The sequence below is a fragment of the Camelus ferus genome, chromosome 28 (genome assembly GCF_009834535.1).
Source record: "Camelus ferus isolate YT-003-E chromosome 28, BCGSAC_Cfer_1.0, whole genome shotgun sequence".
NCBI classification, from domain to species: domain Eukaryota; kingdom Metazoa; phylum Chordata; class Mammalia; order Artiodactyla; family Camelidae; genus Camelus; species Camelus ferus.
The window spans coordinates 2,323,512-2,445,407 of record NC_045723.1 but is presented as its reverse complement, the minus strand read 5'-3'; the positions used below and the strand labels follow the sequence as shown (position 1 = coordinate 2,445,407).

The 121,896-nt window shown below is 40.3% G+C and overlaps 3 protein-coding genes and 1 long non-coding RNA gene across 14 annotated transcripts; 2 read left to right on the top strand and 2 right to left on the bottom strand.

The window, feature by feature from the left end:
- Nucleotides 1-1,084: 1,084 nt before the first annotated feature.
- On the bottom strand, nt 1,085-9,876 carry LOC102522872 (cytochrome c oxidase assembly factor 5). 2 transcript variants are annotated; one of them, XM_006177605.3, is made up of 3 exons: nt 9,661-9,868; nt 3,771-3,854; nt 1,085-1,610 (listed from the first exon to the last, which is right to left on the bottom strand). In XM_006177605.3, the coding sequence occupies exons 1-3, from the start codon at nt 9,757-9,759 to the stop codon at nt 1,569-1,571; spliced, it is 225 nt and encodes a 74-aa protein (XP_006177667.1). In that variant the 5' UTR covers nt 9,760-9,868; the 3' UTR covers nt 1,085-1,568. The 2 variants fall into 2 exon arrangements, with proteins under 2 accessions (XP_006177667.1, XP_032325492.1); XM_032469601.1 differs by lacking the exon at nt 1,085-1,610 and adding an exon at nt 1,648-2,135 and having other exon boundaries at nt 9,661-9,876.
- A 39-nt stretch (nt 9,877-9,915) lies between these two features.
- Nucleotides 9,916-17,914, top strand: UNC50 (unc-50 inner nuclear membrane RNA binding protein). 3 transcript variants are annotated; one of them, XM_032469599.1, is made up of 6 exons: nt 9,916-10,064; nt 11,205-11,488; nt 12,291-12,411; nt 16,031-16,170; nt 16,260-16,361; nt 17,546-17,714. In XM_032469599.1, exons 2-6 carry the CDS (start codon nt 11,209-11,211, stop codon nt 17,584-17,586), a joined length of 684 nt encoding a protein of 227 aa, XP_032325490.1. In that variant the 5' UTR covers nt 9,916-10,064; nt 11,205-11,208; the 3' UTR covers nt 17,587-17,714. The 3 variants fall into 3 exon arrangements, with proteins under 3 accessions (XP_032325490.1, XP_032325491.1, XP_032325489.1); XM_032469600.1 differs by lacking the exon at nt 17,546-17,714 and adding an exon at nt 17,379-17,534; XM_032469598.1 differs by having other exon boundaries at nt 9,917-10,064; nt 17,572-17,914.
- Nucleotides 17,915-18,541: 627 nt separating this feature from the next.
- MGAT4A (alpha-1,3-mannosyl-glycoprotein 4-beta-N-acetylglucosaminyltransferase A) lies at nt 18,542-105,622 on the bottom strand. 8 transcript variants are annotated; one of them, XM_032469594.1, is made up of 16 exons: nt 105,520-105,621; nt 100,823-101,151; nt 62,248-62,415; nt 57,943-58,083; nt 50,017-50,150; nt 42,711-42,757; nt 40,962-41,075; nt 39,463-39,538; nt 34,857-34,971; nt 33,623-33,753; nt 30,366-30,473; nt 30,053-30,246; nt 28,920-28,998; nt 27,514-27,580; nt 24,582-24,694; nt 18,542-24,448 (listed from the first exon to the last, which is right to left on the bottom strand). In XM_032469594.1, the coding sequence occupies exons 2-16, from the start codon at nt 100,914-100,916 to the stop codon at nt 24,422-24,424; spliced, it is 1,608 nt and encodes a 535-aa protein (XP_032325485.1). In that variant the 5' UTR covers nt 100,917-101,151; nt 105,520-105,621; the 3' UTR covers nt 18,542-24,421. The 8 variants fall into 8 exon arrangements, with proteins under 8 accessions (XP_032325485.1, XP_032325487.1, XP_032325482.1 ...); XM_032469596.1 differs by lacking the exons at nt 18,542-24,448; nt 24,582-24,694 and adding an exon at nt 24,706-25,495; XM_032469591.1 differs by lacking the exons at nt 18,542-24,448; nt 24,582-24,694 and adding an exon at nt 25,509-27,272 and having other exon boundaries at nt 105,571-105,622.
- On the top strand, nt 23,015-28,119 carry LOC116660357. Its single transcript, XR_004315794.1, has 4 exons — nt 23,015-23,152; nt 26,562-26,595; nt 26,743-26,846; nt 27,958-28,119. It is a non-coding gene; the product is annotated as an uncharacterized LOC116660357 (long non-coding RNA).
- Nucleotides 105,623-121,896: the final 16,274 nt, after the last annotated feature.

Sequence of the window (121,896 nt, the reverse complement as noted above, 5' to 3'; positions counted from 1 at the left end):
GGAATCGAACCCAGGACCTCCTGCATGCTAGCCATGCACCCTACCACTGAGCTCTAGCCTCTCTCTAGCTACCTTAGTTTCCCCAGACTCACCTTTATGTCCTCAACTTGGGAGTATGCTGGCTTCCAGATTCCTCAAAAAAAAAAAAAAAAAAAAAAAAAAAAAATCCATTTTTACATACATGCACTCAGAGTCCTGTGTACCTTTCTAGGTTGCTACCTATGCTTATGAAATTTCCCAAAAGGTCTGAATTAGGAGTCTGATTTCCTCAACAGACTTCTCTGGACTTAACAGGTGCTGACTGACTCTTAGGATCAAGGGTTGCAAATAATTCATTCTTTTGCTCAATCACAATGATCAGAGGTGGAAACATTCGTGAATGCATAATTCTGGCCTCTTTTTGCCTTGCCATAATGCCACAGAGTGGAACAAACACTTGTCAGATTTTTAGGCTGTAGTCAGCCCCTGGAAGCAGAAGCCTGACTGACCGTAAAACACTCTGCCTCTTCCCCCTTGATTGTAAGGGTTATCACTATCCATAAAGTTAATTCAAGTCTTAAAACCACTTCATTTCAATGGCGTCCTTCACACAGATCACTTTTCATTGTAACTTAAGATGTGGCACAAGGAAATCCATTAATTTGGAGGCGTGGCTCCCACTCTGAGATGAATCCATTGCACTGAGTAATGAGGAGGAATGATAAAAATCAGGCCCAGCAGACACTCTTGCTTAAAGTCAAATCATGTGTTTTTGTTTGTGTTTACTTTGGCAGAAATTTCATCCCACTTAAATGGGGCATATAATAATAACACATCCATGAGAAGGGAAACCATTCCAGTGTTAGCTCTTTACCTGCTTTTCCGAACTGTCCAGAGTGGGTCCAGCACACCTCTCCCGCTGCACCTGTCCGCGGACAACGTGCTCCATGAGGACCAGGCCACCCTGCAGACACAGCCCGCAGTTTTCCCTCTGTATTTCAAGGCTCCCCAATGGCTTTTAAGATTTTGTCTTTATGTTTGGAAAAGATACAATATTTATACTTTCTTTCTCCCTCCCTCCCTTCCAGTGCAAATCAAACATTTCTTCTCCAAGGAATCAAGCACAATTTATTTTAGAACTAAACAGTACAGACTGAATAAAAGAATCAAAGTTTTATCCTAAACTTTCCCAATGGACATTTTCTCACCAGCCTCCATGGCACATCAGTGGCCTTCACAGTCTTCACAAAGGATGTACCAACTGTGTCATTTGGTTGAGGAGTCAAGTTTGAAAATAACAATCTTTCCATTCTTTGTGCTTCAGAACAATTCTTAAAACACATCTATTGTGTTTCCAACCCATAACTATTCAATTAAGTTTTCCTCTAAAAATAACTTAGAGCAAGAGAATCATTTACTTTATAACATATTCAAACCAGAACTTATCCATTTTCTTCAGTGTCCATGTAGGGAAAAACTGGTCCAAGTGAACAGATGTAGCAAAAAGTATGTTTCCAATTTTGGCTTCTCTGTGTTAAAGACCAGAGAAAATCCTTTGTTGTTTTCATCTTGGTTTCAACATAGTCGCATCAATATCCTTTTCTTCCCCTGAATCTTGATCTGGCATCCAACTGAAAATAAATATACAACTAAATCATGTTTTGGACAACAAAATTAAACATAGCTTTGGTAAGGTTTGGTAAACTGGTTCACTACATGAGAGAAGTAAACCAGTTTCCAGCACAATCAAAAAGGCAATTGTCACCATTACCAAGGAAAAACACTAATAACAACGAAGATGGTGTTAAAAACAAAAGTCTTATATAAGGTCACCATAAGGATTTTCTCAAGTAGAATCCAAATTACATTTATCTTTCTCTCTGAAGTACACTCAATATATGTTGTTCTAACAAACTTGACTTTCTAATTAAGTTCTGTTTGGGTTAACAGTCAAGTGTATTTAAAACCTTTAAATAGCAACTGAGAGAAGAGGAAAGAGCCCTGAAAAATGTTCGGTAACATACAGCCATTTTGGGATTAAATTACCACCCATAGGTCAACTGCATGTCCTTTGACCGAAGCCTCACAGTGCAGCCACTTCTTAAGGGTGGTGTGGTGGGATGGAGGGTCCAAAACTGCAAAGTCAGCGTCACTCCCTAGAAGTTCCATACGAAGGAGTTATTTTAAAGCTAAAACTTACTAATGAAAACAACAGAGCCAGTGAGGGACAGATGGCTATTTCTTCACCTCAGCACTAGATACAGTAGCTAAGGGCCCCATTTTCAACAAATTAGTTATTTGTCTTTAAACTTGGGAATCATAAGCAGGATGATGAGATGCCTGCACTACGAGAGATCAGCCGATTCAAACTCACCTCGCCTTCACTCTGGATTATTCACTCACTGTTTGAAATATTAAGCAAAATTACCAGCAAAATTGAAACTGTTACATTTCGAGTTTTTGCCAAGAGTGCACAATTAAAGTTGCATTAGTTAAGTGTGACAGGACTCCACTATCTTGGAGCACTAACAGTGAATTGGTCTTGGAGAAAGGCTGTAAGAATCTCTAAGTCTGCTAAAAAGTTCCTTAGGCTGCTCTTTCCTGGTGTCAAAGTATGAGTGTAGCTCTGCTTTGTGCTGATATTTAGAAATGGTCAGAAGCACTTTTACTTTTTATTCAAGACTGTTACAAATTTCTGCAGAAGGCTGATAAACTGAAAATTTTTACATGTTCTGATTTTTTAAAGTTCTTTGAGATCAAAGACCGAGCTTTAGGCAGGGAATCAGAAGGAGGTTATTACAAATTCAGTCATTACGACTAAAAAGGACAACTCATACCTCCTACACCAACTGTTCTTTCTGACTTCTCAATGATTTAAACATGATTTGAAATTCCTGAAAGATCTAAAGACTTGCATTTTACACAGGTAACAAAACTATATGAAAGAAGGCCAGAAAATCCTCTCTTCTTAGGTGAAATGACAGAAAAATCTGGCAGAGAACTGTGTCACTTGAGAGAAGAGCATGGCTGAATTTCACCTAACTTTACATCTCCCGGGATCGGATCAGTTAGCAAACATGCTCAAGTTCTTGTTTGGCCTCCCCGGTATCCTGTACTCTCTGCTTCTCCTATCAACAAAAGGGAAGGGATCTGAGTGCTGTTTCTCCACAAAAGCAGGTTCAAGTTCAAGTTACTGCTGTTTTTAAAGGGATGTTCATTTTTCTGATTTCATATTTTTTTCACAAAGAGAAGGCTTTCAGTTTCTATTCCAAAGATCTTTCCAAAGATCTTTGTAGATCTTTGAAATCAAAGATTAGAGGAGAAACCATCTGAGATTTCTAATGTCCTCTTAGGCTGTCTTTCCACAATCCATCATTCTAAAACTTTACACACAGACACTAACACTTTCCCCTAGTCACGTCAGCATGCCAAAGCACAGTGCATACACCTTAAACTCCCACGTTGTGGGTCTGTGTGTATTTGCCAAGTGACCTGAATACACAGTGACCAACATCAACTTTCCCCCTTTTATACTTGCCAAGACTACTCTCTTCCTCTTTCAGAAATTCATGAAATTCAGCAGCTATGGTTAACAGCAGAACAATAGAACAATCAGCTGTGGGTTTTCATGAATGTTAGCTAACATTAATTCACTGGGTAACAAAAAAGAAATACATCCTTTTTTCCAAGTGATATGACTGCAACCTTTTTATAATTACTAAGTCACTCACATATTTAACTCCACAGAACTAATTTTTAGCATAAGCTTTTAAAAACCTTTGGCCACTTACCATTGATCTTTTACATTCAAAAAATGAGTATTTCAAAGCTTTGCAGTTTCCTTCCTTCAGACACTGCCGAGGGGATTTTCCTTCCTATGACAAATAAAACAATTTAAATGCCTGGGAAATTTTCTCACAAAGTATAAAGTAACTGTCTTTCTGGAAACAGTTCTTTTTTTTTAAAGTTAAAAGAAGAAAATATTAAATTATATAAGAAATAGTTTGTAATTCATTTTGACTGTTGGTACTTAAGGGAAAAAAAGAGGACAAAAATACGTAAAATAATTTGGGGGCACTGTTTAAGGGTTCCCTTGAATTCTTGAAAACACTGGTTTCCATGGGATACTCTTCCTTAAAATGTGTATATAAAAATCTAGCCAGCTCCTTCAAGCTCCTTATATGTAAGAAAGGGAAAGAGTAAAGTTGAAAGTAGTAATGGGGTTTCTTCTCTGCAAAACTTTTACACTCAAGAAGTCCTACAGACAGACAAGAAAGCAGTGTGCGTGGCAGACACAGTGAGACAGAGAGAGACAAGACAGAGAAGGAGCGTGTGCGAGATCAGGCATGCTGCAGTGGCGAATGGGAGGGTTTATTCTGGAAGGTAGTATCAAGGAGCTTCAAAGCCTCCAATTATAATACCATTTTAATGCAAGCAATTTTACTTCCAACACATCTCAGCATTTCCCACCCGTTATCCCCACAGTCAAGTTCACTATTCTGGGAAGCTCAACTGGAAGAAGAAAGTGAGATTTTTAACAGAATTTATATATACTTGTGAGGGAAGATCTGCCTGGGCCCACTGTCTAATTAAGTCATCTTTAAGCAGTGAAAGCGCAAAACAGAGCTTCAGAAAACTGGATTAAACCATTTCCTTTCTGCCACCAAGACAGGATACCTCTACAAGAATATTCACAGGGGATGAGCTTTTTATGAATCTTAACAAACTATTACTTCATTATCTTAAGATATTCTGAACAAATATACTGCCATCAATTTAACTTAACAAAAAAGCACCTAAATATACTGGACACATGGAAGCATCTACAGAAGAGTATATTTCACAATTCAAAGAAGCAAGATTAAAATTTAACTGCTGTGAAATCAAAACCACAGTGAGGCACAGCACCTCACACCAGTCAGAATGGTCATCATTAAAAAATCCACAAACGATAACTGCTGGACAGGGTGTGGAGTAAAGGGAACCCGCCTACACTGTTGGTGGGAATGTAATTTGGTGCAGCCACTATAGAAAACAGTATGGGGAGTACTTAAAAAACTAAAAATACAGTTACTATGTGATCCAGCAATCCCACTCCTGAACATATATCCAGAGAAAACTCTAATTAAAGATACATGCACCCCAATGTTCTTAGCAGCACTATTTACAATAGCCAAGACATGGAAACAACCTAAATGTTCATTGACAGATGACTGGATAAAAAAGTTGTTACATATTTACACAAATATTTACACTACTCAGCCATAAAAAAGAATGAAATAATGCCATTTGCAGCAACATCGATGGACCTAGATGACCATACTAACTGAAGTGAGACAGAGAAAGACAAATATATCACTTATATGGAGAATCTAACAAAACTGACACAAATGAACCTATTTATGAATCAGAAAGGACTCAGAGACAGAGAAAACAAACTTAGTTACCAAAGGGGAAGAGGGGAGGGATAAATTAGGAATTTGGGATTTGCAGATACCAGACACTATATATCACACAGATAAACAAGGTCCTACTGTATAGTACAGGGAATTATATTCAATAGCTTGTAATAACCTACAATGAAAAAGAATTTATGTATGTATAACTGAATCACTATGCTGTATATCAGAAACTAACACATTGTAAATCAACTGTACTTCAATTAAGAAACAATTGTAACTGCTGCAGAGTTTTTTTGAATGCTTTACCCGACTAATCTGTCTAGTAACTAAACACTCACAAGGACTAATTTATTAAAAAAAAAAAAAATCAGGACTGTTCAAGATCAGTTAAGTGGGAGGTTAAAAAGTAAATACAAGATATTCCTGCCTACACAGAGCCCTCAACAGCAGGCAGGAGGTGTACACATGCAAATGTTCACTGGCAGTGTGAGCAGGCCACAAAGTGCAGGAGGTGCCAGAGCGGGAACAGGGAAAGGCACTGAAGGGGTTCCCTCTCCAGGGAATGAAAATGTATAAAGTAACATCTGAAAAAAGGAGACTGAACTTGAATTTTCTAAATCAAGGTTTAATGACATCAAACTGATTTGCAATACGTGAGGGAAAAATATCAAAACCTTACATTTTATAACTATTAAAGAAATAATAATAAATTAAAAATTAAACATATACTGCTTATAAACACCTAGCTGTATGCAGTGCTTGACAATATAAAGGAAAGTCATGAAATCTTCCCACTCAAGGTGAGCTCCAATGCAAGATGAGTCAAGCAGTTTTGTCCGGGAATAAAAATGACCCTTTTCAGCGTTAACTTTAAAAGCTCAAACAGCCACAATTAGGTACCCTAAAATCTGAACAGTTTTGATTCTCAACACTTTAGAAAGATGTTAACAACGTTGCCTAGAGTACTACTTAAGTAAAAACAACTGGTGCATCTATGCACCAGGAAAAAATGTAACTTAAATTTCACCTGCGCTTCACCCTCAAGCCAGTTTCAACAGCCCAACCCAACAACTGGAGTCACTCCCCCAAACCTTTATTTTGCAAGTGCCAGTCTCACTCCTAGCTTTTATAGTAAAACAAAAAAGCTACAAGGTACCACGTCTGCGGCATTCCGCATCCCCAGAGTCCTGGCCACATTCTAGTCTTTATGTCTGCTTGGGCCCTAGATTTGAATCTACATCAGTGACTCTCAAAAGTGAAACAGAACAGAGTAGCAAGCTTCTCTACACTATTACGTTCCTCCCTCAAACTTCGTAATGAGGCTGCCCACATGAACAATGGAAAGAAAAAAAAAGACTACAACTGTGCAAAAGACTTTAACTAATTTATAAACTGATGCTTCCTCAAACTGTATCTAAGATGCCATCTTTTCCACAAGCTTTCAACCCATACTACCATCTGCCTGGTGGGAAGATCCATCTAGGTACACTAAACCTGAGAGAGAAATGTTACTTCATCTTCTTCCACCTCCACCTCTAATGGCAGACTGCTAACTGTCCCTTAATATTCACTCTTTCTTTTTAGTGGGGCATATGGCTGGGCTAGATTTCCCAACCATCCTGCAGCTGGGTATGGTCACGTGACTTAAGTTCTAGACAACAGAATACATAGGGAACTGAAATGAAAATGGGTTGGTTCTTAAGGGAAAGTGGCTTGCCCCCCTTTCCCACTTTACTCCATCATACTACTTGCCCTGATGGTGTGGCAGCCAAGCAATCCTGACCATGAGTGTGAGAATAACAACCTAGCTCCCTGCTGTCATAGCACCTAAGACCATAGATCAACAGCTTCTGGTTCATAGAAGACAGCATCAGTCTAGCTCCTACTTATAAGCACAAGAGCAAAAGAGAGAATTCTCTATCTTGTTTAAGCCACTGTTATTCCGGGCCTCTGTAACATTTCCCTAAACCTATAACCTAACTAATACACTGCCAAGCTTATTTGCCTTCTGATTGGTGATTCCTAAATATGGCTGAGCCCAAGAATCAACCTGGAACACTTCTAATTTATAAGGGAAAGGAGAGCAGTGGAATCTGTACTTTTGAGCTCCACGCCCCCATCTCCAGGTGATTCTGATGAAAAGTCAGCAGGTCTGGAAGCTGTTAACAGACACAAAGGAGATGGCTTGTAACTGAGGTTCTTGGGCATAGTTTCAACCTTTTTGATCTCCTAGGAGTCATAAAATTCTAAGAAGTTTATCCAAGAGATGCCCTTTAAATCTGCCTTTTCCTTGCTTCTCTTTTCCAGCCCCTAATGAGGATAAATTTACATCCTCATCACCATTACCCTGAGTTTCTCTGAGCCCCTACAGTTCTTTGACTATCTCTCATTGCAGCCCTAGAACGAATTATTTTATGTTGAATTCCCCCCTAAAGTGAGATCCAGTAGCCTTTCAAGTGAGTTAAAGAGAGACTACAGCATCACCTGCCAAAAGATCAACTTCTGTATTCAAGGAGCTGAGGAATCAAAAACCTTATCATAAATGAGGTGGCCATACATAGCAGTTACAGACCTCAGCAGAACTTCCCTTGGTCTTGAGTCCCTAGTGGAGAGTGGTGGGTGCCAGCGACACCTTCCGAAAAGGTAGGATACCATCCTGGATTTGCATAACCCAGTGTTTTACCTCAGTACTACTTTTATATTCCAGTTGAAGTGACCATTCGGGATGACTTTAACACAAACTTTAAATGCACTTCCATTTAAGAGAGTATTTATAAACATCATGTTCTCCTAGCTAACCAAACTCAGCCACAAAAAAAGCCACATACTCAATGGGGGAAAGCAACATCTGTGCCACGTGTCCTGCCCATTCCGCATCCCCAGCTTTCGAGCTTTCCAGAGATCCAATTTCTGCTCAGGAGCAAATGGTGTTCCATTCACTTGCATGTCCCGTGAATTAGGCTTGGCACGCAAATGTTTGCTAAATCAATCAACCACTGCAAAAAACCAACTTGGTATTCTCCCTGCCACCAGGATCCTCTATGCTGTTCTTTTGGATTCTCCCCACAACCATCACAGCCCTTTACTTGATAAACTACTACTCAACCTTTAAGACTCAGATCAAATGTCACCTCCCCTGTGAGAAGTTTCCAAATTCTCAAACAAAATAAGCTGCTCTCCACTGGGTGTCCAAAGTATTTCGTTCCTCTACTCATTAAATATTTATTACATTCTTACACAGCATTTATCACAAGAAGCTGGCCCCTTACATGTCTATTCCTCCCATCAGATCAAGCTTATGTAGGTAATGACTGTAAATGATTCATCTTTGTATCACCAGCACCTGGCACCGTGCCTGCTACTTAGTAGGCATTCACTAGGAGCTGGCAGAACATTTGCACCAATTAAGGAGCAGAATGGTAACAGCCTTGGACAGGGGAGCCTGAACACAGTGTATCCGTTTCAACTGTGTAAGCTGGACTAGATAACCTCTTACATTCATAACAACTCTAAAGTTTTACCAGACACCCGGAGGCCAGTCTGGCTGACTGCCAAAATCAGTGAAGCAAGTGTACATCATGACTCAGCAGAAACACCGATGTAGCCTTATGGCTGATGTCCAGTTGGGGGTAGCTGTCTTTTCTTTGAAATAAGGGCAACTTTCTGAAGTTACATCTCTAAATGCAAAAATAACTGATTGACCTTTCATCAGGCCTTTGTAATTGGAAACGGTACTTGCTTTGGTTGGGTTTAAAGCCATAATCCAGGACTCCAGTCAACTTTGGACCTCACTGCATTCAGACTAGTAGTGAGCTGAGAGTGTGAGAGTAACCCCTTATCTCCCATCAAAGCACCTAAACCCACAAAATCAACGGTAGGGGGAGCAAGATACAAAGTGGTGAAAACACCAAGCTGCCTTATTAACAACTTACCCGAGAATGCATAGAACTACAACTCAGCAACATGTTCAAACTAATACAAGGTAAGTACAGTATCTAGTCAGCCACAACCGAAAAGAGACAGGAGGAACCATCAGCCAATACAGTGTACCAGGTTCATGTAATTCTCTGATAATTTTATCTTCCTTATCACACCGTTGGGGAGTGAGGCTCCGATTTGAATTTGCCCGAGTTCATTAATTTGGAGCTGTGCTCGACACCCAGGACGGTCAACTCCGAGGCCCGTCTCTCCACCGCCACCGCAGGTGGGCCGGGAGCCCTTCGCCAGCCCCACCTCCCCGTTTCGCGCGTCTGGTCACCCGAGCGCCCGGCCGCGTTACCTGGAGCACGCAGTCCGACTGCAGCAGGCAGGCGCCCAGGTCCTCCTTCACGCCCGCGCACGCGCCGCCCTCCGGCTTGTCCTCGTAATACCGCGGCATGACTGCGTCTCCAGACCGTGGCGGCCCGGACCCACTCGGGTCAGCAACGACTCAGACACGGCAGGACGCCAGGGACGCCGCGGCGGGCGGGACCGGAAGCCCGCAGCAACAACTTCCGGCGGGCGCGCGGCGGATGACGGGAGTCCGAGAGGCTGCGCGCGCCGAGGAAGTGGATCACGTGACACGTCCCGCCCCGCCCCCTCAGCTCCCGCGACGTTGCGGGAAGGGGAGTTGGCCCCGCGGCTGCTGCGCGGAGGTCCGGGTCCAGTTTGGAGCTGGTGGAGGCCGCCGCCGCGGGGCTCCAGGTGAGACCTGCCGACCGCCCCGTCCGCTCGCGGCTCCGGCTCGCTCCGGGGCGTTTTCCTCTGGCCGTGGACTCACCGCGCCCGAATCGGGCTGCTCGGCCTGCGGTAGGGCTGCCAGACAAGATCAGGGAGGCCGGTCACAGCTGAATTTCGGACAAGAACTGATGTTCTGGTTTGCGTATGTCCACACAGTGTTTCGGATCTTCTTATACTAAAAATTACTCCGGTCTCTGAGATTCACATGTAACTGGCCGTCCTGTGTTTTTATGGGAAACCGGGCCGCCCTGGAGCTGCTGGGCCCGGGAGGCGCGGCCGGCGTCGCGGAGGCCTGGGGAGTGGAGCCGGACTGGGCTGCTCCGGCGGGGCTTGGGGGCCGGACGGTGACCTGCGCTCCCCTGGCTTCACACTGGTTCGGCCGGACTCCCACACTGTCGTTCTCCTGCTGAACTGTTCAGGGAGTAAAACACGATGCATTGGAGTTTTGCTTTTGTTTTTATATCACATTCTAGTGAACGAGTTGCTTGCTGGTCATACGCTGATGGACCTGTGTGATAGGCCATTTATTGCATCTCTTTGGGAACAGCGTTTCTTGTTTTTGTTGTTGTTTGTTTGTTTTGGCGGGGAGGAGGCAATTACGTTTATTTATTTATTTATTTTCAGAGAAGGTACTGAGGATTGAACCCAGGACCTCAGGCGTGTTAAACATGCGCTCTAGGCTTGATGGTTAAGAGCACAGATGACAGATGGAATTTGGAGCAAGGGGTTCCTGAGTTCAAATTTTGGCTCTGTCACTATCTGCTTAGGAGGGATCACTTTAGCTCCCACGGCCTCTTTTCTTTCTGTCTCAACCATAGTCACCTGGGAGGGCAGCCTGAGGGTTGAGGGAGGTGAAGTGTGGAGAACATGTGGATCCTATAAAAAGTGTTATGAAGGTTCAGAAGGGTGTGGGGCAGTCCTTGCCTGGAGTGCAGTGGACAGTTCTTGGAGCCCCCAAACCAGCCTGAGAACCAGCTCCACTTGCTTTGGAACCCTGCCTCTTCTCAAGGATTGGGCCGAAATGTAGAGTGACTTGGAGGGGTGCTAGTAGTCAACAGTTTCTTCAGATTACTTGTAAACAAATTTTTTTTCCCTTCCATCCAGGAAGATGTTACCAAGCACCACAGTGAATTCCCTAGCGCAGGGGAACGGAGCATTGAGTTCCAGGGATGCAGCCCGACACACAGCTGGAGCAAAGCGCTACAAGTACTTGCGGAGGCTTTTCCGTTTTCGGCAGATGGACTTTGAGTTTGCCGCCTGGCAGATGCTCTACCTGTTCACTTCCCCACAGAGAGTTTATAGAAATTTTCATTATCGAAAGCAGACAAAGGACCAGTGGGCCAGAGATGACCCTGCTTTCTTGGTCCTGTTAAGTATCTGGCTCTGTGGTAAGTGTTCGTGTATCTGCAGTAGTGTTGAAGAACCGATGATGTGTTTCAGGTTGGACTTGTCATCTGGAGAATCTTACGTTGTCAGAGTATTGTGGGTCACAATTTGGGGATCTCTGAAGCTGTTACTTTCTTTCTGAAGCCTCAAAAATATCCTCACATGAAAGAAGGCTGTGTTCTTCTTGGTTCTAAAGGTCCTGAGCAGATGCTAGAGTAAACTGTTTCCCTGGAACTTTAAAAAGCAGAGGGCAGAGTTACTCCATGTCTTTTAACTACTAATGATAAATAAGTTGATATACCCCAGTGCAAACTTACTGTGAAAAATTACTATCAAGATTGGAAATTGCATTTCACAATCAGGCCAGTCCAGAGTGAGAGTTCTGAAAGCACGGATACGAGCTTGAGAAACTGCTTTAAGTTCTCCGGTAGTGTAGTGAAAGGGTCTGAACCACCTTGAGGGTGCTGGAGTGTGTCAGGATTTTTCTCACCTTCACTGGGACTTAAATAGATGAGTGCCTCTTCAGTACTAGTGGTTTTCCATATGCTGGGGCCATCCTGGTGAACCACAGACAGACAGGGCCTCCTCGGTAAACTTCAGATATCTCAGTGGCTATTCTGTGTTCCAAGGTGGTCTGCATTTCTTTATCAGTTTCACCTGATACATCTCTGGGGTTTGTTTGTTGTTTTTTTTTTTTACATCCTTGTCTCCTGCACTAGACTGGGCATCTGAAAGGCAGAGACTGCCCTGTATCCCCAGAAACTAGCAAAGTACCTGAACGCATCTTGTAAATCTTTCTTTCAGTGTCCACTATAGGATTTGGCTTTGTGCTGGACATGGGATTTTTTGAGACAATAAAGCTGCTCCTGTGGGTTGTATTCATAGATTGTGTAGGCGTCGGTCTTCTCATATCAACTTTAATGTGGTAAGTACCATGATTTTGGTTTTTCAGCTACTGCTTGCTGTAAAACCTCTGTTTGCTTGGTTCAGAGAGTACCTGATGGAAATTGAAACTAGATAGATGAACTGAAAGCATCGATTGTGGCTGCCGGGACTATCAGACCTTGTCCTCCTGGGCCAGCACCTGTGTCAGAAAATACTCTAAGGGGGTGGTCTGCTTTGTCAAAGTGCAGCAAATAAGTGAACTGAAATAATGATTCTGTCATATTAACAAAAACCCTGATTTTGCAAAAATATCATGGTTCTGTTTCAGCTGTCTGGATGATGGTAGTTTTCTATGTTTGTCAGTGGGTCACTTCTCCATGTGCAGGATGTGTAGATGGTTTTCTCATGGAATCTTACTGTGAACCTCTGACATTAAATGAAGTATGCTTGAAAAAGGACTTTTTTGGTTAAAATTTCGGTGCCTTCTGAGATACACGCAGGTTTTATTGACCGGTGTCTCGGCCTGACTTTGCTGGGTTTGCTGTGACAACAGTAGTGTACTGCGGAAATCTAGTGTTTGGCTTTTCAGTTTTTGCCCAGGTCAGTGCTCCTGTGTGGCTGGCAGGCTGGGTGTAGGGGGTGGATGTTGTCATGTATTAGAGAAAACACTGTGGAACCAGAGTCACAGAGATACCTGGGTTCCAAACCCAGGTCAGTTGTTTACTGTGGACTTCTCAGTTCCAGTCTCCTCTTTCAGAAGATGGAGTTAATTATTTTATAAAATGCAGGACACTGGAGAAGACTGTGGTATGAAAAGTGCCTTGCATGTAGTAAGTGCTCAACAAATGCTATTAATATTTTAAGCAGAATTCTGAGACTCTAACCTCTGATGATACCAACCTTTCATTTTCCTTGGTAACTTCTGACTAGTGCAGAACAGGTTTTGTATGTGGTAGGTAGTCAGTAAATGCAATGCATCGTTAGTCTAAAATTCTAAAATCTGGCCTTAAAGTAATACTGTGAACTATTGTAAGTCACATATACATGATCAAAATTTCCAGGAAAAACATGGTATATGAAGAAATTTCAGTAAGGCTTCCAAACAAACAGGTTGTAGCAGGCATTCTGCCAGGAACACATTGATCCTGGAGGGCCTCAGAAACCAGGAGTTTAGTCCCTTTAGTATAAATCTGTATCCCAGTTTGAATTAAATAGAAAAGGACTCGGTGTATTTTTGAGAACTGACGTGTGTGAACTGCATGAGGAACTAGAAATAGAAATAATGTGTGATGTTGGTCATCCCAGAGGCGCCACAGAAGCCAGCACGAGGTGTCTGGGCAGACGGGGTCGTTAATCCTGGTACCAAGTGCAAAGGCAGAGAAGCGGGGCACAGCACGCCGGGACTGGGAGACACCGGGCGGCTGGGGAAGAGATGCGACTAGAGAAGTTGGCCCTAAACACAATTCAGAAAAAGAAGTGGTCTTTATCTCACAGGCCACATTGTGGGTTTGGCGTGGGGAGAGGCGGGGAGCTTGGAGACTTCGAAGTAAGAAATACCATCAGATTCACACTGCAGGAAAAATCTTCTCTAGGGCAGTGGAGGAGGAGGGAGTGGCGAGGCTGGGTACGGTTGTGGGGTCTGCATTCGCGTGGAGGAGGCCCAGACCAGTGCGGGGTCACGGAAGATCATAGGGCATGATGAGGGAGGGAGGAGGCTGGGGCCTCTGGGGCGGCCTGCACGTTTCTGGCTTAGGACTAAGCAGCGGGTGCAGACGCAGCATTCTGTGTTGGGCATGTTGAATGCAGGAGGCTTGCTGAGTATTTAGTGGAAATAAAGGTTCATTCGACACTGGGGCTGGGTAACTGTGAAGCTGCAGCAGTCTGGCCAGGACGGGGGCGTGACTGGCATGATTAACATGGAGGTGGGAGGTGAAGGCCGCAGCTGTCTGCGCTCTCAAGAGCGTCTGTTCTAGAAGTAGTCCTCGGATGGAGTCCAGAAGCCTGGAAAGCACCCATTGAAGGACCGAGCAGAGGGGGAGGAGCAGCATGAGGACCACACAGTGGTCCTGGGTTGTGGCAGTGGGTCCTGGTAGTGGGTAGTGGGCTCGGTGCCTATTCCATTCATTTTAATGGCACGTTTTTGGCCAAGATGGAAGATGTTTTCATAAGTTCCAGTTTGTTGGAGCAAAGCAGTATTATCTTGACGTTTTCGGATAACTGAGTACAGGACGGTTGTGTTAGTGCTGTACTACGTCCTCCCTCCTTTATCTTTTCTATGTTTGTTTCCACTGTAGGCGTAGCATTTTCTTAACTGTATCCTTAAAATGAAATCACACATATAAAAGTCCACTGAATTTCCACAGCTGTGACACAAATGATCCTTTTCATTCTTTTCCATTGAAGATCTGTTTTTCTATTACCTGGATGTCTCTCTCTTCATTCGTCTGTCACTTAACGGAACTAGTGGGCCATGCTGTGGAACAGTGACATAAGCTTGAGTGGTCATTCTTGTGAATGGAGACATTACTGGCCACTCTTTCCTTACTGGGTCCTCCTTATGCCCTGAGCTTTTAATTGGGGGAAGTGGGGGGTGACCCAGGTCTTAGGCCTTGGACTTGCTCTCTGTCTGCGTTCACTCTCTGGGTGGTCTCGTTCGGGTTTGTGGCTTTAAGTGTCATCTACACATTGATGAGTTTCTATCTCCAGTTTGGACGTCTCCTCTGAACTCTAGACTCAGTGTACTTACTCCATACTGACAGGCTGCTTCAACATACAACAGGTCCATATCAGACTCCTGCACTCTTCCCCATCCTGAACCACTCTTCCTAGAGCCACCCCCACCTCAGTCTTCCATTTGTTTTTAGGCAGAACTCGCAGTCCTCCTTGACTGATCATCCTCTCTCGTACCTCAGGTCTAATATGTAGGCACATCCTGTTGGCTCCGCCCTCTGGCTGCAGTGTGTCCCGCACGCCAGCACCTCCCCTGTCTCACCCTTCCCACCTCTTCCTGCTAGCAGCCTCCCCTCTGGCCTCTCTGCCGCCTCCTCTCTCATCCCACAGTCTGTTCTCAGATCGGCAGCCAGGTGTCCATCCTGTCAAAACAGTAAGTCGGATGCTCTTCTGGGGACTCCACAGTGACTTCTTACTTCCCCAGGAGTCAAAGCCAAAGGCCTGACAGCGGCCACAGGCTCTGTGAGATCCGGCTTCTGTTTCTTTTCTGATTTCATTTCCTGCCACTCTTGTCCCTTGTTCCAGGCACTCTGGTGCCCTCACCCATCCCTCCACATCCCGGGCCCTCTGCCACCACCTCCGCCTCTGTGCTGGGACCCCCTCCGTCTGCAGTGCCCTGCCCTGGGAGTTCCCATCACTGCCCTTGGGTCTTCACCCAGACGGTGCACTCTGCGACCATCATATTTAACTTTGCATTTCAACTTTGTGTTCTCTGTCCGTCTGTGCTGCTTTATGTTTCTCCATAGTCCCACTGACAGGTATTTATGTTGTTGTCAGTCTACTCCCACTAGACTGAAGGTGGGACTTTGTTTTGTTGACGCCTGCATCGTCAGTACCTGGAGGCGTGCTTGGCACGTGGGAGGTAGTCCTAAGTGTTCACAGGGTTACTTTTCTTGGATCATGAGAGAAGCTTCAACTTTGCTCTTCAGGTTTATCTCTAACAAGTATTTGGTGAAACGGCAGAGCAGAGACTACGACGTGGAGTGGGGCTACGCCTTCGATGTGCATCTGAACGCGTTTTATCCTCTGCTCATCATTCTGCATTTTATCCAGCTTTTCTTCATCAACCGTAAGTAGCAAGTTACTTCTCAACCTATTATCAAAAAGTCTCCACTGTGTGCACTGAAGAGAGATTCACTGTCTGCATCTCTTCCACAGATGTTATCCTAACAGACACATTTATTGGATATTTAGTTGGAAATACCTTATGGTTGGTTGCAGTTGGCTATTATATCTATGTAACTTTCCTAGGATACAGTGGTAAGTAATTGATTTTTTTGGTTGACTGACAGCATAACAGGATGGGGAAGTTGTTGTTAACAGTAATAAAGTTAGTTTACTTTTATGGAGCTCTTAACAGGCGCTGCATTCTCTCTTTAATTTTCATAATGAGATGATACAGGTTTACTTCTCTGCATTTTTCAAATGAGGAAACAGGCACTGAGAGATTAACTTGCCCATTGTCACGTAGCTAGAAAGTGGCATAGCTGGTTTATAACAAGTTTTATAATTTCAAGGAAGCGTATGAAATCATACCGATGCTCTCCAAGTTAACTGCAGGAACCCACGACAAGCTTCCTCCTCCTTTTCTCCCAGGCTTTTGGTTCTGGGTTACCAGCAGTAGGTTAGAGTGAGGATAGGGTTGGGTCTGCTGTATAGGCGTGTTTAAAACCTTTGCCTCATTTTTTATTTTTATGGGGGTTCTTTTGTTCGAAATATTCTTTATTTTGTAAACATCTGTGTTTAAAATAGATGAACCCTGCTCACAATTCATACGTATACTGGACCCGAGACACAGTACACAAAGTTTGCCCATCCCAGGGAGATGGGGGTGCCCAGGAGCAGGTGCACTGCCTGGGGTGCACTGAGTCTCCAGGCAGCAGGTGCAGAGCTGGTGAGGAGTCAACAGACAGGAGCGCCTGCTGGACAGTCTGGGCCTCAGGCCAGGTCCCAGGCCACCTCCTGGACTGGAGAAGCTTAGGGGTGAGGGGTTCTGTACATAATCACAGACCAGCCCATCTCCTGCTGAGCTCAGGAGAGCTCAAGTAACGCTACTTACTTTAGGAAATCTCAAATAGCTGAAAGTTGGTTTTCCCCGTAACATCATCCATCTCTGTCGGCACGTTAGATGCGAGGCTTCTGAGGCGGTCCCAGGTTTAAGTTCACCACTGTGTCCTTTAACGTGGGTGATGTTTGTTCCTCACGCGGAACCGTAGTCCTGGGTTTGCTTCTCACTCGGCCTCTGTGCTGAGAAACCTCTTCTTGGTGTCGTCACAGCCGTTAGTTGAGAAGGAAGTAACGCAGGAGAGAGGTACCAGTGGTGCCTTTCTGGCTGCGCACAGCATCCTCAGTGAGATGAATCCGTGAGGCTCAGCCGACGCACGCCTCTTCCGCCCCTCGGGCCGCGGTGAGCGCTGTCTTCATTCGTGCGTTTCTCTCACCAGCGGGTCTGGATTTGCCCCTTTTCCAGCACTGCCGTTTTTGAAAAACACAGTGATCCTTCTCTACCCGTTCGCACCGCTCATCCTGCTCTACGGACTGTCGCTGGCGCTGGGATGGAACTTCACCCGCGCGCTGTGCTCCTTCTACAAGTACAGGGTGCGGTGAGCAGGGGCCGCTGCCCACGCGGCCCAGCCAGCAGGGCCAGGGAGGGGTGACTGCGTGTGAACCCTGTAAATAGCCTCCCGCTGTAGATACCCTAAAGGTGCAAAGTTTGCAGATCTGAGGAAATATGTGTGTGAACACTGTTCTCGACTACATTCCTTAAAACTAACTAAGTGTACATTGCTGTAATAAATATTTTTTAAACTAAAGCATGTATTTTACTCATTTTAGTATCTGCACACAGAGTGATATACAGAGTACTAAGGGCACGAGGAAAATAGATAAAATTTTCTAATATGAATTATTTTTGAAAGATGAGCCATTTGGAGAACGTGAGAACCTGATCATCACAAGCTGTCCCTCCTCCCCTTCCCCACTGTTACTGACAAGGTACAGAGTCCACCCCTGTTTCTAATGTTAAACTTTTACATAAGCCACAGGATCCTAGTCTAACCTTCAAAAGCCTCCTTAACTTGTAACTCAAATAGGAAGAATCACTGTACTGCAGGCCCTAAATACCATTAACAGCATTGTCTGTGCAAAACAAAACCCATAAAATCGACAAACAAAATACGTTAGGTTGATGAAGCCCATGGCACACACACAAGACATGAGTGAACTATGCATCGCACTGATAATCGTGGTCTTAACACCAAGGCTTTTGTTCTTTCTGTAAAGACTTTCCCCAAAACCACATATAAAAGTCACTCATGTTTCCTAACTTAAAACAGTTCCAGTAAGCTATTATTATATGTGTTAAAATTAACAATAAAAAAACCTTGGTACTCATGCAATTCTCACCCATCTTTATTAGAAGGAGTCTTGAATTCAACATGGCTTTTTAAACGTCTTTACTTCAAATACACACGGACCGTCGTGGCACAGAGAAACGGTGATGAAAGGCACAGTCAGCGGGACCAGTTATCAGGTTTTCAATTATAGCAGCAAATTTGAAAATAAATAATCTGCCTTTAAAAATCCAACCGGTACCTAAAGTATTACTACAGGCATTACCCATTCAGCCAATGAAGACGCTGTGAGGAAAGTACAGACGGTACATTTAAGGGGAAGAAGACACCTGGCACAGACTGGCAGAGCAGCTCGTCCGGCAGCGTCTCCATGAGCCGCTTCCAGAAACGTCCCCAGTGGCGAAAGCCACCTTTCCAAAGTGTTCTCAAGGAGAAACGCTTCAGTATTTCACTCCATAAATGAAACAGTTGTTAACGTTCAATCAGCTGATTTCTGAACCTTTCTTGGAAAACATGACTGTCCACACTGAAATGGAAGGTATCAAGTTGGCTGGCAGTGCGTCTTACGGTGCTGTCGACACGGCCATTTTTAAGGCTCAGAGAATACGTCCAAAGGTATTTCCACCCAATTCCAGCAAACACTGAGAGCATTTCAAATAATGGAATGCTGATTGAACTAAAGTTCCAAACCTTTGATTCCAGGGTGGTCGGCTAATTACCAATACATGAACCCCTGGGGGCCAAGTGACCCCTTAAACAGCCTCCCTGGTGCCCAAGAGTATTGAATGTTCCCCACAACAGACAGTCCTTATTTCAGAACAATTTTAGCACCACGGTTCCTAATGTTTTTCCGCACCAAGTGTTCCCCATTCACCAGTTTACTTTTTTGAATAGCAACTAAATCCTCCACTTCCACGCACTCTAGAGCACCAGCTCTTCCTGGTTTGTCCCTTTGGAAATGCCCTAGCTAGCGCCCAAACAGGAGGAGTGCGTGTTTCAGGTAAGACGAGTTTCTGTATAGGTATTGATGGTATCGGTGTGTATGTATGTGTATATATAACAAATCCTTTTGTTTCTTTTTAGTAATACTGTGGAGGTGGTCTTTTCAGCACTGTACGTTCACATGCATTAAAAAAAATAAAGTAAGCATGTGAGTTATCATGGCATGTATCTGTTAAGATTAATTACTAAAATTTTACAACTATCAAACTAAATGCAGCACACTATAAACACTGCTGCATAGCTTAGAGAAGTTGCCTTTTCTTTAACGGAAAGAGATCAGATGTCTAAGCTCCTTTAGAACGCTCAGATATTATGACTCAAATTTCCAACCTTTTGCAAATCTTAGTCTCTCATTTTCTTCTAGCTCAGCTTTTCTTACCTCAAGCCTATGGCAATACAGTAAAAAGAAACTCAAAAATTAATGGACAAAGCAAAATAAAACTTCATTAGCAATTAACGGCTTGGAAGCAGAGTATTTTGGAATGTATTTTGGAAGCAGAGAAGTATTTGGCTAGCATGTATAGGATTTGATCTGTGCTTAGACAGTAGAATAAATAACTTTGGTTTTTTAAAAAAATGAAGTTCTTCAATACAGAGTAGATTATCTGATCTCTACATAAAGACAAATTTAATTTAATATTCAAAGTACCATTGTTCATTCTTAAATAATACACTGATAGGCTCAGATCAGCCTAAATCAGCATAAAGTGACACCAATTCCAGGAAGAAAGACTCCTGACATGCTGGATGCTACTCCTGCAATCTCATGCTAGCAGCTTCTTTATGAAAAGCTACCAAGATGCTGCAAGTTTTTGCCAACAACCTTCCACTGAGGATTAATTCAGGTCTCTGGCAGAGAATCCCAGATGAGGTGTATGATCTGCTAGTGTAAGACTTCATTCATGTGTTTATCAAGAAATACCCTGCATACCAGAGGGAACCAAGCAGGAAGACTTTCCCTCCTCAGCTCTTTGAAATATTGTCATTTTCTATTGCTGCATAAAATCACTGCAAATTTAAAAGCTTAAAACAACACCCATTTATTATCTCTCAGCTCTGTAGGCCAGAAGTCCAGGCAGGCGGGACTGAGCTCCCTGAAGTCTAGCAAGGCTGGAACCAACGTGCCGGCGGGGCGGGGCTTTTCGCGGCTGGAGGAGAGTCTGCAAAGTCTTTCAGGTTGTTGGCTGAACTCAGTTCCTGTGGCTGCAGGACTGCAGTTTCCATTCGCTTGGCTGTCAGCTGGGACCTCACAGCTCCTTAAGACCATCTGCATTTCTTCTGGAAATGCCCCCCATCTTAAACTAGCAATGGTGCCTTAAGTCCTTCTGCTTTGAATCTCTGACTTCTGTTAACAGCCTGAGAAAACTCGCTGCTTTTAAAGGGTTCCCATGATTAGATTAGCTGTCCCCAGATAATCTCCCATTTGCTATGTAACATAACATTATTATGGGTCACACTGTCACAGGTTCAACTCACCAAGGGGGAAGGGGGGTCACTGGTAGAATTCTGGCTGCTACAAATATACAGTGCTATCAATTAGAGCGGTCTCTCCAAACGTGCCGTCTCCATACACCTACACTTGTTTTTGAGGACAGCATTGTTGGGAGACAACTTTTTTCATTATTATGACAGATTTTAAAAAAGCCTTCAGAGTGTTGCTCATGTTTTTAAAATAACACCTTCTAATTATTTGCCGATGCAATGACTGATTTGAAAAGCTATGCCTTTGCTCAAAGACATCTCCGATGGTTGAATCAGCATACACATCCATGTCCAGAGCCTGCATGCTATGTAATCTATTTGCATTCCCCTTTTCCAAAGTTTGTCAATCACACCAGCTTTGGAACCCCAACCTCAAGCGGTTGCTCTTTTCTGACTACCTCGCAGGGGACGGGGGATGCCGTGAAGAATGCGTGAGACTTATACCAAAGAACTTAGAAACTGGATCTTAACAATCCTAGAAACAGGTCCACAACCTTCTCTTCTCACCCAAAATACTCATCATCATCTGCATTATGATATATTCTGCATGTCTGCTTTTAACTTCATAATCAGAATTCATTATTCTGGTTTCTCAAATGTTCACATTAACACTCTTGACACAGTGTGGTCCAACAGAATCTTCTGTGATGATGGAGACGTCCTGTATCTGTGCTGTCCAGTCCAGTGGGCACTAGCCACGTGGAGCTGGTGTGACTGAGGAGCTGAGTGTTTTATTTTATTAACTGACATTGAAGTGGCCACCATGTGTCTAGTGGCTACTGTGTAGGACAGGGCAGCTCCAGAGACATCATGCCATGTATATATAAAGATAAAATTAGTCCCACCACGTGACACTTCTTCCCACTCACTCTTCGGGTAAAAGTGGTTCAGTGTCCACTCAAGGTCAAGTATTTACTTTCATTTCCAGGCTCCCTCATCTCCTGTCCCAGCATGACTCTCCAGGGCAGCCACTATAACTGCTTGCTTGAGGAAAGCGTGGCCACTTCCACTTGCCTCGTGAAAACTGGGGGGAAGGCGAGCACAACTAACACAAGGCCCCGGGAGCACCTGTGCAGCAGAGGGACAGACAGGGAGGAGGAGGCACAGGCCTGCCCGCAGGAGCTCGACGTTTGGCCAGAGTGAGCACACGTCTGTGCACACACACTCCCCAGGATCAAAAACTAGACAGCTGAGTGTGTGGCAAGGACAGGAGGTAAAGAGGGTTAAGAAAAAGAAAGAGGAGTATGGTTGGAACAGGTAGCCCCTCAGCCCGACGCTGCCTGGGCACCTGCCACAGGTCAGGCACTAGTCTAGGCTCGTCTAGGCACTGGGAACAGATTCCCAGGGAGGAAGGAGGCCGCAGGAGAGTCCTTGAAAGATGGATAAGATCTGGCTGAACGTATTCTCAGGAACAGGAGGGATGAGCTCAGCCTGGAAGGGGAGACTGAGCATGCAAACAGGAAAAAGCTGGCAAGATCTAGCTCAGTCCAAAGACCGTGATGCCCAGACCAGTGGCAGGGAGTCGTACTGATGTAACCTAATGAGTAAAGTCACCGCAAGTGTCCCCTCCCGAGAGTCTCTGCACATGGCCTTTCCTCCTCAGATCAGACCTGGCCACCTGGGGGAGCAGGGAAACAAGGGGATTTCTAAACCCACCTCCAGATTTTTACCTCCTGATATGTAACTGTTAGAGCAGTAATCTATCACGGTAAGCTGGTGCCGAAAACTTCATAATGAAAGGTTATGCTTTTCAAGTGAAATCTGCTTGTTAGTCACTGGGCCAAGGAGATTTGAGAAGAAAATAAGATGTAAATTAAAAAATGTTTAAAAAGTAAATTTCAAAATCCCAATAAAGATTTTAGCCGGACTTTGCCATAAAAATCATTATTGGCAATATGTAACTTTTTAATCAAGAAAAGTAACTAAGAACTATTCAAATAAGGAGTGATGGAAATACTTGTACTTCATCAGTGTTTCCCAACCTTTTCCGCTGCATAGCACTGCAAAGAAAACAAGGCTGTTTGGAAGCTATCTGTTCAGCCTACTGGGTAACCAGGTGACAACCCCCAGGCTACAGGCAACCAGCAGGAACCTCCAGCTGCCCAAGGCCTCGACCACTGGCTCCTCTGAAAGCTCTGGGGATTCAATCTTTGCACACCTGTAACCCACCTGCAACCCACCTGCGGACACCAGACTGGCTGGGAACTGATGTTGGTAATTCGTAATTTTGTAAAAGTAAAATACTTTTGAAAAGAAAAAAATTTGCTAAGGCTGATTATAGTAGTGATATCATTTGGAATTGCACGTTTAAGAGTAATAAGCACTCTTCAGATGTGAATTTACTTATAAGTTCATAATGCAATAGAATAAATTACTTTGCAAAAACATGTAACTATTATAACACCTTTCACCAAAAACCAATATTACAATTTTGTGTCTCTTTAAAATTAAACCAATGACGACTCATACAATAGCATTTCTTAGAAAACATTTCGTCAGAACTCGTAGAATGAGCGCAGATATAAAAGTGGCAACAAAAGAGAAAAATATATCTAATTCATGGATTAAAGACAATGATTAAAACAGAAAGAAGAGTCTGTCATTCTATATATCAATGGAAATGTAATGACTTCAGTCTATGATAATTTGGGTTGAATGCATCACCCTGCACGTTAAAATTTATCAGACTGATTTTTTGGTGGCTGTACACCGTACACAGTATAGTAAAATAAACCTCAAGAAGGACATTGGTCTTTAAAATCTTGGCTTTAAGGAATGACAAATGCCTTTGAAAACAGTTTGTTCAGAATCATTGATTATAAAAGTACTTCAGTTAGGAAATCAATCTAGAATCACTCTTAAATGGCAGTGCATTTGAGAAATGGCATTGATTTGTAATGTTTGCATTTTCAAAGAAAAATATAGAAAGAACTTAAAAAAGCAAGGTAATTGGTTTTCAAAAAAAGTATTGGTTCAAAAATTTACTGCACAAAAATATGTACTTCTTAAATGTTTCTAATAAGTTAACTCCATAACATTTTATGTATATTTATAATATTTATATATACATGTATAATCCCTGATCATCTATAAAAGAGGGTCTATAATAGTAAAATAAATGAACTTCAAAAGTACCCCCTTCATAAAATGTATTTAACATTAATTTTTCTCAAATTTAAGGAATGTAACAATATGTACAACTCTTATGTATTAGTATAATACCAAAATAGTACAAGTCATATTAACAGGCTGTCATAACTGTACAATGTTTGAGTCAAGTTAAAATTGGAGGACAGCTTAGGTTCGAATGAATACAATTATCCAAGGGAGATTCACTTTCCGAGTGGAAATGACAATCATCTTATCTACAGTAGATTTCACAAGAGGTAGAATTCAAGTTTAAAAAAAAAAAAAAAAAAGGACATGCTCAGCTGTCTTTAACAAATTCACAGGAAAAAAATGTGTTGGTTTCTTAGGAGATGGTCAGTTTGTGACTTTTTTAATATGAATCTGAAATACAAGAGAGTGAAAAGTGTGATATGACAATTTTCAATTCCAAAGAGGTCTTAATTACGAAATCCAAATGTTGTAAAAAAAAAATGTAGAATTTAAGCTGTTTCACTGATTTAATATCTTATCTTACCTCATTAAGAATGGCCCAAACAGCAGAATTCTGAATAACTGAAAGTCGGAAGGCTGAAATGGGATTTAGGTTGGGATCTACCATTCCTTCTGCAACACCATTCTCAAATTTCCCTTCAAAATAAAAACCAACACTCACTGAGTAGACTGAAACAAGCACACAGGAAATGTCACTGACTTACATTGAAATTACACTGACTTAAAGACACTGAAATATTTCTGGTGGGTGTTTTTAGACAAAGCATGGGTGAATTTTTTTCCTTCTTTCTACTTTTATTCAACTTTTAAATTTTTCATGAAGTAGTGCACGCTTCAAAACATTAGAAGCAACATCTTTAAAAAGGCAGAGCTATGCATTTTCTTACTGCAAATTAAAACAAATACATTTGTTCGTACATCAACCAACAGACAAGTTTTTAGCAAAAGGTGACTTATTAACCTTACACAACATACCCTGTACCATCACTCAGTCTGACCACTTTGAGGGTTAAGTCAACAGTAACAAATTTCAGTGCTTTAACTAGATACACATACAATGGCTGGCCTTGTACTGGGGCTCAGTCTATGTGTATTCTTTCCAAGGTCAGATCTAGATCTAGAATTAAGAAGTGATAACCTTCTCGAGGCAGTCCCAATATAAAACACCACAAATGATAAGCTGAAAAAGCTCTCCTGTAAGGACAAGGAGCAAGAACTTCTATAAAAGATAACATGTTCTGTACTCAGTTTCTCTTGCTGTGATGAAACAGCAAGAGAACAAAACAAAAACGCTGTTGAAAAAGTGACAGGAAAATGCTTTGCTCTCAGCCACATTTCTCTAAGCCAGGGATTGGCAAACTTTTCCTAAAAAGGGCAGATAGTAAATAGTTCGGGTTTTGTGGGTCAAGAGGGCACTTGAGGATATCACGCAGGTACCTGTACACAGAAAAAGAAAAAAGTGAGATGAATGGAGGTTAGGTGGAGGAAGGGAGCCTCAGATCTCGAAGCTGCTGGGACAGAGCTTCTGCAACAGGGAGCTGGCGGGGGCGGGGGGGGGGGTGGCAGATGCTGGCGGCCTACCCTTCGGGGTGAGATACCGCAGCCCTGGGGTGGCAGTGGGGGCTGCGGGAGAGGCAGGCAGTGTTCTTGGCTGGACCTGCAGAGCAGGGCTTCCCTCTCTCTGAGCTTGGCCGGTGTGGGTGATGGAGCGGGCCAGGGCTCCAATGACACAGACTCTTAATGCTGTTACTGAGATTCAGACTTTAAGAGTAAATGTTTCTCCCTTTGTTGTATTAAAAAAGAAATAATAATTTCACCAGCGATGTTTGTTTTCACCAGGGAGAAGGTCCATGAAGCCCCTCACACACCACTGCACTAAAGCATACTTCTTAAGGAGGCAGAATTTTTTCTATGCAGTTGAAAAAAATCAGTTGCTTTTGATTCTGATGCACAGTTCCGTTACATCAGGTCGCAGTGCCAATCATCCATCAGTTCTCTACTGGTTCTAAGTGTGTATGAGTTGACGTTTTAGATGGTCATTATCTTCAAATTACTGCTGAGATATTTAATCATATAAATGTCTCTATTTCCCATGCTACTTTCATAACCTAGAACGCAACATTCTCAGAAATTAAGTAACTAACAGGTAATAGAGTTAACAAATGTCTTGTATACTTGGCTAATTTTATCTACATTTTTAGAGTGGGCTGAGATATAACCTGAATATGAAAATAATTAAACTCATCTATACACTAAAACTGCACAGAAATTAGTCAGGGTTACTGCACAAGCCTTGCAGCAAAACCTGAATGACACTCACCAAATATGAGTTACAGCGACAGTTGTAAGAATGTCTCTGTCCTGTACACCTACAATATTAATGCACCGAGAGTCTCTTTTGCCTACCACTAAGAAAAGTGTCAGTTTGTTTTATGTGAAAGGAAATATATAATCATTCACTGCACTGATGTCTATCAAGTGACAATCCCTATGTTTACTGCAGGAGACGCCTGAGCTCAGCCCGCCCCCTTTCCAAGGTAAGCACACGGACCCGAGCTATGAAACAACGCAATTACACAGCAAAGGTGCACACAGAGTGCTAAGGAGAACAGAGGAGGCAACTAAGCTGGTTAATAAAAGATGAGAAAGTGTTCTTCAGGAGAAGTATCAATTCATCATTTCAGGCAGGGAAAACGGCCAGAGACGCAGCTGCACAGAAAGACACGGGGACTTAAAGGAAGACGCCTTGGGACTGGAGAAATACAGGATAAGAGGAAGTAATGAGACGGTAAGGAGTCTGATCATGGAAGGTCACTGAGGGTTCCACCCAGGTCGTGGAGGCGCCAGCTCTGCGGGTGGGCTAGGGAACAGGCAGAGGGTCTGTAGCACCATTGCACTAGGGTGACTGCACATTCAGACACAAATGGACATATTTTATGCTAATGGACAGTCAAGCGGGCACGGGGGGTTCACGGTGTCTCCCAAGGTTAGATTTAGGCAGCTAGACAGAGAGTGACAGCGAAAACCATGCTGATCAATAAATGTCTGTGTTACAGACGCTTAGGGTGGATGGTGACAGCCTCCAGGGGGCCATGGCCGTGGGCATCTCCGAACAGGTCTTGGGAGGGAGGCTCGTGACGCTGCTGACACCATGAGAGTGGCTCACTAAGGACATCCACCGAGGGGCTGCAGGAGGCAGAGCAAGGCAGGTCATCTACCAGGGACAACAGTGGAACGGCAGGTGGAGAGAGAAAGAGGAACCAGTGAATGAACCTTTGATCTGAAATCCTAGTTGGGTCAGGATAATAAAAGTATGTAAAACACAGGAACAAATAAAAGATTACACTGGTATTTATAATCCTAAGGCTTTTCCACGTCTGAAAAGAACTGAACATTACTTTAGGACTAAGTCCAGAAAAGTAAAGGACATTTTACTAGTTTAAAGGAGGTATTACCTATTCTGAAATAACCATCTTCTAATCGTTTGTCTTTGGTTTCTTTGCTTATTTCCAAACCTTCACTCTAAAACAGAAGAAAAACATTTTATAAATAATGACTTCTATTTAAAACAAACCTAAGTTATGAATATATCTTAATAAATATAAAAGTGACATCTGTGGCACAGCTATCTCTGAAACGAGAACACACCATCCCAGTCCTGAATCTTCAAACGCTCATCAATATATAAAGTGCTCCTTTTCTAAACCATCATCTGAATCTGTATAGAATGTATTGGTGATTCGAAATTATACATTTTAATTAATTTCCAACTTAAAGCAATTTAATACAATACTGTTTTCTATGAAGACCATACAGAAGTAAAGAACTGTATGTTAACTTGAAAGAAATCTAAGCATTCCTTAGAGGCTGATAAATTAACTTTGTGTATCATTTAACAGGCATGAAAACTACATGGTATTTTGGGACTCAAAATACAAACAACAGGTCATATGACCCAGGAATCCCACTCCTGGGCATATATCCAGAAGGAACCCTACTTCAAAATGACACCTGCACCCCAATGTTCATTGCAGCACTATTTACAATAGCCAAGACAGGAAACAGCCTAAATGTCCATCAGCAGATGAGTGAATAAAGAAGAAGTGGTATATTTATACAATGGAATACTATTCAGCCATAAAAACTGACAACACAACGCCATTTGCAGCAACATGGATGTTCCTGGAGAATGTCATTCTAAGTGAAGTAAGCCAGAAAGAGAAAGAAAAATATCATATGAGATTGCTCATATGTGGAATCTAAAAACAAAAACAAAAACAAAATAAAACATAAATACAAAACAGAAACAGACTCATAGACATAGAATACAAACTTGTGGTTGCCAAGGGGGCGGGAGGTGGGAAGGGGCAGACTGGGATTTCAAAATGTAGAATAGAGAAACAAGATTATAGTGTATAGCACAGGGAAATATATACAAGATCTTGTGGTAAAAGATGTGACAGTGAAAAAAAATGTGACAATGAATATGTGTATGTTCATGTATAACTGAAAAATTGTGCTCTACACTGGAATTTGACACAACATTGTAAAATGACTATAAGTCAATAAAAAAAGTTAAAAAAAATACAAACAACAGGTAAATACTGAAATAATGATTCATTTATTTTCCCAGAACAAACTTCCAAGTTATTTTCCAACAGGAAACAAAATGAAGGCTCTTTCTATGAATAAGGCAAAGGAGACAATATATTAGGTGTCCCACATTTCCTAAAAAAGTTAGTATTACTCACCACCCAGGCCCTGCAGTCATGAGAATTTTCCTTCATAAACAAGAATAGCCTCACATCAGGTCTATTAATACTAGTTCTTAAGGAAAATTAAGAGGAAAAAATAGTCGTACCTTAAAAGGCAAAACTTCTACAGTTGTGTTGAGCAGAATATCTCCTGGATGTTCCTGGTTGCCACTATGGAACAAATAACTGAAAATACAAACACAGAAATAAAATATGAGTCAGACTATAGCTGACAAAGATTCAAGAAGGCGGCCCTACCTCAGAGTAGCGTGGACAACGCTAGAGCCGGCGGTGACTGATGGCGTTTTTAAGTGTGGCAGACAATACCTCACGGTGCGGAGTATCACTATGTAGGATGCAAATGAACATTATAAATAACAAAACCAATATTAGATACTCATATAAGTGCAAAATACTACTCTGAAGTATTTTAGTATGTTTTCCCAGTGATCCTTCCATTGCTTAAAAGAATCACACTTAAATTCCTCTTCAGAATCACGTCAGCGTAACAGAAGAAAATTAACAGCATCACATTTAGCTATGCATTGTTTTCGACCACCTAAAATAGAATTATTCCAAGTGATTTTTTGGCAGATTCTAAAGACCAAATGGCTTTCATCAGAACACATAACATCATATGCTGCAGGCTAGGGAACTCTATTCTGTTCTGGGGATTACATTTAAGCATGCCACAGTCGGGGGAACACACCCATGACTGAGCAAAGATTGAAGGAATCATGACGATTAAGCAAAAAACAGGGAGAAAAAGTCCCAATGTTTGTTAAGTGAACATACATGCTGAAAAACCTATAGGGGTTGTGAATTCCTCCATATTGTACTAAAAGTAATCCAGCACCTACAAACCCACTGACTAGGAATAGTGATAGTCTGTCAAATTTATCATTTCAACCAAATTGCAGGGTCACCAACTAGCTCTCAGTCAAATTTTAAGGATAGCCTAGCATAAGGATATGAAAACTGATTTCAGATTTCGAGGGAGAGTTCTACATAAAAGTATTAAAAATACTAATAGCATTTATCAAACATGCTGAATGCTGATATTATATCTGAAAGCAACACACCTCTTTTATTACTGAGTTGTAGGAAATGTATACTATAATCTCACATCTGAGGCTGTCTCCTCACATCCGTTAACCATACCAGAAAAATTCCACCATAAATCACATTATGAGTAAGAGGTCTGAATTGTAAGAGCAAATATATTTCAGTCATGACCAACCTTTCCACATTGACTGGCTTGTCAAATTTAAACAGGATGTAGTCTCCAGCTACCGGGGTTATAGCCCAGAAGAAATCCTCCCCCATGTAAGTTTTCTCCAGTGTATGTCCTTGGTAGACCTTCAAGGAAGTCGATACTTCTGCAGGTGGGTTTACATGGATTTTAAGAAGCAAAGGCTTCATGTAATCTTTATCCTAGGAGGAAAGACATATTAACAACATGTGGCTTATTTATACTTAAGAAGAACAATGAGTGTACACTAAATAAAAAGTTGTATGTATGTGCATGAGAAAAATAAAACTAAACCACCAACCGTGAGTTTCTGAATTTTTCCTGTTAGTGAAGAATGCAGACCAACATGCTGGAAAAGGGAAGGTCTGAAGCGAATTCTCAGATTTGCTTTCTGTCTGTCACAATGTTTCTAAACATTAAAAAAAAAAAAAAAAAAAGTTAGTGTTACATTTTAAAGTGAAATCTTGTCCTCATCTGAAAAATGAAAAGTCCTTTATAAGAATAAATATTGAAAAGAAAATCCAACTTCATCTCATAATTCCAAGTCGCATGCTTTTTTAGGGTCTTCTCCGAGGCCTTAATAGATTTGCTACCTACTTGATACACAGACAGGATGCGGGAACTAAAAATAAGCACATCTAAGGGAGGGGCTGAGTATTTAACTTCAACCACCTTTCAAAATACGTCAATACAGATTTGCCTTTTGATATTAAAGTGCACAAACTATAAACTAGAGGTTGGTTCCAATACACAGAATAGCTTCACCTGGATAATATAATGAAGAATCTGCAGATAAGAAAAGGTGCATTTTGTTGCAGAAAAGCAGTGTGAAAATGTGAGGCAGTAAGCTGACCACTACAAGCCGGTGAACAACATCAAGGCAGACAAATCCATCCCAGCACAGGCGAGGGACACCTAAGTTTCAGCTCTGAGTGCCCCGTGGCCCAGACTTCAGGTCACAGCATGGGGAACCCACAGTGCTGGCGGGGGGCCCAGTGTGCATTAATTAGCTCAGTGCTTCAGGACACCCAAGGCCACCTGGTCACACTCTTACAAACTCTTTCCATTTTCAATGACTTTTTATAAGATTTGGGCCAAGAACATACTGAAAAAGACAAATTTATAAGATATTTCCACTTTGAGAGACCTCCAATAATTTCCTGGCTGTTAAAATGCCTAATTTTTCTCAAGAGATTTTACTTCATTAGCATTATTGCTAATGCTAGGGTAGAGGTGAAGCAGTAAATGTTATTTACACAAACAGAACTGCTCATGTGGAAGCAGAGGGAAGGGGAGGGAGGGAGGGAGAGTGCGGAGACGGCGGGGCGGGCGGAAGCAGCAGGGCCTGAGACCAAGTCCACCACGCAGGCAATGTGCGATGCATTTGGACCTGAAGAGTCAAAGCAGGTCCACAAACCTTTGAAAGAATAAATGAATGTCTTTTTTTAAATGTGACATTGGTTTGTAACATTATGTAAGTTTCATATACACAACATTCTATTTCTACTTCTGTATACACTAGAGTGTTCTCATCACCAACCATTCAGTTTCATCTCCATACAGTTGACCCCCCCTTCACCCATTTCACCACCCCCACCTCGGCCCCTTCCCCTCTGGTCACTACCATTCTGTTCTATATCTACATGTTCGTTTTTCTTTGTTACTGTTGGTGGGAATGTAAACTGGTGCAGTCACTATGGAAAACGGTATGGAGATTCCACAAAAAACTAACAACAGAAGTACCATGTGACCCAGCTATCCCACTGTTGGGTATGTATCCAAAGAACACAAAAACACTAATTAGAAAAGATACATGCACCCTTCTGTTCATCACATTACTTACAACAGCCAAGATATGGAGCCAATCTAAGTGTCCATCAGCAGGTGACTGGATAAAGAGGTGGTGTGTATACAGACATACAACGGAACACTACTCAGACATATAAAAGATGAAATCTTTCCATTTGCAACAACACGGATGGATCTAGAGGGTATTATGCTAAGTGAACTAAGTGTGAATGCTTGGAAAGGCTTCATGGACCACTGTCTAAGGGATGTTATTCTGGAGGCCAGCAAGTATGCGGTGGCATCCCAGTGGAAGCAACTGAAGGACTACAGGCCGTAGAAAGAAGAGTGGAAGAATGGGTTTTCGTGATTTTATTTTTTACTCTCAGAGAGTTCCACCTCACAAACTCATTATAGAATCTAACTGTAAAACTGCACAGGACCAATTAAATGAGAGTATGCTGTGCGAGTGTAAAGATGACTTCATTGTTCTGTGTCCTACAATAAAAATTCCTGTAAATCAGGAATAAGACACAGGTAAGGGCTTCCATCATAAAAATGAGTTGATTGAATCAATTTACATGTTCAGCCAATGTTGGAAAGTAGATATTCTGCCTTTTAACTATATTCCATGATTTGCTCTAAGAAAGTGGTTATTTTAAAAAAGAGAGAGAGAGAAAATACAGTAATAATTTATGACACCAGAAGATAGTGTCCTAAAAACTATTTGGCAGGTAGGGTGATCAAACTATCCTATAGGGAACTATAAGGTCATGAAGTCAAATTAAATGTTTATTTGTGAGAATGAATGTGAAGTTAACCCTATAATGACATGCTTGCAATAAAGATTTCCTTGTTATTACATGTCAAAATGGACTTATTCACTTCAAAGGATGTGTACATTCATATTCTATTTATGCTTACCCCCAATAAATAAAAAATATTTTTTCCCAGAGGTACAATCCAAATTGGACAAGGAAAACATACTAGTTACTTTTTACAATAAGATTTCTATGGAGATAACCTAATATTTGAATAGTCAGAGCAAAAATAATCATTTACTTACTTACCTGACACCAACACCCCAAAGCCAGCATCTTAGTAGGAACACTGGTTTCATGCAAGTAATACAATACAAAAAAAGGTCCTTTTTTGACTTGCCAGTTTTTTAGTCTAAATATTACTTCCATTTTATTTCTTATATCCAGGTGAGCTGGGCTCTGATATTGTCCCCAAAGTATTTGGGGGAAAAAAGAAAGCTGACAAGAGCATCTGAAAAAAACTGAACCCCCCTGCCCTCCTCATACAGGACAGATATGGCCAACAGCAAGGGCGCACCAGAGCCTAAAGACACAATGAACATTCATCAGCAACATTTAGAAAGGTAAAACTCTAGAGGGGAGGGAATAGCTCAGTGGCAGAGCACCTGCTTAGCATGCACAAGGTCCCAGGTTCAATCCCCAGTACTTCCATTAAAACAAATAAACCTAATTAGCTCCTCCTTACACACACACAAAACAAATGAAACTGATTTTTAAAAATAGAAGAAGAAAAAAATCGACCTTAAAAAAATAAAAAATAAAAGACCCTCTAATACAGGAACTTTTTGTAGCTGAAGGAAGAAGTCAAGCCCTTGAAATGTTAAATGGAAACACTGTTTTCTTTCGGCTCCCTCCCTAACTGTTCCTTCACAAAATCTGGTTCCTGAAGAGTCACCACTTTCACTAAATACATAAAAGAAGCCTCTTCCACCCTCATAAGAAATTAACTTACTGCATCTTTCTCAGGGTTGCAGACTTTCACCCAGAGAATATGGTCCAAGAGCCAGTCAATGGGTTTCTCCTTATAGAACATAAATATGAATTCCACAATCAGCGTGAGGTCTGGTGACTGGAACATTTTACCTGGAAAGATATTCCCAGTCAATAAACGTAATACAGAAACCAAGCATCAAAATGGCTTAAAAATGAGTAAACTCCATACAACAAACACACTAAAGCTTGTACTTTCATCTACAAATCATTATGAATAATCTCCCCAACTGTCTTATCAGAAGCAAATTTGCTTTAGCTAAACATTCTTAGTTGTCAGCTGAGTAGGAACGGAAGTTTTATTGAACTCCTGACTTTATTACAAAATTTATCATATAACTACCAGCTCAGAGGATTCAAGCAGCAAGCTGGAGACGTTTCCTTCAAATCTTATTAAAATTCTTCCCATAAAAGGAATTTAAGAGGTTGAAGTGAAAAAAAAAAATTTGCTAAATCAATAAATGCAAAAAACAAGGACTCCTAATTCTGTCATCACTAAAACTTCCCAAGTAAAGATATTTTTTATCTCTTAAATTAAGTTTTGAGATAAATGATCAGCAAGGTCAAAGCCCCAGCCTCTCCAACTTATGGGATTAAAGCACTATAGGAACTGAAATATGATTCTCTGAGTGTTTTTTAAAACCTGTAAATTTCCTTCAACTTTAAACATACTCTCTTTAGTTGGATAATTTAGGAGTTTTAATGAAAAAAGAAAACTTTAAAAATAAGCATCCTGACTAGTCCATGAAAGCAACGCATGAAAACCAATTAACCACCAAACGAGAACGTCATGTACTACATCAAATACCAGGAACTTCTATTAGGAAACCATTAGTGTGGCGTTCTTTATAAAAGAACCCTATCTTATCAAAGAAAAGAGGAAGTGGAGGTATCTGAGGAGGAGGAGGAGTCAGACGTGCTCCCCAGGGCCGTGGCGGGCTCCGGGTGACATGAGAAGCCAGCAGGGTGGCCCTGCACGGCTCCAGAGTAAATACTACAACCTTACGAGTCTCCAAATACTATTCTGGGTTGACTTTCAACATTTTAAACGTAGATGTTTACCGAAGTGGAATTTCCCTGAAAGCAACCCATTTCCAGAGGAAGAAAAGACAATTTTCAGGTTAAAAAAAAATAGTTTAAGATCCTAAGAGTCACAATTATTTCTGAAAAGCAGATGAATCTGACACCGTTCTTACCAATGAAGCCCAGCTGGGAGAACTCTAGTATCATCCATTCCTCAGAAGAAAGTTGAAGTGCAAAATTTTTTATGGTGTTAAAGTAATTCTGTTTGACAATAATGTCATCTTCAAGCTGGAGAAAGTGGAATAATCATATTAGTACATCAGAAAGAGAAGGAAAGATTTAGCTAGAAGGACATTCTTTATTATGGAAAAACTGAAGTATACGTTTATAATGTAGATCAAGAAAACAATGGTCCAAAATGATGAAAATATAAAAATAAATTTTGTTAAAAGAAAAGGAGGAAAACAAAATGGCAGGTGCACATAGCAAGTCAACTAAAGCACTCTCTTCCCGTGGGGATAACCACGCCATTTCCTGCATCACTCCTTTTGGATCTTTTATGATGCCCAACGTGATTTCACACTGTCCTGTTTTCTTTACAAAGGAGAAGAATTTTTCTAGGACTTTTATTTTTATTTTTATTTGCTTTTTACATAACACATGTAACAAGGCAAAGGAAAAGCTAGCAGCTTTCCTTCTCTGCCCTCCACCCTGCAAGCAGATGTGGCCAATGTTAAAAGCTGGGTGTGCACCCAGGTGACACCTTCTATATGGACATATAGCACAGATAGACTTATAACTATTTCAAGGTTCCCATCCACCTTTACATTTTTATTTAAAAAAAGGATCATATTATGAAACTGGCTTTCTTCTCTTAACATATTGTGAATGTTTTTCCAGGTTAATAAGTATTTATTGAAAGCATTCTCTTTAATAGACACATTCCCTGGGATCAATGGATAAATCATCCAGCCACTCACAGGCTGACACCCAGGCTGTTTCTCATTCTTTGTCAACGCAAACAAGCATGCAATAAATATGTTTATACTTCATGTCAGTGCTACTCATTTCCGTAGGATAGGCTCCTAAAAGTTTTCTTCTTACATTTTAAAAGATACCTGCAAAATACTTTAAAAAGCCGTAGCAACCCAGAGTCCTGGTTAACCCCACTGCTCTGCCATCACCACGTGTTACTGGAATTTTTATCAGATCAACAGGGAGTTGACAAAAGACTGGAGATCATGAGCGTGTGCAAAGACTTCCTCCCCAAACCTCCTTTCATCAAATTTTAAAGTCACTAGATGATTTTAATATCCTAAGAAAACTTTTCCTTTTCTTAACTTCACATCATTTCTAGTTATCTGCTAAGTAACTTTCAGTTATTTTAGTATTTAGTGTTTTCGTGTATTTAAGTCCTTAAATAAGCTTTCTTCCTAACCATGAAGAAACAGTAGTAGTATTTTGAAAGATATGATTCTGACTCACCAAGTATTTATGAAGCTTTGATTATGTTCCAGATACAGTACTAAACTCTACGAATCCATCAGTGAACAGAAAAGAACGTTTTATGCCCTCAGAGCTTATGGGGAAGCTGGAGGGAAAACCAGACCTAGCACAGAGCCATGCCAGTCCCTAATCGTGCTTTCCCAAAGAAGAGATGTCAGCACCCGAACCCAGACATATACTGTAGACACTCAGTGAAAGATGACCCCCCAAGAGCAGGCAATTCCAAGTTTTACCAATAAGTGATTAAAAAAAAAAAGTTGGGGACTGATTTAAATACATAGAAATGTAATGGAATAACCAAATGCCTACTTAGAATTTAGTACACTAATTTTGGTTACCACGTATAAATTTTTTATATTAAACTAGAAAAATTGCTTTGTTCCACTCTTAACATCTCATCAATAACTTCACTTTTTAAAGAAGGTTTTAAGATACTTGCAGATTCACATGCAGCTGTAAAAAAATAATACAGACAGATCCCAAACACCCTTCCCTCAGTTAACCTCAATATTCAACCTCCAACGTAACTACAGCACAGGGTCCCTACCAGCACAGACTTGATACAGTTTGATTCTGATTTCACCAGTTCTACGTGCACTCAGGTGTGTGTGTGTGTCTCTCTGTATTCAGCTCCATGCCGTTTATCACGTGTACATTTGCAGGACCACCCCTAGCATTAGGATACGGACCAGTTCCATCACAGGGATTTTCCTGCTGCCCGTGGTAAGCACATCCAGCTCCCGCCCCTCCTCCTCTTCCTAGCCTCTGGCAACCTGTTCTTCATCTCCATAATCTCATCATGTCAAGACTGCTACATAAAGACTGGCTTTTTAAACTGAGCATAATTCCACTCAGATCCAAGATGTTGTGTACCATAGTTCGTGTCTTTCACTATTTAGTACTCCATGGACCAGATGCACCACAGTGTGTTTAACCAGTCACCTGCTGAAGAACATATGGGCTGGCTCCGAGTGTCGCTATTCCGAATAAAGCTGCCATGAACCTTCCTGTACTGGTCTTTTAGTGAACACATGTGCTTCACTGACATCAATGTTTTATCATGGCAAGAGCCAGTCTTTGAAAAATCTAACACATATCTCATTAGTGACCACCAGTTTATAAAGAGAGGCTAAAAAACGAGATGTACAAATTGCTTTCACAGTGTACAAATGTAGTCTCTGAAAGAGGTGGACTATTGTATTTACACTTTTGCTTAAGTCTTTAAAACATACAAGGAGAAACTAAACACTTACGATAGTTACCCATGGGGGAGGGAGGAAACACGGGAAGGTGGCAGGGATGAAAGGCAGACTTCTGTAAATATATCTTGTTTTGTATCAGTTTTGATTTGGAAATGTTATTCTTTTATAACCAACAATGAAAAAAAATTACAAAAAAACTGAATACACATTGAAACAAAGGAATCCAGTTTCATATCAATTTGACAGCATGGTGACACAGGATAAAGAACCTGGTCGAGTGACTTTCAAACAGAATTTTGACTATACATTTGTACCAAGATGTATATACTCTTAGGGGGGAAAACGGACAAAAAAGATTTAACTGCATTTAGTAGTCTAATTATTAGTAGTGATGCTGGTATTGTTATTTGAAACTATTTTAGGTTTACTATGGAATAAAAGAATTATGTTATTCAGATAATTTTACTAAAAGCCAAGACTTTCAATGTAAGAAGAAAATACATAAAATCTAGAAGTTAAGTAAAAATCTGGTAATCTTACATTTGAATTGGGAGTATCAATATAAACATGTGATTTTTCTTCCTCTGAAAAATAAAATGCTCTTTTCCTTTTGAAACGCCTAGAAGCAAAGACACCACGATAGCCATGAGCGCCTCAAGCACCCAGACCATGGTTCTAAGTACCATGTACCTCTCAAATGAGCAGGGCTCCTTAGAGAATAGCCAATTCTAGATCAGGGATAGGAAATGTGCAAGATGGGCCAGTCAGCAAGGAAGCGGTCAAAGATCACCAGACTAACATGGAAGGAATACAAGAGCAGATCTGAAGAGATTCCCCCACCCCGGCTTATGATGTGCCCATACACGCATCAATATGAATGATGATTGCGAGCATGAGGCAAATCGAACATATTTTAAAAATCCACGAGTTCATAATGATACTTCAAAACGGCCACCACTGGAGAGCACTAGGGTACCAACTTTAGAAATTTTTTTTTCCTCTGATCGTCTGAGTGAAAGTGTTTTTCTTTTTGTTTTGTTGTTTTTGTTGTTGTTGTTGTTGTTTCTTAATGTTTTTTATTGAGTTACAGTCATTTTACAATGTTGTGCCAAATTCCAGTGTAGAGCACAATTTTTCAGTTATACATGAACATACATATATTCATTGTCACATTTTTTCCTCCGTGAGCTTCCACAAGATCTTGTATATATTTCCCTGTGCTACACAGTATAATCTTGTTTACCTATTCTACATTCTGAAATCCCAGTCTGTCCCTTCCCTAGAAATTAACAAAGAGAAAGAATCAAGCATTTATTCTTCCTTTCCTTTGTGAACTATCTTTTCAAGATAACCAAATGCTTAGGAAGGGAGACTCCTTTACAGAAGAACTCTACTTATAAGATCATTACAAATGACAGAAGTAGGGAATCACCACTCGGCACCTCTAGTGGAATAAGCCATCTGGGGGAAAAGAAGCAATGGAAGCTGAAACCACAGGGGGAAGAGCAGCTGGGAGCTGTTTAATCAAGGAGAGATAAGGCTGACACCACAACACCCACTGAAGGGATCTTAGCGTCATTAAAAGTGGGACAAGACATAATGCGGACAGTTGGACCATGAGAACTAAATGTCGGGTTTGTTATGTTCATATAAATGTAAACGTACTGCAGCATACCAAAACACTACCTACCGTCAGACCACTAGGAAAATGAGAAGGAAATCCTCCTTTAAAGTCTGCCAAATAGTGAAATCTTAGTTCTTGTTAACAGTGGGGAGAGAGGGGATGAGTGAGAAGACGGAGCGACGGGAGAAATGGAAGGAGGAGATGGGTGACCTGTCCACTATCGGACCAGAAAGTGGAAACCTCGTGTTTGAGCTCAGACAGCACGGGGAGCCGCAGAGCCAGCTTTCTCAACGATCTGACAGACCCCTCTGCTCTCCGATATACTCTGGTGGTCTTATACACTTCAGAGGGTTTACACTTTCGAAACTTCATTTTAATGAAAATATACCCTTGATAGTACTTTTTCTTTGAAAGTGTGAAAAACCTTAAAGGAGAAACCACACGTACCTGGATGTAATACGTGCCCTTTTCCTGAGCATACATCATTAGGAAGCAGTAATCTAGGTTCTGCTTTGTTCTCCATCTGAAATAAAAATTTTCAAAATTAAGCTAGGAACCAGACTCAAATCTAGCAAGATAAGAATAAATGTACAACAGCTTATAATATATAATAATATTTTATAAGAATTACATGTTCTCAATATATGGTATACAATAAGTAACATTTTATAATATATACATACACACTCTGTGTGATACATATACACAAAGTATATACTATGTGTTAGGTGTACACACATACATGACACACCCACTTAGGAGGGAGTGAAAGAGAAATTCACTCTTCTCTAATGAAGGCTTTAAAAAAAAAGTATTCTCAGAAACACTAATCCTTAAGCTATACTGAGGAAAACAGGAGTCTAATGTCAAGTAAGTTTGGGGAGGACACCTATCACCCTTTTAGAGATTTATTAGTGTAACAGAGGCATTGAAACATTCAGCAATAAATATATTTGTTGGAAAAAAGTCTTTAATCCAATATTTTCCACATTTTCTTGACCACAGACCCTTTTCTCAGTACTAGTGTTTCCCATACAGGTAAAAATTAATAAATGTGCACTGAATGCTTAAAAAGCACAAAACATTAATATTTACAATATTAAGCCCTTTCGGTGAATTCTTGGTAGCCTACAGAAATACACTAACCAATGTTAAATAAGAGAAATGGCTCTAAAACTTGGTTTAAAAAGAAAAAAGAAAAGATTTGAATCATTTAGTAAATTTCTCCAGAATATACCTCACAGGCTGTTCTCAATGAGTCTATCTAGAGGGTTTTTGGTTTTGTTTTGCTTTGCTTTTTATCAAATTCAACCTAAATTTTTAAAACTAAAATTATATTTATTGAGAGACAATTTACCATGAGAGACAATTTACCAATGATACGGACATATCTGTTTTTGTGACCAATTAATAACTCAAGAAATACAATGACTCTCTTCCCAAACACTATTTTTCCTTTTTTCTGGTTATAGAAAAATCCAAAAATGAAGCCAATGTCCCTTAGATTACTTTGTTTTTAATAACAACACAATGGAAGTTTCTAATTCTTTCAACTTTGGAGTTTTAGAGACAAATAAATTAATCCAATTGACTATTTTTACAGTATAATTCTGCAGAATATTATTGTTTATCACTTTCATTCACTCAGTCCTCACTTATGTTGCAGACAGACATGAGATCTCAATCTAGACCAACTTTCAAGTTATATTGACCATGCTCTTAAAAAAAGTTATAACATCACCAAGCAGTAGTTATAAAAATCATTAAGTTTACCAAATTCAACTTCCCATCAGAAATTTCATAGAATTTCCAATAAAATAACCACAAAGCCATTAGCTGTAATAATTAGCTCAATGCTAACATGTGTTAGGCTTTGATAAACAAGAACAACATTTATTATACATTATACTCATCAAGGTGGGGGATTTTAAACACCACAGGCTCACCTCACTCTTTCTTTAGAATCTCCAAATGTCTCCTTTAAGTTTGTCAGGTCAGGATAATAGCTTTCAGGGGGCGATATTATTTCCACCAAGCCAGAACTGATTTCTTTAGAAAATCTATCATGAAAAAAGTTGGCTGAGTTATTTAAGTTCTGTGGGATTTACCTTAACAATCAAATTACTGTGTTTAACATAAAAATACATCAGTTAGGTACATGCTTATAGTCACAATGGGTTAAATGAAGCAGCTCATCATTGATTTTATTTGCCAGAAAATACAGATTTTTCCAATAGCATAGGCTTAAAAAAATGCTTAAAAATCGTGTAAAATATGAATATCCTTAGAATATCAGAGAAATCCTAGGCAAACTACAGGTATTAAATTCCTAAAAAGTATCAGAATTAAAAAGAATCAAATCAAGGTGGGGCAAAGAAAATAAGGAATTACAGAAAAACGAATGAATGTATGTGTATATATCGATAGACATATACTTAGGCAAAAATTCAAGTTCTTCAATTTTCAGGAAGGCTTACTTGCGGGTGATAGACTGTATGTCATTCTAAACTAGTATTTTCAACTAGGGGCAATCTTGTCCCCTGAGGGTACATGAAGAAATGCCTGGAGATTGTGCCAATGTTGAGAAACTCTGTTCTAAAGTTTTTTAAATTAATCTTTACTGACTCGAATGTAATTTGTTTCACATTTGCATTCTCCCTTACTTCATTCTTGCAAATCTCTACAAAATGCTTGTGCAACTACCTGCCTTTGTACAAATGTTCCTGGTGCTTAACCGCACTTTTTTTCTGGGCTTGGTTTTTCTGCACACTGAGGATGAAGGGGATCAACAGAACCACTGCATGAGCCCACATATGTGTGTGCGTGGTCGTGTAAAGGGGGCCAATAATTATTGCCTCGTTCCTATATTTAAGGATTCTATACTAATCTGTACTTGTATAAAGGCTGCCAAGACATTGAGCACTTGAGGAAAAGCCTAACAAATGCACAATGTAATCCTGAACTGTGCACAGATTTTTTAAAATCTCTGGATTTAGCATCTTGATAGATGAAAGATACAGCCATATTATCTTAAACTAAGGTTGGCAAATAATTGTTGCTTCTCATATCTTTCCTTTTTTAAGTAGAAGATTTGTCTTTTGGCAGTGGGGGGGAGGTAAAAAACAGATACATTTCAATGAAGAAACCCCCATCAGGACTAATTTTTATATCACTATTAAAACTGCAAAGGCAATATTATAAAAACTAATGGTACCTGCAACTTACTAAGCCTTCCACCTGTTACCTGCTATGCACCCTGCTCATGAGAAACTGTTAACAAATCTTTGCAGATTTTTAGACACAGCTTAGCATTGAGGCTTGAAGCTGCTACCTGACTATCTGCCCTGACAAAAGAAAAATTTTTTCTTGGTAAACAGAGGGTGAAAGACTTAAGTGATCTCCTGTGACTCTCTTTACATTCACTGTCTTCAAGATTAAAGACTGTTGTTTGATAGTGTTACACATGTATGACATTCAAGTCTTTTCTATAATGAAATACACCAATGTATTCCACCAGAAAATCTGATATACACACATATACTTTATAACAATGGATAAGACCAGTGATGGGTGGTCCAATGAACACCGAACTCCAAAAACAAATGTACTATAAAAGAAGATATTTTCTTTTAGCAAAAAGCCAAGTGATCATAGCATCTAAAAGATTTTCATTTGCATAATTAAGAAAAACTTACTCTTTCTCTAGGTTGGCTACAACACCATGTACATAATCAATATCTGTCTGGGAGAGAGGAAAAAAAATTGTACCTTCATTCATGTTTTTATATTTTTATTTAACTTTTAATTCTGAATCAAAATTAAATAAATGATTGAAACATTCATTGAAAACATTAGGTTTTCAGACAACTTACAAGATCTGCATTTCTGTATTCTCCTTCATTGCACTGTTCTATATCACTGAGTACTTACTATTATCAGAAGCAGATTTATAACTGTTTATTGTTTTCAATTGTCTATGTTCAATTCAGGAGAAAAAACTGAGCACAGAAACTACTTCTACGTTTTCTGAAATATCCAAACTGTAAGTAATGCACAAATGGCAGATGCTGTATGACATAGGGAAAGATTTTTCCACTTGGAATCATAAAACTCAGGTTCAAGATTTGCCTCTCTAGCTACTGGCCTGTGTAATCTAAAGCAAGTCACTGCAGAGTCTCAGTTTCCTGTCCTATTAATAATAATAATAATAAAAAGGTGGGAGGAAACAATACCTTAGAGATTATGACATTAAATGCTAAAATTACATAATAAAAAGCTGTGTTATTATTCTGTATTGTTATTATTACTTATTAGGCTTATAATGAAAACCCAAGTCAAGAGCATTTTAACCACAGTCAGAAATAACCATTTATCAGGGTTGTTACTTTTAAATTATATACAAGTGAAGAGCCAATATTCTGTATCGATTTTAAACACAGTGTTAGCTTATAGTAAAATGCTCAACTCTTAAAAGGATTCAATAATATACCTAATACAATCTATGTTATAAAGACAGCTAAAACACTTAATACTGGAGGACAATAAAACAAATAAAGAAAGATAAAGCTTCACCCTGGAAATGACAAAACTAGTGAATAATAAAAAGTTGTTTTAGAAGAGCTTTTCTGGAAAAGTATCTTAATTTCCACTAATTGAAAGTAATTTCTATTTTTATTGTAAAATTTCAAGACTTAAGACTGTGAGACAGCTTCCTCAGACCATATCCTTCAAACTCTTCACAAAGAACTCTGTGGATATAGTGAGCACACAGCTCAAAACCCTCAGTGCTTTCCTTTCATAAACCCCAACACATCTTCCCACTCATCAGAAGGTAATGATCCTTTTAAAAGATAAGATCTGTTATTCTTGCCAAAAGTATGTAAATGCAATCTGATCATGAGAAAACATCAACAAACTGTGACATTCTACAAGATAACCAACTAATGCTCATGAAAAGTCTCATGAAACACACAAGAAACCGAGGAACTGCCCTGGATAGGAGGAAACGAAGCCGTAAGAACAACTAAATGTGATGTGGTGTTCTGGGCTGTACGCTGGAACAGAAAAGCGGCTTCAGGTGGAAAAACGGGGGACTCTGAATAATGTCTACGGCTTTGCTAACAGTATTACAATAATGTTAATTTCCTGGGTTTTGATCATTTTATTACGGCTACAGAAGTTGGTAACACTAGAGCAAGGGGAGTGAAGGGAATACTCTGCATTATTTTTACAACTTTTCTGCAAACCTAAAATTATTTCAAAATAAAGTGTTTTAAAGTGCCTTAAAAGAAAAAAAAAAAGTAAGTCAAGCGTCTTCTCCACTGGAAACCATCGAACGGCTTTCCATCTTCATTAGATCAGCAGTTTGCAAAACAGACCCACCCCCTATTTTCATAAAGTAAAATTTTATTAGAACACAACCCCACCCTTTCATTTACATATTGTTTCTGGCTGTTTTGGGAACTACAAAAGCAAGAGTTGAACAGCTGCGACAGGCCTGCAAAGCCTAAAATATTTGTCGTGTGGCCCTTCACAAAAAAACAAAAAAACCTTTGCCAGTCCCCTGGCTTAGGGCTAAAGTAAAGTTCTTGCAATGGCCTGAAGTGTCCTAAGTGATCTGGCCCAACCTGTTCCTTCTCTGCCTACCTCCTGCTCCTGAACCCCTCACCTTTCCTGCTCCAGCCACACAGGCCTCTCTTTGCTGTTTCACAAAATTTCTTCCTGATCAGCATTTGTGTGATTTATAACCAATGCGTAAGTGAACATTTTTAAATGTTCTAGCTGCTAAAAAATTATAAGCCCAAAATAATACTGAAGCATCAAGACAGTAATCTGTAATTTAAAATCAGGAATAGAAACAAATGACAACCAGACAGATAATCTGCTGATTAGTCTACAGAAGCCTTGAACAACACTATCACCAAGCCTGACCTAACAGACATCCACAGACACTCCCCTCGACAAGAGCAGAATCCATCTCTTTTGAGTACACGTGGAACCTTGTCCAGGACAGACCAGGTACGAACCCATAAACACGTACTGGTGAATTTAAAAAGGTCTGGAATCATGCAAAGTCTGTTCTCTGACTACAGTTGGAGTTGAATCGGAAATCAAAGAAGAGGAGGAGACTTGGGAAGCACACAAACAGGTAAAAATTAAACAATACATTTCTAAATAAAGCATGAGTATAAGAAGTAAATCACAAGGGAATTTAGAAAGGATTTTGATCTGAATGAAAAGTTAAACTTGACATATCAACATTTATGGGAAGCAGCTGGAGTGGTACTTAAAGGGAAATTTATAGCTTTAAGTTGCCCATATTAGAAAAGAAGGTCTCTAACTAATAATCCAAGCATTCACCTAAAAAAAAAAATTCTAGAAAAAGAAGAGTAAACCAAACTAGGAGTAAACAGAGGGAAGGAAACAGTGAAGAGTGGAAATTACTAAACAGAAAAATAGAGACGTGATGAAAGTAAAGGTCGATTCTTTGAAAAAATCAAAAAATGATAATCAACTGAATAGCATCACCGGGAGGTTTTTTCCTGTTTTACCTGATGGCCAGCCAGATGGAGCTGACCTCAGAGGGGGAGGAAATGGGGAAGAGAAAGAAACGGAAACGGAGTGGGGGTAGGAAGAATGAAGACAGAAGGCTGCTGTTTCGCACAGACCTTGTGGAATTGTTGGGCTCTTTAGCCATGTGCATATATACGAAATATTTTTTCAAAAAAAAAAAAAAAAAAGACACAACTATAGAAAAAAAATATTTCTGTGTAATGCCAGACTACAAGTTAAGGGCATAGTCTAGTATCTAACAGATTCTTTTAAAGATTTTTTGGGGAAAGGGGGGAGGTCATTAGGTCTATTTAAATATTTATTAGTTTTTTTTTAATGGAGGGACTGGGGATTGAACCCAGGACCTCATGCATGCTAAGCATATGCTTTATACTTGAGCTACACCCTCTAAAGATTTTTACTTTCCTCCAGTACTTTCCTCACCTTAGTACTTCAATAAATACTTGTTCAGTGAGTGAAAGAATATTTATAGGAATAGAACAGAACAGAACAGAACAGGTAATTATGAGAGTTTAAGAAAATATCACTATAGAGAGGGCTACCATTTGGGAGGCTACTGTACTCCTCAGGTGCTCTGGAGTAGAAAAAAGTTCCAAAGCACTCAGGTAATATAATAACCCCAGGCTGAAAGAAAGCACACTCAAGTGTCTAACCAGAAAAGACTAAACCGCTTATACAATGTTCACCGAGACACAATCATCAATGAGAAACAAAAACAAAAACTGCAAACCCCATTTTCAGTAAGACCAGTATTAATAACCAAAATTCTCAAGCTCAAAAGGAAACCAGTTTGGTTCCAAACACCAGAAGTAATATGAAGAATTGTGCAGATTTGCTACATTTGCAGGAAGCAGCCACCCTCTGCAGCAGCGACAAAGACACGTCTTTGATCAAAAAAGTAATTAGTCTGGAACGCTACTCTGTTACTCCTCCTCCTGTAAACCAGCAGCTTAGAGACAAACAAACAAAAAAAGGCCATTTCCTTCAATGATGATTCATTTAAAAAGGAACCAGCACAGTAACTATCCAAAAATGTAAGAAAAAGGGTAGAGATTCAACAAAACCTATGAACAAAAACAAAAAACTACACTGATAGCCACAAAACAGATAATAAATTGTGACCAAAGATACCCTCATCAATTTAAAAGAAAAAAAAAAACCAATTGTGATGGTTCTAAAATATGAATGGAAATGCAGAGGACCCAAAATATCTAAAGCAATCCTGAAAAGAACAAAATCAAAATTGGAGGACTTAATCCTGCCTGACTTCAATACTTCATTCAAAGCTATGGTAATCAAGATGGTGAGGAATCTGTATAAGGATCAATCAGCCCACAAATCAATGGAACAGAAGAGGAAAAAAAAACAAAACAAATCCACATTTAGATGATCACTGGATTTTCAAAAAAAGTACCACAGCAATCCAACAGGAAAGGAAAGTGTTTCAGTAACTGGTAGTGCAGTAAGTAACATCCATATATACAAAGCAGCGAACTTTAATACCACCAAAAAATTAACTCAAGATAGATCATAGACCTAATGTACAAGTTAACACATCAAGTTTTCAGAGAAGAAAATCTTTACAATTTGGGAGAAAGTACAGGTTTCTCAGGTAATGGAGAACACGAGTCATAAAAGAAAGCGTTGATATATTAGACTTCATCAAAATTAAAAACAGCTCTTCACCAAGATGATGTGAAAGCATGAATAAACTTCCACAGATAGTTACAAAACACAGATTTGACAAACGAATGGTATCCAGCATACAGAGAACTCTGAAAAACTCAAGCCACCACCACACAATTTCTTTTTTATGGGCAAAGTTTTCAAGACATTTTACAAAAGAAGATACACAAGTAAAATGGATTAATGATGGATAGAGAGATGTGATGAACAAAAATACTAAATCTATTAGATGAGTAGAATCTAGGTGGTATATATACAGGTATTCACTATTAAAATGCTTTCAATTTTGTTGTATGTCTTAAAATTTTCATCATAAAAAATACCATTCAAAAGTTCTTTCTTAAAATTAAAGACTTGATTTTACATACCTAAAGACCATGGAGGGGGGTGGGGGGTAGAGGGCAGGGGAAGGGGAGGGAAGGAGGGAGGGAGGCAAGGAAGGAGGGAAAATCAGAGAGATCATATGTAGACACATATATGAACACTGCAGTTCAGGAGAGGAGTCTTCCGAGCTGAGAACACTGCGGACACTTAAGCTGCATTTTCAGTTTATAGCATCTCTCCAAGTGTGATCTCCTGAAACAGTGTTATGCTCAGAAAGCTCAATGGCATTGTCCTCATTTTAGAGTTGAAGAAACTTAGGCTGAAAGAAAAAACGACCCACTCAAGTGGGAGAATCCAGACCGTGAACACAGGTCCTGTGACTCCAAACCCAGTGTGATCATGTTATCAGAGAAATGGCTCCAGTAAGAGGGTCTTGAAAATTCACAGACACTAATCTCTGTCTATAGGCTGAATCCTGTTTTTCAAATACATACAGTTTTTTATTTTGCAGTTTTTAACTTTTAAGGATTTTTTCTGATAAAAATACGCGATTCTAATTTTATAAAACTGTCTGGAATAGAAAGTATCTCCCCATAATCTCAACTCTCACGATATCTGCTACTAATAGTTTAGAGTCTATTCCACAAGACCATTTTCTCTATCCATTTCTTCAGTGCACATTAGGAGCTGTACAAATGTGTGATGTGCTTGACTATATTTACATACTTGCAAATGTTTCTACTGGATCAATTTTTAGAAGCAGAATGCTGGATCACAAAGTAAACTTTACATTTTAGCAGATACTGCCAAATTGCTTTCCAAAGAGTTTGTACCAATTTCTACTGATAAACAATATGTAATTGACAAATTTGACTGTAAGTGTAAAATTTCTATAAAAGACAGAAAACATCATAAACAAAGTTCAAGAGAAAGACAAACTGAACAAAATATGTCAAAGAGTTAATTCCTCTCATACATAAAAATGTCTTACAAATCAAAAATTATAAAAAAAAAAGAGCAAAGACTATAAAACTACTTATAAATACAAATGGCCAAAATACAGATACACCAACATCTAATTCCATTCAGTAAAGAAGTCCAAATTAAATAAAAGCAACGTATTATTTTTTACCCATCAAACTGGCCAAAAAAGATGTAAAGGCTAATATCATCTCACATAGCATGGGACAGGGAACCAAGCTCTCTCACAGACTCCTGGGAGAGGGATTTTAACTGGCTCAACTTCTGCAGGGCATCCTGCTCACGTGTGAACATTTAACGTATGTGGACTCCATCCAGCAATTCCACATCTCACGCCAGCAACTATACAAGCGCACAGCAATTTATTTACAGTAGTGTTCCATGCAGTGTTGAAAAGAATAGCAAAAATGTGGAAACAGTGTAAATCAGTTTGGCAATCAGAAATTAAATAAATTATGTTAAAACCATACAGTGTAATATTTTGTAGCCGCAACAATGATACTATGATAGCTATTCTTTTTAGCATAGAAAAATGTCCATGATATTAAGAAATATATGGAACAATTCCATTTATATATACGTACACAAGCCATAGAAAAAAATTTCTTAAGATATTTGTATTTCAGAATATCAACAGTAGTTTTATCTACATGGAGGAATTATAGGTAATTTTTCAATATACCTTTTCTATAATTGTTTTAAACAATGTATACACGTTTACTTTATGTTAAAGAAAGCATAAGGACATTTTCATTTAAAAAGAGACAGGAAACACTGAAAAGTTGGGACTCAGTGGGTCAGAACCATTTGAGATTCTAAATCCTCTCATATCCCGAATTCTACATAATAATCAAGGAAGTATTTACTCCAGGGTGCTTGTTCCTCATTATTTACCAAAAAAAAAAAAAAAAAAAAAGAACCCCTAGCTCAAGACTTATCCCTTCCCAAAATCTTTCGACAAGATTAAAATACAAGAAATATAGTATTTCTCATTCTCATGATATTTTGACTTTTTCAGTAATAATGTGGCTACATCTTGGGAGTACAGAGAAGGGGTGGGGAGACTAAAGATAAAATAGAACCCCAGTCTGGGCCAAACCTTCCTCAGGTTTCAGAACTACCAAGGAACACCAGTGCGAATCTCCAAATTCAGGTTCTAGAACAAGAATGGGGACTCACTGTTCTTAAAGATCTATGTATATGATATTATCCTATTGACAACAGATGACCATTCCTGGATTGCAACTGCAGGAGAGAAGTTAAAGCAAACATGACAAGTTAGACTCACATTTAACTATCAGATGGAATATATCACCTAACTTTCACCCATCGCATTTTATTTAAAAAAAAAAGGTTTATAAATGCACAGTCAAAATATGATTTCAACTCTCATAGATTATATGTGGTAAAAAAAAAAAGCAACAATTAAATAATTACCTCGCCTATGAAGACTACGATAACACAGTCCAACTTCTCTTCAGGATACAGATTATCAATAAGAGAATGAAGAGTTTCTATGAGGTAAGATTTAACTTCTCTTTTCACTGTGGGAATTCCCATCACTATTGAAACTGAAACAAAAGAATGATAGTAATCATATAAAAAGACTTTGCAAAGACAAGACAGCAAAACCACCATTTCAAAAGTATCATACCCTCTCAAATTGATAGAAATAAATGGTGGATCAAAATATTCCATGTTTCAGAAAGAAAAATAATCAAAGGATATGAGGCATACCTATAATACAGTAATTCTTTTCCACGTGGCTTATCCATTAGAAAAGAAATGTCAAAGAAATGATAAAAATGAGTCATTAAGCCGTATGTTATAAACAAATACTGCAAAGTGTAAACAACAGATTTTATTATACAGCTAAAACTAAGAAACACTAGATACATCTTAAAAATTAATATCTCACATGTCATGTATAAGGTGCACTGAAGAGGACATAACATTGCTTCTGTGGTTTCCTTCTCAAAGTCTCAATCTAACCATGAAGAAATGTCAGACAAATTCAAATGAGGGGGATAGGCCACAAAGATCAGGAAAGGCAAGGAAAGAATGAGGAACTGTCCCAGACTGCAGAAGACTAAGCAGACATGACAATTATGTGAAATATGGGACCCTGAGTTGGATCTTGGAACAGAATAATAATAACAGCAACAACAACAACAACATCTGAATAAGGTCCAAGGTTACCAGAGCAGCATCAACATTAATTTCCTGGTTTTGATCACTGTCCTATAGCTACATAAGATGTGAACATTTATGGAAACTGGGTGAGGTATATGGAAACTGTGTACTATTTATGCACCTTTTTTTTAAGTCTAAAACTACAGTCAGTTCTACTATAATGCATGTCTTGAAATGCAAATTGTTCCTACACGATTAATATATTAGAGAATCATTTGAGCATAACATAGATTTCACATTTGCTTATATGCAATTTCTCCTCTGGGACAGACACTCACTAGGTGAACACAGAAAACTGTACCCATTTGAACTGAGTTCAGAAAATGGAACCAAGCTGTTTGGAAATACTCAAAATGCACACGTGTCCAACATTTACCCGCTGCTGCAGTTCCCTGCACCCTATGAATCATACCTGTCCACATCTGGTGTGACAACTTCCCACCAGATTTCAAATAACCCATCTGGTACCACTTCACAAAAAGCTTCCAAGCTCCAGTCCTTCTGAAGCCCACTTTTTGCAAGCAAACCTCAAGTCTTTTTCAAGGTAGAGCACCATATCCATTGTAGTATTTAGGCATTTCTCAATGATTTAACATGTACAAAATTGTGCTACTGTTTCTATTAGGTTCTTGTCTCTTTTTAAAGGGATAACTGACAAAGTTTTTGAGTGTTGTGACCCTAACCCCATTTTTCTCCTTTTATCATACAGTTTTCCACAGCACAGTAATTTTTTAGGAACACGTGTATTATATTACAGAAGGACTGTGTTTCACAGTAAGTTTTAAAAATAACATCTTCAAAAAAATTCTTAGTAGCATAAATGTTACATATCAGTAGGGAAGTATTTTACAAATGTTAAAAGTAAGTCAATTATGTAACAATTTATTGGCGATATTACAAAATACTTACAAGTCACAGAATTCTAAAGCTAGAAGGAAGCTTAAAGATCGTGGATCCATGAGTCTCCCGCTACATTTCCACAGATAGGAAAACTAAGGTCCAAGGAGCTTAAGGGATTCCCCCAAGTTTCCACACCACATTCCATTCTGGAATGAAGAGGTTTCAAGGGTTCAAACAAGAGGTTTGCTGTATTTGGTCTGAACATATGCACTGAACACCTATTAAATGCAAGGCATGATTCTAGGAGCTAGGGAGACAACAGTGGACAACACAGACAAGGTCCCTCCTTCGTGGGACCATCTTACATTCTGGGAGAGGGGGAAGGATAAATAACTAATCTTAGAGGGTGATATGAACTGTACACATTAAAATGTGCCAATATTAGAAAGAGTGGGTGGGGTGGGGGATGGAGAGGTACCTCTCTAGACAGTGCAGTCACGGAAAGTCTCTGATATCAACTGAGCTGGTAATTAACGATAAGAAAGAGCAGAAAGAGGAAGAACGTGAAGAAACAGCTGGCACAGAAGAGAGAAGGATCTTCACACAGTCAAGCGACAGCAAAAACAGAACGTAGCGAATGCAGACTGAGCTTAGAGTCAAAGAATTAGTTGGGAATCAGATCACAGATAACCTTAAATTTAGTTTTGATTCTGAGCACAAGAGAAAGCCATTGTAAGGTGGTCAGCAGGGGAGCGACAATATTCAATTTGTAACTTCAGAAGATTACCAAATTTTATGGAGAATGGACACAAAAGTGCTAGGAGCATAAAAGGCTTTTGGAGAGATCTGTTAGGAAGTTACTGCAAGTGATTGAAGGAAAAGATGGTGTTGGAATCAGGATGTCTGAAGACGGACATGAATGAGTGGATCTGGGCTATAACTGTGGAGTCCCTCCCCAGAGGGACTTAAGACTGGGAGAAACAAGGAAAGAGGAGGGGTGAGGAGGACCCCTGTAAGTGGATGGGGGATCTTTTACTGAGAACAACACATGGGTAGGGGAAACGGGTCCAACCGAACCAAGATTTCTGTTCTGACCACGTTACTCTGAGATGCTTAGAGACAGGATGAGTTACTCCAGAAGCAAATTTCCATATACTTGAATCTACCTCAGAATGTTAAAATATTTAGAATATAGATTAAAAGTGTAACAACGAAGATTTGAAGCATTCCTATGAAATGTTAACTCATATGGAATTCAAAACCTTTCTACAGAAAAAGCAAAACACATGCCGACCCCAGCATATGCGAAGAAAAATGGTATCAAGTGACAATGCAAATTCTCAATACCCTACCACAGTCTGAGGTTGTTTTAAGGTTAGATGACATTTACAGAAGAAGCTATTTCCCCCTAAATAGACTGTTTTGGACCTGAAATTTAAATTCTTTAGTTTAAACCAAGGCACTCAAGGATTCCAAAGGCACTGAAAGGAAAATACTAATTTTGGCTAAATCTAGAGAATGAGGGTCTCCATGCTTGTGGTAATTCATAAAATGCCACAAAGAGATGTTTTTTCCCTGCCTCTGGGCATGTCACAAGGTTGGACTTCTGGTCCCCTTAGGGGTGGGGCATGTAGGGGGAGGGGTGTAACCAGTAACAGACAAGTCACCCTCACGTGTAACTCAGGTGCTGAGCACGTGTAACTGTGGCGTGAAATCCTTCCAAGGTGCCCTTTGTCCTCAGCAGAGCAGCTGGTAACCTTCGAGATGGTGACCGCCCTATCAGCCTGGCTCCCTGAGTGGTCAGTGATGTATGTACAAACCCCCCCTGCTAACCCTGATGAACATGTACAAAAAGTAAATAAACCTTAAATTGGGGGGTTGTTAGTTACCACCACATAACTCAGCCTGTTTATGTCTGCTACAACTGTTCCCCTTTGGCTTACAATCTGGAAAATGTAGGTTAATTCTAAAGGGGTTAGAGTTCAGAAGAAACACATCAGCAATGTGAACAAGATGGCCATATCATCCTTGTAGAAGGAGTAAGACAGATCAAGGATCCAAACAGAAACAGCCAAAGGGTTGGACTAAGTATTCTGTTCCACTGATTCATTGTCCAATATTTCCTATTCAGGTAATCACTGTGCATGGATAATACACCTATTGTGTACTAGACAATCTACATTACGGTCATAAGATAGGTAAGGCCACTACCTCATGCTGTTTATAATCTGACAGAGCTATAACTGTTATTTCAGTTTTCTCCAACTTTCCTAGGAAGTCTTCAAATTCTGGTACTTACTTCCTTTAAAATCAAGATAAATTTACATCTATGCATGCTGCACCTGCACTGTCTGTTCAGCTGTTGATGTGCACTCAGGATGCTTCCATATCTTGGCACTTACAAAGAATGCTGCTGTTAATAGCAAGGTGTATGTATCTTTTTGAATTTAAAAAAAAAATCAAGAGAAATTTAGGAACAATCTTAATCTGGCATTCTCAATTTTCAATTACTCAGTCTACCTTCAGTTAAAACTAAACTATTTCCCTCTTTAAGTATTCATTGCTAGTCAAGTATTCTAGCCTACCATGCTTCCTTTTGGTTTTAGTCATTTAGTCCTCATTTCTTCCCCTATATCCTATGACAACTTTTTTTTTTCTCTCCTACTGCCTAGTTGTACCCTCTGTGTCTCTGTCTTCTTTGGCTTCGTCTTTCTCTTTCCTGGGCATGAATGGCTGGAGAGCCTTCGAGGCGAAGTCCTGCCCCGAGGTGACCTCATTCATCTCCATATTCTCCACAACCAGTTACTTGCAAATGATGACTCCAAAAATTAAATCTAACTCAGGTCTCACTTTTGAGTCCTAGATTTATATATCCAACTGCCTGTCTCCAACTCTAATAACTCAAGATCACCTCCTAACATATCCAAATTTAATTAATGAACTTCTCTTGCAAACCATTTTCTGTGGTCCCCAGATCAGCGAGTAGCAACACCCATCCATCCAGTTACATGATCCAATCCAGAAGCCTAGGACTTACCCACAAAACCAGTTCATCACTGTGTCCTCCCATGTATGTCCCCATGCATTCCAAACCACTCCAAATCCACCTTCGACCCAGCTCTATCACTACTACCTGGTCCAAGCACATCCTCCCTCAAGCAGACCACTACAACAGCCTCTTACCAGGTCCTTTCCATCTGCTCTTTTTTGCACATCCTCAATCATTCTTCCCGAGGCAGCAAAAGTGATCTTTGCAAAAATTTAAATCTTATAAAGTCATTGTTACTACGTCCTGCTTAAAACCCTTCATTGGCTTCTCTCTGCTCTTAGGATAAAAGCCCAGATCCTGTAAGTGGCCTGCAAGGCTCTGAGCTGTCTTGCTACAACACACCTCTAGCCTCATCTTGTTTCACATACCCCCTCATTCTACACTTCCACTGCAGGGGCCTTCTTTCATTTTCTAGAACATTCCACACTCAATTCCATCATAGGGCCTTTGTGGTGGGTGCTCTTCTTGTTTCCCGAAGTACTCTTTTCTCCCATGCGGTAGACAGCAATGATGGCCCCTCCAAAGACGTTCATGCCCAAATTCCTGGAACTTGTGGATGTATTACCTTACATGGCAAAATGACTTTGCAGATGTGATTAAGGATCTGGAGATGGGAAGGTTACCCTGAATTACCTGGGTGAGATAAGGACCCTTGTGGTAAGAAGGCAGGAGAGTCAGAGTGAGAGGAGATGTGATAATGGAAGCAAGAGGGTCAGAGAGAGACGTGAAGAAGCTATGCTTTGAAGATGAAAGAAGGGGCCATAAACTTAAGGATGCAGTGGCCTCTAGAAGCTGGAAAAGGCAAGGAATTGGACTTTCCCCTAGAGCTACAAGGAACACACCCCTGTTGACACACTGATTTTAGGACTTCTGATCTTCAAAACTGTAAGATAATAAATTTGTATTGCTTAAGTCACTGGGTTTGCAGTCATTTGTTACAGCAGCAACAGGGAACTAACACACCCATCTTGACCAGTAAACTACATATTCCTCTGATCTGAGGTCAAATGTATTTTTTAAGACTTCCCTAAACTCCTTAACTAGGTCAGCTACCCCTTTTATTCATTCACAAACCATCCTTTATACTACTAAATTTATAAAATTATTTATACCATTGATCACCTAACTAAAACTGAAAAACTAAAGCTCTTCATATAGTTCTTAATGCATTCTCCTTCAGTAGACTGAAGCTCACAAGAATAGGACTCATGTCTAATTTTGTGTAACAAAGTACCAAGTGCCTGGCACACAGCAGGTGCCTATGGATTTTTTTTACCACTTCAGCAAATACTTAAAGAATTACCTGCTGTTCTCTACCCATCAGTAATGCCATTTTTGTAGGTAACCTGTGGAGGGTCTTTTCTCAGCCATTCTGCTCAGCACTAAATGGGTCCTTCATCTGAAGACATGTCTTTTTTCAACTCAAAGAAATTTTCTTCTATTATTTATTTATTCCTTCCATGCACTTTTCTAAGTAGAAGGCTGATAGCTTTCCTAACATACCCAAAGAGTTTTTATTACTCTAAAAATGTTAAGAATCATTGCCTAAAGATTTAGGAAGAAAGATTTTTTAACATAAATCTGTGGGTTTTCTTGTTTTTTTCCCACCAAGGTGTCTGCTTTTTCTACCTTTAAAAAACAATTTCAGCTTAATAAGAATGTTAACTACTGAAAAGCTGGTTGACTAAGATTTTTTATTATATTTATGATGGATAAAGTCATAAACAAATGGGACAGAACAAGTATCTTCAAAAGAGAGAGAGAATGTCACATTCATAAAACAAGAAGAGCCTAATTAAAAAAAAAACCTATTAAAGACCTTGCGTGTTTTAAATGATGTTAAAAATACTCTGCTTTTTTTTCGTTTAATTCTTATTAATGAAGAAATATTCTAAACCAACAAATGCATGAAACTGGCTAAGGCATCTTACCCAAATGGTGATTATTAGAGGGAGAGATATACCATCAACCTCAGATATAATTAATGATCATTGTTCTAAAGAAAATAATTTAGAATACACTACACATCTTATTAGTCTTTGTATACCCAGCACCTGCTGTATAAATAAACATTTCTTGGATCAATAAGGAAATAGAAGAGTGAGTTAGCCTGAATATGGTAACTTAAGAATTATCACCTCCACAAGAAAAGAGTGTATAATTTTAAATGATTCATAAAATAGATGACTGAACTAAAAAAAGATGAGTATAAAAGCTTAAACTTATAGATCAACTAATAGGAGAAAATGTTAACCCCAAACCAGTAAAATACCTAAGAATCTCACTGAATCAAATGAAGACTAAATCAGCTTTTCAGAAACATGAACAGCATTTCAATATCTATGAAGTAATGACTTTGTCATTTGTTAAAGATTTAGAAAGGAGCAAAATAATATTTTGGTATGTACATTTAAAAACCTACAAAGATTAACAAAGTCAAACTGGAGAAATAAACTATAAAAGAACCATAAGTAAGTCCCACAAGGAAAACTCAAGAAGGCCTGTTAGCTCTAATAAGAGGAGAAAAAAATGCTATAAAGTACCCTTCAGGTTTTTAGAAACAAGAAGCAAACCAAAGTACTTCTATTATTGCATGAAATGTTAAATATAAATGACTATATATGTATATTTCTGGAAGAAAAAGTAGGGGCAGACATATGACAAACTTGATTGACACGACTGTAAGAGCTATTAATATTGAAATAAGATGCAAGAAAAAACCAGTCATTTCTCTACTTCCCAAATTTTTAAAACAGGAAAGTTAAAAAAGTTATAAGTATTGTTTTGCCTGGAAGAAGGGCTTGAACAAGATGTCTTCATGATCCTTTTCAGCTCTATTACTCTGGTCTTTGGAGAAAAATATCCAACTCCTTTCTTTTCTTTCTTTCTTTTTTTTTTAAAAAAAATTTTAGTATAGTCAGTTACAATGTGTCAATTTCTGATGTATAGCATAATGTTTCAGTTTCAATCATACACATACATACATATATTTGTTTTCATATTCTTTTTCATTATAGGTTACTACAAGATAATAAATACATTTCCCTGTTCTACACAGAAGAAATTTGTTTTTTATCTTTTTTTTATTTAGTAGTTAATATTTGCAAATCTCAAATCTCCAACTCCTTTCAACGTGGACTTCTAGAATGACTCCTAAGTTACTATGCACAGGTCAAGAAGCTTTATTGTTTGACCTCACAGATTTCTAATGGTCAATGTAATACTCCAAGACACAATTAAGACCAGAAGTCCAAACACAATAGGAAACAAAATAAACATACCTCCTTTTCGCCCATTACCAATCTGCACAGCAGGTTGAAGGCTTCCTTCATTTTGTAATAAATGAGGCAAATGATAATAAATACTTGGCACTTGAAGAGATTTTTTGCTTGTTAACTCCTTTAATAGCTTTAGGGTATCATCTGAAATACAGAAGTGCAATCAATCCATGGTTTTACCTTACTTATAGAAGTTGCTGATTTTACAAATAAAGCAGTAAAAAATTTATGAGAACTAAAATGAAAGAATTTCCTTTCCTAATTTCATACTTTGGTGAATAACATTTCCATGGACACTTTTGCAACCAGAGTCTCACAGACTCATGATGTTGATAACAGTCTGAATAAAGTCCAAGTACCATGAGAAGGTAGGATGTGAATCACTCTCCTTTATAATATGTCAGAACTCAGGCCCTGGGGACACATAACTCCAAACACACTAGCTATCTGTGAAAATGTAGTAAGTACACTGACCACCAATAACTTTCACTTTTTTATGCTATTATGCTTTACCAAAATTTCACATGGAAGATTTTTTTTTTTAATTCAAGTACAATCATTTAAATAGTACAAGTTGAGAATGTTAGGTACAGTTCATAACTTTCAAACTGTTTTTCAGTTTTTATGAGAGGAGCCAGTGAACCATTTAATATAATATAATATCAAACCTTGACAGGATAAGCAATATTGTTTTAAAATTCCTCTGAACTAGAGCATAAACTTTTAAGTAAAGAAGTTAGCAGCAAGGACTTGTGGCCTCAATAGCAATTTCATACCAAACAATATGAAAGCTCAGTATGAAATATCCTGAAAATTCAGAACCAAAAAGTTACAAAAGAAATGCACATGACTATCACACATGAACTTAAAGTTTAATCTCATGCTACAGAAACTACAACTCACAGGACAACACTATCCACGTGTCAAATTAAATTAGCAGATTAAATAATAACATTAAATTTTGGTGATCAGGTGATACATGTTTCAGCTATTCAGAACAACGTCAAAAGCCCTAAAACATCCTTATCCTATTATTCAGTAATTTCCCTTTTAGAAATTGAACTTTTATGCTTGCAATAAATATTTAGTCGTTACCTTTTTTGTTCCACCATGCTGTGTGTCTGGAAATCAACAGTCATCAAAACACAGATTCTGTTTTTAAGAAAGTCATAATCTAATGAAAATAATGTAAGGCCTATTCAGAAATATAATCAATTTATACACAGAGATGTTCTTCACAGAGTTATAAGTCAGGGGAAAAAACCACCCAGAAAAAATCTTATTTGCATAATCACAGAAAAATTTTAATATATTATGGTATCTGATTAGCTGGCATATTACACAGCCATTAAAAATGGTATTTTAAAGAACATTCAATGCCACAGTAAAATGCTAATAGAGTAATTTCAAATGTAAAAATTAAGGTATAAAACACAGTCACAATTTTGAAGGAAAATATATATATGGAAAAAAGACTAGAAGAAAATAAAGAATGCTAACCATTCCATACTTTCAAATGTTATTGTGCCACAGTATAAATTTTGTAATCAGAAGGGGAAGAAAGGAACACAAATCTTTAAAAATAAGGTAAGGTAGTGAATCTCATGATGAGAGGAATTAATGACAAAGGATTATAACAAGTAATGTTTAATGAAAAAGTATATTAATCTTGGAAGATTATGTAGATTTGGAGGCAACTGATTATACAAGTTTAGCAACTTAATTATGAGAATAAGAATAGCACAGAAACAGATGATTGCATTCATTTTACTCAGGCGAGGATTTCACAGAGAGGAAACATGTCCGATACCCTCAAAAGTATCCATTATAAAATTATATCTTTTTTTTCTTATAAGTCATATTTAAGAGCACAAATTGCTTCAGATAGCTCAAAGATTCCCCAGAGCCCATCTGAAGTCCATACAAGTTACAACATAAACACATGCACTGCACCCCCCAAAACTAGGAAATACATTCTTTTCAAGTGCACATGGAACATTTTCTAGGATTGATCATGTACTTGGGCACAAAAGAAGCCTCAACAATTTTATGAAGATAGAAATTATCTTAAGCATTTTTACTGACCACAGTGCCATGGAACTAGAAATCAACTACAGAAAAACAAAGGAGAAAAAAAGGAAAGCATGGAGGTTAAACAACATGCTATAAAAAAAACCAATGGGTCCATGATGAAATCAAAGTTGAAATTAAAAAATATCTTGAGACAAATGAAAATGAAAACACAACCACACAAAATTTGTGGGACACAGCAAAGGCAGTGTTAAGAGGGAAGTTTATAGTGATACAAGCCTTCCTCAAAAAAGAGCAATCTCAGATAAACAATCTAACCCATCAGCTAAAAGAATTAGAAAAAGAAGAGCAAAAAAACCCAAAAGTCAGCAGAAGGAAGGAAATAATAAAGATCAGGGAGGAAATAAATATAATAGAGATTTTAAAAAACAATAGAAAAAAATCAATCAAACCAAAAGCTGGGTTTTTGAAAAAGTAAATAAAATTGACAAACTTCTGGCCAAACTCACAAAAGAGAAAAAAGAGAGAGCAAAAATAAGCAAAATAAGAAAAGAAAATGGAGAAATTATAACAAATAACATAAAAATACAGAATATCATATGAGAATATTATGAATAACTATATGGAACCAAAATGGATAACCTAGAGGAGATGGACAAGTTTCTGGAAACATACAGTCCACCAAGACTGAACCAAGAAGAAACTGACCACTTGAACAAACCGATCACTAGAAATGAAATCGAAATAGCAATAAAAAAAACCTCCCTACAAATAAAAGTCCAGGACCAGACGGCTTCACCGGGGAATTCTACCAAACATACAAAGAAGAACTCATACCAGTCCTTCTCAAACTCTTCCAGATGATTGAAAAGGAGGGAATACTCCCAAACTCATTTCTATGAAGCCACCAGTCACCCTGATACCAAAACCAGGCAAAGACACCACCAAAAAAGAGAATTATAAGCCAATTATCACTGATGAACATAGATGCCAAAATCCTCACCAAAATATTAGCAAATAGAATCCAACAACACATAAAAAAGATTATACATCATGACCAAGTGGGGTTCATCCCAGAGACACAAAGGTGTTTCAACGTATGCAAATCAATCGATGTAATACATCACATCAGCAAGAGAAAGGACAAAAATCATATGGTCATCTCAATCGATGCAGAAAAAGCATCTGATAAAATTCAACACCCATTTATGATAAAAACTCTCACCAAAGTGAGTATAGAGGGAACATATCTCAACATCATAAAAGCTATATATGACAAACCTACAGCCAGCATAGTACTTGACAGTGAAAAACTCAAAAGCTTCCCACTAAAATCTGGGACAAGACAAGGCTGCCCACTATCACCACTCCTGTTCAACACAGTCTTGGAAGTCCTAACCTCAGCAATCAGGCAAGAGAGAGAAATAAAAGGGATCCAAATTGGAAAAGAAGAGGTAGAAGTGTCACTTTATACAGATGACATGATACTATCTATAGAAAACCCTAAAAGGTCCACACAAATACTAGAACTAATTGAAGAATTCAGCAAGGAAGCAGGTTGCAAGATTAACATACAAAAATCAGTTGCATTTCTTTACACTAATGATGAATCAACAGGAAAAGAAAGTAGAGAAACAATCCCCATTAATATAGCACCCAATAACATACCTAGGAATAAATCTAACCAAGGAGGTGGAAGACTTATACACAGAAAACTATAAAACACTGATTAAGGAAATTAAAGATTTTAAAAAATGGAAAGATATCCCATGCTCCTGGATTGGAAGAATCAATATTGTTAAAATGGTCACACTGCCCAAGGCAATCTACAGATTTAATGCAATCCCTATCAAATTACTCAGGACATATTTCACAGAACTAGAACAAATCATAATAAAACTTATATGGAACCACAAAAGACCTAGAATTGCCAAAGCATTATTGAAGAAAAAGAACAAGGCTGGAAGAATAAACATAAAAGTTAAATTTTAGTATCACTTTGAATTTTTTTAAAGGTGCTTGTTCTTCACTATTGTCAATGAAATTTATACAACTGAAATTTAACTTAATATTACTTGCTTTAAATCAAGTTTAGTAATTAATAAAATTGTTTTATAAATTTACCATAATAGAAAAAGTTTTGTGTGGTGACTTTTCTCTCTGTAGAGGGTAACAAACACTGGCTGATAAGCTACTCTAGACAAATTTCAAATAGAATATTTCACATAACCCTTTGAAAATATTATCTTTTTATAAAACCAAAAATATTATCTGTACCTGAAAATTTATTTAATGTATCCTTACTTCTGTTTGTTTCTGCTCCTACACGTCTGAACTGCTGTACAATGGCATTTAGCTCAGAGGAGCGCTGAGAGATTCTATGTTCTGCTATTCGAAGACGTTCCTTCAAAGCAAGAAATTCTCGTTGATAAGCAATCACTTTTTCTAGAAGCAAAACCAAAAGTTATTAGTATATCTCTAAATTAAAAAAAAACAGACACTATAATCAAAACAGAACCACAAGGTTAGAAATTTAAGTCGCATTTTTCAGAAACAGATATTCATTTATGAATTTACTGATACAACTGGAAATAAAAAGAGCTCCGACTAGTTTTATAACAAAGCCACCACTAACGCAGTGCTATTAATATCTGTAAGAATATGAGCTCTTTCTAGCTCTTAGCACTTCAGAAAGTTAAGGGAAAAAATTTTTTTGGAATTAACACTTCAAACACAATACCAACATCATTTCTCAAAAAGTACAAAGACCATATTTGTATGAAGACAGAGAAGAAGCACTGAAACTGATAATATATCTAATAATATAATACAATATAATGAATATAACATATTTTATAGTGTAACCATTAATTTCCATTGGCTAAATGTTTCCTCTGAACTTCCTAGTCTGCAAAAATTTCCCTAGGCCACACATTGGTCAAATTCCTGATCCCTAAAAATTCAATCAGGCAGATGTAAGATGACCCTAAAAGTCAATTACTTGTATTTGAGAGATCTACAGGTGAGGAATGCCTGGTCTGGGAAATAAAAGTAGATTTTATTAAGATAAATGTAGGCATGGAAACAACAGTCTGAGACAGCTCAGATACAAGTGCACAGTGAGCAGAGGCCCCAAAACAGAACTGGACACCAAAATCTAATGGCAGAAAAGGAACCATTCATTTATCTTGATCAGAAGTGCTGAAAGGTAGCTGAGGCTGTGGGAGTGATCTGAGCAATTTCCACAGCCTCATTAAACTAAGAGAAATCACAACATTGCTTTCAACCTCTATACCAAGCCAGATAGTCCAAGGCATCTATTTTGACATCTAAACTACACAACCCTTAGAAAGACTATTTTTAATTTATATTGTAATCTCTGCTTTATTCAAGGATGGACTTAGTAAGAAATAGACTTAAAAAAAATAAACCTGCATGTTTCCTACAAGCTAGTCTGAAAAACAGTCAATGGTGCCATTCCTTGTCCCTTATATAAATGCCCACACAGTAAATATCTCTAAAGAATTTTGTGGCAGGGAAAAAAAGTCTCCCCTGCTTAACTGTCATGTTTCCTTATATTGAATAATGTAAGCAGTCCTAGTCCCCTTAAATTGCTGGCTTTAGGAAGGAAGGAGGGAGGGAGGAGGGGGCTGTTATCAAAAAAAGGGGTACAGGGGACCCTCACAGCACCAAAGAGGTTCTACTTACTGACCTGGTTAGTGGTTAAATAAAATTCATTACTACACATTTCTGGCTCAGGCACTTGTCCATATACATATATTCACAGTAAAAAATGTTAAAAAGACACTATTGACAAACACAAAACTATAAACAATTATAACATAAACAATCATACCATAAACAATCATAACAAGAGACACAAGATTTATGTGGTGAAAACTATAAGCCTTTTGCTGAAGCATATAACGGAAGAAAAAGAAATGGAGTAATTTCTTAATCCTAAGTGAGAAAAACCCAATGTGGGGAAAAAAAAAAAAAAAAAGATAAATTCTACCCTAAGTTAAATAATGAATTCAACATCTTTCAAAACAACGACTTTTTTTTTTTGGAATCTGACATTTAACGCATGATTCTAAAGTTCATCTAGAAGAATGCTTTTAAAAAAGATCAAAAAAAAAACAAAACTCAAAATAATAACGGGGAAATGTTACTGCTATGAGATTGGAACATACTGTAAAGCTACAGAAAAGAAAACAGTGTGGATTTCCAGGTGCAAATAGAGTGAACAAGGGCTGATGACACCAAGCAGACTGTGTCCAAAATTAGCACGAGCAAACTGTCCTGTGAGTTCTTCCCTCTGTACCTTTTACCACTTCCACAGTGCCAAGACAGTGGTTTCTAGGCATCTGCCACTTAAAAAGAATCAGAACCCTTTGGAGAAACAACTTGAAGTTGAACCTGGAACATTCTTGTGCGAAGTAAGAAAATGTTACTTTTTTAAAAAGACAGGGCATGTCAAAAGTGGCACAGGAAGCCACCTGAGGGGCTCCCACTGGCCAAATTTGGGGCAATTTAAGTAATAAAGCAAGTATGGATAGTAATGGACTCTAACTTATTGAAGAAAAGAAGAATCCATGAATCCACATTAATAATAAGTAACAAACAACAAAGGAGAGAAAAGTGCTTCTCACAGTGGAATGCCAGCTTATAAATGATGAGAGAATGATGAATGTTAAAAAAAAATCACTCCTCTACAACTATCATAGCAATAAGTGATTAGGGCACGACTCAAAAACAGATGCTAAAACCAGTGACAGTGTGATAAGGGACAGGATGTATCATCTCAAAGCATCTCCCCACAAAGTACTTATTAATTTACCGGGGAAAACATGCTAAATTTACCATGGAGAAACCTGGCAGATATCATCTTTTTTTTTTTTTGTATTATTTATTTATTTGGGGGGAAGTAATTAGACTTATTTATTTTTAGAGGAGGTACTGGGGATTGAGCCCAGGATCACATGCATGCTAAGCATGCGCTCTACCACTCGAGCTATACCCTCCCCCCAGATACCATCTTAATCAAGTGATCAAAGTTCACATCAGCAGTGATGGAACAGACATCACGTGCTCTCTGATGTGATTCACAGAAGACGCATCTCACTGATGTGGTGCTCCTGCCAAAAACGCATCACTTGAACCTAATCTCAAGGAAATGTCAGACACATCCAACATGAGTGACAATGTACAAGACAAAAAGCTTGTGCTATAAAAAAAAAAATGTCAAGGTCATTGAAGACAAAGGCTTAGGAACTGCTTCAGATTGAGAGTCTAAAGGAGACAAGACAACTAAATCCAAAGAGATCCTGGACCAGAAAAAATGAACACTAGAAAGAACATTACTGGGAAAAAAGTAACAGACTATAGAGCACAGGGTAGATAACATTAGGCCAAAGTTAAATTTCCTAAATTTGACACCTGTACTGCGGTAATGTAAGAGAATTCCTGGTTTTAAGGAAATAAAATTATTTAGCAGGTAAAAAGGCATGATTTCTGTAATCTACTCTCAAATGGTTCTGAAAAGAGATATCTATAGACGGAAAAATGACAGGGGCAAACATTCACAATATGTGAAATGTATAGAGAAGTTATTTGTACCATCCTTGTAACTCTTCATTTCTTCATTTGAAACTGTTTTAAACATTAAAAAAAAATGTTTTTAAAGTAAGCAGGGGGACAGGATGCATACAGGTTCAGTCTTTCAGCTGCCCTTGAGAGGCAGGGAGGGTACAGAGCTAAGCGCAGTCTGCCCTACACGCATTTTCTTGGTACTTTCTGAAACCAACCTTCCCAGAGGCCAGCTTTACAAGCAGGGACAGTAACCAGCAGAGAAATACCCCACCTCTAATTCCAAACTGCCCCCCTGCCTTGAGGTGAACTGACCATGCTTTTGAAAAGATCTGCTGGGCCCATGGACTGCTGGATAAAGTCACATGTATTTTTTTTCAGGTTCAGATTGATGTTGCTGCTCTGAGTCCAGAGCCCACAGCTATGAAAGGGCTCAAAATGGGTCATTTCCCATCTTTCTCACATCCATCCTTTGCTTTCAACTCCACCCTTCCACGTTAAAAGTTTTCTCTCCATGGCATCAGAGTTAAGTTCATACTCCATCTCTATAGAAAGCCAAGACAATGTGCTTTGTAAAGCCTTCAGCCAGTCCTGCCGGGAATTCCAGGGACGCGGCTGGCTCCTGTAAGCAGAGAGCAGTACACATGGTCTTCCCACGGCCCTCCCTCGTGGTGTACTCCATCACCCCAACAAGGATAGTGTTACTGGCGACTTCTAGACTTGTCTCCACTCATACGTCCCACAGTACTATCTTGCTCTCTTGAGTGGAGTGGTGTATCAGCTCCCAGAAGTTTACTTCAAACTTTAAAACAACAGACCAAAAAACTCCTTCAAATTAGCAATTTGTGTTTGACAATTTCCTATTTTCAGCATTAGTATCAAAATTCTTATTTTTTCTTTTCTTTGAATCATCTCAGTCAGTTTTTATGGGGAAACTGGGAGAGAACTCTGACACTGTCATCTTACTGGGAAGTACCAGGTTTTGTTTACTGTTTTGTTTTTACTATAGAGTGAATCTAACTTTATTTTAATTGTAGAGAAGTATAGGTTCTGATTAGACAATGAAAGTACAAATCACGTTCTGTGAACCTAAGAATCTGAAACATGTAAAATTTCAAAGGAAACCACTTTCATTTCTTCATCAAATAATCAAGTCAGTTTTCCAGTGAAAAGGGTATCTTTAGGCTTTCAAAGAATTACTGGCTGAACCATATGAAATTGCTGATAGCTGATCATTTTTAACAAAAATGACAATTTCACATGGCTCAGCAATTTAAATAATAGCTTTAGACTCAACAATTTAATTTAAAAACCTATATATATGCACCCCAATGTTCACAGCAGCATTGTTTACTTATTATTGTATTACTTAATTATTTTTTTATTTTGGGAGGGGTAACTAGGTTTATTTATTTTTAGAGGAGATACTGGGAATTGAACCCAGGACCTTGTGCATGCTAAGCATGCATTCTACCACTTGAGCTACACCTTCCCCCCTCACAGCAGCATTATTTACAATAGTCAAGATTTGGAAGCAACCTAAGTGTCCATCAACAGATGAATGGATATATACATACATACACACACATACACAAAATGGGATACTACTCAGTCATGAAAAAGAATGAAATTTTGCCATTCCCAGCAACCTGGATGGACTTGGAGGGTATTGTGCTAAGCGAAATAAGTCACAGAAAGACAAATACCGTATGGTATTACTTACATGTGGAATCTAAAAAATACAAATTAGTGAATATAACAAAGAAGAAGCAGACTCTCAAATAAATAGAGAACAAACGAGTAGTTTACCAGTGGGGACAGGGAAGGGGGGAGCAGCAATATGGGGGTACAGGATAAGCTACAAGGATATATTGTACAACATGGGGAATATAGTCAATATTTTATAAATAACTATAAATGGAATATTACCTTTAAAAAATTGTGAGTCACTATATTGCACATCTATAACTTACGTTATACAGCAACCATAATTCAATTTTTTAAATCTATAAATAATGTCTATAAAAAATTAGCACAAAGAAGCACTAATAACTAACACCCAATGTGTAGTACATAAAAACAGAAAACTTCATTTTTCAAACAGTACACTGTTCTAGCAAGATGTGGGGAAAACTACTTAATTCTATGAGTTAACATTTAAAAACTGGACTTTTCATGTTGAAATTAAAATTCCCAAAAATTAAACCCACTTTAAAATTTCTTAATTTAATATTTAGCAAATAATAAAATTCTGGCACCTCAAAAAATGTGGACAAGTCATCTGACCCATTCTTCTGTCCTTTAGTATGACACTGAGCAATTTCACACACATAAAATTCTTTTTAAAAGCATGAATGAAGAACTCGCTGAGTAATAGATTCCAAAATTTAACAAGCTGTACCTTTCAGGAAGTCATTGCCCTTGAAAACATTTTCTTTCACACTCACCATTCTTATACAACCATTTTTAAATAGAAAGAAGAGGGCCTAGATGAAATTATGGACCGCTTCCCACTTACAAATCTCTTAAAGGAAAAATAAAAGAACTGGGTCCGAAATGTGGTTTAGGACAATGAAAGTCTAGAAAAGCCAAAAGACAGGAGTCCAAATGAAATAAGTTGAAAGAACAGAATTTGAACAGACAATTCTAATGAGAATGGGCAGATAAAATTACATACAAGACTAGGTATCTCATTGTCTCTCTAATTTTACAGTGCATGAGAACCACCAGGAAAAGCTTGTTAAATCACCAAATTCTGGACCCCACCTCCAGAGATTCTGATTTGGTACGTCTGACCATGGGGCCTGAGAATTTCTAACAAGCTCCAAGGTGAGGCTGAGTCACCCACCGAGTAGCACTGAGGTAGCCAATACAGTCCCCAACACAAGTCTAGACTCCAGCAGCCTGGAAACTCACTGACCTCGTCCTCTCCTCTGGTCTAAATGTTCAGAGATCCAGGGACAGGAGGGGTTCATTAAAACGTCTAGGTCCATAATTTTCAAGATTACATTCAGGGCAGAGAGGGGCTTTGAAATATCCAGTGGATACCTATTTCCAAGGTCTCTTTTAAGAGTCATGTAGAATTAACAAGACCATTCCGTCTTTGGAGTATCTCAGTCAAGATCCACAATCTAAGCATGAATCATGAAAAGACCTGCAACCCTTCTAAACTCAAACAGGAAGATGGGGCTCACAGACATACAGGATCATACGCTTTATTAAAATTACAACAGAGAATGTAATTCTGTTTGTTCCCCTACATGACGTTTTCACTATGCTTACAAAACAGGATCCTAACGAGTGAATACCAGATATGCTACGGATTAAAAGTTTCCTGGAACACAATCACTATTTGCAAGTTGTCCCGGATGTAATATAATCATTAACAATGCCATTCAAAACAAACTTCCAGGTAGAGATTTAATAAGTTAAAATCTATCCACTGATGTCATAAAGCTTAATACCATAAGATACGATGCTGCAAATACCTAAAACACATACTTTCTTAGAAATATTTTCTTAATCTACATAGTTGCAATCATTTCCCCTGAGTCCCCTAGAAGACAGGGCAATATCCTTTTAGTAATTTTATCATAAAGTCTCAAATTCCATTATCATCGTGAAACGAGAAGAAAAAACAGTGATTTGCGTAACCTAGGATAATGCTCACTAAAGTATACTTAGCCATAACAACAGTTCCTTACTTCCAAAAAACATAAAAAATGATTTTATGCAACCTGATGTTTTGAAATTCAGTAAGCCATAAGGAGGTTGGAGTAAAAATTATCGGATGATTATAAACTATTCTCCTTAAGTACTTAAATTTATTGGCAGACATTTTCCATAAAGGTGTTGCTATGTTCCCAAAAGAAAAACAAAGAACTAACTGTATTCTAAAAGATATAATAGTATGTATTTTCTTATGAAGCATTCCTCAACACAGAGCATTTTACTTTTCATTAGAGTCATCTCTGCTTAAAAAGCAGAAAACTGATCATCAGTTCTACACTGTGGACTAGCTCTACCAACGAACACGGTATCCTCTTACTGAATTTCCCTATTTAGACCTGGTTATTCCTTTTATGACTGATTTCATGATTTCTGCTTCCCTCTGCTCACTTTCCTCTTGTTCCTGTATCCCACCTTTCCTCCTTATTCTTCTGCAAAACACTTTTCAAATTCTTCTTCTGTGTTTCTTTCTGGACTTTTCATTTTCAACCATAAACTTCACTTCTCTCCTTCCCTCATATATTCACGCTCCCCCATCCATCCCACAATAGTCCCATAATCTCTGTTGTCTTTTTTTTACTTCAGTTGATGATTTTTTTTTCCTTCAGTTGATGTTAACAGACCACTTGCCTAGAAACATTAACTTTGTAGTCTTTTGTAACTTTCACTGAAAACAGCTGAGAATTTAGGATTTTTCCTTCTTGTACCCATAATAGCAAACAGAAAGAAACTGACAGAAGAAAATATTTCACATTAAGATGAACCAGAAAATGAATGTAGAAAGACAAGCTGTCTCACTCTAAACTCTAATAATGTTGGTAAAACAGATCATAAAAGTGAAATCTCAGACTATGAGTCTTAGATGACAATATCCTACATGAGTTTTCTCGAGTTCAAGGTCAGGTCTTTCAATTACAGACCGAAACAGAGTACACACATTTCTCCCTATCCTTCCTGCTAAGTACAATAAAAACCCTGGACATTACATATTAAACAAACATACAGAAAATGCTGAATGGTAGAGAGAAGTCAGACAGAAGAGATCTTGGGACCCAAGGAATGACAATAGTGAGTTCCCTGACTCATGCTTTCTGCTTCATATATTCCAGACTGGGTACTAGAGAAGCCAGCATCCTGGAAACACCATCAGGAACACACAAAAATGCCCCCAAGAAAAGCCCACTCTCTCTGACCAAAGCGTTAAGGATGGGGTGACTGAGCAAGACTGAAAATTTTTAGACAGTAATTGCTTTATTCCAGCCAAACATCATGAAAAAAAAAAACCCAAAAAACCAGAGTCTCAGCCCCACCCCACTGGCAAAAGCCAAGTAGGGAGTCTAGACTTCCACCCTTGCCCAACTGTAACAAGGACACACATACATACACACACACACACACACACACACACACACACACACACACACAGGGGTGATATCAGAGAAGACTGAGTAAGGGTCCAGGATGTTCACTACCTGCAGCAGTAATGAGCATCCCTGGTATGGCGTCAGTGGAGGCTACATGGAGAGCAGTATCGGGGTACCTCCCCCCACTGCCAACCAGTGGTTCCAGCACTGGACTTCTATGCTAACCTGGCAATAATGAGGCAGTACTTCCCTTTGCCCTCCCAGAATGGTGTCAGAAGGGGCCAGCTAAGACAGACAACTTAAGTACGACCCAGATTCTCATAACATAATACCCAAATGTCCTGCATACAACTCTAGTCACTTATTACACTAAGAACCAACAAAAGCTTAACACGAATGAGAAAAGAGAGTCAATATAAGCCAACACCAAAATGACACAAATGCTGGAATTATCTGATAAGGTCTTAAAGTAGCCATCATAAAAATGCTTCAATGGGCAAATTAAACAAACAGAAAACAGAAACCCTAAGCAAATAAATAAAAGATGTTATTAAAACAAATTGAAAATTTTAGAACAGAAAATACAATAGCTGAAACAAAACACTTAATGGATGAGTTCAATAGCAGAATGGAGAAGACAGAAGAAAATATCAGTGGATCTTGAGAAAAATAACCAAAATTTCCCAATCTGAACAACAGAGAAGAAACGGATTCAGGGGAAAAAAATAACAGAGCCTCAGAAGTCCTTGGAACTAAAACAAAAGATCTAAAATCTAACATTCCTGTCATCAGAGTCCCAGAAGGAAAAGAGAAAGAGGGTGGGGTGGAAAAAGTATTAGAAGAAATAATGGCTAGAATTTCCCAAATGTGGCAAAATACATAAACCTCCATAAAGATTCAAGAAGCCAAGAAAATTCAAAATAGGATAAACCCAAAGAAACTCATGCCGAGAAACCATAAATAAACTGCAAAAGAAACTAGCAACAAAGAAAAAAATTCTTGAAAGCAGCCAGAGAGAAACAACAGGAAAAAAAAAAAAAATGAATGACTGCAGATTTCTCATCAAAAAACCAGGGCAACCAGAAAAAGTGGCACTAAATTTTTCAAGTACAGATCTTCCTCCATTTAGAATTACATCCCAATAAACCCACTGTAAGTTGAAAATATTGTAACTAGAAAATGCATTTAATGCATCTAATCTACTGAGCATCATAGCTCAGCCTAGTCTATCTTAAACACGCTCAGAATACTTACAATGTCCTACAGTTGGGCAAAATTGTCTAATACAAAGCCTATTTTATAATAAAGTGTTGAATAGTTCATGTAATTTGTTGAATACTGTACTGAAAGTAAACAACAGAATGTCTGTACAGTACAGCATGGTTGTGAGTGTATTTGTAGCTGACCCTTGCGATGGTGTGGCTGACCAGAGCTGTGGCTTGCTGTCCTGCCACTGCTCAGCATCTCAAGAAAGTGAGACCACTTATCACTAGCCTGGGAAAAGATCAAAATTCAAAGTACGGTTGCTACTGAATGTGTGTTGCTTTGGCACCATCGTAACACCAAAAAATCATTTAGTTCGAATCATCGTAAGTCGGGGAACATCTCTACTGGAAAAAAAAAAAGAATACCAACCCCAAATTCCATATCTGGCAATATTACCCTTTAAGGAATGAAGGGGAAATCAAGATATTCTCAGACAAAGGAAAACTAATGGAATTTGTCATCAGCAAAACCATGGAATCTTACTTAGCAATAAAAAGGGACTACTGAGACACCCAACAACTTGGATAGACCTCAATTAGGCTGAGTGAAAAATGTCTATTTCAACTGGTCACATACTGTATGATTCTGTTCCTATAATTTTTCCAAAATGGCAGTTATAGTGATGGATAACAGATTGCTGGTTGCCAGGAGTCAGGGATGGTAGGGGATGGAGAAGCAAGTGTGACTATAAAGGGATGGCACAGAGGGAGACCTTTGTGATGATAAAATTATTCTATTTCTTGTTAGTAGTGCTAGTTACAAGAGCCTGCACATGTGATAATGTGGCACAGAATTACACATACCCATATTACAATGTCAGTTTCCTGATTTTGACATTGTACACTATACACATATAACTTAGCAAGAAGTAACCATTGAGGGAAAATGGGTGAAGGTTACACTGTATTTGTCTGTACTGCCTTGGCAGCTCCCTATAATTCTATAAAATTATTTTAAATAAGCAGCTTTTAAAAGGCAAAACAAAAAAGAATTGATGATTTTTTTAAAAAGCAAAACAAAAAAGAATCAATGAATAAACAATAATTTCTAAAGACAAAAAGGAAACACAGCATTTTCACCAAGTTAGTCATTCAACTGGAAGGACCTCATCACAATGAACCATAAGAATCCAGGACATCCTGTTTTGCTAAAAGGATGGGTAACAGTATTCTTTTGTCTATGATGTATTTGTGCAACAGAATTTACTGGATAGGTTCATAAGGTGACAAATGATAAAGGCGTGTGTGCATACTAAAGTGACTAGAAAGAAAGGATGCAGAGATGAAAAAAGCTTCACTGGGTTAATCGTTCTAAATTTAATAATAAAATGTGTTCCAATCAAGGAGCAAAGAAGATGGCCATCCTCTCTTCAACAAAATGTATGAGCTACAAACATTTTCAAAAGTTTTGTTTTTAGATGACACAAGTGCAGAAGAACTAGAAATAATGATAAACTGGGACCTATTAGACATGTATTTGAAATCTGGAATTAGAATTTACACACATGGGTCCCAGGTTCATGCATGAGAGTCGGTGAACAGTTAGTTGTAGTCAAAGGACATTGACCGTTTCAGTTTGTATACCTACTGCACCAGAAACATGTGGAAAAAATTTGGCTTTGCTATGTTTAATTTCTTATTGAAATTTCCAATAGAGTTGTTTTTTACTGTCCCTCTATTTTTTATTTCTGTATTAATTTTAAAATTACTTATAACAAAAGTAAACAAAGGGCATTCACTGGACCCAGATGATAAACACGGATGTCTATTTTTCCTGGTATAATGAGGGTCTCCAGACTGAGTTTAGGGAAACTGCCACTTCCTTCCATCCACAATTCACCCCTTCCCACACGATCTAGAACAAACCTGTGTGTGAAGTTTCACGCTGCATAAGGTAGAAAGGGTCAGTGAGTTTGGCAAGCGTCTCATGATCTAGCCCTCTAACAGCTCCTAAAAGATCACCTACTCTGTGGAGCCAACTCCACATCTCCTGCATCTGGTGAGGCAAGGCGGACGGAGAGGATGGCCCTCCCCATACAAATATCAGAGGATGCAGGTGCTACGGAAAACACACGCACCCGGAAGCTCTCCTTCATAGCCCGAGCACCCTTCTCAAAAATTCCTTGGGCCCCAGCCATCCACCCTTATGAATGCGGAAGCTTTCCACACAAGCTGAGATTTCATCACATGTACTGACCAACCCTCCCTCCCTTCTTCACACGGATGCCACTGTTAGCCTCTCAGCCCTCCCCTGGCTTAGAACAAAACTGTTCTCCTTGCCTTCCTGTAACCCCTCCCACTACTCTCTGGACTATCACGTAGCCTATGTTCTCAGCTGGAAACCCTTCAATGACTCCCTGTGTAACTCTCCAATGTCACCTCTTCATGTTGCCCAGAACTATTTGTTTCTACATCACCAAACTGCGTGGAGTTCTTGAAACACACTGCGAGTTTTATCCCTCATAGCTTGTGCGGTTTGCTTATCGGACCCACACTTCTCTTTCAACATGTGATAGAATTCTATCCTTCCCTCAAATTACTCCTTGGTTGCCCTCCTCTGACGCTCTCTCCGGCCTCTGTCCTTCTTTATAGGTCCTCTTTATCTTATATCTATCTTAATTCCACTCCCACTTTGCACTGACTGCACTGCGCTAAAATCACACACCTTTTCCCTACTAAACTGTGAGTGCTCTGACGGCAGGTGTGCCAGGAGCTCCCAGGACCACACCCACGTTCAGGAACTCTCTAGGACGCATGGGACTCAGCACACAGTTGTATCAGCAAAGGGGAAAGGCACATGGGTCTAAGTCTGGAGGAAACCAGGTACAAACACCCAAGTCTTCTCCCAGTGGAGTGGTCCAGGACACACTTAATTCCTCCAGCAATGAATTTTGACTACACACACAAAGTGCTGTCACCAGGGAAGCTCATTAGAGACTCAGTGTCACTGCCCAAGGTTGTCACTTGGGGCTGGTCATGCTGGCAGCCTCTGCCTAGCACGTACCAAAATTCCAGACAATGAGCCACTTCTGTCATGTGGGGAAAGTTTTATATCAGTGTTTACCAGCCAAGTTCCCAGAAACCAGCCAAGGGCCAACCTTGCAAGCAGGACTTTAACAACAAGCAGGCTCAGATCTGCTGTTAACTCTTTTCTTCACAACAGGAGTCATATTTAGTATTTTTTTCCCTTAAATGCCTGTGCTTTGTAGAATGCCAGGTAATTAATGCAGCAACACCACTGAACTAAGGCAAATCCTCTTAAAATAAAAATTTTTTAAATTTTCATTAGAAACTGGTATGTGGAAAATTTGTCATAGCATTATTTAAGGTTAAGCTAATGAAGGTAATTATGTAATGGAATATTATGGACCCACTAAAAATCATGACTCAGGAAACATTTGGGATATAGTAAGCAAAAATGTACATTACACAACATGTACGATATTGATGTCAATTACATTTCATTTGTATTTAGTACAATAGTTCTCAAACTTTTGGGTCTCAGAATCCTTTACACTCGTCAAAATTAAAGGATCTTCTGTTTATGTGAATTATAACCCATTTCATGTTAACATAAAAAACACGTTTTATCAAAAACTTTAGTCGAGTGAAATTGGTTCAAATCTCTTTAACATCTGGTTTAATAAAATACAGCTGAATTCTCATATCTACCTCTGCTATTTCTTATGAGAGTGAGAAAGGAAAATAACCAAATAATACATCAGTATTATTGCGAAAAAAAGTCCTAACTCACATGAACCTCCTGAAAAGTTCTCAGGAATCCTCGTGGGTCCTTGAACCAAACTTTGAGAACCACTGGCCCAGAAAAACGAAAGCAAATATATTAAAAAAAGCTAACATTGCTCTGCTAGATTCCACTGATTAGCACTTTAAGATTTCCACGCACTTGCATTCAATTAAGTAAGAATTATGTAATAATCTCTCTCTGTCTCTCTTTTTTTCTTTTTTTTTTTGCTCTTCTTGTCCATTACTAGTTAAAGGGTTCAGTGCACCTTCATCCATGCACTTCATTAAAAAATGGAGTCCAGGGCTGGGTGATTACTCATATTCCCAAACTCTGACTGGCACTATTTCTAAAGCAGCACAAAAAATTTGGTTAGCTAATGTTCTGTAATAACCCAATGTTCTCAATTTAGTCTCCACTAATATATCAGCCATGAATAATATCCTTTCAGCGTTAAGAACACATCGAGCAGAGATTCCAGACAACCTCTGAGCAGAGCACATGTGCTGCCTGAGAAGCTTTCCAACCTGGAGAAATTAGATTAGGAAACTGTTTTAGGAAATGGATGCTAGCCAACCAAGCTGAACATAAAATGATACCACAGCAAGTCCAAGGGCTAAATCTGCCAACGTTAATATATAAACAAGACAGGCTGCCGGCCAACTTGGCAGAAAACAGGTCTATATTGTAGCCCTGCTTTAGGTCCAGTGCCCTTATTTATAAAACTTCAGATACTAAAGACTTTTTTTTTTTTTTTAGGAAATTCAATAAGGCAAAAAAAAAAAACTTTGCTGTGCTATGATTTTATGTGTGTGTTTTCAAAGCCTGACTAATGCTAGGTGTAATGGTTCTCAGAGCTGGCTGTGTATCAGAATCACCTGAAGGAACATTTTTTAAATGCTCAGGGGGTTTCTAATTCCTGGCATAAAAGATTGCCATAAATCCTCTCTCCAAAAAGCAACTATAAAGCTGAGCAAACGTGGAAAAAAAAAAATTTCAGTGCTCTGGAAGTCAACCTAAGACATCCAACAGACTGAGAAGCCCTTATTCATGAAAACCACCACACTTCGGGTGAGAACAGGGTAAGTCTGTGCCCTTCCTGCCAGTAGGTGCCCTCCTGCCTTCCCCGCTCTATGGCTTCAGAAGTTCAACAAGGCAGGAGCGGGCCCTGCAACCAGCAGGTCCACTGCCGCTGCCAGAGGCAGACTCATTTGACTCGAATTGTTGTTGGTCAATGTGGCAGCCCAGAGCCAAAGGCGCAGGGAGGGCCAGTGGCTTGGCTCGCTAGCCTGAGGATGCTGTCCTATCCGGACCCAGCCATGGACTTGGGCACTGCAGACCAGCCAGAGGCTGAACAGCGAGACCCAGGGAGCCAGACAGCCACCAGGGCCCAAAGAGCTCTTCACCATGTTAACATCGAGGTCCTACTGTATAGCACAGGGAACTATATTCAATACCTTGTAATGGTCTATAATGAAAAAGAATATGAAAAGGAATATATATATACATTGCTGTACACCAAAAATTAACACAACATTGTGAATCACTATACTTCAATTAAAAAAAAAAGGTTCTTCGCATATCCCAGGTTGACTAGGAGCTATGAGCTTGCCCAGCAGAGACCAGAGAGGGCTCAAGCCCCACCCCCCGACCCCACCTGGCTGACCGAACCCAAGCCCGCGCACAGAGGAACTGAAAGAGGCTGAAGTCTGGCCACTCTAGCGTCCTCCCACACGTAACTGGTTTCCGGACTTTGACTACAACCTCTGACTGGTCTGCGGCTGAACATGGTGCTGTGCAAGACACAGATGCAACCCGTCAAGGAAACCAGGCTTAAAAATCAAAACAAATCAAAACAAAAATGTAGAGCCTCAGTACTCATACACGGTGGGAGAGGCAGACCCAGAGACCCGGTCCAGCCAGGTTACTAAACAAACGAGGGAACAAAACCACCACCACCACCACCTTCAGGGATAAAAAGTAAGAATCTGGAGTTGCATCAATGAACTATCTAAAATATACAGTCGTCAACAAAAACGTGTAAGACGTGAAGAAAAAGGAAAGTGTGGCCCGTACTCCCGGGGAAAAACAAATAAAAAGCTGTCAATTGAAAGAAATATTTCTGAGGGCCCCCAGACAGCTGGGCTTAGCAGATGAAGATTTCAGAACAGCTACTACAAAAGAACTAAATGAAACCACGCTTGAAGAATTAAAGGAAAATGTGATGAAACTGATGCAAGGAAGAAAGAAAATAGAGAGAAATTACAAAACAAGATAGACATTCTGGAGTTGAACAGTAACTAAAACAAAAAAAATTCACTGCAGAGGCTCAAGCAGATTCCTGGCGGCAAAAGAACCAGTGAACTTGAAGTTAGAGCAATAGAAATTATCCAGTCTGAAGAACAGAGAGAAAATAAGGCTGAAATAAAACTGAACAGAGCCTCAGAGTATGAGCTATTCTCAAGCACACCCAGGAAGGGAGGAGAGAAAATATGGGGAAGATGGTAGCAAAGAGTACATGGGAAAAGTAATGACTTTCCACAAACCAGGAATAGAGGGAACTTCCTCAACTCGAGAAGGAGCATCTAAAAAAATCCACAGCTAACGCTGCACTTAATGGTGAGAAACTAGACACTTTCCTATTAAGAGCAGGAAAAAGGCAAGGATGTCTGCTCTCACCACTCCTATTCAACACCATACTGGAATAAAACAGGAAAAGGAAATTAAAAATATGTATACAGATTAAGAAGAAAGAGATAAAACTGGCTCTGTTTGCAGGCGACAGTCGTCTGTGTGGAAAACCCCAAAGGTCAACAAACTCTTGGAATTAATAAGCAATTACAGCAAGCTTTCAAGATATAAGATTAATGTATAAAAATCAATTGCTTTCTTATGTATCAGCAATAAAAAATTGGGATTTGAAATTCAAAACACAATACCACTAACGTTAGCACTCCCCAAAATTAAATACTTAGATATAAATCTAACAAAATATACACAGGACCTGAATGCAGAAAACTACAAAACTCTGCTGAAAGAAATCAAAGAAGATCTAAATAGGTATTTCAAGATGCTGGTTCTCTCCAATTTAATCTACAGAGAAAAATCAATAAAGCGAAAAGTTAGTTCTTTGTAAAAATCTTCCCAAAGAAAAAACCCAGGCTTGGATGGTAATGAACTCATGGTCAGTTCAACAACCATAAATCAGTTAATATAAATATATTATATTAATAGAATAAAAGATTTAAAAAATGATTTTCAATGGATGCATTAAAAAGCATTTGACAAAATCCAACACTCACTTATGATTTTTAAAAACTCTGTAATTCACATTGCACTTAATATGAACAAGGCAATGCTGTCCACTCATGTCACTTTTATTCAATGCCACACTGGAGTTTCTAGGCAGTACAGTAAAGAACAGGTCGGGGAGGGGGACAGAGGGAGAGAGGGAAAGGGAGAAGGAGAGAAAGACAAAACAAAATTTTGAAGTTTCTCAGTGGGTAGAGGGAACAGGTAACATACCAAAATATAGGGCTCGAGAGCCACACTGGCTGCTGGAAGACAGTGAAGGCATTTCTTAATAATTCAGAGGAAATAATTTTCAACTCAAAATTCTTTACCCAGCCACCCGTGAAGTGTGAAACTAGGCTTTAAAATATTCAAGCTTGCACCTAGGCAGGAAGCTACTGGGGAACATGCTCCAGAAAAGCTAAGTCAAGGAAGATAAAAACTCGGGGCCCGCAAAACATGCCCCCAGAGGGAGAAAAAGGGAACTCCCGGGAGAGCAGTGACTGCAGACCCAGGAAGACAGTCCCGGCCGGAGGAGGACAGAGGTTCAGGAGGACACTAACGGGAAAGAAAATAAAACTGATGGGTTATTTGGGCACCTTAAAGCATTTGGAGAGAACGACTGATAGACGTATGACACAGAGAATCAACTGCAGTAAAACAGGCACACAGGAAATTACACAAGAATGAGAACTGTTAGTTCCAGGGAAGCCAAAAGTTGTACCATAAAGGGAAGGTGTGAGTGCAACACTTGACTCAAATCTAAGATGCGGGGGGAGAGGGTGTAGCTCAGTGGTAGAGCGCATGCCTAGAAGGCACAAGGACCAGGTTCAATCCTCAGCACCTCCTCTAAAAAATAAATAAATAAGTAAACCTAATCCCCCCCCAAAATTTAAAAAAAAATTAATTAAAAAAAAGATGCAATTACTTACTAATAAATAGTGTAAAAATGGAGTCACAATAGTGTAAATATGGAGTCATGATTTAGTTAAAAACTGTGACGGAACCATATTGGGAAAATGAAAAGGAAAGGGAATAAAAGCTAAATTTTCATCTACGAGAGTCCACAGATGAGGTCTAAAAGTTAAAAAAAAATAGTAGTACACATACACATACATAATTTATAAATACGGAAATATCAAAAAGAGCCAAAAGAACTAAATACAGCTCCTTCTAGGACATGAGACTAAGAGGACAAACAGATGAAGCTGGACACTTCTTTCAACATGACCTTTCACTCTTATAGAATTTTTAAAACTATTTTTTATCGAATTTTTTAAAATTAAAAAATTTTTTAAACGATAAAAAAATTTATATTATACTTTAATAAACTTTTAACTTAATTTAAAAGCACGCAACACAAACATACAGCAATAAGACGGCTTTAGTTGAAAGGGAACTAGAAATCCACCCTGCTTCATAGGCGGACCAGAAGAAATGAAGAAAGTGCTGACAGTAGAAATGCCCTCCAGGGAACCGAGCACACTGGGGAGAGGAGAGACAAGCGGTACCAAGATGCCACACCCTGGGAGATACTGCTAGGAGGCTGGGGTTATTCTGTACTGAGTTCTAAGATCAGTTCCTGGCTATCACAGCACCCAGTTGACACGCTGGCAGGGTGTGCCCTGAGGGTCAAAGGAACAGCTAGAGATCACGGGAGTGCTGAGTCACTTAAGGGAGAGCCTAGGAACAGGTAAGGCTGCGGCAAGGAGGGTTAAAGGAGGAACATTCCAAGAGTAAAGAAGGCCAACAATTGTGGGTTAATGTTAAGTACCAGGATTGTGGTAACTTAAAAGATGAAGATGGGCTTGATCTTGGAAACCACTGAGAGATCAGGATGAGAAATTCAGTTGTACGTAAAATCCATCCATCCTTACCGTGTACAACCTCTCAGGTTCCACATGGTTGATCACTTCTCTCCTTCTTGAAACACTTCTCTCAGTTGATCCTTTGGCATCACAATTCCCTAACACTCCTCCTCCACCTGACCTCCGTGATGAACATGACAGGGCTCAATCTCTAAGCTTTCCCGTCCACTTCCCCCCCGACTTTCAATTCTGTATGTACGCCAATAATGCCATAGTGTCTACCTCTGTCCTGTGCATCTGGCACTGGTCACAGAACTCTCTTGCACACTCTCCACACTCGCTGTCCCTTGCTCTGCTCTTGCCACACTGACTTTCCTTTATGTCCTTTCAACATGCCAAGCCCATCCTTGTCTTCTGTACTTTCTACGTCTACTGTTGAGGCTCTTCACCCTACTTCTCTGGCCTCTTATCACTCAGGCTTCGATTCAACTGTTACCTCCTTAGAGACACCTCCTCCAATGACCTGCATCTAAACAGCCCTCCCTCCCACCGCTGGATTCTCCATCACATTAGCACATTTTCCTGTCGGTATTCACTGCTCTCTGAAATCACCTAGTCTGTTCAGCTGCTCAGCCATTCCTGTGTAACTCCCCTTCCCCACTTAGCACTTCTATAAACAGGCTCCGTGACAGTAAGGATGTCACCCACCTCGTGGTCACCTAGTGCCTTGTGGAACAGTGCCTCATACAAACTCAATAAACAGTAGGTGAATGATGAAACGAACTGAGCTGAAGGGAGAAAAAGGAGAGATATGAAGACAGCTACAAATCAAAGAGCATGGTGCCAATAAACCACCCATATTCTCTAACCAGGAGTAGTACATTTCCTTCAAGATCCATTTCACCCCCGAGCCATTTGAGCAGTAAGACTAATGAGGGCATCGTTCAATGACTCCGCGACAGTCTACCCGTAACTCCCAGCCAGTGTATCAAAAGAACACAGGAGGCAGAGCTCACGTGCAGGAAGAATCTTCCCTTATTAAGGAAGGTGACAGGGGGACATCTGCTGAGTCCTATTTCTCCCTTATCTTTAATCTTTGTTCTCTGATAAGGAAGCCCAAGTTATCTCTACTCTTTCATCCAATCAGGTCAGAAAGGGCAAAGCTTATTTCCCTCGAAAAGAGGGTTTATTAACCTTATAGATCTCAATCCGCAAACTAAAAGGGAACTTCCTTTCATTACAGCTTCAGCAGAAGCTGGCCACCGCTGCAAGGAGCCATTCCTTTCCTGTTTATATTTCCTTCTTAAGGAATTACTTGCAATCCGGGGCCAGTTCCACGTGTTTGATTAGCACAGTGGATCAGGCTCTCTCTCAGGTACATGGGCTCACGATGATTCTGAACAATGGATCTAGGTGACAGAGAGCTGCACTTCCCAGGGAATCAGTTGCCCTGTTCTGTCGAAATGCGGCCAGTTGTTTCCTACCACTGTCTTTCGCTTCATTAATAGGGTGACTACAAACTTACCTTTGCTTAGGGACAGTTACTACAACTGCTACCCCAGCATAACTGTTACTAGTAACAAAAATTACTCTCTAGTGCCCCAGTTTGGACAATATATTGTATGACTGATCACCCGAATCATAGAGGAAATAACTGATGTCCATTAAAAATATTATCTATAGTCAAACAACCGATACGCGATCATGGAATAGTCTGAACTTAAGGAAAAGCAACTAACAACAGAATTCCTATTACTAGATACCAAGAACTAAGTGTACCCAAGTCCTGAAAATGAGGACTATAATGTGCATGTTGAAGACACTAATAAACTTAATAATACAGAGGTTATGATTTTGTGTCCCAGACAATATCTACCACGGATGCAGGGACAAGAAAGTCACATTGACTGTGCCATGACCTACCCATAGAAGGCAAGCTGCTGAATGAACAAGGATGAAAACATTACACAGACAGTTTAGAAGAACTCGGACCAGCCCTGCTGTGAACAGAATGGTGTAAAAAATGGCTACAGAGCGATATCTGCAAAAATGGTGCAGTGGGGTCCTCCAGGGCGTGTAGGGACCTCAGAAACACTGAAATGATTTGTTTAAAAGGGGCAAGATGTCATTATATAGAGAGAATAATACTTGCATAGTACTGCGACATAGAGCATAATACTCTTTGTGTAAATGTCTTTAAACACAAGGAATTATATATATGTACATACATACAACTTATGGATATTTATATACATAAATCAGTGTATTAAAAAAAGGACTAGAAGGGCACACAATCATGATGTGATTTGTCTCAGTAAAGGCAGGGGGCAAAGGTGAAAAGTGGGGGAAAGATTTTAGGTAGGTGTGTCATCTTTCATTTATCAAAAATGAGAAGATTGGAAGTAAATATGAAAATCTAGGGGGACCATTTCTGTATTGTTCACTCTCTTTTCCTGTATACTTCTACACCTTAAAAATGGGACAGGGTGGAGTGGGGACATGGTCTCTGTCCTCAAGAGGCTTATTTTCTAGATTCACTCTTTGTTCATTTTTGCTGGCTGCCAGCAATCACTGCTTCTTCTTAGAACTAGCTATGCTTTCAAAGTACCCAACTAATGTCTGTCCCCAAACATCAGGTGCTGTAATTTTCAGGATCCACCTTTCTGTCCTTAAACCAAACCAAACCAAAACAAAACAAAAAAACCAGTTTGCCTGTATTGTGCCTTCTAGCGCTTTTTCTCAATCTTTAAAAACTCCATGATCTTAACAGTGAAATGAGACACAGGAAAAAAAAAAATACAAAAACAAACAAAGCCAGTCTCAAGAGAGCTAAAGTGACTTTTCCAAAATCAAAGAGCAAGCTCTAGGAGAACCAGGGACTCCAGGCTCTCATTTCTCCCCAGTGGTAACACTGCCATTATTCCTCAGGACAAGAAAACCAACAACAGCATCTTCAAGTGCTTAGTGACCTCCACCCCCACCCCGTCCTTCACCTGCAAACAAGGGTCACATCCTACTAGACCAGAGCAAGGCTGGCCATTTGTAATCTCTGGAGCGCTTTCTGGACCTTCTCTATGACGTTCACATATTTAAACATCTGCTGGAAGTAAAACATTTCACACATTCCATGACACACCTGACCTTCAATATGACTCACTCAATGAAAATGGTTTCAAAGTAGCTTAAGTTCCACACGGCAAATCTACATTTTCTAACTATAAATTTTTTGCCAGATGCCTTAGGTTTACCTTAATTGACTCTGCTGTAGACCAAAATATATGTCATCCTCCTCTGTGATTTATTCAGTGTCAAGGTTGTTTCAGTGAGCACCACTGACAACGCCTGCTTTTTTTAGGTCCATAATAAAAGGAAACATACTAAATTTGATATAGTCATGATTACGTGTTTTAGTTTAATCAAAAGCCACTAGATTTGTAAGTGTCCTCCTCGGCATCAAAGCAGTAAACTGAAACTCTGAAAGTTTAATATTCTGTGTAATTATTTCTGGGGGAAAAAAAGAGCTACATTCATCCTAAATTACAGCAACAAGTTGCTAGAAAGACACTTTAACGGTCGCACTCTGTAACAAAAGAGAAACTCACCATCATCACTCAAGTTAACACACACGTCTTCCAGAAACACCAGCAACGAGTAACACAGACACTTCAATTTAAAGGGAACTTTGCTCGCATACACAACAGATCATTCGCATGGCTGAGTATCCTTTAACTAGAGGCAGGGTGAACTCACTTTTTAACCTAAAAACAATCAAATTAAACTGGATTCTTTTCCCGAGATTTCTTAAAAATTGAAATCTCATACTTCAAAAAAGAAAAAAAAAGAAACATAAATGAACAGGGCTAGAACATGATTCAATACTGTCAAAGAACATACTGTTTTAGAAAAAGAAGATGAAGAAGCCATATTAGGAGATCAATAAAATAAGAATTCCAGAAGCTCCTCTAGGGAGGCAGAGGGCAGTCTGTCTCTAAGATCTGCTTCAGGTTGTACAACATCAGACATACCTGGGCTCAGCTCTCGGACTGTACGGCTCCCCAGTCATGTAAGAGTGGGATTAAGTAATTTACTAACTGCCCAAGCGTCTTCATGTCAAACAGGGGTTTAATTCTCACCTGATTCCCTAGAGCTGCGATGAGGACTAAATGAGACCATGGATGCAAAGATGGTCCACACCTGGTATTCTTTATCAAGTACCAACCGTATGCTTATTTTCAGTTTTGAAACTATAAGCTTATTTCTCCTGAAATGGCAGCAATAACAGAGGTCTCATCAGTCTTATGATTTCTCTGCAAACAAATAGAACCTTACCGGTGATCGAAAGTAAAATGGGGAAAAACAGAAATGGATAAAAGGTTGGGAGGAATGCTGCGGAGTTACAAGAGAGATAACTTGAGATAAACTCAAGTTAGGAGAGGCAATAAAAAAGAAACCTTACAACATATTTTAAGTTTTTGAACTTAACCTCCACTGACTTAATGTAAGAACAACACATACCAGGGAAAACTCCATCATGACTGCTAGCTACCAGGCATCCAGTTTAGGGATATTATATTTCCTGCAACATTTACCTCCTTTTTCCATAACTCATACACAGGATTTGTGAAGAAATTAAAAAAAAAAGTTTTTTTTCAGTACTTTGAAATAGCAATCAAGGTGCCAACAGAAGTCTCTCTGCACTGAAGCTTGCCAGGACTAACAAAGAGGTAAATTCAAGCAACAACTTGGCCGTTAGCCACCGTGTGAAGCAAGAGATAAACCAGTAGGCAAACTTTTCCTGTCCCACACAACTTTTCACATTCTCCTTTAAGTAACAAGTCCCAGGCTGCCCAGTTTCCCTACAAAACTCCAGTCCTATTGGAATGCCTCTCCGGAGAGCTGGGGTTCACCAACTCAGAACACAGTCTTAGTGATCAGTGAAACCTCAGGCAGAAAGGAAAGGCGGGTACAGCACAGGAGAGGTTCAACTGGAGAAAACCAAACAGTGACCATCTCCCAAGAACAGCAGCAACTCTTCTGTCCATCACAAGGCTCTTGGGCACCCAAAGTTTGGTGTTTAATACAATTACTACTGCAGGTAACTGGGACCCTTAAGGCATAACTAATTCCACATCTTCTGATAGGGAGAAAAAAATTAGTGTCTGCAAGCGTGGAAATAGGATAAGAAAGCAAGGATGCCTTTCAAAGATGTCAGGGAGAGTCCTAAAGAGAGAAAGACAACAGCCTTTTTAAAAGGGCCTCCAGTAGACAAGCTGTGACAATGTGGACATCTGGAAAAAAAAATATTAAGTGGATATACATTTATTTTGAAAAAAGAGAAGACTGTTTAAAAAAAAGGTTGAAATGCAATAAACGAGGTAAATAGAATATGATTAATTTGTTGTTAATTTAAATAAGTAGAAGACTTAGATAAAGTCAATATAATTGAGTGTTTGTTTCCTCAACAAGCAGGTCTCCTTGTAAAAGAAAAGATGTAAATTTATATCTATCTGAGTACACCAAGAAATGGGAGGAGGGGGTTCTGTGCAAGCCCTAGAGTTTTCAAACCAAGTAAGAAGTGTAACAAGAACAGGGGAGAAAACGATCAGAACAATAATCCCACAAAGAAATTGGCAAAAAAAATCAACGATCTGAACTATAACGATCACACCCCTAGACTAGATTCCTCATCTCAGAGGAAGAAAACTCTAGGTGGCCTTCTGAAAGGAAGATTCTAATCAGGTGTGTGTAAGACTGCAAACTCTCTACCAGGTCAGGGTAATGACAAGAGGACAATTAAGAATCTTCTTCCAGAGGGAACGTACTAGCGCAGAAAAAGCTAAAATCCATATGAACAAAGTGAGCTTAAAAAGCCTTATTAACCTAACAATTCAGTTTAATTGCAAAAAATTACCCAACTAGATCACAAGTAGCCCAGATTTCAATCATTTTGGGAGAGGCAACCAGGTTCGCCAGTCCCACTCAAAACCCTCCCAGTTAATAACCCTGATCGTGTTTGGCCTGAGTCATCTCAGTAGACATTCACCTTTTTTTTCCAGTCTGGTAGGACTTCTAGAACCTCAGGAAGGTCTAAAAATAAGAATGACTGTAATGTTATAAAGGTTCAGAAATGAAGAAACAAAGCCCATGGTACTGACAATCTAGAAGAATTTAAATATAAATATGGTAGTAAGTTTTACAACAGTAGTACTGGTTTGTCTACTGATTGAGGTGTTTGAAGTTCAAAAGAATTGGATGTACTTTTAATTTTAAGCACAATTATGAGAAAAAAGAAGTGTGCAGGCACATGTATTAGGACCTTGCCATCACCTAGCCCCCAAACATACCCAAGTTTAAGGAGATGGTATTTTTATTGGAAGTAAAACTTAGAATCAAGTAATAAAGAAACTAATAATAAAAGATCATGGACTCCTCCCTAGCCCTTCAGATCTCTCACCACTTTGCTGACATCGTACCTGCTCTTACGGTGCCTGCTTCTGATCTAACAGAAGCTTCCAGTCCCTGGACTCTCCCACTCTCTCAGTCTCTTCCCACTCCCTTCCGTCCTTTATGCCCCTGGACCATTAGGTCAAACGCTGCTTTCACTCAAGTCTGCCACTAGCACACACGTTGGTTCCACGCAATACCCTCCCTCTCCGTTACTGCAGGGAATACATTTCTCCTCCCATCAAATGCCTATTTATCTTTCAGACACACTCAAACATCACTCCCTGTAAGAAGCTTTTACAGAACCCCCCTTATCAGAAGGAACTATTTTTACTTCCATGCTATCAGAGCACTGTGTCCACACCTGCTCGAAAGCATGAACAGTAACGCTTATTCCAATTACCGGTCTTGCCCCTGAAAGTAACCTCCTTTCCAAGGGCAGGTTTTGTGTCTTAATCATCCTTGCCTTCCCATCACTTAGTACAAGACGGGCAAACACTCAGCTTTCAGTACAATGCTGGGGAAAGACAGGTAGGAAGGTTAAATGCAACTTTAACATAGAAGAAATCCAGGATCTGGTTCCTTCAGAGAAGTACCATGAGAAAGACTCCTTTTTAAAAAGAAGTTGTTGATCCAGTAACCTCTAGGTAAAATGCCTAAAGATCAACGTACACAAAAGACAGGTAGTGTGGAACTGTTCACCTTCCAGAGTTTGTTACACGTGTGCCCACCTGGTGACAGTTCACAGAGAACACACTTACAATTGTGCGCTTTGATATGTACGTTATACTTTAAAACATTTGCTTAAAAAAAAGAAATCGCTCTGAAGACAACAGACATGGAAACCTGCTGAAATGAAGATGCAACACACAGGCCAACTCCCCATCCTCTTGGCTAGAAAATTATTTCTCGTCATCTCAATTGTGGAGAAAGTAAATTGCCCAGCATGTGAGTATTTACTATTTTTTAAATTGGAAAAAATCAACTTTAAAAAATGAACAATGATTGCAATTTGCTCCACGTTACCTTCTAGGGTCCTGTTGAAAAGATATAGAATAGAGCTGCTAATTAGGTTTTGAAAATGAAATACTAAGTCTGACAGGCAACAAAATATACTTTAGCAAAAGAGAGAATCCATTTTTCCTGAATATGTCACTTAAATCTAAATGTTAATCAAATCAATTCTATCCCCCCAGACTTTCATGTTTATAACCTAAATGGCACTACAGTTTTCCACCAAAAAAATTAAGATCTTGATTTCCCACAGTTTGGATGAAAAGTTAAGGCTAAAATTAAACAAACAAGCAAACAAAAGTCCTGTAAATTAGATTTCCATTACTCAAGGCCCTGCACAATGGCTGGCAGAAAACATGCGCTAAAAAAATACTGAGTAAGTGGGATATGCATAAAAACCAAAGTGTCCTTAGAGAGGAGCGTGGTTAGACAAATTATGGTTCATCCACACAATGGAGTATTATGAAGCTGTTTAAAAAAAAAAAAGAATGGAGGGGAGGGTATAGCTCAAGTGGTAGAGGGCATGCTCAGCATACACAAGGTCCTGGATTCAATCCCCAGTATCTTCTCTTTAAAAAAAGAAAAACCTAATTATACCCCCCCCCAAAAAAAAAACCCTAAAAAACAAAATAAAAGAAAGAATGAGGAAGATTTCTATGAAGTCACAGGGAGTGATTTCCAGGATACACTGCTAAGTGGAAAAAGCAGCGTATAAAACAGTACCTATCACGGGCTCCCCTTCACATAAGAAAGGAAAGGGTATGAAGAAATGCTTGTGTATTTGCTCAATCTGTGCAACAAGAACTATAGGAAGGAAAAAACTGAAAATAATGAGACTGAATACCTGTAAGTGATGGATGGCAACTTCTGACGATGGAGAAAGGCATGGAAGTGGAGAAGGACTGAGAATATTTCTCTCAGGACACTTTTTTTTTTTTTTTTTTTTACTGGTGAGTCTCAGAGCCAAAGTAATGTTCCATGTATCCAGAACACAAATGACTGTCACTACACAGGATATGGGGGGACCCAAAATAGAATAGTAACAGTAACTAATGGACCCACAAGTGTTATAAATAAACAGAATAACTACCCTGAAGAGGAAGTGACTAAGACAAGGAATAAGTGAAGGAACTTTATAAAACAGCATTTGACTGCGGAGCTGTGAGTGTAAACACAAAGAACAGTGTACAAATGTCACACCCAACCGGTTTCCTCTTCACTGGGGTATGGGTTAGCAATTCTGAAACTACTGTACATATATACTGAGGATGAGCAAATAATTACTATAGTGGGGTACTAACAGCCATCTTTTTTACGGAGACAGGGGTTACAAACAAGGAAACATATGGAGACTAGAATGAACACTATAGGATTGAAGTCAGAGCATCAGTATGAATTCATGGTGGTTTTTTTAAAGGATACAGATGGATACAGAAATAGACACAGATGTACGTACATACACATCTAAGTTCCTTGCACTGTCCCCTGAGAGGGACAAGAAGTGGTGGTACCACAAAGGACCAAGGGCATCAAGACTCCATTCTTCAAAGGAACGAGAGGCTCCTTGAGGAAATGATGACCCCCAGGGCTCAGGGAGAGGAAACACAAGATGAACCTGGAGCATCTTATGGCACCAGGAAATAAAAAAAAAATCACTAAAAAATGGAGACTATATAAAGGTGGTGGTTGCACATTACGAATGTACTAAATGCTACTAAATTGTTCACTTTAATACGGTTAATTTTATATTCTGTGAATTTCACACCTCAACAAATTTGGAAAAAAGAAAAAGACAGGGCATATTAAAGGCTCAGAAGCCAACTGGAAGGAGTCCCCATTGGGCGCCTCTGGGACAATTTAAACAACAAAGCAATTAATGACGGTGAAGGATTATAAGCCATAGAACAAAATGAATACCCATGAGCTCACAGTCTCATACAAAGAAATGAGAAATAAATGAGAGAGAGGAGACATCTCTTCCTTTCAGCAGAGTTCCAGTTAATAAATGCAGAAGAAACGAGGGAAACAGGAAATCATATTTGGCAAACACCACAGTCAGAACTGTTGCAGGCAAAAATCATCAATGCACGTTAAAATCTGCGAGCAAAAGTATAATGAGACACGAGGTATCTGCTTAGTTTTAAAGATGCCTCTATAAATACTTATTAATTACAAAGGAAAAAACAGTAACTTTACAGAGGGGAAGGCCTGGTAGACAACACTTTAACCAAGTGATCAGAGATGATACACCAGTGATAAGGCACACGTAGCAACATCACCGCACCTCTTGATACAGGCGCTCAGAAGAACACAACGTCATTTCTGTGGTATTCTTGCCCAAAATGCATTATGGCAGCCTAATCATGAGGAATCATCAGGCAAACTCAAATTAAGGGGCGTTCTACAAAATAAATGACCAAATAACTTCACAGGTGCTGAGGTCATAAAACATAAAGATTAAAGAAATTTCCCATAATGGAGGAAGCTAGGAAAATGACAACTAAGTGGGCTCCTGGACTAGATCCCAGAACAGAAGGAGGACATTAATGGAAAAACTGGTGAAATTCAAGGAAGGTTTATAGATTAGCTAATAGTCTTGCATCGAAGTTAATTTTCTGGCTTAGAAAATTGTACTCTGTGGTTATGTAAGCTGTTCACCTCAGGGGACATAAGTGAACTCCATGTACTGCTTTGCAAATTTGTTGTATACCTAAAATTATTTCAAATGAAAAAGTTTATAATACACCCTTATTATTCTTTAGTTTGCTGTTTAATTTATTTATTTATTGTGTTTTAGCTGTCTCTCCCCTTCCTCTTCCTCATCAGAGAAGGAATCTTTCTTTGATACGTTCACTAGTATAACCCAAATCTCTAACAGTGCCTGATACATGCAAGCCACTCAACACAATTTTGGTGAGTCAGAGCCATGACAGTATCCTCTAAATTCTAGATTTACTATTAATTTTCTTTATATTCTGTTTGAAAGGAGTATTGCTTATTCCATAAAGAAAAACTAAAAAAACTACAAGCTTTGATTCACTGCTTTTTATTTACAATAAGAACTACAGTTTTCAAATCATGTTTTATTTAGTGTCTATTTTTATACCAAACAGGAAATGACATCGGATCTTTTCAGGCACCAAGATTCTACCCTGTGTATGGGGTACTGAGAACCCTGGGGCCCCAGCAGCCCTTCCTCCAGCCAGCAAGGCGATGGTTCCAGGCCAGGGGAGGCAGAACCAAGAGAAACAAAGGCTACTGGCCCCCTCCCCTCACCCAGGGCTGGGCTCCCGCAGTGGGGGTACCACCAGAAGCCTGTCATTGTCCCCACCCCCACTCTAGAGCCCTGGCTCAGAAATTTTGCCTGGGGGACAAGCGGCTACAAAACAGGTAGCTCCTAATCTCTTCCCAAGGGAACCAGCTTCGCTTGCAAGAGAGCACGGAAGAGTTTAAACTAAAAGCCCTCTGAAAACCAGTGGAGGTTGTGGTGGAGGGAACTGGGAGAATCATGGATCTAATGCAGAGGCCGCCTAGATTGCAGGAGTTTGTGGCTAGTTTGCAAGAGACAACCAAGAAAAGTGACAACCAAGAAAAGTGACAGCTAGGGCAGCCTTCCTGGGGTCAGAACAAATCTCAAACACTGAACTCAGAAACCATTTCTTTAAGGGAATTAACAATTTGATTAGATGAGTTGGTAGCAGAATTCATGCTCCAGTGCATTGTTATAAACAGGAGGACAATCAGCCAGCAATTAGTGTAGTGGCCACCAGAAGAGTGGAAGAGAACCCAGCTGTAGTAACCAAATCCCAGGATGACTGTGGGCATACCCAAAACTGCGCCCCAGACCCAGGAGCAACAACAGAGACTTAACCTTCAGGAGGTGAGAAGACAGACGTCACTAAAATAATCCAGCCAGTCACTAACCAAACAAACAAGCTCAGGGTGGGGAAAGGGCAGTACCCGGCGTTGCTAAAATATATTACCTAAAATGTCCATTCCATTTCAAAAAAAAAAAAACCTATAAGATGTGCAAAGATGTAGGAAAGTAGGACCCATACACCAGGGAAAAAAGCAGGCAGCAGAAACTGCCTGTGAGCACAACTGGATGTAGGATTTAACAGGTAAATATTTCAAAGCAGCCATTATAAAAAGAAATAAAGAAAAGGTTCACTAAAGATATAAAGGAAGATATGACAATGTTGCATCAAATAAAGAATATTGAGAAACAGAAATTTTAAGAAAGAACCAAATGGAAACTCTGGAATTGAAAAGGACAGTAACAGAAATAAATTTACTGGGGTTGGGGGGTGGGGGTGTGCCTCAACAGGTTTGAACAGGTGAAAGAAAAGAATGAGAAAACTTCTGAAGACAGATCAGTAGAGATTATGTAAGCTGAAGAAAAAGAATGAAAAAAATGAAAAAGCCTAAGAGAAATTTTGGATACCATTAATCACATCATCCTATCTGTAATGGGAATACCAGAAAGAGGGGGGAGAAAGATGAAAAAAAAAATACTCAAAGAAATAATAACAATACTTCTCAAAGCTACTGAAAAGCAATAACCTATGCATCTTGGAAGCAAGACCCACAAACAGACATGTCATAGTAAAAATGATGAAAGTCAAACACAAGAAAATCTTGAAATCATCAAGAGAAAACTGATGCACCACTTATAAGGGGAACCCCAATAAGGTTAATAGCTGACTTCTCAGCAGAAATAATGCAGAGGCCAGAGGCAGTGGGATAACACAGAGTGCTAAAAACAAACAAACAAAAACCCCTGTCAGCCTGGAATTGTACATTCAGGAGAGCTGTTTTACAAAAATGTTGGTAAAATACACACAATCCAAAAACTGATGAAATTTAATGCTAGCAGACCTGTCTTACGAAAAATACTTAAAGAAGTTCATCACGCTGAAAGCAAATGATGCTAGGTAGTGATTCAAATCCACACAAACAGCATCAGTAATTATGTAATTATAATAGACACTATTAATGCAGTTTTTCTCCTTTCAACTCGTTAAAAAGTAATTTTATAAAATAATATGTATAATGTATTGTTGAGTCTATCACACATGGAAATGTAATACATTTGCCAATAACTGCACAAAAAAGTAGGTTGGAATAAAGCTGTAATGTCCTAAGGAAATAACAACATGGTAAAGTAATAATTACAATAATATATTGTTGGGTTTACAATTAAAAGATGTAATATGTATAACAATAATGCCACAAAACTGGGGGAAAGGGAATAGAGCTACAGAGGAGTAACGCTTCTAAACATTACTGGAATTAAGCAAGTATAAATCAGGAGCTGATTCTCATAAGCTGAAATGTTTATGGTAAACACTGTAACAACCACTAAAAATACTCAAAAAATAGTAAAAAAAAAAAGTCATTAATGAAATTAAAATGCTACATTAACAAATATTCAATCAATGCACAAAAAAGTAAACAGGGAATATAGGTACAAAAGTGACAAGACACAGGAAAAACAAAATGTAAGATGGCAGATGTAAATCAAGTATACCAATAATATTAAGTGCAGATACATAAACAGTCCAATTAAAAGGTAAACACTATTACACTGGATTTAAAAAAAGCATGATCCAACTATATGTTATTTACCAGAGACACACTGTAGATTTAAAGACATGAATAGACTGAAGAAACAGAATGGAATAAAACACACCATACAAGTAGAAACCACAGCAAAGCTGGAGCAGCTATACTAATATCACACAAAATAGATCCTAAAACAAAAAATGCTACTAGAGGTAAAGAGGGAAATTTTAACAATTATAAACATATATGCACCCAATAACAGAACACCAGAACACATAAAGCAAAAATTGACAGAAATGAAAGGAGAAACAGACAACTCTACAATATTAATTGGAGACTCAAATACTCCATCTTGAACAGTAGACAGACTAGACAGAAGGTCAACATGGAAAAAGGAGACCTCAATAGCAATATAAAGCAGCTGGACCTAACAGACATCTACAGGACACTCCATCCAATAATAACCAAATGCCCCTTCTTCTCAAGTGTACTGTATAGGATGGGCCACATGCTGGGTCATAAAACAAATAAAAATAAATTTAAAAGGACAGAAATGATACAAAGTATGTCTTCTAATCACAATGGAATAGAATTAGAAAACAATAATAGGAAAAAAATTGGGGAGAATATTTGACAAAATCTAACACTTTTATGATAAAGACACTCAGCAAACTAGAATAGCAGGGAACTTCCCTAACCTGAAAAAGGGCATGTACTTAAAAATTACTTAAATGTAAAAGACTGTAATTTCATCAAATTTAAAAATGTTTGTGCTTCATAGAACACCATAAGAATATGAAAAGACAACTCACAGAATGGGAGAAAATATTTGCAAATCATATGTCTCATAAGGAATTTGTGTCTAGAATATATAAAGAACTATTCTTTTTTCCTTTTTCTTATATTGAAGTATAGTTCATGAACAATATTACGTTAGTTTCAGATGTACAATGTAGTAATCTGAGAAGCAAATACATTATGAAATGATCACCATGACAAGTCCATGACACTTCATCATACAAAATTATTACAGTATTATTGACTATATTCCTTATGCTGTATGTTACCTTATTTTATAATTTGCAGCTTGTATCATTGCTGAATATGATGTTAGCTGTGAGTATGCCATATATGGCCTTTATTATATTGAGATATGTTCTCTCTGTGCCCACTTTGTTTAAAGTTTTTATCATAAATGGATGTTGAATTTTTTCAAAACCTTTTTCTGTATCTATTGAGACAATCATGATTTTTATCCTTCATTTTTCTAATGTGGTGTATCACGTTGATTGATTTGTGAATATTAAACCATCCTTGCATCCCTGGGATAAATCCCACTTGATCATGGTGTATGACACTTTTAATGTATTATTGAATGTGATTTGCTAATATTTTGTTGAGTTGTGCATCTATGTTCATCAGAATATTGCCCTGTAATTTTCTTTTTTTGTGACACCTTTACCCAGTTTTGGTATCAGGGTAATGATGGCCTTGTAGAATGAGTTTGGAAATGTTCCCCCTCTTCAATTTTTTGGAATACTTTGAGAAGGCTAGGTAAGTCTTCTTTAAAAGTTGGACAGAATTCACCTGTGAAGCTATCTGGTCTTGACTTCTGTTCATTGCGAGTTTTTTAAATTACTTATTCAATTTCATTATTGATAATTGGTCTGCTCAGATTTTCTATTTCTTCCTGACTCAGTCTTGGAAGATTGTATGTTTCTAGGAATTTATCCATTATTTTCAAGGTTTTCCAGCTTGTTAGCATGTAAGTTTTCATAGCAATTTCTTAGAATATTTTGTATTTCTGTGGCATCAGTTGTAACTTCTCTTTCATTTTGATTTCATTTATTTGGGCCCCTTCTCTTTTATTCTTGATGGGTCTGGCTAGAGGCTTACCAATTTTATCTTTTCAAAAGACCAGCTATTAGCTTCATTGATCTTTTCTATTGCTTTTTTAGTCTCTATTTCACTTATTTCCACTCTGATATTTATTATTTCCTTCCTTCTACTAACTTTGGGCTTTGTTTGTTCCTCTTTTTCTAGTTCCTTTAGGTGTAAGGTTAGATTGTTTATGTGAGGTTTTTCTTGTTTCCCAACATAGGCCTATATTGCTATACACTCCTTTTTTAGAACTGCCTCTGCTGTGTCCCATAAATCTTGGAATGGTGTGTTTCCATTTTCATTTGTCTCAAGGCATATTTTTTTTCCTCTTTGATTTCTTCAATGACTCATTGATTATGTAGTAGCATGTTGTTTAAACTCCACATATTAGTGTTTTTTTCCAGTTTTTTTCTTGTAGTTGATTTCTAGTCTCACATTACAGTGGTAAGAAAAGGTGCTTAATATGACTTCAATCTTCCTAACTTTATTGAGACTTGTTTTGTGGCCTAGCATGTGGCTTACCCTGGAGAACATTACATGTACACTTAAAAAGAACATGTATTCTGCATTTTAGGGGTTGAAAGCCCTATATATATTAAGTCCATCTGGTTTACTGTGCCATTTAATGCCAATATTATTGATTTTCTGTCAGAATGATCTATCCATTGATATAATCAGTGTGTTAAAAATCCTACTATCAATGTATTACTGTCAATTTCTCCCTTTATATCTGTTAATGTTTGCTTTACATATTTAGGTGTACTATATTTTTGCCTTAGAATATATAAAGAACTCTTACAACTTAATAATTTTTTAAAAACTCATTTTTTAAATAGGCAAAGGATGTGAATAGATACGTTTCTGAAGAAGATACACAAATAGCTAATAAGTACATAAAAAGATGCTCGACATTATTAGAATTACATATCAAAACTATAATGATCTACACTAGGATGAGTAGACTCAAAAAGCCAGATAACAGGTGTCATCAAGAATGTGAAGAAATGGTAACCCTCACACCTTGTCAGAGGAAATGCATACGTTTCCAGCTACTTTGGAAAACAGTCTGGCAGCTCCTCAAATGATTAAACATAGAGTTACCACACGACCCAGCAATTCTACTCGTAGAAAAATATCCAAGAGAAATGGAAATAAATGTCTACATAGAAACATGTACATGAATGTTACACGTCCCTAGGCACAGGGATGTAAGATTGCTTGCGTCGTCTTGCCCAGTTTCTGGGCTGTGCCTGACCAAAATAGGAGGTTTGATAGGAGAACCACACCCCCTCCACCACCACCAGTAAGACATGTAATCACTCTTGTGCCAGATTTAAACCTACTTACAATTTCCCCAACATGCACATTCCACATAATTGGAATTCTGCCTCATTTTAATGTAAGAATCCTGTATATCCTGCAGAAACAGGTACCCTAGCCTGACAACTACTCCAGCTTTCCTGGCTGAGTTCCTGACATCCTCCCCAACGTATGCCAATCCCAAGGACCAACTCATGTATCCTTCCAAGTGGTAAATGAAGACCTAGGACAGATATGATAGGAACTGCACTGGGATTACCAGCTAAACCCTGGGACAGTCTAGGAATTCTTTGTGCCAATCACAACGAGCATCTCATAATTCCAAAGCACAAATACTCTACACCCTTTCAGAACTTCACAGATGCATACACAGCTCCCTCCACCTGACATGCCCACTGTCCCCTACTCTGCCTGGCACTACCTTCGCATTTACCGTTCTCCTCTGTGAAGTGACTTGAGAATTAGCAGCTCCGTCTCTGCTCTTCTGGGCAGTAGACCAATAACTAAAGAGTGTAATCTCTGGAATCAGCCTGACTGAGTTCAAACTTCACTCTCCCACCTAATGTACGACATTGACAAGTTTCTCAAACACTCTGCTTTGGTTTCCTCATCTACAGAAAGTGAGTAATAATATTTCCCAGGGTTGTTAGGAGGATTAAATGAGACAATGTACAGCATGCAATATGCTTACAACAGCACATCCCAGCACTCTGTTTTTGCTTCTACCTCAATCTGTCTGATGGTATCACATCTGTTTACATGCATCCTCCGCTACTGGTCCTTCAGCTTCCCAAAGGTGTGACGTTTCTTATTCCTTTTCATATTCATAGCATGTAATACAGTGCTAGGCACAAGATAGGTACGTGAGACGGACCAATGAATGAATGAAAAATAAAACCTATTAGTCCAGTAACATCAGTGATTATGGAAACTATGCTTTCAATATAAAAAGCAGAGCTCATGGTTTATGAGTAAACAAGAATTAAACATCTGAAATGAGGCCAGCTCTAGAAAACTCAGGCTGTCTGACTGCCAGAATGATCTAGAAAGAATCCAAACGCTCAGCAGTTAGACTGGTTACATAAATGATGCCATTAAAGCACAGGGGATTTTACATAAGCACAACAGGAGACCTCTGCTGATAACCTGAAAAAGTCTGGACAAAACACTAAGTAGAAAAACAGAGCAGCAGAGCCTACACAGAAGGATTACAGAAATGTTCAAAGACTGATCATCAAAGAGAAGAGATGTTTTGTGTGTGTACCTAATACCACATGGGGAAAGAATATTTTTTGAAATTAATTTTGATTCTAAAGACAGCTTAACACACACACACACACAAATAATGCTTATAATGTCTTTACATAACAAAATTAATGGAAAGGAGATTCCAAAACTTTTAATCCCTTAAATAAGACACAGTGAAAAGGGTAAAGTTACTCTGTTGCTGCAACGCTCCTAACAGATAAGTTTCCTGATAAGAAACAAATCCATATACTTTTCTTAAGGTGAATTCCCTTAGTTCCTAAGTAGACCTTTAAGGCCAGTCATCTGGTTTGTTCATGATAGGGGCAAGCAATAGCTTGACTAACTACTCAAAGTTCTTCCTAAATAAGTCATCTCCTTTTGGTACAACTAAAAATGTACTCTAAAATGTATATATTTGTCTGCAAGGAAGGAAGGTCTCTAGCAAGTTTTTCATCCCCGCCCCCCCAGAGTTCCTTTCAAAATTAGAGCCCAACTCAGAGAAAAAAAGAAAAAGAATACTATATTTGTTTAAAGCACAGAGCATGTTTTTCTACCTATATCAGCTTATTTCATGTATTAAACAGATATACATACACTCACAGGTACATGCATATCTATGTATACATATCTGTACACACACCAGAGAAAAATCATGTCTTGAATACATCTTTTCAGTTATCCTCATACACATCAACAAAATAATGCCAGCTACAATACCTTCAAATAACCAGGTGACAATTACCCCACCTTGACTCTAAAAAACTAAAGACACACCTCCATTCTTTGTGCTATCAATATTCCTTAGGTTAATACAAGGAAAAGAGGTTAAGAAAGAAAACCATAAGCAAAACTAAATGACAACCTACGGAATGAGAGAAAATATTTGCAAAAGATGAAACTGGCAAGGGCTTGATTTCCAGAATAGATAAGCAGCTCATATGACTTAATAAGAAAAAAACAAACAACCCAATCCAAAAATGGGCAGAAGATCTAAACAAGCAATTCTCCAAGGAAGACATACGAATGACCAATAGGCACATGAAAAAATGCTCAGTATCACTAATTATCAGAGAAATGCAAATCAAAACTACAGTGAGGTGTCACCTCACACCAGTCGGAATGGCCATCATTCAAAAGTTCACAAATGATAAGTGCTCGAGAGGTGTAGAGAAAAGGGAACCCTCCTACACTCCTGGTGGGAATGCAGTTTGGTGCGGCCATTATGGAAAACAGTATGGAGATTCCTCAAAAGACTAAAAACAAACTTACCATATGACCCAGCAATCCCACTCCTGGGCATACACCCAGAAGGAACCCTACTTCAAAAAGACACCAGCACCATAATGTTCATTGCAGCACTATTTGCAATAACCAAGACACGGAAACAACCTAAATGTCCATCAACAGATGACTGGATAAAGAAGTTGTGGTATATTTATTCCATGGAATACTACTCAGCCATAAAAATGATAGCATAATGCCATTTGCAGCAACATGGATGTCCCTAGAGAATGTCATTCTAAGTGAAGTAAGCCAGAAAGAGAAAGAAAAATACCATATGATATCACTCATATGTGGAATCTTGGGAAAAAAAAGACAAATGAACTTATATATAAAACAGAAACAGATTCACAGACATAGAATACAGACTTGTGGTTGCCAGTGGGGAGAGGGGTGGGAAGGGATAAACTGGGAATTCGAGATTTGCAGATACTGACTGGTATATATAACATAGATAAACAAGTTTATACTGTATAGCACAGGGAAATACATTCAATATCTTGTAGCTCATGGTGAAAAAGGATATGAAAATGAATATATGTATATTAATGTCTGACTGAAGAGTTGTGCTGTACACCAGAAATTGGCACAACATTGTAAATTAACTATAACTCAATAAAAAAAAAAGTGGGGATAGGAATTTGCTGCAAATATTTTCTTTTAAAAAAGCAAAGAAATGCATTATCCCTGAATATAGTTCCAATCACTAAACAGATAACCTTCCTTAAAAACACAGTTCAATAGTCTAAACAAAATCAATTTCAATTAAACATTTTTTTCAAATCAGAATTCCTCCTCACCCACCTCAAATACTTTTGCCTAAAGAGCAACCTTTCAATACACGTGGTTTAAATCATTAGCTACAGAGCATCCAATCATCAGTATAATCAGCATGTAAATTTCATGAAGGCACTGATTGTGTCCTTTTCAGCGTTTTATACAACATCCAGTACAAGGAAGCTGATTAAACATTTATGATGTTTAATAATAAAAAATAAAATGCCAAAACAAAAGTCTTTATTATTCCGCTTGGCTGTCATTTATAATATTAACCATTGATGGGCACGTTTCTTCAAGTGCAATTACAAGAACTCAAAAACAAAACAATCCCCATTCAAATTAGAAATTCTGTCTCCTCTGTCCAAGAATACTGTTTCATTTTTGTGTCAGAAAGAAACTGGCAGGCAGCCAGCAGATAGCATGCAACATGCAGGCTTGTAGGGGCATTTAACTTAAGCTTTTATGCACCATTGACAAAGCAAAAAACCTACTACATTCTATGCATATTTTTCTTGATGTTTTCCTTACCTTTTCCATTTTGCCATGTAGTATACCAGGATAAAGTAAGGAATGAAGTGATAAATGCTAAAGCAGTGGCTACAGTTCCATTTCGGAGCCTCATCTCATTTCACCATCACAATGGTTCATAAGTTTATGATGATAACCAAGACTGTTTCTTTTTATCCTGAAGTCAACTGAATCCAGTCCCCCTGGCTCTGGGCCAAGGAAAACAATCAATAGCAGAGGTTCATTTCAGATGCTCGGCTGAACAAGTCTGGCAGCCTGCACCATCCACAATGACCATTCGGGGTTGTCTGCTCAGTCTTCATAGGTGGCTGTCTCAGGCTCCTTTCTTCCTATTCAGGGGAAAAGGAGAAAGAAAGACTTTCTCAATGCTGCAAAATACCCATTTCTTCATTTATTAATCACTGTTATAAACAGACTTTTGGCTGAGCTAAACTGTGTCCCTCAAGATTATCCCCACATCCAAATGACTCATTTAATATACTAGAACGACATGGTTCTTCTCTTCCAGGGAAAAAGCTTCCAACTATACTCCCTCCTCAGTGGTTTTGCTTTGTCTGTGGAAATGAAAACATGGTTACTTAAGTAAACAGGAAGTGGTGGGGCTCATTCAATAGGAAGCCATAGATTCCAAGCTGAGAACTCTAAACCATTGCACAATGGTTCCTGGGTAATACCATCTCCATTCTCCTCAGTCCTCTGATTGCACAAGAATAGTTACTGGTTTAAGAGTTTTTAAGAAAACTGATAACTGACAACGTACAAAGGTCAAAAGCCCTGGGTTCTGGATTCAGCTCCACCATTCCTTACATGACCTCAGGAACATCACGTAGTTCAGCCTTGTGGCTGCACCCATAAACGGGGAAAACTACCTGCCCTGGCTCCTCCTAACCTCATAAAGAATAAAAAGATTACACTTAGCACTGCTATTTATCATCATCATAAAATAAATGCACTTTTCCCAATGATTAACCTACTCCCAGGGGGTAAACTGGAATCATTCAGGTATTTTGAAAATGCAGCAATCCACACCAGGATACTATCTGACCCAGGACTGATCACTTAGCATTGGTTTAACTCAGGAAATCTGGAGATCACCACCCACCTAGCAAAGCTGCTCAGAAGAAGGAATAAAATCAAGTCTTTCAAAGTACTTAAGCACAACTGCCTACCACATAACAGGTTCTCGATAAATGTTAACTGTATTAGAAAATAAAACCAAACAAACAAACAAACAAAATAACCTGCAGCCAGCCACTGGTTCAGGCTGCTCTGTGCAGAGCCAGTCTCACCCCCTTGGGGCATGTCAGGCTCTCCAAGATGTGCAATGAATCCTCGTGGCCTCAAGGGGACCACAAGATGCATTTGGCAATACACTAAGTGACACTCTAGTGGGGTGAGTTAAAGCAGCTCCAAAAAGGCCTAGGAGGCCCAAGGGACAATTCCCTCTGGAGAAGAGTGTGCCTGATTAAAGCAGCCATTTGTAGGCAATTCAGAAACTACCATCTCAGCTAGTTTGTAAAACTGAATGTGTTTCCACTAGTGAAGAAAATCACTAGGGCACAGTATTAACATACATATCTAATATATATCATATAATAATATTGACAGACACTACAACTCATGGAATGTTTCCTAGGTTCCATTACATGTTCTAAATCCTCACAAAATCCAATGGGGCAGGCATTGTCAACTCTATTTTACACATGAGGAAATGAACCCAGAGACAGAAACCTAATTTGAATCACTCTAAAGTCCAAGCTCTCATCTCCCACTCTTTGCCTCTCAAGCGGGGCCACCTGCACCATGGCCCTGGGAAGAGAAGGGCCAGGGATATTCAATTCTCAGGTTACACTGCGGAAATATTCCCAGGGTGGTAACCTTACCCAACCAACAGTTTAGGTGTGAATTAAAAAAAAAAAATTATACTCTACAACAAACATGTATCTATCATGTAATAAACTACCAAATTCACAGGAAATCTCTCACTTCCTGTACCTTACCTAGGCCCCCCTCTTCCCCGACTCATACCCATGTCTGTTAACCCTCCATGGCCAGTGGTTCCAACTGTAGTATATCCTAGAAGCACTAAATTCTTTCACTTGCTTTCCCTTACTCCCTGAAAACAAGAACTCCAAAGATATTCTCGGGGAGGGTATAGCTCAGTGGTAGAGAGTGTGCTTAGTATGCACAAGGTCCTGGGTTCAATCCCTGGTACCTCCATTTAAAAAAAAAAAAACATAAATAAAACTATTTACCTCCCCTCCCTTCCCCAGAAAAGATATTCTCACGTTCAACTTATGATTGTTTTCTAAAACCAAAGTTAGATACCTTCTAACATGCCCATATCCGCAGTCTTGGTGAAATCCTATAATTTCAACTCAATTACATAAAGTGCCTAATATCTTATATCAGTAAGGACTCAGTGATTAATCCTGATTATAAGAATAGAAGGGGTAACTCAGTGAATTATGTAACTTGGAATTTTAATCTTATTGTGGCATCATATTAAAATGCATATAGCTTTCTGTTGCTATATCATTAGCCCTACCTTACTTCAAGCAGGAGTCTGTCCTGCTAAAAGATCTAAAAATATACAGGTTATTAGAGAAATTGTTCAACTAATAATTAGGGGGGAGCGGAGAAGCAGAGAATCATTAAAAAAACAATATTTTAAAACATACTTCAAATACAAATAAAGCCCGTAAGATAAAAGATAAAATTCAAGCCCGTAAGATAAAAGATAAAATTCAGCATAAATGAGTAGAGAGACAATAAAAATGAATGAACTCTATAATCAAAGTAGACTATAGCTTGATAACATGTGAAAAACATAAGGAATATTAACTATTGGATCCAGGAAGTCATTACTCTCTGGTTTGAAGAAGACACTTACAATGAATTCTACCAACAAATAAGACCTGAAATTCGGCAAGAGAAATATGAGAGAATTTTAACTCAGTAAGAATGTAGTCATACATTTTTAATTAGGGTTTCCACACTAATGAAGTTTAACTTCACAGCACAAGTGAAGCCTCCAGACAAGAACAAAACCAATGATCCCTAGGCTCTCAAGCCAGGAGAGGTAGTTCACAGGCTGGAGAGCCAAGAGCCCTCTGGACTGAATGACTACCTACAGCAAGAGGAGAAGTGACCCATATTTTTCTCAGTCTCCACCTCTGTGAAAATTTCAATCTAACACCTTAACACTCTCTGAGATGATCACTTAACACATTTGAATCCTTAACAACAAAAAAGGTAGTGGCTAAAGATACTGGTCATCTTCTCCATCCTGACAAAGACGAATGGAATTTTCAACTCTCAATCTCAGACTGAAAAACCTGTTTCATTAGCAGTCCTTTAAGGGCTACAGTTCTACATTTTATTATCAGAGACATAACCTTTGCTTTATTTTAAAGTGGTTCCTGAAACATTCAATACGTTCTGTGGCTGAGAACGCCCTGCTGAACACTTGACATATTGTTTAATTACCACTCCACAGACAGGACAGAGGTGCCCAGACAAGCCAAGGCACGGACATGAAACCCATGATGTAAGCCATACAACTTTATACACCGCGATTACGTTAAAACTCATTTGTTTTACATTTACAAAAGGATTAATATTTTTCTTTAATACAGCTTACATAATTTCCTCGTCCTCCACGTTTTCGTCCTTTGGGCTAAGTAAACCTTTGTTAGGAGAACCTATTAATGAAACTATCGTTTTTAAAGAAACATAAACCACCAGATGCATATTATTCACGTGTAAATTTAGGTTCTAAATTCAAACGAATGACTTTGTCACTATCTTTTATCAAAAGCCCTCCGACAGCAAAAGCACAACAGCAAAACACATGGGAAGCGCTGCAAACACAGATCGCGCCTGCCACCGTTTCCCATTTCGGATTCTAAGCAATCAACGGGCTCCAGAGAAACACACGCTGCGAGAAATAAAAAGCGGGCGCGTGAGTGGTATGACTGCCAGCTCATAAAACACGCCTTCGCGATGTCACCTGGTTCGCTCAGTGGAAGCACCCAGACCCAACCGGAGGGTCGCACTTGCAGCTTCCTCATTAAGGGGGAACCGAGGCCTGGGGATGGGGGTGCGCTTGCACAGCGGACACGCAGGTCTCGACTTGGTAGGAAAATTCGCTACGACGGTGGCCGCCTCTCCGCCCGGCCGGAGCAGCCCTGCTCTTGCACCGCGAACCCCTCGCCTCCGGCCCACCTGTCCCGCGGCCCCCGGAAGCCGCTGACTCCGGAGCCGCCGTGCGCCCTGGGGCAGCGGGTCCCCCGGGCAACTCTCCTTCCCCCTCTGCATCCCCCAAACCCACACTTTCTTCCACTTTGCCCCAAAGTCGACGAGCCCCAACGCGCCAGGAGTGCAGAGAACGCACCAGGCGCCGGGCAGGCCACCGGGAGAGCGCGCGGCACCGAGGGGCTGCGGCGGCGGCGGAGCGGAGCTGACGACTCGCCCAGGGCGGCCCGGCCCGCGCTCCGCCCCTCCCCGAGGCCCAGCCCGCCCGTGCCCGGAGCCAACCCCGCAGCAGCCGGAGGCGAGCGAGCTACCAGCCGGGCCGCGGCTCGGGCAGCTCCGCTACCAGCAGGTGGATCTCCCGCGACCCGGCGCCGCAGAGCCGGGCAGCTGACGCCGCCTCTCCATCCCGCGCCCTCCGCGCAGTCGCCCTGCGACCCCACCTTGAGGCCGCCCGCGCGCCGCCGCCACAGCCGCCGTCGCGAGCCCCTCACCGGCGCCGGCGCTGCCAGTCCTGCCGCGGCCGCCGCCGAGGCTGCTGTGGCCGCCGCCGCCGCCGCCGCCGCTGCTGGGGCCCCGCCTCCCCGCCGCGGCTCCGCCCCGCCGCTGGAGCGCCGCCGCCCGGCACCCGGCCCCGCCCGCGACCCCGCCGGCCATTGGCCGCCGGTGCAGCGCGCGGTCCACCGGGCGCCCCCGCGCGGCCGAGCCGCCAGCCCGTGGCCAGGCCGGCTGTCACTTAGGGGCGCCGCCTCGCAGCCTGTATCCTTCTCGAGACATCTCCCCGCTTCATTTACTGTCACGGCGGGGTCGGGGGCGGCGTCTGGGTCTCCGGTCCCGGGCTCTGAGCGCTTGGCGTCGCCCGGCCGCCACATCTGGCTTTAATCCTCCCCGGCGTGCGCGCGGAGGCCGCTCAGACTGCCGACAAAAGGCCCCGGGGAGCCCCGGGCCTCCGCCTGGCGCGCGACTCGACCACCCGGGTGCCCCGGCAGCAACGCCTTCCCCCAGCTCCGAGTCCCGTTCCCTGCCGTCCTGGTAGGCTGCATTCCCGGTGACAAATCCCCGGGGCAGCCCCCGCCCTAATCCAACAAGGCCCCGCAGGTCCAGGCATCTCACTGCCTCTGGCCCTCGCGGCATCCCCAGCCACAGGCCTCGTTATCCCCAGTTTACCCTTGAGGACCCCCACCGGGACTCAGACGGAAAGACTCGCGTAACTAGGATTTAAATGCAGGTCGTTTGGGTGCTAAAGCCTCTGATTTTTCCGCTACACCACGGTGCACTGCTCCTTTCTCTTGAGCCCCATCTCCTAATCTATCACCATTTCATAAAGGAGGTTAACTTCGGAACCAGATAGCTAATCATCTATAGAAAGCTTGAGTGGTCCGCCCCAGTTTTTCTTAGAATCCATTTGTACCATGATCTGGGTTAGTAAACTGGCTTGAGAACCAGATTTCCTGTATTCTGTGACAAAGAGACATTTCCTAGTAGCAAGCTGGCAACAATTTCAAGACCAGATGTAAGCAATAAAGGCTGAAAACATTCTCGGATACAACTTTGATACATTGTTTGATACACCGTGCCTAAAATATCTCTTGGGAATGGAAAACCCTAGGCCTTGTCGTGCAATGCTCTAAATAAAAGACAGGCAGTCTCCTTGCAGGTGAAGAGCGCCACCAAGCCACCAGCACCAGATAGGCCAGAAGAGGAGATAGCACAGGCAGCTGCTGCCCCAATTCTACAGAGGAAGAAACGGAGGACCTGAGAGATTAACTGTGCAGATGGAATTAGTCTTTTGAGCAGCTAGTAAGCAATAGAACCAGAATTCATACCCAGGTCTCTGATTCCAGGGCGCTACACCAGGGCCCCGACAGCCCACCACACTACCTCTCTGCTCACGCCTTTAGCAATTGACAAAACCTTGTTGAGTAGGTGAATACTAAGAAGATGGGTTTCCCTCCACTTTTTCCATTTTTGTCTCAGTGAGGGAAGGAAATGAAGGCATTCACAAGCAATCTATAAGCAGAGGCATAGGTCAGAGAGAAAGGAAAGTCTTAAAGAACAAGCTTCAACTGCAGGCTCAATGGGCTTATTCAGGAAGAGGGCAGAACCCCCACCCCATGGGGATACGTGGTGAAACTCACAGCAGAAGACAAAAAAGGAGGAGAAACACAACTTCCTTTCTTTGGGGGCCTTTTGGATAGTTTTTTGCTACTCCATCTGGCAGTAGAAGGGCAGGTTTGGGAAGAAATCTGCTGATACAGTTAAACTTGTCACAAACCCATCACATTTAGCCCCCAGAAAGTCTGAATTTCAGTTCATTTTCCTAAGAAATTGGGTTGGCATGGCATATACACCAAGGTATGGATTAGAATGGATTGATCATTCACCCTCACTTTGCAGAGTACCCGATCCTGGACTTTCCAACTGTGTCTGTGGTACTTGTTTAATAAACAATCAAAGGCATTCCATCTTTGGAATAGAGAATTCGCCATCTCTATTATTCCCTTGTTGTGTCTTTTCTACTATGGTTTCTCTTTTTGCTTTCTCCAGGTCTTTAAGTTCACACAATCAGTGGAAGCAGGGAAAATGCTTAGACTGAAAGTTTTGCCTGTAGCTTCACCATTCTGTTTTCTGTCTCCCACAAAACTGCAATGTCTCTCACAAAACTGCAATGTGGTGGCTCTTCTTTCCACAAATGTTTTCCGAGTGCCTGTGACGGCCAGAGGCAGCTGGTGCCTACCCACGGGATGCTCACAGACTAGTGGGAGAGGTGGATTTAGACCACAAGACAGCTCTGTAAACTCCAGGTAACAGCACAGAAGATAGGATGGGTCCCTCAATCAGATTCTCAGGGCAGGGAAAGCTTCCTGGAGGTGACACCAGACCTAAAAGCAGGGTACACACAGGAAGCTAATCGCTTCCTTTTTATCACTTTGTTGGTAAGTAGTTGTTGGTGGGGCCATGCCTGCAGCAGTCAGCTTCTAAGAAGTCAAACACAGGATCTTTGATTCCCTTCTGCTCCAGTCCCCTCAGTGCATGAATGATCAAATGCACAACATGTGTGAGTCTTGATAAATGCTGATTCTGGTTTCCTGGCTTCTGGCTCCTGGCTCAAGTGGGATCTTCTTTCAGTTGTAAAGTCTTCAAGAGGAGTCACACCAGCAGTTCGTCCTGGCTTTTTTTTTTTTTTTTTTTTTTGTCTCATGTAGAGGCGGTATGAGCCCTCCCATTTTACTGGATAATCAGTGTGCTCTGTCCCTTTGGTCTAGAAGCTATAGCAGAACTAGGACCAGGGTGGCAGTGAAAGTTTATTAACTCTTTGTTAGCCGCAGAGTGCTTCAGACAGTGTCCATTAGCACTTCTGTCAAGACTCTCAATCAGACAGGGCACATGAGTTCCAAGAAATTAATGGGAGAATTCACATGGAACCACCATATTTAATATTCAGGTCTAGGTGGACATTAACGTTCACCCAGATGAATGACGGCACAGAACTAAATTATTTTGCTTTTTCATTTTCACACTTTCTCCCCACACTTGCACTCATCGCTTTGTGAGAGAACCCCTTGAGAGATGACTTTTCTCTTCATACACATTCACATCGTTAGGGTAGATTTACCAATCAGGTTACTCAGACCAAAGCCAGGCTGTGTGGTTGCTGGATTATGGAATTATAAGACTTTACCATATTTAAGCGTTGTGGCCAGTGGGGCATACACACACACACACACACACACATATATATACACACATACATATACACACACATATATATACACACATACATACACATATACATATATATATATGTATATGTATATATATATATACACATACACATATATATAGGACACTGCAAATTTTTTTCCAGGAAAACCCCAAAACAAAGGAGACTCCAACTGGGAGTCTTACTGGGAACAGGCACCCTTTCAAGGATTGTTAGAGCACTCGGCAATGCCACGTGGCAGGAAGCTGAGGAGGCTTGGAGGGACCACTCCTTGCTTGTAGATGACTTAGCTGTAGACACCATTAAAGCTGACTCACTGGTTTTATTCTATTTCATGTACACTCCAAAGGCAGAGAACTGTAGAGCCTTGGGGATTTTTTTTTCTCTTCTTCCTCTGTGAATTTGGTGCTCCTAAAAGATGCTAGATCAACAGCCGTGCATCTGAAATCTATCCATGCATGAAACCAGTTTGAGCAGTTCAACTGCGCAGCTCCGTCAGTACATTTCGAACAGGATAAAAATGTTTACTTGAATAATATGTGCAGGACCATGACTGCCAAATATCAGGCCATTTGGAGTGATGGGTATGGGTAACATAATCTGTCACCTTTCTCATACCCTCTGTGGTTTTTATCCTCTTTAATAGCAACTGAACACAACCCTAGAAGTAGGTGTCTGTAGCAGCCAGGGACCAGGCAGGAAAAAAAAAAAAAAGAGAGAGAGAGAAAGAAAAGAAAAGAAAAAAGAAAGTATTTTAGGTATTTTGGACAGAGGGAATGTAATACAGGAAATTGTTTGCAAAGGTGTCAGAAGGACCGAATGAAGAAAGAAGGGGCAGGAGGAGCAAAGGGGATGCAGAATGGACACCCGAAGATGCAAGGCTGCCGGTGCCCTCTGGGTGGGTGCCTGGAGCTTGCGTCTGCTGACACACTGTTGGAGAACTGTTGCTATTGGTCTGGAGCCCTGAAAAGATGTTGCCTTAGCCTGGGCGGCTGGAGACAGGAGTCACCCCACACCCATGTCTCTTGCAGCTGTTGCCAACGACTTCCAGCAACTACCACAGTGGTGAAGGCAGAAGCAGGAAGCTTCTCTCCTTCCTCTGCCTTCTAATCGCCAACCGTTGTCTCCTATTATAAGATAATAACAGAAAATCAGCTCCAGAAAGCTCATCAGCTGGGGCTAACCCACTCCCAGCTCCAGTATCACAGAGCAGAGGATGGGAGGACAGCAGCACGGGAGGCTAGAGATGATGGGCAAATAACCAACTCAGTGTCAGAATAAAATACCATGTTAGGGATTCTTTAGAGTGAAACCAGAGCTTGTCCTGGAAATGGGAGGGAATGGACCTTGTCACTTTCCACTCCGGTGGGACTGATACAAACTCTTGAAAACAACTTTCACACTGACATCACTCATAAGAGAGACTATCTGCATGTCGCATGGCAGCCATCACAATAGTGTCACTAGGAAAGAGAGCCTTTTCTATCCAACAATGATGCTGTATTGAACCCTTACGTGATCAGCAGTTTAGAAGACATAGAATTGTAAAATGTGGTCTCAGCCCTCAAAGAATTCATAGGCTGGTTGGAGGGTCACCCAAGACCCTCCTCATCTCACGCCTGCTTTGCCACCAGAGCCACAGTCTAGCCTCTGTCCCTCAAGCTGAGCCATGCTGTCCTGAACCATCCCGTCCCTCCCACCAAATGGTACACACTGTTGCCTCTGGCACCTCACTCCCCGGCCCCACTTCACAGCCCTCTTTGGCTCACTAACATTCTTCAAAATTCAGCTTGATGCCACCTCCCCAGAAAGCCTTCCCTCTCCCCCAAGACTGGGAGAGGGGCGCACTGGACTCTGTCTTATTCCTATCAGTGGATTTGTCACACTGTGGCATCACCCTGAGTTTCCACACCGGTGTTAGTGAGAGGAAGGGCAAGCTTCAGTGCCTCTCAGCCTTTAGATGAGTTGGGTAAGATCTAGCCCAGCTGGAACCCTCCAGCTACAAGGAGGCTGGGGGGTCATGAGGCATACTATCATTTTCTCTGTGTTTTATCAAGTGAAAAAAGGCTGGACAGCACCAGTATAACCGTCTGCTGACTCATCTGCCTCGTTCACTCTGCGGTTGTACTGCTTGACGGCAGGGATCATTTTATTTATCACCGAATGGCAGGCATGTGGGAGCCACTGCCTTCTTCTTTGACAGAATGAAGGAGGGCTTTGTGGAAGAGGACACACTTGCTCTGAGCCTTGAAGAACAGATGTAGAATATGGGCAGGTGTAGGGGAAAAGGAAATAAGCATTACAAGAAAAGGAGGAGTACTCACAGAAAGAGGGCAGTGTACCCTCAGTGTTTGTGGTGCCTGGGCTGGGGGATGGGGGAATGATCAGAGGCATTGTGGGAAACTCGGCAGGTTATGGAAACAGCGCAAGAGAGTTTGGACCTCAGGCTTTGGTGAGAGGAAAACACTGAAGGTTGCCGAATAGAAAAGCCATGTTATCACAAAAGTACTCAAGGGCAGAGGAGCCTTTAGGTCATCGACACCAGCTAGAAAGTTGCTGTCATGTTTTTTCCTGAATGAAAAAACAATGTGTTTTATGATCACCCAACAAATATTTACTGAGCTGCTACTGTGTGCTCCATCTACATACCTCTGCCAGAGGCTCTTAGTAAATATTTGCTCATTGCTTCGGTTTTGCTTCCTACTTTAAATTTTACATTGGGCTAGGATCAAAATCACAAGGCTTAAGACAAGACAAAGGAGAGAAGAGAAAGCTCTCTTCAGTAAATGGACAGTCTAATATCAATGTCTCCGATGCAGCTGAAAATACCATATCACTTCAGAAACATACAGGAGTGAGAGCTAGGGGGCCTCTACAAAGAAAAGAATCTTCTAGAATTCTGAACGCTCCATTCAACTAGCCTTGTTGAAGACAGCCTCTATCTAAGGAGTCTGAGAAGGTAGAAATAGCATAAGGAATCCAGAATGTCCTCTGAATATAAAATCTTGGTGCACAGAAGTATCAATAAAACATTCTGAGACAGTCTCTACAGAGTGCTTTGTAAAATTAATTTTGTGAGAATTCTCTAAAACATTTTTGGATGGCAATTTGCTTTGTGAACTTCAAAATGCTTAGGGAGGGGACACATCACGAGAGTGACCTGCCTCTGGTTCTGTACGCGAAGAGACCGGAGAAGCAGCATTCACATCTCATCCTGGAGGTAAGGGGGATGTTGGCAAGTCCTTCCCAGGTCAGGGGCAAGAGAACAATTTTAGAAGAGGTGCAAGAATTCTGAAGACAGTTGAATCCACACATTCTAGAGGAACTCAAGTCTTGTGTCAGCTGGGTTCCTGTTCCCTTTTTAACCAGGCCCCCAGGCTTGGTTCACAGTACTGAGCCATCTTCCTTCCCCAGCTGTCAGCTTTTTTCACCAGCTGAAGTGTTGCTCCATCCTTGCATCACTGAGAACCTTTTATTCCTGTTGGGTTTCCTCCTAGAGACTCCATGTTACCTAAAGCTTCTGCACACCAAACCAGCTGAACACATTGAGTAATCATCTTCCTAGTATTAATTAAGTGATACATAGACAGACAGGTAGATCATCAAAAGTTCTGATTCACAACCATGAGATGGCTAGCCGTTTATAGACTAGCTGGTGTCCCAGGATACAGATGCCCTGACACTTCGACCCGCCCTGTAGGGGTGATTTAATCTGGACAGAGACTGACGGAACTCATCAGATCTCTCCTTTGAAGGCCTTTGAAACAAAGATGTGCACTCTCAGTGTCAGGGCAGAAGCAAAAAGTCAGGGGATAGCGGAGGCAGAAGCCATGAGCAAAGAGGCAGAAGAAGCAGAAGATGAAGAGGAAAAGAGAGAGAAGTGAGTCCGAAGAAGGGTAAGAGCAGCAGACAGGGGAGGAGCTGGAGACGGAGCGGGTGAGTAAGGCCGTAGCTGGACGCCCCTTGGGGGCTGAGCTGCTGGGGGACAGGGGGCTGGGGGAGGGGGGCGACCGGAAGGACGGCTGCTGGCAGGACCGGGACGGACAGACTTGAACTTGTCCACGAGGCTGCGGGTTTGGATTCCTCCTCTTCTCAAAACTTCCCACCACATGACTGTACGAAGGACAGAGCAGAGGGTGAGGGATTTGAGGAAGGCTGCCAGGTTTTCATAAATAAGACTTGATTGTTTTCACAAAGGACCATGAGCTCCTTACAAGATAACACAGGCAGATTCAAATTCGAAACGTAAAACATTTTGGAATCAAAGACATATACAAGCTTTTTAGATCATCCATGGTTTGTATTAAGAATGCTGTTACCCATACTCCTGTCACCCGACTAGTTGAAAAAAAGGTAGGTAATTCTGCTCATCTTCAGTTTGAAACTTGGCTTTAAGACAATTGGGCAAGGATGGAAGGGGAAGAGAGGCCAAGATGCCAAACCTCAGGAAGGCAGCCTGAGATCCAATGAGGCCAAGTGCGATAAATGTGTGACTTTGATATACAGATCCTAAAACCATCTCATAGGGGACAAAAATGACCTATTTCTAATAATAATGATCATAATTTCCCCATTCCGTTCATTTCTTCAAAACCCAAAACATGAGATCACACAGATAAATCCTCTTGCATTTCAGAATTTATTAGAACTGGCTGTCGGATATTTTTTTTTTTTTGATCAGTTTTCTAATTTTCTGACCCAAATCCTATCTCCTTGGCCACATTTATGTTGTCATTTGGCAATAACAGAGAGGCAGAGAGGGTGCTATTCAGAAGTACTGGGGAGTGGGTCTCTGAAGCTTCTGGCAGGATGCCCACTGTGGGCTTATAATGAAAAACATAAGAACTGCTCCCAGCTAATAGAAAAATAAATTGGAATTGTATTGAGAATGTGCCGAAAAGAACTTGCCTCAAATGAGAACTGAGCCTTTGTTAGAAAAAGCTGATGAGTTTAAAAAAAAAAAAAAAGTTCCTCCCAATCGTCTAATGGTCCATATAATTTATTGTTTCATTGCCCTCCTATAAAGGGACATAACACTTGAGTGACTGTCAGACATTATTGTAATTGTCCAAGTGCCTTCTGCCCAGCCACCTGAGAGAGTTTCTCCTTCCAAGTGAAAGCTTCAGCCTTGCAGTGAAAGTACACATGCCAATTTCTTCATCTTCAAAGCACTAAGGGAAAAGTCATCATCTTGGCCTCTGCAGAGAAGAACAAATATTTAGGAAGCTTCTTCCTCGTGAATTTTAGCATTTGCCGTAGTTGCTATTTGACAACTGATGGTCTTTCTTTCCTGTTGAACAAACATTTGCTAAGTGCTCACTGCATTCTGGTACCAAGCACCACGTGGCACACACAACTGAACACGGCTCTTCAATTTGCCTGGGGTGAAGGGTAAGGGCAGGAGTGCAGCAAGAAATGACATTGCACAGAATGACTGGGCTTTGGGGTCAGTTTTTTTTTTCCTTTTTTTGCGGGGAGGGGTGTGGTGATGCTGGTGGGATTTGGTGCCAGCATAATGAGCTTGGACTTTATTCTGTAAATAATGTGAAGACACCGGACGTTTTTGACCCAGCAGAGCCAAGGGCCGGAGATCCTCCTGGTGGCAGCCAGCAGAGGGAGGGTGGAGCCTCTGAGCAAGTCCTAATCAGTCCCGATTTAGGGCTGCCTGGGGACAGGTGAGAGGAGGAGGGCAAAAGTGGCCTTGAGATTTTGAGGCCAGTGATGGGCTGACAGCAGCTCTCCAAACCAAAGCAGAGATCGCAGGGAAGGAGATGTTTAGGAGGAAGATGGCTTCAACTCTGGCCGCACCGAATCGGAGCTAGAGATGCTGGGATGTTGCTCTTTGGCAGGAGGGGGACATGAACGTGAGAACTGAAGACAAAGATCAGGTGATGCCAGCAAGATGGAGAGGGCTGAGGGCTGAGCGGAAGCCACAGGGTTTACCAGTTAGATCGCTTGAACTTATCCAAGAGGCTGCAGATTTGGGGACTCAGATCACTGCAACCAAAGGTGCTGAGGTGGGGGAGACAGGGAAGAAGGGTGTGGTGAGAGAGGAGGAAGCAGCAGGGTGAGGCTGCACCTCAGACCCAAGCTCAGGGTCTGACCTGTCCACAGGCTACAGCCCACCTCAGGCCTTTTCCTGAGTTTGCATGTTCCTTCCAGCCATGTAGCCTGACTCATTTTCTTTGTCTCCCCTATCTCCATCCCCACTTGCAACCCCCACCCTACCTCCAGGTCCCACACTCTATGCCCAAACTAGTTTTATAGGGCAAACCACCTTGACCATGAAACCAGCTCTATGAAACTCACTGAGAAATGGGAATAAGTGTTTCAAGAGATTCCCTTCAACTTTAGCCTATTGAATGACAGCATCTATACATGTTGCATTCTGAGATCCACATGTGTGTGGAAGGTGTCCTTCATCTACCTGTTGGCAGCACATAGTTTTTGTGTTTAGGAAACAACCTTACCTATATTAAGGGGAGGCATTTGCCCAAAATCAGTTTTACAGTGCAAACTGCCTTTACCTTGAAACCAGCTCTAGGAAACTTGCTGAAAAATTGGGGTATTTCTAGACATGCCCTTCTACTTTAGCCTAGCTGAATGACCGCTTCTACACATCTTCCATTCTGAGATCTGAACATGTGCAGAAGACGTTGTTCATCTACCTTGTTGGGAACAGAGTTTCTGTGTTTGGGAAACAAGCCTACCTATATATAAGAGGAGGAATTCACCCCAAACTTAGTGTTACAGAGCAAACTGCCTTGAGCATGAAACCAGCTCTAGGAAACATGCTGAGAATTGGGGGTAAGTGTTTCTAGAGATTCCCTTCAACTTTAGCCTAGCTGAGTGACAGCTTCTACACATGTTCCATTCTGGGATCCGAATGTGTGTGGAAGACTTCCTTCATCTACATTGTTGGGAATAAAGAGTTTCTGTGTTTGGGAGACAAGCCTACCTATATATCAGGGGAGACATTCGCCCAAAATCTGTTTTACAGGGCAAACTGCCTTTAACTGGAAACCGGCTCTAGGAAACATGCTGAGATATGGGGGAAATTGTTACTAGGGTTTCCATTCAACTTTAGTCTAGCTGAATGACCACTTCTACACATGTTCCTTTCTCGATCTGAATGTGTGTTGAAGATATCCTCTTGCAAAAACAACTTTCCAACCAAAAAAGTTACTGTGCAAACACGGCTGCTCCCTAAATGGCCCTACACATAGGCCTAGAGACAAAAAACACATTTTCCAAAGTAATAGCCTCTCCCCAAACTGTTACAGCTTTTTTTGGTGGTGTGAAATCTCGTAAGCAGCAGAGGGAGAAAGTATTTCTATCCAATGGTCATCTTTTGCATGCGGCTCAGATATGTGTTACTTTTTGAGGCCATTCCATTTGCAGGATGAAATTAAATAACTTAAGGAAAATACTTTCCACGTCCAAAAGGTGACCAGTTTACAGTTTGAATTTGAGAGTTTGCAGAATAGGACCTTATTTATATGGGTTTGATTTTATGGACACGGGGGTGACCCCAGACAAAAGTGCTTTTCGGTGATTCCCTGCTGCCTGAATACCAGTACTGTGTTAGGACTTATCACTCAGCTTAAGGATGCTTCCTTTGTTCATCATCTTGACTTTGGTCATCATTCTAAAATATATATGTATAGCAAAATCATCATGTTACACATTTTAAATATATACAATTATATTTGTCAATTATTCCTCAATGAATTTTTTTTTTTTAAGAGAGAATGACCCTGGAAAGGCCACTTCATTGCACACAGGCCTGTGGGCCCAGACAGGTCAACAAAACAAGGGACGAGAGCTGGGGTGAGAACATTTCCAGCTCAGTCACAATTTTAAATGACAGCTGAGCTCAGTCCCTGAGTCAGGGGGAGGCAGGAGGGAGTGGTGGTGGCCGGGCAAGCAGGAGAGCACCCAGTGTGTGTGATGGGGTGGCCACTGCACAACTCTGGCCAATTGTTGCCTCCTGGGGATGGAGGCTTTGATCTGTCTTTTCCCAGGAAACCAAAACTCTGATGCTCACGTTAATTATCCTATGTTAGAATAGCAGGAGGACCAAATAAAATACAATTTCTAGCCATTTCTGACTTGTGGACCTAGGCTTCCAACCTTTGTGAAACCCTCTTTGTCTTAACGTGAACCAATAGATCTGGTCCTGAGACTTAGTTTGAATCCTAGGGTTTCCATTTGATGTATGTGTTATATGTAAATTTGTGGTATGAATTTTAATAATGTATGTGTTGCGTATTAATATACATGTTCTATATTATATTCATATAGGAAGAAATTAGGCCATGCCTAGTTACCAATTACACTTAACTCTTAGAAACCCAGTTTTCACATCCATAAATTACACATGACATCGGCCACTCTGCAGGGGTGTGGTGAGGATTTATTGCACACATTCTTTTCCATTGTATCAAATGCCGTGGAGGAAGGTACCTGAAACTGGAGCTTTCTAGGTTTGATATTTCTTCAGAATCTTGTCCTTAAAGCAGAGGAAGGTGGACAGGAATGGGATCAGGGGATGGTGGACCTGGGGACAGTCTGGAGCAGTCACAGAAGGGAACCCTGATGACTGGACACATTTCTGCATCCTCAGGTCTCCTATTTTCATGACGGGCTGAACCTTTGTGAACGCTGGTGTGATGTGGCGTCCTCTCTAGGAGCAGTCCTTTAAGAATGGATAAAAGATGAGTAGAAAGTGCTCGTGGCAGGAAGGGACTGGGAAGCCACACCCCAAGGCAGGAAGTGACCCAGTCAGCGGGGAGGGTGGCTTCTCCCCTCCCATGTGCTTTGCAGCCTCAGCTAGTTCAGCCCTCCTGTATCCCTAAAGTTGACCCTGGCCCAGACCCATCCAGATGCTGGGGTGATCCCACTGCATTCCATTTAATAAGAGCAGGTTATAGTCAATGTGTTAAATACAGTCTGAACTTTGTAAAAGGAAAGCACATATGTATGCATGCGAGCACGGAGTCCATCCTGTGTGGAATACACCAAAATCTGGGTGGGGAGAGTTCCACTTTTATATTTATGCTTGTCCAATGGACATTTTTTCCCAGGACCCATGAAGTCCCAGATCTGTCAGGCCTTCCCAGTCTGGATTCACAGCTCCTCTCAGCACCATTCAGTTTCTGAAAGTCCCTTGACTCTGCACAGCGTCTCCCTGTCCTGTGCCTCTTCTCGAGTTGAGCCTACCACCCCTTCCTTGTTCTCCCCCAACCCTGGCTGTAAAAGAATCCAAGGTCCACTCCTCAGCCCCACCCTCCCTCCCTTTTCTCCCTGAGCGCCCTCACCCTTTCCACCAGCTCATCCCTCCCTGTGTGCTCCTGCCCCCAGCAGACCTCTTGGTGAGCTGGCACTCTGCCCTCATCGCCCTGCATCTTTACCTATCATCCCCCACTGAGCACCAGCCATCATAGAACCAGCCCAGAGGGCTCTCTCAGTACATGTTACAAACTGGTTCCTGTCCTTTTTCTCCTCTCAAACCAGACTCATCCTCTTTCTCCAAAACACATCTTTTCCTCCCATGTCTCCATCTGAGGGATAGGACCTCCTTGCTCACAGTGGCTGAGGCTGGACTTTTGGTCCTAGCCTTAGCACCTCTCCCTGCCTCCCCTGCACTTGGAGTCAGTTGCCAACTCCTATCTGTCTGCCTTTCATAAACCATACAGGCATTTTGTCTCATTTCTCCTGACTCCTCAGGAGGGCAACCATCACAGTCTCAGCCTCTGGTAAAACATTACAGAAACCACTACAACTAGAACCAAAAACTGGGATGCGTCCAGAGCTAAAAAATTAGTCTTCATCAGAGAGAAGGAGGACTGGAGAGTGGCAGGTGTGGGGGACACTCCATCTCCTGTGAGCGATGAGCCCCAAACTCCTCAGCCTGGGCCTCAGTCGGCCTTGGATGTGCAGCTTCCAGCCTCAACAGCATTGCCTCATGACGCTTTCCCTCAAAAACACCACGAACATTCCTGCTTCTCCTTCCTCAGTGCTATTCAGGAAAACACAACTTTAAATTATAAAGGGTGTTAAAAGGAGACAGAAGGCCCCAAATGGAATTACTTGTGCTGAACCCCATGTCAGCAAACTGAGACGGAATACCTAACAGCAGTCTCGACTCCCCCAGGAATATGACCTTTAACCAGTCCCCCTGGAGTTACCTGGTTGGCAGTAGTGAGGTAACCTGCCCTTCGGTTCCCACAGAAGGGAGCTCTTGCCTGAAACAATGCATTCCTTAAAAATGATTTCGTTTTTCTGCCCCCTCCTGCCTTTGGCAAATTTCCTTTCCTACAGTTTGGCCAAGCTCCTTTCTATTGCCAAGTGGAATGCTGCCTGATTCCAAGATGTTATTTAATAAAGCCAATTTGATCTTTAAATTTACTCGGTTGAATTTTTATCCCTTAACAGATTTATAGGCAGCAGCAGGACCAAAGGAAATGTCCGATGGCTTCAGGGACAATGAGAAACACACCCATGGTCCCCGTGAACCCCTCTGGGTTCACTGTCTCCCTCGCTGTTCTGGAAGCTGTGGGTAAGCGCCCTCTGTTCTGAGCTCTGCTCTCTTTTCATCAAGTCCCCTATCCAGTGGGCTTTCCAGCCCAGGGCTTAGCAGTGCAGCTGGAACCAGAAGAGGGTTCCATCCAGGACCTGAGTCTCCAGCCTCAGGTCAGCTCACAATTCCCCAGTTGTTTAGCATTCCTTTCCCTGGTTCCACTTACAGGAGTCTGCTGGCTGAGTCCACACTGGGAATTGCTGGTGGTATGCATGGCCTCCTCTTGGCCAGGCCGTAGTAACACCTTGTGGTTACTGCTGGTCTGTTAAGGTGTACATGTTTGTCTCATTTTGTGTAAAGGCCATTGTTAATAGGGAGCTCAGAGGCCATAAAGCTGCAAAAATTGGTGGGCATGGATCAAGTACTCAAAAGCTGTTGGAGAGAGAGGGGCCAAGAAGGCGGAGTAGAAGGACGCTCGTAACTCACCCTCTCCCACAAATACACCAAAACTCACATCCATGGACCCACCCAGCCATCCAGAGCACCTGCCGAACTCCAACAGAACATCGTCCTCTTCAAAAGACAAAGACGCCATGAATCTGGTAGGAGAAAAGGAAAAAAGAAAGAAGAAAAAGCAAAACAGTGTGGGACTGGTCCCACAGGGAGGGAGTGGCAAAGGAGGACTGGCACTCATTTGCTGGGTCTCCCCCCTCCAACGGAGAGGCCAGAGACATGGAGGGGGAGCCTCCGAGGCTCAGATCTGCCTGGAGCAGCCCTTGACCGACAGAACTAAGTTAAACAGGCACAGAGGGTCCCTGTCACTCCCAGCCTGAGACGCGAGCCGGCAGCTGGGGGCTGGGACAGGCCGCCCAAGCCAGGTGGAGGCCGGGGCAGCTGCACTGAGGCAGCCCCAGGGCACTGCAGGATGCTGCACACCATGGCCAGGAGGGGATACAGAGCAGAACAACCTGGGCCCCCCATAAATTACAAAAAAAAAAAAAAGCAAAGCAGCATGGCTGGTATGCCCTGGGGGGAGGGGCGCCATAGCCTTTGTCTCCTCAGACCTGTAGCGCCATGACTGGCGCTTCTTGGGAGAAGAGAGGTGGGGCGCAGCCATGGCTGCCATCTCCTCCTGTGCACGGTGCCTGGGCAGGGGCGGGGCCGAGGCCGAGCCCTGAATCCGCACCTAGGACTCTGCAACCTCCTAGGCAGGACTGACACTTGTTTACAGCCCAAGGCAGATAGAATCTTTCTGCCCTGGTGCCTCACAGGACTCGCGCCGCCAAGACAAACAAGGAGCTGAGTTTCGGCGCGGAGCAGGGGCAGGCCGTTGCGCGGTCTTCCCCGAGCCCGCCTACAGAGTGCCCACCCGAGGCGGAGCGGGCAGCTGCACAGAGCAGGGGAGCGACTGGCGCCTGGAGAGGCGCAGGAATGCAGCACCTGACCGCAGTGCTGGGAGAGGGCGCGATCCACCCACCTACCTCGCCTGAGCACAGCATCTGACTGCAGCATCGGGAGGGGGAGTGACCCGCCCACCCACCATGTAAGAGCGCAGCACTTGACCCAGTATTGGGAGGGGGCGCAATCTGCTTGCCGACAGGCACTGCGAGCAGCATAGACGAGGGCGCCAATGGAGGGCCTCTGGAAACAGCAAGCTGAGTTCGTGAAACAGGGCAAAGACAGAAAGATCTCTCAAAAAAAGGAGAGAACACACCTCTTTTTTGTTTAAATCTTTTTTTATCTGTTCTATTTTCTATTACCTTTTTAACCTTTACTTTTTAAATAATTGTCAATGTCTACAGTTTTAATCCCTTTTAAATTTTTCTTTTAAAATCTTTTTATTATTATTATTTTTAAAAATCCACCTCATTTCATTTTTATTTCTCTGGGTTTTGATATCCTGTTACTGATTACACACGGGTTTCAAATATTGTTTTCTGATTTTTTTTCCTCCTTTTTTAAAGGTTTTTAAAAGACGCCTCAACTCAATTGCTATTCTGTTTCAGCTTGCTCTTCTGTAATTGATTATACACTGTTTTCAAACCTTTTTTTAATCCATTTTTTAAAATTCTCTCTCTCTTTTTTAAAGTTTTATTCCTGCATAGGCTTTAGATAGATAAATAAATAAACTCCTTAAGGACCACAATAGATAACAGATACTCCTTAAGCCACAGTGCCAGAAAGATATGAGCAATATGAAGAAGTAGAGGAACCACGCTCAATTAAAAGAGCAAGAGAAATCCCTGAAAGAACGATCAATGAAACAGACATTGATGGCCTATTAGCTCAAGATTTCAAAAAAGGAGTGATCAAAGTACTGAAGGAACTAAATAGATAGTGTTTAGAGATATAAAATATGTCAAAAATGAAATTGAAGCTATAAAGAAGAGCCAAGTAGAACTGGTAAACTCATTTGCTGAGATGAGAGCTGATCTAAAGGTTGTACAAAGCAGGCTAGATACTGCAGAGGAAGAATAAGTGACCTAGAAGACAGGACAACAGAAAGCACCCAATCAGAACAGCTGAGAGAAAAACAATGAAAACAATATAAGGGACCTATGGGACAATATAAAG

What these genes read in the sequence shown, in the direction of transcription:
- LOC102522872 (XM_032469601.1), bottom strand. Translation starts at nt 9,759, where the DNA reads ATGCCGCGGTATTACGAGGACAAGCCGGAGGGCGGCGCGTGCGCGGGC. An exon ending in AGTCGGACTGCGTGCTCCAG is followed by an intron (nt 3,855 to 9,660) that starts GTAACGCGGCCG and finishes TATTTGTCATAG; the next exon opens with GAAGGAAAATCCCCTCGGCA. An exon ending in TTGAATGTAAAAGATCAATG is followed by an intron (nt 2,136 to 3,770) that starts GTAAGTGGCCAA and finishes TGGAACTTCTAG; the next exon opens with GGAGTGACGCTGACTTTGCA.
- UNC50 (XM_032469598.1), top strand. Translation starts at nt 11,209, where the DNA reads ATGTTACCAAGCACCACAGTGAATTCCCTAGCGCAGGGGAACGGAGCA. An exon ending in GTTAAGTATCTGGCTCTGTG is followed by an intron (nt 11,489 to 12,290) that starts GTAAGTGTTCGT and finishes TCTTTCTTTCAG; the next exon opens with TGTCCACTATAGGATTTGGC. An exon ending in CTCATATCAACTTTAATGTG is followed by an intron (nt 12,412 to 16,030) that starts GTAAGTACCATG and finishes TTTGCTCTTCAG; the next exon opens with GTTTATCTCTAACAAGTATT.
- MGAT4A (XM_032469591.1), bottom strand. Translation starts at nt 100,916, where the DNA reads ATGAGGCTCCGAAATGGAACTGTAGCCACTGCTTTAGCATTTATCACT. An exon ending in TACATTAAATAAATTTTCAG is followed by an intron (nt 58,084 to 62,247) that starts GTACAGATAATA and finishes TCTGTATTTCAG; the next exon opens with ATGATACCCTAAAGCTATTA. An exon ending in GATTCTAAAGAAAGAGTGAG is followed by an intron (nt 39,539 to 40,961) that starts GTGAGCCTGTGG and finishes TTTTTATTTCAG; the next exon opens with ATGGAGAACAAAGCAGAACC.